The sequence below is a fragment of the Homarus americanus genome, unplaced genomic scaffold (genome assembly GCF_018991925.1).
Source record: "Homarus americanus isolate GMGI-L3 unplaced genomic scaffold, GMGI_Hamer_2.0 scaffold14467, whole genome shotgun sequence".
Taxonomy (NCBI): Eukaryota; Metazoa; Arthropoda; class Malacostraca; order Decapoda; family Nephropidae; genus Homarus; species Homarus americanus.
This window is the reverse complement of record NW_024733734.1, coordinates 5,313,238-5,457,416: the sequence shown is the minus strand read 5'-3', so window position 1 is coordinate 5,457,416 and position 144,179 is coordinate 5,313,238. Positions and strand designations below refer to the sequence as shown.

General features: G+C 40.3%; 1 protein-coding gene across 1 annotated transcript; it reads left to right on the top strand.

Annotated features, from left to right (window-relative positions):
* Positions 1 to 68,221: 68,221 nt before the first annotated feature.
* Positions 68,222 to 141,769, top strand: LOC121869884 (protein split ends-like). Its single transcript, XM_042371449.1, has 5 exons — positions 68,222 to 68,334; positions 88,551 to 92,150; positions 92,594 to 93,907; positions 113,654 to 113,923; positions 133,229 to 141,769. Exons 2-5 carry the CDS (start codon positions 88,821 to 88,823, stop codon positions 133,481 to 133,483), a joined length of 5,169 nt encoding a protein of 1,722 aa, XP_042227383.1. The 5' UTR covers positions 68,222 to 68,334; positions 88,551 to 88,820; the 3' UTR covers positions 133,484 to 141,769.
* The last annotated feature ends 2,410 nt before the right edge of the window (positions 141,770 to 144,179 follow it).

Below are 144,179 nucleotides of genomic sequence, written 5' to 3'. Positions count from 1 at the left end.
AGCCGACCAAGCACTGAGAATCCATGGCCCAACCCAACACGCACCTGACGCTTGACCTGACGCTCGCCTGACTCTGTCCTGCCGCCTCCTGGCCGCGTCCGGGCGAGTTGCTGCTGCCTCCAACTTATACTCCCTCACGCAAGCGGTGTTTAGCCACTGCACCTATTCTCTCCTCCTAAAATTCACTTCAATCCTCCCTTTATTCTTCCCCTGAACCTCCTTCCCCCCTGTCACTAGCATTTTTCGATTCGATTCGGAAAGCGTTCCCTGACGCTGCTCCAATGTTTCTCCAGGTATGTTTATGTGTAGCCATTCAGTTAATTCAGTCAATATCAGTGCTCATCAGTGTTCACGCTTTGACAGTTGAGTTGTCATTCACCCAGTGTAAGAGGTAATATAACGTAAATACGTCTGTCGTCTAGACAAGAGAGTTGTTTGTGTTGTCATGCTTCCCAGTCCGTTCCCTGACGCTGCTCCAATGTTTCTCCAGATCCCATTGTGATTGGTGCATCGCTCAACCATTCAACAACTGCCCCGGATGTAGTAGATACCCAGGAGGGATCATATATGAGACGATGGCACCGAGGCGGCCTGATTAATGTGCTTCACTGCCTAGTTGGGCCAGACCCCAGACTCGCCATGTGTCTGGCTACTACCGACCACACAACCGTCATGAGCCCTAGTGTTCTACCCTGGGTTATTCCTTGGAAGTATATGTCCACAGAGAGGGTTGTAACATGTATGTTAGGGATAATTAGTTGGAAATAATAATCCCATGTTGGGTAGTGGACCCCTGTATATGCTAGTGTCATTATTAACGAGTATGTTGAGTAAAATAATCTACAATGAGTGCCATGTACTATGTATTGTGAGTAGGGCCAAAGAACTGGTCCTATTATGCCAGGTAATGTAACACCAGTAATGTTGTGTGCAGTAAGAATGTAAGATCTGAGTAATTACTGTTGAGTAAAGAAATAAGAAAATAAGTAAAGAAGAAGGTACTGAGTCTGCAATAAGCCCAGGAGTTGAGCCTGGTAGTTATATGATTAATACTATATCTTTTCCCCTTTGATTTCATATTAATAAATTTGTTCTTAGAGTACTTTACGTGTATTCATTTCTCCCACAGTATTTTACCTTTATTTCCGTCCAAGTGACTTCATACCAGAATTACCATACCCATGTGCCTAGACCCTCGACCATGCTACCAAAAGAATGTCCATGCTACCAAAAGAATAGGTGACAGAACTAAGAGAAGTGAGAAATATGAGGTGCGGAAAAGACGCGCCCTCACACACCTTCATAAATAATATATTGGGATACATATATCATAACATAATAGCACCAAAAATAAGAATACATGGGGTTAGGTACATCATCATATAATAATACTGAATGGGGTTAGATACATCATCATATAATAATACTGAGTGGGGGTAGATACATCATCATATAATAATACTGAGTGGGGGTAGATACATCATCATATAATAATAATAAATGGTGTTACATACATCATATCATTTAATAATAATAATAATGGGTTTAGATACATCATATCATATAATAATAATAAATGGTGTTACATGTTACAAAGTACACCCTCATATCGGTAGATAAAGTGCACACTCAAAATTTTCCTTACAGAACTCAAATTTCAATGTTCATAGGTCATGAAAGTTTCTTTTATGCGATTGGTCAAATGCTTACAGAACACCCTGAGATTTAACATAGATTTCTCAAGCTAGGACATAGACGAACGGACCCCATCAAGTCGAAGGAATGATTTGTTTGCCCTTAATCTAAAGAGTCATGTCGCACTCGCGAGAGGCAGCAACATTCAAGGGACTCCAAACGAGCGGGTATTCCCAAGAATCCAATGTTAACGAAACGGTCCTCATGAGAACACAACCAAACCAAAAACTGTCTGAACTTATGGCATTTGCCATGTAGAAGTAATAGCGCCATATTTCTATGCCCGAATACTCCCTGAAAGTCACGAACTCTACACCTATATACCAACAACACCCAGCCTACGTAGGACTTACCAACCAGAACTTGAGAATTCACCACTGGTATCTTTACTCAAACTAGTAACAGATACCCTTCAGATGATTGCATAACTGCCAATACATCTTCCAATCTCTATGTCTTTTACTGCAATTTAACCATTCCTCTGCAAAATTTTTAATATAAAAAAAATCATCAATTCTTTACCTTTCCCTTTACCACAAGTTACTTACAACTGATTGCACACTTCATTATCAACTACACATTATCAACCAATGAGGGTCACTTAAAAAGCCCACTGCTTTTTAAAGATCCAGTCTCACCACTGGTTTTCTCGTCCTTGCGGGAAATCGGGGAGCAGGAGCAACTACTGTTCTCTCCTCATCCCGTATAGCATCTCTCTCATCAGGCTCTGATTCTGAGGAAGAATCATTAGGGGGAACCTGGATGTCATTTACATGAACGAACATATCTCTGTTGATACATCTTTTCACCTTTTCTGCTGCTCGTCGGATTACTTCTGTCTCATCTGAAAGGTGGGTTAACTCATACGCTGCACCATTGCGTATGACCTCGGTTACTGTATATGGGCCCTTCCACTTAGCATTTAATTTCCTACTGGTACCTAGGATAGGAGCTTCATCTCTCACCCAAACAGTTTCCCCTAGCTGTACTGTCTGATTGACTCAATCTCGGTTTGCTACGTTCCGGAATTCTCTAGACATTCGTTCAGAAGTTTCTTTAATTACTCTGTGAGCTTCTCTCAACCCTTCAGTACTCTCGTTTTCTATTAGTGGTAACTCAATGCCCACTTGTCTCTGCGCATGCCGGGAGAAGAACGCGAAGTGTGGCTGCACGCCTGCACTCCAGTCGTTGTGTGAACAGAAGTGTTCAACGCATATTGAGTCGGACCCAAGAATCGTGGCCAGCGACGTGGGTTATCTTCACACATGATTGACAAAATGTTCTTAAAAGTTCGATGCATTCTCTCAGTGATACTGTTACCTCGGGGGTGGTAAGGCAAGGTAAAATACATCTTAATGTTAGTTCATCGACAGAGCTCCCTGAACTGTGCGGCAGTAAATTCTCCTCCATTATCCACAATCACTACTTTAGGACTACCGAAGACATTAACAAATTTTTCAAATTCACGGGTAACTTCTCGAGTGGTCTTGGTGCGCAATGGATAGAAGTTAACAAACCTTGAATAATGATCTATAATTGTTAACACATATCTGTAATCACTGATCCCTGAATGCATGTCGGTCAAATCTACCGAAACTCGTTCTAGTGGTTTGGTTACTACTGGTAATTCTTGCCAAAGTTGCGTAAGTCCCTTAGTTCCCTTGAACCTTTGACACATGATGCTACATAATCAACACAATCTTTACGGTAGTTAGGCCAATAAAACAAATTTGCTACTCGGGTGATGGTCTTCCACCGTCCTAAATGACCTGATGTGGCATTGTCATGCGCCAACTCTAATGCGACTTTACGTAAATGTTGAGGGATTACTAGACAATACTTCAATGCTTTATCAAGTTGTTCTTTTACTAGATTCAATACTCCATTTATTACTTCAAAACTATCAACGGTGGCCTTTGGGTACTTATGTAGTGGAAGTTTACCTCCTTCTAAATACTGTTTTAACTCTTGCCATCTCGGTTCTTTTTGTTGTTCTACACCAAATTCTGCCTGTGTGAAACCTTCTAGTGTGGGAAATTGAGCAGCTACATGGTCTTGCATGACTTTTCTCAAGGCTCTGACTGGCCGACTTAATGCATCAGCTACTACATTAGCTCTACCGGGTTTGTATTCAATGTCATAGGCGTAATCTCTCATTTCTAAGATCCACCGGTTCATTCGCTGACTTTTGGTTTTCTTTCTAAAGACGGATGTTAGAGGTTGGTGATCTGTCTTAATTGTAAACTGTGTACCCCAAAGAAAATGATGGAAGAACCTGCACGCTAACACAATGCCTAACGCTTCTTTATCGGTGGTGGAATAACGAGTTTCTGCCGGCTTTAACTTTCTAGAAAAATAACCCACTGGTCGCAAAGAGTCATCTTCTTGTACCTGAATAAGGGAAGCGCCTACACAGAAATTGCTGGCATCACTATGCAGTTCAAACGGTTTATAAATATGTGCCTTGACAAGAACTGAACTGGGTATGAAGCTAATGCTTGCTTTAACTTCTCAGATGCTTCTTGACACTCATTGGACCATACAAAATCAACAGTCTGTTTCGTTAACTCAGTGAGGGGGTAAGCTACTTTTGCAAACTCGGGAACATGTTTACGGTAAAATCCACACATACCCAAAAATTGGCGGACTTGTTTAACATTAGTTGGGGGTTTATACTCGGTCAGAGCTTGGACATTTTCTGGGTCAGGCTCAATGCTCTCTCTGAAACTACATGTCCTAAGAATTTAACTTGCTTATGGCCAAATTGACACTTAGACAAATTTAGTTTAATACCCATCTCTTCAAATCTCTCAAATACTCTGGTGAGTCTTTGCAACAAGGTGGGGAAGTCAGGAGCCCAAACTATTACATCATCAAGATAGTTTCGTACCCAGTCTTCTACTGCTAAGGGAGCTAATACTCTGTTTACTTCTCGAGTAAATATAGCAGGACTAGCTGAGAGCCCAAATTGAAGGCGTGTGAACCTCTATAGATTATACCCATCGCTAAAAGTAGTTAGATCTCGGCTACTGTCGTTAAGAATGACCTGATAATACGCATCCTTCAAATCTAATGTGGCATAATACTTATTTCCGCAGCTTTCTCCACTAATTCGTCAATCCGTGGTAAGGGTTGTATGTCGACCTGCAAATGCTTATTGACCGCTCGAAAATCTAAGCACATCCGCTTTGAACAGTTGGGTTTTGTTACCAGAACAATGGGGGATAACCAGGTGGCAGTCGATGGTTCAGTGATATTACTATCCCTCATATCTGTTATCATTTCTTTAATTATCTCTTTTGCTTTCTCTGGGTGTCTATACTGTGGTCCTCGGACAGGATTGTGGTTGGCGAGCTGAATGTTAGCGGGTATACCAGCAATTGACCCTATTTCATGTGGTCCTAAAACAAACAAGGAATCATGAGCTAGAATTACTTTCCGCAAATGTTTACGCATGTCTCTGTCTAGATGGTTCCACTGTTGGTTTCTAATTAACTCGTTCTACTTCTCTTGTCTAGTGGTTCCACCTTTTACTTCGTCACATTCCGATATCATACTGTTGGAAATCTTTTGGACGTGTCTGACCTTCTTTACTGGACCGTTGGGAATTCCGGCACAAATTACACAGTCAACGGATGGTACTCTCTGATCATCCCCTACATTTACTTTTAACTGGTTTGAAGATCTCTTCTCCCCTTCTGTTTGAATGGCTTGGTAATGAGGTGCACAAAGGGATAATTCAGTTGAAGACTTTACTTTACACAATTTGTCATAGACCTGTTGAATATGCCCCAAGTGATTTCCTTTAACGTCAACATTTGAGATTATCTCCTACGGGATTAACTCATATTCGCCAATGACAGTGCCAGCTCTCAAATACACTGAATTATCGGTACAATTACTTACTGGCAAATATATGCGTGAATCTGGCTGTACTCTAACACATATCTCTGATTGTTGGTTGAAACTTTTATGCGTAAATCGTACGCTCAGAATTTGACCTTTCTCTACTTTCACTTTGATGGATATGATCCGTGCATGGTGGCCTCGTACAATAGTCTTCCTATCAAGATGGAGACTCTTCAACTGTGGTGGACAAGGTACATCGGGCTTTAACGACAATCTATTGACGCATTTCATTCCTTTCATGTGCTCTCTCGTCAACATTTTCCCATATTCATGTGAATGGCCTGCCCAAATGAAAAGTTTCTTTTTACGTTCCCATTTTACTCTAACTCTGCCGAGGAGATCTGCTCCGAATAGTAATTCTGCATCAAAGTACTTATCATCCACAGCAATGGCATGGTGTCTGACTTTCAACTGTGGTGTTACTTGGACTGTTATGACTACTTTACCTTTAATTTTTAACTCATCTCCCGTAACACCCTGGTATCTATGTTTACAAGGTTTGATGGGTTTTAAATTCCAAGTTTTTACTAAACTCTCCTTAATGAAGGTGGCTTCACTACCTGTATCTATTAAAGCAAGACAGACACGTTCATTTACAGTAAACCATATGCAAGGAGACACATTGGAAAGAACCCGCTTATGTCAAAACTTTGGATAAGGCCGACGACTTGAGCGTCCGGGGCAGCGTTGACTGTTTCTCCGACACCCTACTTCTAAGCAATCCCAACATGAACGTGGGGGTGGATTTAAGGGGCAACTAGAGGTATCATGACTCTGCGTTCGGCAATGTGGACAGTAAATGTCCCTGTCGCCTTCCAACTAACTTTTTACGAGGACTTACGAATAGGGCTACAGCGTATCGATCTCGCTGACTACTGGTACTGCAAGCTCCTCCTGTTACGTTACGTTCCGCACTACTGGCTCTTTCAGTCTTTACTGGAGGTTCTTGGTTCGTGTGCTTCTGAACTTGCCTAATACTGGGATACCCACTTCTGCTACCTTTCAGATAGTTGTGTCGAAGTTTCTCTAATCGTGCGGCCATCGTGTCTACTTGATAACAAGGGGAATAATAAAACTTCAATTCCTCTTTCAACTGTTTTGGCAAAGGGTTGTACAATTTATCTTTCAACGTTTATTCTTTACCTTTCATTGGCCCATACTGGCGGAAAATGGTTGCGAGAGTTAATTTAAGTTGGCTCAAGAAACGACAGGGATCATCTTCCAAACTGTACTCTAATCGCGCAAACTACTCCCAGGCATCTTCCGCAAAGCTACTTTAAGCTTATCCCAATCTTCCTCATCGGTATCAAGTTCTACTTGGACCATGGCTTCAACTTGCTCGTCCATGCGGTCTGTAGCTACATGCCATCTATCCCTTGAGCTAAATGCGTTATACTCTACTTTCTTACAGAATTTAGTTTTGATGTTGTCTGCGTTAAGACCAAAGAGGTTGTCAATGGACAGCCTCGGAATGTACTGGTGATAATGGGCATATCGATAGGAGGGGACAAAAGTGGAACCACGGCAGGGAGAGTAGGTATAGCCGGTTCTTCCCTCCGTTCACCAAGCAACGCTTGTTGTCTCCTTGCTGTATCCATAGATTCAGCGAGTTTAGCCTGAAGAGCTTGGACTTCTGTTGCTAGTTCAACCGAGGTTTTGGCCGTCATGGTCCCCTGATTCGCGTTACCATCTGCCATCGTGTTACAACAAATCAATACTATAACCCACTGTAAATACAATAACATGCACAGTGCACACTCAAGACCCAAGGACTGGTACTCAACTGATTTTCTGCAATACGACTTAACTTTCCATGCATCAACTATTCAAAATACTGTTCAGATTATTAATCTACCAAAAGATAATATTGCATGAAAAATACACTGAGACACTTTGCTATTCACAATCTCTGTATGGTAAAACACTGCGTGAACTCTTCACGAAATTCTGTACTCACAATTCCAGGTCCATACACTTGTATAACACTTTTCATATACCGTATCACCATAAGGTCCTCACATATATAATACTGTATTTTGAAAGTATACTGGCATTAGAGTTCACATAACATACAATGTTTCACCAAATAATGAACCGTTAGCACCTGATTAAAATACACTTTACCATTATAGCATATACATAGAAATATTAATATAAGGAACTGTAAAACACCCCGAGATATTAAGTAAATGGAATATATATCCTACCTAACACATAAACTAAAGAATATTACAAGTATAAAATTAGCATCCACTTAACCTTTGCATATAGTGCAATGCTTCTGTTGGCAACTCCGAATTAAAACACTGGGCACTCCCATGATGAAAACATTTCACAACTAGTGCCACGGCCCGAACATGTACTCACTGTCTGTAAGTAATACTGAGTTAACAACGGAAAAAAAATTTGGGCAGATTGTTACACATCAAAATTCTTCAAATATAAATGAACCTTATTCACACTCTACACTCAAGTTATTGTTGCAGGTATCATTTACTTTAAACAAGACTTTCTTTTTCTAACCTAACTGCAAGGTATTTCTTTGACTTATTTCACTTTCTCTGCAAACCACCACAAAAATCTGTACCTTGGAAAAATATGGAACAAAATTATTAGCAATCTGAAATACTCATTAGTTACAGTGGAATGGTTATTAAATACCCGTAAAGAGAAATGGTTATAACTCAGTTAAAAAACTACAGCATCACAGTCATTCCTCCCAACTCGATACTATGTGCATTACATCCCACCGCTGCCACCATTTTATAAGGGCCGTGCCTCTTAGAACATTTTTCTTTACTCTAATACTTATAACCATTGGTAGTGTGATGAGAGGAGGCTCGTGGGTATATGTAATGATAGTATCAAGTAATAGGGAAGAAATAACGGTAGATACTGTAGGTAAACATTAGACACAATATACAAATACAATATTTATTTAAACATTAAAATGGAGGAAGGGGAAAGTTATATATGTACCAACAGATGAAATCTGGTACTATGCCCTCAGGCTCAAAATACTCACACCACTACTGGGTGGACATACTCAATAACACTCACACCACTACTGGGTGGACATACTCAATAACACTCACACCACTACTGGGTGGACATACTCAATAACACTCACACCACTACTGGGTGGACATACTCAATAACACTCACACGTACCTGGCGCTCCTCTCAGAGCAGCCGGGTCAACTGTTATGTTGGCCCATACCAACTCCCTCCCCTGAACCCTCCTCCCCACCGGAATATCAACATGTTCTCGCCAGAAGTTACTATTTCATTTAGGAAAGAAATGGAACCAGTGTTAAGCAGAGGTGAACAGTGGTGAACAGCGCTTAAGTCAGTGAGAACAACTCAACAGTAACAGTGGTACCCAAGTTGACCTTTCACACAGTGAGGTCCCAGGTACCCAGTGATAACGGCCCGTGAGATCCAACTACCAGCGATGTGTTAATCCGTCTACGATAGGAAGGCCTGGAACCACACCTCACTCAAATAACACCATCTGTGAGGGAATTACTACACCACGTGAGGCCCCTCATAACACCATATGTGAAGGAGTTACTACACCACGTGAGGCCCCTCATAACACCATCTGTGAGGGAATTACTACACCACGTGAGGCCCTCAACACCATCATAACACCATCACCATCTGTGAGGGAATTACTACACCACGTGAGGTCCCTCATAACACCATCTGTGGGGGAATTACTACACCACGTGAGGCCCCTCATAACACCATCTGTGAGGGAATTACTACACCACGTGAGGCCCCTCATAACACCATCTGTGAGGGAACTACTACACCACGTGAGTTCCTCCTAACACCATCCGGGAGGGAGTTACTACACTACGAGTTTGCTGTTCAACACCTACATTATTCTGTATGTTCACTGTATGTTCCTTTACCTTTCTCTAATGAAGGCTTTTGTTAAACCACCAATGTATGTGATAAGTCATTTGTGTCCAATGTATATTTTCAGCCTTCGGGCTGCAGAACTTTTTTCAATAAACCGTTAATTATTATTATTATTATTATTATTATTATAAACTCTTAGTAACTTAGCACCCTTAAGACCAGGGGCAACTGCCACTACAACACTCAGTCGTCAGGAGCGCTACTCAAGCAACCGCCATGGGGTCCCGCCACCATGGGGTACTTTCCATTAGTGATGGTCAGATCAAAACTGATAATATATTACATAAATTTATTTGTCAGTGGCCCAAGGTTAAAAATGCTTTGAAAACCTTTGATCTAGATGTAGGATAGTTATTTAGTGGGTCCCTTATTTTAGACCTGACCTGACTAGTCACGTCGCCCCCTTCTCTTAAGCTCCTCTACGTGTGTGTTGGTGTTGGTGTGGGGATTAGTGGATGACATCATTATGACCTGACCTCATGTTTAATAAGGTCACCCTGTATATTTAAGCCTCTCTCTGTCCATGTAATCTAGTTGCCTCTGAAGATGTCTTGAATAAAGACGAAAGCTAAGGTGCTCCGTTGTTTCCCTTTTCCCGTGTGATTTTATCATGATTTATCATATCCACATTTTCATTGTGGATCTACATGATATATATATATATATATATATATATATATATATATATATATATATATATATATATATATATATATATATATATATATATATATATATATATATATATATATATATATATATATATATATATATATATATATATATATATATATATATATATATATATGTAACCGGTCGGAATTTACTGGACTTTATTTTCTCACTTGACTTGGGGTTTATTAAAGATTATAAGATGGTAATGGCAGTGGAAGCCCCCTTTGAGAAAAATCCCGAACCAGCACAAGAACACTTAAATCTACTAAACAAAATGAATTGTCCGTGACCCGTGGAAGGATAGCGTCTGTGACTGGGATGAATGAGACACACTGTAAAATTTAGACACTTATATTCCCTCCAACACTACAAACACAATCAAATAATGGTACATCAATATGCGCACCTCTTAACTTGAACTTAAAACACTACTCTGGGGAATAAAAGTTATACATGATATAGAAAATATTAGAAACTCAGGCAACAATAAATTTGAAGTATTAAGAAATGTTGCTTGCACACATGAAACAGGCCTTAAGGGCTTTCACCAAATAGTATCAGTCACTTAGGAAATGGTATTAAAAAAATAGAAATTAAATACTCTACAATGAATAGGCCTTAAGGGCTTTCAACAAAATAATATCACCCCGACAGATGCACACTTCCTAACCTAACTTAACCACTACTCTGGGGAACAAAGGTTATACCTGAGATCAGAATTATGAAGAAAAATTAGATGCATTAAAAGAATCAAATCACAGTATCACTCTGGTTCCACTTTATGACACAAACATTCAAAAACAATACTATCAAAATTATTTAGGAACTATTAAACTACACACGTCAAGATAATATCAGTCTGAGAAATGGTATTAACTACACCCGTAATAAGGGAGGGAAAATGTTCCTCTAGGTATCTCCTAGAGACCTAGACTCACGGTCTCAGTGTGTGACCATTAATTTACTCAGATACATATATATATGCTGATAACCACAAGGAAAAAAGAAAACACGAAGTTCCCAAGCGCTTTCGTGTAATTCACATCTTCAGGGGTGAGTACAGACTAAGGAGAAATACATAACAAGGTATATATATATACAGAGGAGGGTGAGATCAAGTCCACAATGGTCAGGTATTAAGTAGTGACCCTACTAATCTTCAAAGAGCACCGCAGCAGTCCGTAGTCAGGTCAGAGGGTAAGATGACCCAACCTTCTCACCTGGTTACAAATCTTCTTAATTACGAAATTATCCAGTTTGTGCATACCATTACTCAAATTCATGTTGACGGATTCGGTATGTTTAATGAGACTGGATTCTATAATGTTCCGACTGTCAATTGAATTACAAGGTAATATTGAGGAGGCATTATCCCAGTCAATGCAATGCTTATTATCCCTCAAATGAACAAACAGAGCATTGGATTCCTGGCCTGTCCTAACACTATATTTATGTTGTTTAAGTCTAGTTACAAGATCTTTACCTGTCTGGTCTAAGTAAAACATATTACATTCCTTGCAAGGAACCTTATAAATGCAGCCACCTGTATTGTTGGGGGAGTTCTTGATTAACATTTGTTTAACAGTGCATTAGTTTTTAAATGCCACATTGACGCTCCAGTTTTTTAGTTGTAAAGGAATTTGAGAGAAATTTTTGCGAAATGGTAATACTAAGAGATTCTTATGGTCATGGGTGGGCTTGGGATCGGTTCTATAGAAAGATTTCTTAGTAATGTTAAGGTATTTGTCTATGAAAGATCTAGGGTACTTAAGGTTCAAGCCAATATTATAGATATATTTATATTCCTCATCAATGAATTCCGGGCTGCAAATTCTCAAAGCACGTAAATACATTGATGATAATACTGACTGTTTGACTCTAGTATGGTGGGCAGAATAATAATGAATGTATGAACACACATTAGTAGGCTTCATATATATATATATATATATATATATATATATATATATATATATATATATATATATATATATATATATATATATATATATATATATATATATATATATATATATATATATATGTGTTATGTTCGCGGACTTTACTGGGATATGTGTTGAAAAAAGGCTAAATATTCATTGGTCTTCAATCAAAAATAATGAAAATTATCACAGTCCATCTACAGTAGTATGGCAATGATATGTGAAAATAAATTATTAATGTGCATATGGTTAAGCATTTAGGGGAAAAAACATTTCCACCAGGGAATGGTAAAAATGGTCAAAATTAGTGTCAAATTTGGGCAACAATGTCCCCTTTACCGAGAAATATAAAAGGCATTCACTAAGGTTATGATATGAGCATGTGATAGTTCTCAAATAGAAATTATTCTGAACTACGTGCATGGTTTTAATGTCCTTACGTGTCTTACTATGAACGTATATTGTATATCCCTTATTGACATAATGCTGTTCTCAAAATTACCTTGCGGATTGTGTGAATGATAAGTAAAGATGTCATCTTATATGACCCAGGAAGCCAATGGGTCCATCAAAGCAAAGTTGGCAGGGGGCAACCAACTCATTACATAAACATTTTTTTATTTGGCCCATGGACTAACAGTTTTAGATATAGCTATGAAACTGAGATTTGAAAATGGCTGCCAAATTCAGGACTGTCCATTAGAGACAGTTTGGATACATTATATTTTGCACCAACCTTTCGGTATACAGTGGTAGCGTAGACGGTACTGCACTCGACCGTCTTCACTTTCCCAACTTGTAAAGTTGATGCCCCAAGATCGATTCAGTGAACCTTGGAACAGGAAGCGAGTGCTATATCTATTCGACCACTGTATCTTGAATATATAATAATTTATATCAAAATAAAATAACGAAACAGAGCTTCTCGTCGTTGTTCACTTTTAGAAAAGTTAACCAGGAAGTGAGTTCTACAGTTAATGGGGTCGCTGTTCATACTCGAAAGGGATGACTAGTGTTTGGGGTCGACGCTCTTCCCATATTATAATCACCTCGACAGCTGTCACGGTTTTGCATGTTATATAGCAACGTGAACAATAGTGCCTCAATCACACACACACACGCTACCACGACACACACTACTATTATACCCACACACACACACACACAACCACACACACACACACACACACACTACTACTACTACTTCTTTGCTGTCACTCGGAATCGAGTATGACGATCATCCAGCTATGATACAATGATAAGAGTTATTAAGAATGGCACCTTCATTGGTGAGTTCTGAGGTGACTAAAGAACCGATAACATAAGAACATAAGAAAATAAGGAGTCTGCAATAGGCCAGTTGGCCTGTGCACGGCAGCTCCTGTCGAGAGTTACTACCACTCTCCATTATCCATGAATCCATCTTGCCTCCTTTTAAAACTTTCCAGCGTTCCAGCACTGACTACAAAGTTACTAAGCTTGTTCCACTCGTCCACCATCCTATTTGTGAACCAGTTCCTTCCTATCTCCCCCTAAACTTAAACTTATCCAACTTAAATCCGTTGCTACGAATCCTATCCTGCTCGGATATTATAAGAACTTTATCTCTATCTCTCTTATTGATTCCTTTCACCCACTTAAATACTTCTATCATATCTCCCAGCACTCTTCATCTTTCTAGGGAATGCAAGTTTAGTTTCTTTAACCTATCTTGATATGGAAGGCTTCTAAGTTCCGGAATCATTATCGTCATTCTTCGCTGAACCGACTCCAGTGAATTGATATCCATTCTATAATAAGGGCACCAGAACTGAAAGGCATAATCGAGGTGCGGCCTGACTAGCGCAAGACCAAGTCCCAGGTTGCTGATCTGACTTTCTCCCTCATTTACACACAATTGCAGGGTCTCAATTTTTTTATGGCTTTTTATTATTATTATTATTATTATTATTATTATTATTATTATTATTATTATTATTATTATTATTATTATTATTATTATTATTATTATTATTATTATTATTATTATTATTATTATTATTATTATTATTATTATTATCATTATTATTATTATTATTATTATTATTATTATTACTAAATTTTCGTTCCCCAGGCCTTGATGTGGGTCATTAAATGACCTGTGCCCGGGGGGGCTAATGCCCTCCCCCCTTACCCCCCCCCCCCAAAAAAAAATTCTTCCAGCGTTAAATAAATAATGGTTGCCCCTCGTGTACGAGGATGGCTGGCCCTAGGATCACCTAGGCGTGAATTTGTTTAAGGTGTAGAACCTGTCTCCAACACAACAACGACACCCTAATTTAAGAATTGCGTAACCCAGTGTCAAGGAATAGTCCGAGAAGACCGGACAACTCATGTTCCGGGGTAATGGTTAGCCAGTGCAGGCTAACCATTACCCCGGAACACGCTCCTCAAATCGATTTACATCCAGGTTCCCAATTACTGCTGGGTAGACAGAGGCAAATGGCGCAAAGAAACTTGCCCATAGTTTCACCCTGCCCGAGGATCGAACCCAGGTCCACTCGCTTGCCTGGATTATGAATCAACAGTGACTCGGTCTTTAGTTTTAAAGTTTTCGTCTCCCTGGGTTATGAAGCACCGTTCAGTAGGTCTTAGTTTTATTTTTTTTTCTGCATGGGTTAAGAAGCATAGTTCAGTAGGTCTTAGTTTTAAATATTTCATCTGATTGGGTTATGAAGCACCGTTCAGTAGGTCTTACTTTTAAATATTTCATCTACATGGTTTATGAAGCACCATTCAGGAAGTCTTAGTTTTAAGTGCTTCATCTGTCTGTCTGAATTATGAAACACCGTGCTTCTTCTAAGTTATCAAGCACCGTTCACTAGATCTTTGTTTTAAGTGTTTTATCAGCCTGGGTTATGAAGCACCGCCCACTAGGTCATAGATTCAGCATAAGAAAACATTTAATCCTTTCACTAGGGGGCGCCACTTTTGATATTTTGTTTGACTAATGCCGGACGATTTTATTCAGCACAGAAAAAATCCCGTAGCCAAGTAGACTCTCTTCCCTAAATACTAAGAAATGAAAGCACATCACACCGCAACTTCATATATGTGTGTGTGTGTATGTGTGTGTGTGTGTCTGTGTGTGTTTTACTCCCTTTTTATAAAGATAAAGGTACAATCGGGCACAAAATCCCTGCACACTTAGCAGCATCTGGCATGTGTGTGTTTCAGGATCATTAGGTGAGGGGGATTAGAATATTAACGTATTTTCTCATACATTTTTTTTAGAATTCCATGATAAGTATCATTATTAGATATAAACCAATCACCTCAACGACCCAGAAGTTGATGTCAGATATTGCCAGGTGTTCCTGGAATTTTGTCTGCAACTGTACATGAATCATATTGTTAACCCGGAAGTTATCTGACTGACAACATGAATGTTGTGAACACTTGTACCAGCAAGGGGGGGAGGGGTGGGGGGAGAAGGGCTGCTGTCTTCCTGGTTGACGAACTAACACTTGCGTTAGGTCGTTGCTCTCCCTCCACACACACATCACCCATTTCAATTTTCCGCTTCCTGTTCTCCTCACTTATTTTAACCATAGTATTAAAGGGGAAACCTAATTCTTCCCCCTTGCATAGTGTTTCACTCTTGTGTAGTGCTTCACCCATGTAAAAGAATATAAGAAAATAAAGACTCAGCAATAGGCCGGTTGGCCTGTGCATGGCAGCTCTGGTCTAGAGTTACAACCACTCTCTATCGTCCATGAATCTATCTAGCCTCCTTTTAAAACTTTCCAGCGTTCCAGCACTTACTACAAAGTTGTTGAGCTTATTCCACTCGTCTACCACCCTTGTGAACCAGTTCCTTCCTATCTTCCTCCTACCAAAATTTATCCAACTTAAATCCGTTGATACGAGTCCTATCCTGCTCGGATATTATAAGAACTTTATCTATATCTCCTTTATTGATTCCTTTCACCCACTTAAATACTACAAACATAACCTCCAGCACTCTTCGTCTTTCTAGGGAATGCAAGTTTAGTTTCTTTAATTTATCTTGATATGGAAGGTTTCTAAGTATAGTGTTTCACCCTTATATAGTGTTTCACCCTTGTATACTGTAGTGTTTCATCCTTGTGTGCTTCACCCTTGAATAGTGTTTCACCCTTGTGTAGTGCTTCGCCCAGAAGGGTGGATGAAGGTGACCCCCATCCTCCTGAAGGAAGGAAGGAAGGCTGTATGTAATGGGGATTGTGATTGGTGGATTTATTTTCGGCTGTATCCCTGTCAGGATAAATATTAAACAATCCAAAAGTAGCATTTTATAATAATAAACTATTCATCGTTATTTAAGATCATGATAAGTGTGGGAGAGACTCAGGTGATCCTTATAATCATGGGTGAAGGAAACACACTGATGTCAAGTTCGTAAGTTCTATTTCTGGGACAAACACACAAAAGGAGTTAAGACAGGGGAAACAGCGTCCTGTCTTGGAATCTCTCTGGGCATCTCTATCTGCGCATGCGCGTACAGCGCGCATGTGCTCAAAGTCTGAACTAACACAGTGACAAAAGGGAGTATGATTATAACATATAATACAGAGACCTGAATCAATAATGGTAAATAGTACAGTTACATATTACAGCATATTCGTCTCATATATCTACACCTCCCTCCCACTCACGCTCGTAGTGCAATCTCGAGCGGACTCTTTTTCCAGGAGCCTTTGAGAGTGACGTGGGAAAACTGGGGGGTCACTGAATGAGGACTTACTTTTCTCGTCCAAGCAAGGGTTCACAGGGATATGGGGGAGGGGTTCACCATTAGGGGACGGTACTGAACGAAGGAAGCGGCGATTCCGCCACCATACCCGACCACTAGGGAGACGGACCTCGTAATCCCTGGTCTTGCCGCAGCCCATGACAACCCCGACCTTGTCCCAGCGGTGAGACGTCGGGTCTAGAACCCGAACTGTTTGCCCGATACTCAACCTGGGAAGGGGTCGGGCGTGCTGATCGTACTGTGCCTTTACCTGGTCAGCACGGGCGGCTGCACGACGATCGCAGTCCTCGGTCTTGGCCTGCCACTCCCTCGAGGACTCAGGATGGGCAGGGACACATGACCGTAGTGGGTGGCCGTATAACATCTGTGCTGGGGAGCGACCTGTGAAGTTGGGGGTATTCCGCAATTCCAATAAACCCCGGTCAAACTTCTCACAGTCAGTGTTGCCTGAGGGTGCCGTCTTGAGGATAAGATGCTTGACGGACTTTACGGCAGCCTCGGCATGTCCATTGGACTGGGGATAATGTGGCGAGGACACCACATGATGAACTCCCCATCGCTCCATGCAGTCCCGGAAGTCGTTGCTGGTGAACTGGGGCCCACCGTCAGTCCTCAGGCGGAGAGGGACACCAACTTCCCGGAAGTAGCGACAGAACATACGTACTGTATGAGAGGCAGTAGTGTTGCCTCCGCAGGGAACGACAACAGGCCACCCTGAGAGCCGGTCGGCGATGACGAGAAAGGACTTTCCCGCCACAACGAAGAAATCCGCAGAGACGGACTCAAAGGGCCTCGTAGGGTTGTCGTTGTTCATGAGGGGTTCCTGCTGCTGACTAGGCTGCAGCACCTGGCATGGCTCGCAGACTTGAACGGAACTAGCGATGTCGGAGTCGATGCCTGGCCAAAAAACAGCTTGTCTCGCTCGGCGCTTCGTAGCTTCCACACCCCTGTGGCTGTCGTGCAGGTGGGCTAGGGTGCGGCGGTGGAGGGCGGCAGGAACCACAACTCTTGCTCCATACAAGACGAGGTCGCCATCAGCATAGAGGTCGTCCCGCATCTTCCAGTATGGGAGTAAAGAGCTGTGTAAGTCGTACCGGTTGGAGGGAAATCCCGAGGTCACGCAGTTCAGTAGACGGATGTACGAAGGGTCCGCCCTTGCCGCGGCTCCGAGTTCCTGAAGAGTCCTGTCGGCGTCCTGCGGTGGAGACTCTTCTGAGATGACGGCGTTCACGGTCACTACAGTCCTGAGGTGTGCAGTAGCATCAGCACATGCGATCTCGTCCTCTGGTGTGGGGTGGCTGACTGGGACTCGTGACAAAGCATCAGGGATGGAGAGCAGCTTGCCAGCATGCCACACAGCTGTGAAGAGGTAGGGCGAGATCTTCTCCTTAAGGCGTTGGAGGCGGGGATTCTCGACCGCATCCAAGGAGTAGTGGTTCAGGATCGGGATGAGTGGCCGATGATCCGTCATGAGGTTGAAGTGTTGTAGGCCGATCAGATACAACCTACATTTGAACATGGCCCAGACGGCGGCTAACAGCTCCAGTTCGATGGTGGCGTAGCGAGTCTCGGCGTCAGTGAGAAACCGAGAGCCACACTGAACCAGACGAAGGCGTCCATTGCCGTGGTCCTGTAGCAGAGCGTATCCAATCCCGTAGAGGCGAGAGGCATCAGTCTGGAGGACAACTGGCAGGGCCGGGTCGAAGGAAGCGAGAACAGGTGGGCTAAGGAGAGCTGTCTTGACTCGACGGAATGCCTCATCATGATCAGCTGTCCAGGTGAATGTTCTCTTGGGGCTCATCAGGGAGCGTAGGGGCTGCGCTGCAGCCGCGATGTCGGGGGTGAACTCAGCCAACTGGTTTACCAGGCCCATGAACGAGCGGAGGTCGGTCAGGTTGGCAGGAGTTGGGAAGTCCCGGATCGCGCTGACCTTTCCAGGATCAGCCGAGATGCCCTTATCTGAGAGGGTGTACCCACAGAAGTTCACACTAGGTGCGGCGACCACAAACTTATCCTTGTTGAGGGTGATCCCGTACTTGCGGCACCTGGTGAGCATCTGATGAATACGCTCAAGATGCGTGGAGTAATCCTCGTCATATAGGAGCACGTCGTCGATGACCTTGACACAGTTCGCCACACCCTGAAGGGCCATGTCACCACGGAGGCAGAAAGCATCGCCAGTAGCCGCGAAACCCATAGGTCCTCTGCAGTGCTGAAATCGGCCGTACGGTGTGATGAACGTCGTGAGGTGCTGATCTTCTTCCGCAAGTTCCATCTGCCAGTACCCACATAAGGCATCTGCTGTAGTAAAGTACCTTGCCTTCGGGTCCACACTGCGTATAGCGGCGAAGGGTGTCGGTGAAGGGTGGGTCGGGCGGGAAACTTGGCTATTCAGCTTGGTGAGGTCGACGGTGATACGAACTCCAGTAATGTTCTTGGCGACTGCTACCATGGGGTGACACCAATCCGAAGGGTCGTCACCAGCAGGCTTAATTATCCCCTGGGCTACCATAGAGTCGAGTTCCTTCTTAACTTGGCTCTGAAAAGCGAAGGGTATCTGTCTCGGTGTGTGGATGGCGAAAGGTACTGCGTCATCCTTCAGGTGTATTCTCATGGGGGAGCCAGCCATTGGCTTGAGTGGAGCCGTCTTGAGGTCCTCCTTGGAAACCAGCACGTCCTTGAATTGCAGTAGGAAGAACTCCCTGGCTGCAGAAGGTGACGTATTGGGTGGGAGGGGCAGCTCCTTGCACCTGTTGACATGTTTTATTTCCAGAATTGGCTTAGGGAAGTCTGGAGATATTATGGCCAACTCTTGACAGTGGCCATAAGACAGTAGTGGCATCTGAACACCTTTGTGGACCTGAATCCTGGCAGAACATGACTGCTTACCTAGGGTGAGGGTAGCCTGAAATGTACCCAGAGCAGGTGCCATTGTAGAACCGTCTGCGGTGAGCGTTGTAGAAGTTGACGGTGGTTGCAAGCTGCTCCTAGGTATCCCCAGAATGTCGAGGTGTCTTGTGCCGATGACTGTGACGTCCGCACCTGTGTCAGGAAGCATCTGGATACGGGAAGTAATGTCGCCGTATGACAGGTGAACACAGATGGGCTGAGGTGTCTTGCTGACAGGGGAAGAAGAGGATCCCACGCGACGACAGCGCTTGTTCTTCGCCGCCTGAGACTTGCAAGTAGTATTCTTCTTCTTTGACTGACAGCATTTGTCATAGTGTCCAATGCGGCTACAGGAGCGGCACTGAACGTTGTTGGCAGGGCACTTCAGTGTCCAAGCCCAATGACCACGACGGCCACAGTTATTGCAGGTGCTGTCAGCGGCAGGGCATTCAGAACCATGCCGACGAGCACAATACTGGCAGGAATGACCTAGCGTCGAAGTCTGAAGTGATGCTGAAGATTGATGCGAAGCTGAAGTCGGATGTGAAGCTGAAGTCGGATGTGAAGCTGAAGTCCGGTCACGTCCTTTGTTCTTCTTATATGCGGAGATGGCACACAGCTGGTTAGATGGAGCACGAATGGCAGAAGTCGCACTTCTGGTGGCTTCGTAAGAGCAGCAGGTGGTGACAACATCCTGTAGAGAAGAGGCAGTGTCGAGGGAGATAAGCTTCTGAATAAGCTCTTCGTCCCGCACGCCCATGAGGATAATCATCTTCAGCTGTGTTTCCTCACAAGTCGACGAGTTCCCAGGACAAACGTCAACCTCCTCAGCGATGCGTCTGAGTCGTACGTAAAAATCGGCAAACGACTCACCCTCCAGCTGCTTACAACTGAGAAGTTCTCTCCTACGCAGAGCTTCGTTGCGGAGACCCTTGATATGCGTCTGTAAAGCATCCAAGACGTCCTTCACAGTCTTGTCTGTGTCGTGGGGAATTTGCAGGGTGTGCTCCAGGATACGTTGCGTCTCTAGGGTGAGACACATCCTCATCTGGATCAGCTGTTTCTCCCTAGGCAACCTCGATAAATCGACCATCATCGAATAATCGTCCCACCTCCGACGCCATTCACGGAATACCTGGAACGAGGCATCAGCTTGGAGTGGCGGTGGACTCTGAGCGAGTGCTTTCTGTGGGGGGGGCAAAGAAGTTGAAGAGGACCCTGCAGGTGCACCTGTGGACGAAGAGGCAGGTGTAGTAGCTGCTTGAAGGGTAACAGGTGCCAACAACTCGATAATGGCACTGAATCTGGCATTTTCTTGTTGACGTCTGTGACTCTCTTCACGTCTTCGTTCATCGTCTTCCTGTCGCCTCCTGATGTCGTCTTGTCGTCGGTTTTCTTCCAAAAACTGAATTAAATGAAGGAAGTCGACACCTGTGGCAGATTGCGGACGTGTGTAGTGGGGGCTAAGGGTGGGTGGGGCCGCTTGATCCACTTTCCGATCCACTTGGAGTCCACTTACTGCACCGACATCCGTCTGAAGTTGGGCTTGTTGGGTATCTGAAGAAAACCCAATAAATTCCTGATCTTCCATATGGCCTGGTTTATTTCTCTCACAATTACTGTAATTAATAAGTGAGCAGAAAAGCAATCGTCTTTAAATGGAAGATATCTGCGAGCGTCTGTGAGTGTGTGTGTGTGTGCGTTCGTTCGTGCGTGTACTCGGGGCAGGCAGACGAGCGTGCTGGCTGGCTCACTCGCACAGTGCCATTCGAGACGTGAGCGGGGAAGGATGTCAAAACTTGAGCTCTCCCATAGGTCTTAAATAGGCTTCCCTCTTTCGTAAAAAGTCCAGGAACACGGAAACACTTTAAGGACACTAAAGGGCACACACAACACTGAAAAAGCACTGCACAACACTGCACTGTAAATCCAGGAATATCTTGTGAGGTACGCGCCGAGATCGGCTCGACAGGAGTTGACAAGATGGCGGCTCCGAGAGAGATTCTGTGTCCACTCCAATTCTGAATAATGTGATGTCCCAGCTAAACACTGCGCCATGTGGGAGAGACTCAGGTGATCCTTATAATCAGGGGTGAAGGAAACACACTGATGTCAAGTTCGTAAGTTCTATTTCTGGGACAAACACACAAAAGGAGTTAAGACAGGGGAAACACCGTCCTGTCTTGGAATCTCTCTGGGTATCTCTATCTGCGCATGCGCGTACAGCGCGCATGTGCTCAAAGTCTGAACTAACACAGTGACAAAAGGGAGTATGATTATAACATATAATACAGAGACCTGAATCAATAATGGTAAATAGTACAGTTACATATTACAGCATATTCGTCTCATATATCTACAATAAGTTTCCAAATATTCGTATGTTTGCTTAAAGAATGAAGAAATTATATCAATGAATTGGCAACGCAGCTACACCCAGGGCTACCACGAGATTTTCACATCAAATTTCAAGATTATATGTTCCACATTTAATCTTGAGTGTTTCATGAAGGAATTAATTGTCTTTATAATGTGAGCATCACATAATATAATTTGACGTAAGTGAGAGAGCAGACACTGTAATAGACTCAACTGACACAATAATGGCATGTGGTACCCCTGCACCAGCGTCGCACGGGTGTGTGGAGAAGGGAAAACACTGAAGTAGTCATTTTGGTGTTTTGATAACTGCATTTGATAGTATTATTATTGGTAACTCAGTGAATGAGATAGAAAGAGAGAGAGAGAGAGAGAGAGAGTCAAAGACATAGTATACTTATATGGAGTTGATGAGGACTCAGAAAGGGGTTGAATAGCTCTCAGTTATTATGTGGGTTTTTAGTTCCTCACTTGTTTTTATTTCTTTTTTAATCATATTGCAACTGGCTTTATTGTCATTGCATAATTTAAATTTAAGGTTTATAATATATTTCTTTCTTTCGATGATTAAAATATAGACAGGTGTATTATTTACAGTGTATTGTTTAATAACGGGTCCATCCACCCTCCTTTTCAATTACAGCTTGCAGCCTCTGCTGCATAGAAGATACGTTGTTTGCAACAAGCTCAGGTTTGTTTCTAAAAATCTCCCATTGTCTTGTCACGTGGTCGAACAGTTGGCTCGGCGTCCTCTCGAACTCGGGCTCCCAGGAGTTGGCGATACTTACCCAGATATTTTCAATGGGATTCATGTCGCAGCCCTTGCTCGGCAATTCCAAGAGCCTGGGGTGTTGCTGCCCGTCAAACATTGACGCACTGCTATGGCTGTGCGTCAATGAATAAAAGTAATTGGTCCAGCAGGGAATGGGAAATTGCGTTCCAGAATTGAAGGGACGAACTAATTTCGCAGGATGTCTTGGTATTTATTTGCCGTATACCTCCCCTTAAATTGGAAAACATCTCCCATACTGTGCAGGGATATGTAGCCCCACACGTTCAGCGTCACATGCCCACTTCTAGCCACCTCGTATATGTGGGCCCTGTCGTATCTGCAGGAAGGGAAAATACGATACAAATATAAATATATTGGCCCAATTAAGCTATTACATCTTATATTAAGTTTGTAGTATAATACTTGAAAAGAAATGTTAATGTTATGAGATAATCTTAATGGCTTTTATTTGAAAATGTATGATGAGCTGTTCGATGTTTTACGGCTATATCAACAAATTCGGTCTAAATCTTATTTTAATCATTATGGACTTGTTAATATGTTTAGTTTACTTACCTAGTGCGATTTGGCCGCCACAAAGGAATTTTACAGTGGTTAGTACTGGCAAAAGTCTTCTCGTCCATGAAGACTACTCGCGACCAAAACTCCAGTAGTAGAGAGGATAATGGAAAAATCGTGCAAATGGTGATACAAGCATGAAATTTGGCATGATCATACCCTAGGGGCTACTTGTCAAATCTGCCTAATTGGCCATTTGTAAATCCAAGATGGCGGCCATTTTTCAAGATGACTGCCAAATTGACCTTAGAAAGACGATTTTTTTTTTGTTTTTTTTAGAAATTGATGTAGTTGGTCAATCTAAATGATCTTAGTGTCGATATGTATGTTTTCAAGCACGCGCAGATGATTTCTTCTATTTCTGATACTCTCAGATATATATTTGTCTTATTTATGACTGGTTTTATGTACTGGTTTTATGTTTTTTCCAACTAGGTGAGGGTAGCACGCAGAGGGTCTCTGCATGTGAGGGTGTGATTGTCGGGCACTACCAGGGCACACTGGTGACTTCACTGCTGTGCAACCCAGCATGGGGTTCAGTGTCAGCTAAGAAAAAGCATGGCATACTGCAACAGCTTAGTGTCCCAAATGCTGCTTAACCAACCCCAAATCAGTCAAGCAGCCGCACCTGAATTGACAGGATGTGCCGGCGCGGGAGAGCCGAGCCAAGGATAACGGGATTTTAGTTATCTGGATGGTGTACAGATCGCACGGGACTAATGACACTGGATGAACGATCGGACTAGGTGTAAGGCAAAAGGCATGAACCTAGTTGTTTCCCATACAAGAAAGTGCTCATCAGGGTGGTAAAAGGATAAACCCTCGGCCCTGAAGATCAAAAATAGTTATGGACACAAAATCTACCAACAAATCATTCCTCACTGACTGGGCAAAGTGTTGTCTTTGTCAACAGGATAAGAAGGAAGATCTTAAGTCTCCACATGCAAATCCTGCCAAAAAAGAAGATGGCGGTTACAAGAGCTTGGCAAGGAATATTCCTCTATTTCATTCAATCAATGCACTGCCAATTAAGCTTGACCCTGCAAGACTTGTTGAAGATGATGGGATAGAGGAGACAGTGAGGAGAAACAAGGCACAGTATCATGAGAGTTGCAGACTTCTGTTCAACAACACAAAGTTAAATAGAGCTCAGAAAAGTCGAACCTCTGCAGATGCTACAGAGGAGAGCAGCAGTAGCAAGATACCACGAATGGTCAGAGACCCCAAAGCAACAGAATGCTTTCTATGTGAGGAAGAAGCTTCGGGAGATGACATAAGACATGCAATGACAATGAAACTTAATAAAAGATTGAATGATTATGCGAAGACACTTAGGGATGGAAAACTCCCTGCCAAACTAAGTGCAGGAGATGTTGTGGCACAAGAACTGAAGTATCACCCTCGCTGCCTGGCAGACCTGTACAACCGAGAAAGAACACATCGAAATGCTCATGAACAAGAAGAAGCACAAGAGCTTCATCCGAACAAGGACGCATACCCAACTGTTTTCTCTGAACTGGTCACTTACATCACTCAGATGAAAGCTTCTAGTGAAGGTACTGAACCACCCATTTTCAGACTTGCTGACCTGGTCACACTCTACAGACAGAGACTTGAGCTGCTGGGCTGTATATCTGCCTTCTTCCATTCCGGTGGAAGTCTCTGTGCTATCCACGAAGCATTGATGACTTGTAGCAAAGCCTCGTGCCCGGCTTCTCCGGCATGGGAAAGCATGGAGTAGGTTATCCTGTCGGCCCCTGGTGCTGTGTCCTTGCTTCGTTTTATCGACTTCTGGAGTTCTTGCTGGTTGAAGGGTCTGTCGGTGTCATCTTCAACATTGCAGGCCTCTTTGATCATCTGGAGTCTGGTCTGTCGCAGACGCGTTGTGTCTCCTCCGCATGTCTCGGGAGGTTTTTCGTTGCTGCTCGGTCGGAGAAGAGTTTTGCAATTCTCTCGGTTTCCTCTTCTGGGTTGGGATGGTGATTTTGCCGCTTACAGCGGCTACTTTATTGTGCACCCCACACTCATCCTGTGAGCGGTAGCAAAAGGATTACAGAGTAGAGTTTACAACTGGTCATAATAATTAACCCCCGTTGTCAGGATATTATGGCACTGAATGTTACACAGTATTTCAATTACATTATTTGTTTAGTTTTATACATAAAGGGTAACTTATTCACAAATGCGTGAATACAGGCGTGTGAGGCAGTATGTCTGGCCGCACAGTTTGTTATTCACATTTGCGTGAGAAGTATTGAAGCACATTGTGTGTTTGATTCTATACATGAGAACTGATATAGTTACTAAGTACAAAAAAGTGGATACAATCTTAATATGTCGGCTATCTTGCCATTAGAGATGAAGTGTTGTGCCATTTCACACACAGTGTGCTTGGACCTGTCCCTAAAAGGTTCTATCTTCACACAGTCGAGGACGTAGTGTTCAAGTGTGTGGCTATATGCCTGGTCACACACTTTACATTTAGTCTTGTTTACATCTGCTTGAGGAACATACTACCAGAGGTACTTATATCCTAACCTCAATCTAGCGGTTACAACATCTTTTAATCTAGTGATCTTGTTACTTGCTCCATATACATGTTTCACTTGATACATCTCATCATGGTAAACTATGGATCTACTAGTGCCTGTTTGCACTTGTCTACTTGCGTCAAATTCATCAATAAGTTCTTTCCTAATTACAGTTTTAAGGGTTCTTTTTGACAGACCCAAATTGTATTCAACGGTGTCTTTGTTAGACTCGAGTTTGGCGAGGGCATCAACTCTGTCATGTTTTATGAGCCCTATGTGAGAGATTACAGATTTACAGATTGCCCACGAAGGGGCTAGTATACTGGCCACCCCCTCACATCCTGTGCAAGGTGAAGCGCAGAAGCGTTTACAGTGCCCAACTGGGAAGCATGCAGAGTTCATGCTTGCCTTTATGACTCATGCATTAAGGGCGTAAAAGCCTGAAGGGTCATGGGTTTTGTCAGCAAGTTACATAAAGTGACAGAATGATGAGTGTGTGGGGGGAATTCCCGGTACAATTTATCTGTTTATGGCAAAGTGTGGCAGGTCCCTAATAATGTCAAGTGCCAGGCCTGTCACTACGAGGAGGGATATCTGATCAGGGAGGGAAGAGGTGTTGTTAACGGCTGGGGACCTGTAAGAGAAGGTCATAGGGCAAATAAGGATGTGGTGAAAAAAGGTGTGAGAGTCGGTTGACCACAAAGTTTACAAACAGTGCGGCCAGGCTCAGGGATGCCAATGTACTAGGCGTGGCGAAGTACAGTGGGGATGGTGGAGGTGATATGGTGTGGTGGAGCAGGTACAGTAGGGGTGGAGGGAGGCATATAGGCATTGACAACATTGAGGGACACACCTTTTAGTGTAATTGTGATGGTGTAGGCTTCGACATGCCGGTGGGGTACAGGTAGCCGGGGGGTGGTGTCCTCAGGTCCAGTTAGCCCTGGTGGAGACAGCTCAGACACAGGAGCGGGCGCGGCTTGCGGTGGGTGGAGGACAGGTTGAGGCACCAAGTGTCGTGAAGATGAGGCAGGACTTCGCTCAGGGGCAGCAGGACACACCAGGGCAGGCCCGGTAGGCACTACACCAGTAGTGAAGGCCGCCGGCGGTGGAGTAGGCCGTGAGCAGGGGGGGGCTCACAGGGGGACCACCAGCTTGTGTCAGACCAGAAGAGAGGAATGACTGGGCGGCAACAAATGGCAAGAGTAGGTCGGAGATTGGTGGTACAGAGTGTACCGAAGAGTTTTTCAATACGGTTGGTAAATTCTTGGAAGAGGGATATGATCTGTGTCATGTCACTGGCGGGGGGTTGTGGGGGGGCACCGGTGGGAGCACAAGGCCTGACAGCTCAGAGTAGAGACGGGGAGGAGGCCCAGTAGTAGTTGAGTTAGGAGACGGCCGGGACTGCTGTGTTGTAGCCAGATGAGGCCAGGCAGAGGCAGGTGTTGTTGAAGAAGGCGTTGCTGGAGACAGAGGGTACACAGAGGGGTGTGGCCCGGAAGACTGGGGGGGGGGTGCATTGTGGTAGACACGGCCTTCGGGGAGGCTTTTCCCCTGGGACAGACGGGCGATTGGGGCATTGCCGTGAGTCAGCATTGTGCCGGCCGCCACAGTTACAGCACCTGGGATCAACTACATAGCCCACCCCACCACTATTTAGGTGGTCTTTGATTTTCTGGGCACAGGCGGCGGAGTTGTGGTTACGTGAACAGAAGCGACATCTCGGCCGATCACGACGACAGCAGGCAGTGAAGTTGTGACCCCAATGAGAACAGACAACACAAAATGCAGGCTCAGGATGATAGGCTTCTGCATACAGTGGGGGTAAGAGTGGGTGGACATCCACAGTAGTTGGGCACTCCCTTCCCTTCCACTTGACAATGGCAGCGGGTTGTGGAACTCTCCCCTGGTAATGGCGACGTATACTCAGTATACTAGAGTTAAAGTCACGCGCATCTTCGATGTCAGCTTATAAGGGGAAACGTTTCACTAGGATGTGGCAACATTCATCAGCGTCTACTGGGGGGGGGCACCAGGACGACCCCTTCAAAGCCAACAGTACTAAGTGTTTCATAAACCTCAGGAGTCTCACACCTGATAAAGTTCTGGTTCTTACCTTGTCGGAATTGAATGCTGAAACCGTGCTGTCTACAGTACTTCATCATCCAATTAAAGCGTTCCTCTACAGCTTTCAGAGAGTCCTTGGGGAAGTGCTGATTCAGCTTACTTGGCTGGTTGGCAGAGGGTAGGGTGATAGGGTCCGTGGCAGTGGTGTTTCCACTTCGGGTAGTGTTTCCCATAGAAACATTACCATCACTGTCATAATCACTGGGGTCTGACTCTTGAAGGGTGTTGGATTCAGTATGACCAGTCGAGTTGGTAATGGCATCAGTATCAGAGATGTCTGCGTCTGCGTCTATGAGAGAACCTCTTCTGGGACGTTTATGTCGACCCCCCATGCTGGCAAAATTTGCCAGCTGAGGGACCTTTGTGGGACGATCGGGAAGTCATGAGCACCTATATGGGCATTGGGCACGTCTGTCCCCTAATGTGAGAGGGGATCCACAACAGTTTGACCTTGACACCCCGGTCAACAAGGTACGCATATTTGTGTCTGGCTTCAGAGACAAGAGCGTGACAACTTGAGTTGAGGGTGTCAAGGGCAAGTAGTGAGGATAGAGAGTCAGTGATGATGAGACTGTCAGTGACAGTGGTTTCATGAATTTAATAGCTATGAGTATGGCAACTAACTCAGTTTGTAGAGTGGATTCCCAGTTGTTAATTCTAACTCCTTTCTCAATTATATTACAGTCAGGTTGAGTCACAATAGCACTTCCAGCCCTCCCACAGGCGGTGTTAAGAGATCCATCAGTGTAGATGGTCTGTGTGATATTATCATCAGTCTGTAGAGTGTGTATGTGTTCAAGAGCTCTCACTTTGGCAGTGTGTTGGAGATAAATACTTTGTATAATTAATTTTTTAGGCGGATATGTCGGTATTGTGATATCGAAGGGAACTGTCCGACAGGGTGGCAGGAAGCGCTGTTGTGTCTCAACTTTGTACAGGTGGTCTAGTCCAAACATCTTCATATGTGTAGCTGTAGTTTGGATCCATTTAGACTCACCAGTCCCATGGTTCATACATTCTAGCAATTTTAAGGAAACAGTGTTATCAGGATCACCACGCAGAAGCCTCAGGGCTATCATGAGGTTGACTTCAATTATTCTATCTTTAACACTGGGTATACCTAGTTCTTTCCTCATATTAAGTACTTTAGTGCTCATGGGACATCCTAGGCTAATTCTGAGGGCTTAATTTTGCATTTTCTCGAGCATGTCAACGCCTTTCCTGTCACGAAGGACCAGGGCTGGTGCGTGGTAATCTATCAGAGATCTTATATAGCCTAGGTACATTGTTTTAACAATTCTAATATTAGCACCATATTGTGGGCTGTACCCCGCTACACTTCTAAGAGGTCTCAGTCTGTCAGTACATTGGCGGGTTAGCTGTTGTATGGCAGGTAGGGTACAAGGGATGGAGACACCAAGATATTTAAAAGAAGAAACTTAGTCAATAGTGTTGTTACCTATCTTGAACTTGGCGGGGCCTCGTTTGCTGTTACCAGCTTGTTTGTTGAACGCCTTAGTTTTCTCAGTGGAGATAATAAGACCGAGGTTCTCACAGACTGCGTATACATGGTTCAGGGTGGTTTGCATTTCACGATGAGTTTTAGTATATATAGCAGAGGAGCTTGGCTGTTTGTCTGAAAGGAGCACCACTTGAGCCAGCTTGCGCTTTTGATTTCTTCCTTCTGTTCCCTGAGATCCTTGACTATGTCTTGCAGGACATGTCTTACCTTCACGGCGAGGCTGGGGAGTATTTATGCGATTCTGCAGGATCAGTGAAGCTCCCTGCTGATTGGCTGGTAAGAGGACGGCAAGTGATCAACCAGCAATTGTAGGGGAGGGTATCCTATACTGCCAGATTCTGGGGTCACTAATTCTAAGGGGATAACTTAACTCTATTCTTAATTTTAAGGTCGCTGCCACCAGACCCCCTCTGGACAGTATGTAGCTCGTTATGTAGCGGGCGTAGTAAGCTAGGCATTGGGTTGGGTGTTTCATTGACCAAATCGATAGTGGGAAGAAGGGTGAAACAACAAGCATGTCTTAACTAATTTATTCCTTATAAAACATATTGCATCCCGTCAGAATACAAGAAGAGTTGGCCTTCCTCAGAAGAACAACTATGACTTACGTTATACTGCCCAACAACACACGTCTTACATCAACTGAGTGTCATTAACACCTATACTTCATAACAATCACTGACCTCCTTACCTCGGTCATTCCTTCTCACTATAACACCAAACACATCAGACTGCACCACCTGTTACAGTATAACATCACCTGTTACATTACAAAAAGAGTTGGCCTTCATCAGAAGAACAATTATTTTCATTACACTTCTCTTCATGAGCAGATGGGATACTTCCCAGGTAATCATACCAGTACTGTACTGGTTCCACGCCTGGTATTAGGAAGTCGCTCCACGTAGCGACCGTGAAACTTCTCAAGTATACAGTGATTTTCTCCTATCCTGGGTGGTGATATGTAGGGTATCCACAGATTCACAGTGGAGGTGCATGACCACTGTGAGCAGACGCACCCCACATGGTGCATTCCTCACAGTGGTGGTTTTGGCTGACGCTTGTGTGGTACCTGTTTGGTGAGAAGTCGGGGCATCACTAAGAATAATGCCTGAGGGGCTTTCATCACCACACACTAGTACACTATGACTTCACTTTATAACATCAGGCAAGGTTTTATGATATAAAACTGCTAGATAAGCCTTTTTTTAGGGCTGATTATAACACGTTGGAGTTCACTGACCTGTTTGGTAAGAAGTCGGGGCATCACTAAGGGCGATGTCCCGCGCCTCTCACTGACTTAGGCCTACAGTTTCCAATCTTTAATTTTCACTTTGATTTCTTATGGTTCTCACATGAACACTTTCCTATTTATTGTGACCTTATGCCTTATAAATACATATCTTAATCCTATATTACATACTAAAGTGAGGATCTGGTTTGACAGTTACTGTGGAAATTAATTGGGCGATATCATTAACTCAAAACTGTAGTCCGGGCACAAGGGACGCTAACTCTGAACAAAAGCCGCACGTCGAATGTTCATAGCGTGGTTATATCCACTTCACTTAAAACTGTAATTCGTGTATACTGCCAGATCTGGGGTCACTAATTCTAAGGGGAAAACTTAACTATAGTCGTAATTTTAAGGGTTGCTGCCACCAGACCCCCCTCTGGGCAGTTTTTAGCTCGTTAGGTAGCGGGCAGAGCGGACTAGGCATTGAGTTAAGTTTTTCATTGACCAGATCGATAAGGAGAAAGAAGGGTGAAACCATAACATGTCTTAATTAATTTATTCCTTATAAAACACACTGGTAAAAAACATACAAGTGAATTGGCCTTCCTCAGAAGAACAACGAAGATGTTGGTTACCCTGCTCGGCACCAGACGTCTTACATTAATTGCGTGTCATCCACATACTTATTGCATAACAATCCGTGACCTCCTTACATCGGTCATTCATTCTTACACTATCCCTTAACACGTCAGACTGCTCCACCTGTATGGAATATAGCACCGTAGGTTATCATACACGGTAGCACCATCTCACCTCCCTGTAGCACCATCTCAACACACCTGTTACACTCCACATCTGCAAGTATGGGACTCCTTGTAATTTCTAGGTATACATAGCAGGCACCTCGTTCGTACACCGCCCTCGGTGGGTAGAGACGAGGGCTACACCAAGAGACATACCAGTACTATTTCTACGCCTGGTATTATAGGTCGCTCCAAGTGACGACCGCGGAGTTTCTCACAGTCTCCTTATTTGTTCCTACTCATTTGGGGTGGTGTGCTGGAAACCCACAGGTTCACATTGGATTGGCATAGCTGGGAGTAGTCACCACCTGGTGGGACGCTCACAGGGATAATGGCCGCCGCCCAGCAAGGCACTCCAACCGCATGGGACCTGAGGTGACGGTAAAACGGAGGATACCGAGAAATATTGCCAGATGGGCGGTTATCACACACCCTAACACATTACTATTTCACTTATACATCAGGCAAAGCTTTAGACTGTAATAACTGCTATATAAGCCTTTTTTTACAGGGCGGGATGTAGCCCGATAGGACACTGACCTGAGGTGACGGTAGAACGGAGGGTACTGAGGGCAGTGCCCCGCCACTCGTCACTGCGTAGGCCTACAGTTTTCAATCTTTAATTTTTCCTTTTATTTCTTACGGTTCTCACCTGAACACTTTCTTGTATATTGTAACTCATGCCTTATAAACACATATTTTAATCCTAAATTACACAGTAAGGTAAGGTTCTGGTTTGCTAGTTCGTGGGAAAATTCATTGGGTTATAATACCAACGCGGCACACTTGAGGCTGGTACACAAAAGCCGAATGTTCATGGCGTGGGTATATCCACTTTACTTAAAACTGTAATGAGGGATCCTCCTCTCACACATTGCACTATTTGAACACAGACATAAGATTCTCTGATCACTGTACATGTTGTGGGTATACGTCACGTGAGGATACGAGGTGTATTAAGTTCACACCAATACATACAAGATATTTCCTTTCAAGTATAGTTTCTGGGTCACTTCCAACACCACACATAGTTCTGCTACATTTATCCTTTTTCCAGATCATTGTTCTCATGTATTTTCATATGATATCTGTGGAAGTTATGTTCGCTACACGTTCACAGACGTAAATAGTATGACCGTCAAACCATGATCCATACTTAGTCCTACAGTACACTAGTACTGTAGGTAGTAGGTATTAGGCAACTACCAAACAGGGAGGTACTACCGCCTGGGAAGATATTGGAAGCATAATGTGTTGTCTATGGTAGATCTTGCTGCCACATGGCATCACGAAAATTGTGACCAAGTCCCAGGTTGCTGATCTGACTTTCTGCCTCATTTACACACAATTGCAGGGTCTCAATTGTTTCTCTTACTATTGACAACACAACATACATATATTGTTCTTCACTTTTTTTTTTTTTTTGTATTTCTTTGTGGTTATTATTATTATTATTATTATTATTATTATTATTATTATTATTATTATTATTATTATTATTATTATTATTATTATTATTATTATTATTATTATTATTATTATTATTACATTTTCGCCCCCAGGCCCGATGTGGGTCAGTGACCTGTGCCTGGGTGGGCTAATTTATAAAAAAAAAAAAAAAAAAGTCCGGCTCAACTGGACTTTCCCAATCATCTTATGGATACCCTGAGTTCTCCTTAATGCTATGAATACATACAATTAACACAATATAACCATACCTGGCTACAATACAACACATTATTCAGTAACATTGAGTAGGTGAGTTACCCTTTATCAATGTTTCCCGTTCTCTAAAAATCTACAAGGGCGGTGGATTTGAATGTTAAGTAGCGTAATATGAATTAAAAGGGGGTTTTTAGGAATGACAATGATGTGCACAGTACATAGCCTTCCCCTCCCAAAGATTCATATTATGTGGAATAATATGCAAAAGCCCTAACGCTGAAGTATACATACATTTTACAACATCCTAACAGTTCGTGATTACAGTACCTTAATACATCAGACAAAACATAAGGAGACTTAAACGTTTCCCACGAGCATCTCCGCTACCATATACATCGGACAACAGTTTACAATCCTGCTACTTCGGTACACAATATATCATTAAAAAGAAAATTATAAGGAGACTTAAACTTTTCATACTCGAGTCTCCGTTACCTATACATGCAACAACTTATCAATTCCGTTATTTCAGTACAATATAGTATAGGGAACATACCCCTAACAGTTCATCAGAGTATTACCTCAACATACTTTTGGCACCAGCACATAAACAGTGACTCTTTGACATTACATCTACAACAAAAGTTCTCTGCGTGAAATTACATATCCTAAGGAATTTAAATTCTTGTCTATGAATGGGGAACTAGTTACATCAGATACTTCCTCAGATTACTACTTCGTTTCAATAATAATTCACTTTTTCCACACAAAACCGTGGTTCTATAAGTACACAATGGGGCTCATAACACAAAACCTGGATTTTCTATCTCACAATTCAAAAGAACTGGCATTTCAAAGTCGGGGTGACTCCCTCACCTGGAGTGAGTCAACAGCCCAAAAAAAACTTCCGACACACACATGAAACTGAGATTTCTCCTTTCGACAACATAGGCAGCAACTGGATTTCCGGATCTTCAGTTCGTAAGAACTGGGATTTAAACTGTCGGGGTGACTTCCTTACTCGGAACGAGTCAACAACCCAAAAGTTCGGACAACGCACATAAAAACCTAGATTTCTCCTTTCGACAACATAGGCAACAACTGTATTTCCGGACTTCAGTTCGTAAGAACTGGGATTTAAAATGTTGGGGTGACTTCAGTACGACTGACGAAGTCAACAACCCAAAAAAAAACATTAATCCGACAAACCACCTGAGCAACCGTCTCCCCCACCAAAAACTTTATAATTCAGCAAATCAACCTATCAAACTGGAAAGCCAAAAATATTCAATTGAAGCAACATCCTGGAACTATATGCCCTACATATCCATTCTAACTACTGGTCTCCTCTGCCTCACAGGGAATCTGCTTGCAGGTTGACCTTCCACATTTCCGTCATCACTATCCTCATCTGTTTTGCCTGAACCTGAGTCTGAGGAAGAATCATAGGGTGGAAGTAGGGGCTCATTCAGCTGAACAAACATGTCTCTACTTACATACCTCTTTACTTTCTCAGCCGCTCTCTTTATCACCTCACTTTCATCCAAGGGGTTAGTCAACTCATACGTGGCACCATCTCGTATAATTTCTGTTATAGTGTACGGACCCTTCCACTTGGTATTCAACTTCCTACTGGTCCCAGGGCTGGGCCATTCATTCCTCACCCATACTGTTTCTCCGAACTGCATAGTTTGGTTCGTTCTTGATCTATTTGCTCTCTCTCTTGTCTCTCGTGACATTCTGGCTTCTTTCAACTCTTGACTACTCTCATTCTCTATTATAGGTAAGTCAATTCCTACTTGTCTCTGTACATGCCTCGAAAAAAAAAAGCAAAATGAGGCTGTACCCCAGTTGTGGCATGGACAGATGTGTTCAGATCCGACTGCACGGGACTTAGAAATTTTGGCCACTGAAGCGGATTATCTTCACACATGATTGCAAGTGTTGTTTTAAAGGTCGTGTGCATTCTCTCTGTGACACTATTACCTCTAGGGTGGTAAGGCAATGTAAAATAGTTCTTAATGCCAGTTACTTTACATAATTCTCTAAACTGTGTTGCTGTAAATTCACTTCCATTATCTTGTCATGGTCACGTTCACTACGAGTCTATCTAACTAATGATTCTTATTAAACTCCACGACCGCAAAACATGAGTGGGTTAGCAACCCCTGAGAAGAAGAAGCGTTTTTTCCCCATAGACGCTACACTTGTGTTCCCTCGCCTTTGTGAGGACAGTTGTCGATCAGTTGTTATTCCACTTTCTCCTGGGAAGCTCAATCTAGAATTAGTCTGTATAAATGAACTCAAGTAATTCGCCAGACCTTTGTCAACTCAGGGTCATCTTTGAATGAATAACAGTTAGAGCTGTTTGTAATTATTGTCATTGCGTGAGTAGTGATCACTGGCAACTCAGGGATATATATACCCGCGCATCACGCAGGGCGAGCGTCCCATGACGCTCTCCAACGTTTCTCCAGGTATGTTTATGTGTAGCCATTCAATTTGATTCAGTCAATTGTAGTGAATATCAGTGTTCATCAGTGTTCATGCTTTAACAGTTGAATTGTCATTCACCCAGTGTAAGAAGTAATATAACGTAAATATGTCTGTCGTTTCTAGACACGAGAGTTGTAGTGTTTGTGTTGTCATGCTTCCGTCCCCTGACGCTCTCCAACGTTTCCCCAGATCCAATTGTGACTCTTGGATCACTCGACAACTGCCCCGGATGTAGTAGATACCCAGCAGGGATCAATATATGAAACGATGGCACCGATGCGGCCTGATTAATGTGCTCCACTGCCTCGTAGTGCCAGACCCCAGACTCGCCATGTGTCTGGCTACCACCGACCATAACAACAGTCGTGAATCTCAGTGTTCTACCCTGGGACGCACCCTGGAAGTATATGTCCACAGAGGGTGTTGTAATATATGTATGTTTGGGATAATTAGTTGGAAATAATTATCCCATGTTGGGTAGTGGACCGATGTATCAGCTGGTTTCAGTATTAACGTGTATGATGAGTAAAGTCTTGTATCTGTACTGTAATGCCACATACCACCAGTAGGTGTGAGAAGTACAGGAATCTACAATGAGTGCCATGTACTATGTATTGTGAGTAGGGCCAAGGAACTGGTCCTGCTATGCCATGTAATGTAACACCAGTAAGGTTGTGTGCAGTAAGAATGTAAGATCTAAGTAATTACTGTTGAGTAAAGAAATAAGAAAATAAGTAAATAAGAAATAAGTAAAGAAGAAAGTACTGAGTCTGCAATAAGCCCAGGAGGTGAGCCTGGTAGTTATATACTAATAATACCTCTTATTTCCCTTTGATTTCATATTAATAAATTTGTTCTTAGAGTATTTTACCTTTATTTCCGTCCAAGTGACTGGATACCAGAATTACCATACCCATGTGCCTAGACCCTCGACCATGCTACCAAATGAATGTCCATGCTACCAAACAGAATTAAGGTTATACAGTAACCAGAGAAGTAAGTAAGATAAGGGTGGTGTAGGTGTTGGAAAACACGCGCCCTTACAATCTGCAATGACTACTCCAGGGCTACCAAAAACATTAATGAATTTACCAAATTCTCGGGTCACTAATGAGTGGATTTTGTGCTCAAAGGATAGAAATTGACAAACCTAGAATAGTGATCTATGATGGTCAACACATAGCGATATCCATTCACACTATTATGTAATTCTGTCAAGTCCACAGATACTCTCTCCAAAGGTTTAGTTACTTCTGACATCCCCTGCCATTGCTGTTCCAACCCTTTTGTCCCTTTGAATCTTTGACACACTTCACATGATTCTACAAATTTCACACAGTCCCTGCGATAATTGGGCCAAGAGAAAAGGCTCTCTACTCTGGCTATGGTCTTCCATTGTCCTAAGTGACCCGACGCCTCTCTGTTATGTGCCCACTCTAATGCTGATCCACGCAAATTATCAGGTACTACAAGGCAGTACATCAATGCTTTATCAATTTGTTCCTTCACTAAATACAACACCCCATCCACTACTTCAAATTTGTCAATAGTCGTCTTGGGATATTAATGTTTGGGTACCTGTCCTCCTTCTAAATAACTAGCCAATGCTTCCCATCTCTCTTCTTTTCTTTGTTATCTTCCTAACTGCCTATGCGTTAACCCATCTAGCTGAGGGAACTGACCTGCCGTCCTACTCCTGGCTACTTTCCTTAGGGCCCCTACCGGCCTACTCAATGCGTCCGCGACTAGATTTGCCTTTCCAGGTTTGTACTCTATCTTAAAGATGTAATCCCTCATTTCCAACATCCATCTATTCATTCTTTGACATTTAGTTTTCGTGTTAAAAACAGACGTTAACGGCTGGTGATCAGTTTTGATGGTGAATTGGGAACCCCACAAAAAATGGTGGAAAAATCTACAGGCTAACACTATCCCTAATGCTTCTTGGTCAGTGGTGGAATACCGTGTTTCCGCAAGCTTTAGCTTACGAGAGAAATACCCAACAGGACGCAAAGAACCGTCATCCTGTAATTGATTCAGTGATGCTCCCACCCAAAAATTACTAGCATCACTGTGAAGCTCAAATGGTTTATTCATGTCTACTTTTACCAGTACTGGAAAGGAAGCTAATGTCCGCTTTAACGTTTCAAAAGCTGTCTGGCATTCATCTGTCCATACAAAGGCAGCTTGTTTCTTAGTGAGTTCTGTCATAGGATATGCAATCTTAGCAAAATTTGAAACATGCTTACGATAAAACTCGCACATCCCAAAAAATTGTCGGACTTGTTTGACATTAGTGGGTGGTTTACACTCTGTTACTGCTTTTACATTCTCTCGGTCCGGCTCAATGCCTTTCTCTGAAACAATGTCCCAAGAATTTTACTTGTCTTTGACCAAACTGACATTTAGATAGATTTAATTTCATTCCCATATTTACAAACCTGTCAAATACTTCAGCCAATCTGCCCATGAGGGTATTGAAATCATTAGCCCACACTATGACATCATCTAAATAGTTCCTGACCCAATCTTCTTCTGCTAAAGGAGCTAAGACCCTGTTTACTTCCCTAGTAAAAACGGCTGGGCTGGCTGACAAACCAAAAGGTAGGCGTTTGAACCGCCATAAATTATACCCATCACTGAAGGTGGTTATATCTCTACTTTGAGGGTCAAGAATTACCTGATAGTAAGCATCTTTCAAATCTAAGGTGGCATAACATTTATTTCCGGCAGCCTTCTCAACTAATTCATCCAATCTTGGCAAAGGTTGTATATCTACTTTCAAGTGTTTGTTGACTGCTCGGAAAGCAAGGCACATACGTTTCGATCCATTAGGTTTAGTTACTAACACGATAGGTGATAACCAGACAGCGGTTGATGGTTCAATGATGTCCCTATCTCTCATGTCTCTCATCATTTCTTTAATAGTACCCTTGGTTTTCTCGGGATACCTATATTGAGGTCCTCTTACAGGGTGTTCATTGACCAATGGGATGTGAGCTGGCAAACCCTTAATTGTTTCTATTTCATTTGGACCTAAGACAAACAATGCATCATGATTCATTACCACCTGTTGCAACTGTGACCGCATGTCCCTATCCAAGTGCGGCCATTGCTGGGTCCTAATTAACTCCTTCAATTTGTCCTGTCTAGTTTCTCCACGCTTCACTTCATCACAGTCTGGTACCATAGAATTTAAAACTTCTTCAGCTCGTCTAATTTTCTGGACTGGGGAATTTTCCATACCACTACAAAGTATGCACTGAGTTGGGGATTTCACATCATGAGTCAGTCTTAAGGGGATTTTGTTAGACCTCTTATCGTTTTCTCTCTGTATGGCCAGGTGATGTGGTGAGCACAGTGGTATTTCTACAGACCGGTCTACCTTACCTAACTCTTCATAAATATGTGAGATAGTTCCGAGATTATTCCCTTCATCATCAAAGTAACAGAATTCATCATCATGAACTACTTCATATTCACCTAAAACAACACCAAGACTCAAACAAACTGGCTGCTCCGAAACATTACTCATAAGAACATAAACACAGGAATCATCTTGGACTACCACACACATATCCGGTTGTTGCTTCAACCCCCTGTACGTAAATCTGATACTTAAGGTCTGACCCAATCCTGCATTCACCTTAACTGGTCTAATTTGAGAAATGTGCCCCCTTATTATAGTCTTCCTATCCACTTGTAAGTTAGTCAGCTCCTGGAAAGAAGGTAAGATCGAAGCATTCATGAGTGTATTGACTTTGACAACCTTTCGCAACTTTCCTCCATGATTTGGTTTCCAATAAATTTGTTTATGCCCCCCCAAATGAACTAATTTTTTTCGTGATGCCACCAAACTTCAAATCTGCCTAAAATGTCTGCTCCCAATAATACATCAGTATCCAACATGCTATCTTCCACTATTACGGCTTGGTGACGGATTCTTTTCCTACTGGACAACTGTACACTGATGACAACAGTGCCTTGGGTCTTAAACTCTTCCCCGTTAATAGCTTCATATTGTCATGGTCACGTTGAGTGCTGATCTATTTAACTAATGATTCTTATTAAACTCCACGCCCGCAAACCATGAGTGAGTTAGCTACCCCTAGAAGGAGCGTGTTTACCCTCGCGATCCCTCCCAGTAAATCCCGCCTTCGGACACAGTTGTCAATACGTTGTTTGTTCCACTTTCTCCTGGGAAACTCAATCTTGAATTAGTCTGTGTAAATCAACCCAAGTAATTCGCCAGACCTTTGTCAACTGAGGGTCATTTTTGAATGAGTAACAGTTAGTTTGTTTGTAATTATTGTCATTGCGTGAGTAGCGATCACTGGCAACTCAGGGGTATATAAACTCAAGATGGCCAGGGAGAGCGTCCCCTGACGCTGCTTCCCGTTTGTCTCCAGGTATGTTCTGTGTTCCCTAGCCATTCAGTTAATTCAGTCAATTGTAGTGAATATTAGTGTTCACCAGTGTTCATGATTTAACAGTTGAATTGTCATTCACCCAGTGTAGAAGTAATATAACGTAAATACGTCTGTCGTCTAGACAAGAGAGTTTGTTGGTGTTGTCATGCTTCTCAGTCCCCTGACGCTGCTTCCCGTTTGTCTCCAGATCCTTGTGATTCTTGAATCGCTCTACCATCCAACAACGGCCTCGGATGTAGTAGATGTCCAGCCGGGATCATATATGAAAAGATGGCACCGATGCTGCCTGATTAATGTGCCCCACGGCTTCGTTGGGCCAGACCCCAGACCCGCCATGTGTCTGGCTACCCCACAATAACAAAGGTCGTGGGCCCTAGTGTTCTGTCCTGGGTTACTCCTTGGAAGTGAATGTCCAGAGAGTGTTGTAACATGTATGTTAGGGATAATTAGTTGGAAATAATTATCCCATGTTGGGTAGTGGACCCCTGCATATATTAGTGTCATTGTTTACGTATATGTTGAATAATCTACAATGAGTGTCATGTAATGTACCACCAGTAATGTTGTGAGTAAGAGTAAAGAAGAAGGAACTGAGTTTGCACTAAGCCCAGGAGGTGAGCCTGGTAATTATATGATTAATAAAATATCTTTCCCCATTGATTGCATATTAATAAACTTGTTCTTAGAGTACTTTAGGTGTATTCCTTTCTCCCACAGTATTTTACCTTTATTTCCATCCAAGTGACTTGATACCAAAATTACCATACTCACGTGCCTAGACCCTCGACCATGCTACCAAAAGAATGTCCATGCTACCAAAGAATAGGTGACGGAACTGAGTAAGAGTAAAAACTAAGAGAAATAAGTAAGATGAGGGAGGTGTAGAAACAGAGAGGGAACCGGCCCCCTCACATTGGTGGCAGGCCTAAAACCCGCCCCCTCACAATATCTCTGGGTACAAGGCCTAATGGGCCCCACCTTCAAGGCACTCACCAAACTATCTTTAATGATCGTAGCTTCACTACCCGTATCAACCAACGCTATACAAGTATGTCCACATATAGGTAACTTAATACATGGAGAACTGTGTGGGAACGGTTGTCGTGGTCATTGGCCCGAAGGGGGATTCCTAGCTTGGCGCCCTGGACAAGTGGTAAAGAAACTCCTACAGTTCATCTTCATGCAAGCGTAACATGAAACTGGTCTGGGCCTGGAGGAGCAATTATGCGGGCTATGGCTATCCCTCCTACAATACCCACACCATTCATTCCCTGTCCAACTTTGAGTGTTAGTCTCCTTCCACCTCGTGTTCTCATCCCGTCTTCCGTCAGTCTCGTTCATATGGTAGTCTCCCTGAACTCTATAATTCTCAAATACTGTCGTGGGTCGTACTTGTTCCTGTCGGGATTGTCTAACGTGATATAAACCCCTGCTATCCCCACCCAGATATTCACTCCTACTTCGCTCTAACATTCTTAGAAATGATTCCAATGCACGGGAGTCTTGTATATAGGGGGTTAAGTCTCTTTGCATTGGTTCAGGCACGGCCCTGTACAGTCTTTGTATTATGTAAGTATCTTTAGTGGGTATTGCTCCAAACTTCTTCTCCATGACTGCCAACCTTGCTCTCATGTCACATACATAATATCGGGGATTATCATTCACATTATACACGATTCGTTTCAACACCTCCCATGCTTCATCTTCGGTGGATGGTCCTAAATTCAATCTTGACATAACCTTTCTGAAACTGTCCCAGTCCTCACTAACTGCCAATAACAATGGCCCTACCAATTTGGCCACGCTGTTTTCCATCCAACTCAGGGCAGTTGATATTCTTCCCTCATCCTCTGTCACACATCTTTCAACTTTCCGAAAAAACTTACATTGGACCTCGTCTCCCTGTAAGCTTTGCAATTCTTCCAATGTCAGCTTATCAGTATGGTTAAAGTGGCATGGAATGCTTACGCTGACGGCGCTCCTACTATTTGGTAGTGGGGTTGTGTCATCTCCTACAACCGACTCTTGCTCATTGTTTGGGTTTTTTGCATGCTGGAGTTCTTGTTTTAGTTCCCTAACCTGTTTCTGTAATTCTTCTAAATCCCGGTATTGTTTCTCGTTGATCCGCATAACCTGTTACAATCTCCCTGCCAATGTGTCCCCAACTATGGTACTTCCCTGTTCTACTGACTCATCCATTTTGACCTAAAAAGTTACCTCTCGACCAAAGATAAATACGAACCCCTTAACACAACTACTCTCCTGTACTACTACAACCTGAATCGATCAATGGTACTGTAGTGGACGTCTCCCCTACAACTGCGTATCGCATTCCAATGTGCCGCCTCCCCTAGCAACCAAGCGAGAGCTGTCCCCAGATGTTACCGTATCTTAGCAACGGAACTAGTCACCGGCTACTTCTCGGGTTTTCCCAACATGACTCATAGAGGACTGGCGGCTGCTGCTGGGTGTATATAAGCTCTGTCTCTCCATTGAGATTCATTCTGCCCATTTTCCTGAACAAGCAACATCTCCAGCAAGCTCCACGCTGTTAACATTTCATTCAACCAGGAGGCCAGCAACAGGCAACATCTTCTCTAACGAAGCTCCTGCACATCTACCTCCTTCAACAAGCTACTCACCGCACGTCTCTACCAAGCAGCCCCTCACCACACAGCACCTCCAGCACCAGACTGTCTATCATATAACTTATATATTATACAAGAAAACCACATTAGAGTTTCCTTCCATCCTGAGTGCTAGACAACTTTAATATCTCGATACCTCTACAGTACAATACATCACCTTAACATGGCAACAAAAATTGTAACTCACATCAACTGGAGCCCGAAGGTCCTATGGTATTCCATAGGTGAACCACTTAACAACCCTCAGAGGTGAACCCCTTGACACTTCTCAGACACAGTATGGACTCCCTTATTTCACCGCCAACAAGGTTAATCCACAACTTCTGTAATTATTAATATATATTAACACTGGGTAAAACACCAACACAAAACAAATCAATGACACATTACTTCAGTACTGTCTAAATTTTCAAAAAAAAAATGACATTTCTGTACTCAATCAATGTTATTCACATGCAAGTATCACTCAAAAATCAGATAATCCATCATTAAAATACTTGTCTACTTCTGCAACTTAAATCACGCTTCAATTCCCTCGGATTTGGTCAATGATTAAAAACAATCCCACCGCTATAGCCACCAATTTATATTGCCAGACTGGGGTCACTAATTCTAAAGGGAAGTACTTAACTCTAATCTTAATTTCTAAGGGTCGCTGCCACCCTCTGGACAGTATGTAGCTCGTTAGGTAGCGTGCAGAGTGGACTAGGCATTGGGTTAGGTTTTTCATTGACCACATCGATAAGGGGAAAGAAGGGTGAAACCATAACATGTCTTAACTAATTTATTCCTTATAAACTATATGGTAACAAAAAAATACAAGTGAGTTGGCCTTCCTCAGAAGAACAACGATGAGTTTGGTTACCCTGCTTACAATATCATTCAACACTTCGGACTGCTCCACCTGTATGGAATATAGCACCTTAGGTCATCATACATAGTAACACCATCTCACCTCCCTGTAGCACCAGCTCACCACACCTGTTATGCTCCGCACCTGCAAGTATGGGACTCCTTGTAATTTCTAGGTATACATATTAGGCACCTCGGTCACACACCGTCCTCGGTGGGTAGAGACGAGGGTTTCACCAAGAGACATACCAGTACTGTTTCTGCGCCTGGCTTTATAGGTCGGTCCAAGTGACGACAGCGGAGTTTCTCAAGTATTTCCTTATGTATTCCTACTCATTTGGGGTGGTCTGCTGGGAACCCACAGGTTCACAGAGGAATAGTATAGCTGGTAGTCACCTGACATGGTGGGACGCTCACAGGGAGCATGGCCGACGCCCAGCAAGGTGCGACTGCGTGTGACCTGATGTGACGGTAGAACGGAGGACACTGAGAAATAATGCCTGATGGGCGGTTATCACACATCCTAACCCATTACTATTACACTTATACATCAGGAAAAGCTTTAAACTGTAATAACTGCTATATAAGCCTTTTTTACAGGGCGGGATATAGCCAGATAGGGGACACTGACATGAGGTGACAGTAGAACGCAGGATACTGAGGGCAGTGCCCCGCCGCTCGTCACAGCGTAGGCCTACAGTTTCCAATCTTTAACTTTTACTTTTATTTCTTACGGTTCTCACCTGAACACTGTCCTGTATATTGTAACTCATGCCATATAAACACATATTCTAATCTTAGATTACACACTAAGGTAAGGTTCTGGTTTGCTAGTTCGTGGGTAAATTCATTGGGTTATAATATCAACACTTTTACTTTTACTTTTATCCTCTTCGCCACTGATCGGCTTGTTAGCCGCTTGGGCGATCGGTCACGACTCTTTTCCTTTATATTCTTCACCAAAAGGTCGGCTCGCTAGCCGCCCGGGCGATCGGTCACGTCTCTGTCACGCACTGTTGGCAAATACTGGGCATGCACCGGCTCCTGAATGTACCTGAACCCGCTCCAGTGTTGGTCAAGTCTTCTCTTGAAAGAGCTCACACTCGGTGCCGTCACAACACTTTCTGGTAGATTGTTCCAAGAGTTTACAACCCTCACTCCGAAAAAGTTTGCCCTCACGGTTTTCCGGACTTGCGGCTTCTTCAATCTTGAGCTGTGACCCCTTGTGGGGCGAGCGTCCGCCAGCTCCAAGTAAGGACACTCAACTGAGTAGTGCCCCCTGAGATGCTTATAAACCTCAACTAGGTCCCCCCTTGCCCGTCTGTAGTATAAGCTAGGCAAGTTCAGGCGCTCCAATCTCGCAGGGTAGCTGAGATGCCGAAGTGCAGGCACCAGCTTGGTGGCCCTCCTTTGAACATTTTCAACCAACTGACAGTCCCTAGCATATCTCGGGGACCAGATGGGGTGACAGTACTCCAGATGGGGAAGCACTTCACTCCTGAAGATCGTCACGAGGGACGGACCGTCTAGATATCTGAACGACCTTCTTATAAGACCCAATAATTTATTTGCCTGATTTACCTTCTTCTCACAATGGCCCGAGAACTTCAGCTCATTGTCAACATACACACCTAGGTCCTTCTCACACACAGTCTCAACTAGTACATTTTCTTCATCCCGTTGGGACATATGGTACGCCTCCTTACCGTTGGTACGCCCCAGGTGCATCCTCTTACACTTCGTGACATTGAATCTCAGCAGCCATTCCTTCGACCATTCCTGGAGCCCACAGAGGTCCTTCTGCAGCTCTTCACAGTCCGCTTGGTTCTTAATTTCCCGAAATAACTTGGCGTCATCGGCAAACATTTGTATGGAGGAGTGTACAACGTCAGGCATATCATTTATGAAACAAACAAACAACAGCGGGCCCAATACACTACCCTGCGGTACCCCACTTGTTACAGGTACAGATGACGATTTCGTGCCATTAATCACCACACATTGCTTGCGGTCATGTAGAAAGTCTTCTATCCACGCTAGGACATTTCCCCGAATTCCGTACCCTTCCAGTTTGATTTTCAGCCTTTCGTGGGGTACACTGTCGAAAGCCTTGGCAAAATCTAGGTAAATATTGTCGATATTACCACCCCGTTCTAGAATATGGGTCCAAATATCCAATACCTTGAGCAATTGTGTCAAGCAAGAGCGCCCCGGCATAAAACCGTGTTGGCAATCTTTTACAAGGTTGTTTCGTAGTAGATGTTCCATCGCTGCATCTCTGATAATACTCTCAAGTACTTTACATATTATGCTGGTCAGGCTCACCGGTCTATAGTTGTTCGTGGAGTGCCTATCGCCCTTCTTGAAGATAGGACTCACATAAGCCACTTTCCATTCACTGGGGACCATTTGTTCATCCAGGCATTTACAAAACAGAATCTTCAGGGGCTCTGCAAGCTCGTTGCACAGCTCCCTTAGCACTCTAGGATGCACCATGTCAGGTCCAGGACTCTTATGGACCTTTAGCCTGGACAGTTTATTTCTAATACCCTCTTCTGTGAACACAATGTGGGTCAGTGCTGTGTCGAACCGTCTGTCCTCAAACGCAGGAAGGTTAGTTGCATCCTCTCTTGTGAACACTGAGGAAAAGAAGCTGTTCAATGCCTCAGCTTTATCCTGGTCAGAATCTGCGTAACTACCATCTTCAAGCCTCAGGTCTGATACTCCTACTCGCGTTTTCAATTTCGACTTTGCATAGCGGTAAAACGCCTTTGGGTTTGACTTGACCTCGCGTGCAACCAGCCTTTGGAACTCCTTTTCAGCCCTCCTACACTCTATCTTTGCTTGGTTTCTGGCTCTTGCATACATCCTCCTGTCTTGCTCATCGTTTGACCCAACCCACGTCTTGAATTTCTGGGTTTTCTTCTTAATTTTGTCGACCGCCGCATGGTTCATGTGTAGGGATCCCCTCGTATTCCTAGAAGCACTGGGTTTGGTCTTGGGTATATATTTATCGATCAAATGGGTCATTTTACTAGTTATGATATTCAGCGTAGTGTCTGCGTTCTTGTACCTTAATAAGTCAGGCCAGTTGATACCCCTCATCTCTTCCCTCATCCCATTGTAATTTCCCTTGTAATATTTGCACCTTGGCCTGGCCTTATCTTGAACTAGGTAACAGTTAAATCTGAATGACAACACTGTATGGTGACTGGTGCCAACTGGGGCAAGGTGTTCCAGTTTGGCCACCATACCCTCCTCGTTTGTTATGATGAGGTCAAGTGGCTTGGGTGTTTGCTCCCCTCTGTAATGTGTCGGGTCTCTCACATGTTGGAACAGAAAATTATCTCTCAGAGTTTCTACAAAAAGAGTAGCAGGATTATTCAAGTCATTCGGGGTTGACTCGTTTCTCCAGTCGATGTCGCCATAGTTAAAGTCCCCCATGATAAGGAGGTGGCTGGGGTTGAGCATCGCCGCATTGTTTATTAAGGTTCTTAAGTTCCTTTGATTTAGTGGGCCACAGTTCGGGGATCTGTAGATACACCCGACGATAAGTAAGTCCCCTCCCTTTAATTTAATTTTACACCACTTGGACTCTTCAAAGACATCCTCTCCCTGTACCCTCGCCTGGCTGGCTCTAAGGTCTTGCCTAGCGTAGATAACCACACCCCTCCTGCAGGATTCTTGAGTTAGGTTCGTAAATGAGTCATATCCAGCAATACTGAACTCACATTCCTCTGGGTCGATTCTCCTGTTCTTGTACAACAGTTCTACAACTCCTACAATATCTGGTTGGTGTACTCTTAGTAGTGTTTCAAACTCCTCCCTCTTATCCAGGAACGTGTCGGTATTAGTGTACATGACATTCAAGCCAGAATTTGTTCTCGGTAACGTCTCTGCTCTTAGTAATAAACCCGCTCCACCCACATTCTCAGAAGCTGCAGCATTTGCTAAGTACACTGTATTTTGCAGGGTGTGGTTAAAAATTTCATTGTTTACACGGCGCTCGTTCCCTCCTGTCCGGTAGGCTGAGGCACACTCGAGGCGGGCACCAAGGACGTTCCCTTAAAACAAAAGCCGAATGTTCATGGCGTGGGTATATCCACTTCACTTAAAACTGTACTTAGGGATCCTCCTCTCACACATTGTACCATTTGAACACAGACATATGATTCTCTGATCACTCTACGTGTCGTGAGTATACGTCCCGCGAGGATACGAGGTGTATTAAGTTCACACCGATGTATACAAGATATTTCCTTTCAAGTATAGTTTCTGGGTCACTTCCAACCCCTCACATAGTTCTGATACATTTATCCTTTTTCCAGATCATCGTTCTCATGTATTTTCATATGATATCTGTGGAAGTTATGTTCGCTGCACGTTCACAGACGTTGTTATATATATGTATGTTTATAAACTGCCTTTATTGAATATATATATTATATATTATGTTACTTCTTACCAAAGTCAGAAAGTGTTTAGGCTTGTGTAAACACGAAATGTGTTAGGCACGTTGTAACCAAGAACAAAGAATAAACGCCCAGCCAGACTGACCATGTGCTTGTCATTCTCCCATTAAATAACGCAAGATAATACACTGGCGATGAGGATGGGTTTCACAAAGTGTTGGTGAAGTCCATGAAGAGAGGATAGTGACCACTGAAGGGAAGGCTACTCTGAACCTGGAGAATTTAAGTGAAGAGAGCAACCATGGCTGGTGTCAGTGGATACATCGGACAATTGGGGGAGTATGATGCAGACAAGGAAGATTTCACATCATATTATGAGAGAATGGACTTCTTCTTTCTGGCAAATGAATTAATGGACGACGGTGGTGATGCTTAGAAGAAGAAAGCCCTTCTGCTTACTCCAAACAAACCCAAGGACTCCTCACTGATTCAGATTACCAAGATTCTGAAGCAACATTTTGATCCTGCTCCACTTGAGATCGCTGAAAGTTACAGCTTTGGCACCAGAGATAGAGGTAAAGATGAATCAGTAAGTAATTATATAGTAGCTTTGAAGAAGTTATTCATTCACTGTAACTTTGGACAGTTCTTGAACCGAGCTCTAAGAGACTTTGTAATAGGCCTGAATTATGAAAAAATACAGAGTAAGTTAATGAATACCACTAACTTAACTTTTGAAAGTGCATGTCAGATAGCTACAAGCATGGAATTGGCCGAGAAAAACACCAGAGAATTTGTTCCCAATGCTGGTAGTGAAACAGTTAGCAGTAGTGGCTCAGTGTGTAAAGTAACTGTAGCTAAAAGGAATAAGTATAGGCTACCACAAAACAAGGAACACATGCTGATTTAAAATGTAAGAGGTGCCAAGGGAAACATGAAAGCTTTCAGTGTAAGTTCAAGAATTCAAAATGTTACAATTGTCAACGTATTGGACATATTGCTCCTGCCTGTAGAAGTGATAAAGGTAGAGTATATGCAGTTGAAGGTGGAGAGAAGGAAATGAAAAACAGTATTCATGAGAGTGTTAGTAATTTTGGATCTGATAATGATGAGAGTGCCCATGTGTTTACTATTTACACCAGTCGTGAAGAGAAAGCTAAACATAGGTATAATGTGGACTTGTGTATTAATGACACACCTGTAACCATGGAAATGGATACTGCAGCTGATTTCTCCATAATGAGTAAAGATATGTATGAGAAACTATTTGCGCATGTGCCTTTAGAAGACTCAGGTGTCAAGTTGAGAACTTATACTGGAGAGATTTTGAACACAGAAGGTAAATTAGAGTGTAAGGTAAAGTAAAAAAAATCAGAATTTAAAGTTGCCATTAATTATAGCTCGTTATGTGAATAGACCAACTTTATTAGGTAAGAACTTGTTGTGTGAACTTGAGATGGACTGGAAGGAGATATTTAGTGTTAGAATGTGTAACAGTATTGCAGGTCTTGAGAAATTGCTTGAAAAATACAAGATTTTATTTGTAAAGGGACAGGATGGTATAAAGGGTTATGAAGCTCATATCACCATTGACAAAGATGTTACACCCATATATGCTAAGTCCAGACCTGTTCCTTATGCATCGAAAGGTGAGGTTGAGAAGGAATTAGACAGACTTGTGAGTGAGGGAATTATTGTGAAAACCGCCAAGAGCAATTGGGCTGCTCCAATAGTAATTGTACCAAAAGCTGATAAATCTGTTAGACTATGTGGTGATTATAAAGTTACCATTAATCAAGCTGTTGAGGATGAGCAATATCCCTTACCCACATCTCAAGATTTGTTTGCTGCACTGTCATGATCGTGATAACGGCTAACCTGAAAACCTTAAGGATTCATATTACGCTCAAACGTCCACAAAACCTTCCGAGTCCCCCAGTGGAAACGTCCCCCGTTTTCTCTGTTTCCCCGTCTTTGTCTTCAGGGAACTTTGAATATAATCCGCGGATTTCGTAGCAGACGCTGTGTGTTGGGACCTGTTGCCATCCAACCCTTTGTAATCAATTTAATTTTGCTTTTGATAGCTGAGTCAGAGCATTGTTAGTGAGGATAATAGTAGGGAATGAAACTGAGTTCATAGTCTCAGTTTCAACGTCAGAGTCTACAGCAAATTAATTCATCGGACATGGCAGCTGCTGACGAGTACTCGACCACCTCTCACGTTCTCCAGCTTTGTCTTGCCTTGCAAGACCGACTGGAGAAGGTTGAGAAGGAGGTCCAGAGTCTCAAGGGCGAAAACTTAGCCTTGAAGCTAGTTTTAGAGGAGAAGAAAACCTTTGCCAGTGTCGTGAAGGACGGTGAAGTTGAAGTGGATTCATGGAAGGTAGTTGCTGCTAGTGCTACAAAATGCACTCTAAAAAGGCGCTCAGCTGTAGACCTAAACAACAGGTACAGCACCTTAAGTGACGAGTGTGAGGAAGGTGCTAGTAACACCACGAGTGCTACTCCTTCTGTTAGTGTGGAGAGAGGGAGTAGCGCAGGTAAGAAATCACCACACTCAGGTAAGGTCAAATGTGTTTCTGTCATGGGAGACTCGATGGTGAAGTATTTAGGTAACAATCTCTGCACTAAAGTGAGGAAGCTCGAGTGTCTCCCCGGGGCAGGGATAGGTAGAGTACTGGAGAGAGTGGAGAACGTCATTGATGACTGTGGAGACAACCCCATAGTCTTACTCAGTGCAGGAGGCAATGACGTAGGTAAGCTTACCAGTGTCGAACTGCGTAAGCTGTATAGGGAAGCTCTAGATAAGATTTGGGTGAAGGGTGGAACTCCTATTGCTTGCTCTATCCTACCTAGACGTGGTGCCAGTCGTGAATGGATGTCCCGTGCAATCGGTTTCAATTGCTGGTTGGAAGAACAGTGTAAAGAGCTGTCGACGCCATTCATTGAAAATTGGAGCCTGTACTATGGTAATGATAGTATGTATGCAAGGGATGGGGTGCATTTAAGTAGGAAGGGGGTGGCCGTGCTAGCGAAGATAGTTGACAGGGTAGTAAAGGTGGGGTTTTAATATGTCCAAATCCCATCAATGGTAAAGAGAGGAAAATACCATGTGAAAATAACAGCAGTGAAACAGAAGTAGATAATGCTGAAAATATAGTTAGTCATAATAACAAACATCAAAGTAATAAATGTAAAACAGATAGAAACGGAAGAAATATATTGAGTGTTTATTATACTAATAGTAGAAGCTTGTGTAACAAAATGGACCAGCTCAGGGCCATTGTTAGTAAAGAGAACATAGATATAATTGCAATAACGGAAACATGGATAAATTCAAACAGCAAACATTTTTTAGCAGAATTTAATATTCCAGGATATAACCTATTTAAATTTGACAGAGTAGGAAGGAGAGGGTGCGGTGTAGCAGTGTATATCAGGGTGTCATTAAAAAGCTGCAATAAATCAAACATTAAAACAAATAGCGACAATGAAAGTATTTGGGTAGAGATTGGTGAGGGCAATGAGTCCGTAGTCATTGGTGTTATATATAGACCACCTAATTTGAGTAGGAACGATGGTAAATTGCTATGGGAGGAAATAAAGAAGGCATCTGATAGAAACAATGTATGTATTCTAGGCGATTTCAACTTTTCAGGCTTAGATTGGAAAAATCAACTTAGCGATAATGAATCTGAAGATTTTCTAGAAGTAGTACAAGATAGTTTTTTATGTCAATTCATAAACTCGCCCACTAGAGGAAATAATATCCTCGATTTAGTTCTCAGTAATAATGAAAATCTAGTAAAAGATGTTGGGATTGGAGACGAACTAGGAAACAGTGATCATAAAGCCATATATTTTAACATAATATGGAATGGCAGGAAGAAGGAAAATTCGGCCTTGATCCCGGATTTTAGGAAGGCTAATTACAGTAGCTTAAGGAGAGACCTAAGGGATGACCCTATGGTCAAAAGATTAATCCCCCCCCCCCACACCTCCGGAAACTATCAACTTAGGACGGGAGAACCCCGAATTTAATTTAGCAGCTACTTATGAACAATTTATTGCGACAATCCATAATGCTCAAAATAAACACATCCCTAAAAGAAAATTCAGATCGATACAGAACAAACCAAAATGGATGAATAATTGACTCTTAGATCTTCTAGGGAAAAAGAAAGGAGTATATAGAAAAGTTAAGAAAAGCGAAAATCACTTACTTGGTTACTATCAGAACCTAACAAGACAGGTAAAAACAGAAATTAGGAAAGCAAAGAGAAATTATGAAATCAAGGTAGCAAACGAATCGAAAAATAACCCCAAAGCTTTTTATCAACTGTATAAATCAAAGGTTAGAGATACAATAGGTCCCCTTAAAACTACGACAGGAGAAATGACTGATGATGAGTTAGAAATGTGTAGTACGTTAAATAGTCATTTTCGCTCCGTATTCACAAATGAAAACCTAGCACAGTTTCCAGAAGTTCATAAGGTATATAACGACAGTATAGAAAATATGTTGATGAATATCAATATTACTAGTAACGATGTGCTTAAAGAAATTAACAAACTGAAGCCTCATAAATCGCCTGGTCCAGACGAGGTATATGCTAGAATATTAAAAGAATGTAGAGATGAGTTGAGTAATCCATTAGCAGTTTTATTTAATAAGTCATTAGAATCGGGCCTAGTGCCAGAAGCTTGGAAACTTGCAAATGTAGTTCCGATTTTCAAAAAAGGTGATAAATCAATTGCATCAAATTACCGTCCCATTAGTCTCACGTCAATCATAGGCAAGTTGCTAGAGTCAATTATTGCTACGAAAATCAGAAGCCACCTTGAAACATTCAACTTAATTCATTCTTCTCAGCACGGGTTCACCCAGGGACGTTCTTGTCTCACAAATTTGCTTAGCTTTTTCTCAGAAGTATATGAAGCGGTAGATAATGATAAGTCATATGATATAATTTATTTAGATTTCAGTAAAGCATTCGATAGAGTCCCTCATGAGAGATTGATAAGGAAGGTAGAAGCACATGGAATAGGTGGATCATTATTAAAATGGATTAGGTCATGGTTAACTGGTAGGAAACAAAGAGTCAGCATAAATGGATTTAAGTCAGACTGGGGTGCGGTCAAAAGCGGAGTTCCCCAGGGATCTGTATTAGGCCCTCTGCTGTTTGTTATATTCATTAATGATCTTGATTTAGGTATAACTAGTAGGATTAGTAAATTTGCAGATGATACCAAAATGGGGAGAGTGATAAATTCAGACAGTGACTTTGAACACCTTCAAAGAGATCTAGATACCTTACATGAGTGGTCAGTAGACTGGCAAATGAATTTTAATACTGATAAATGCAAGGTACTACAGATAGGGAAGACGAATACAAACGTTAAGTATAAACTAGGTAACACGGAAATAGAAAACTCAGATTGTGAAAAAGATCTAGGTGTATTTGTTAGCAACGACTTGAAACCTAGAAAACAATGTATTAGCGTTCGCAACAAGGCAAACAGGATTCTTGGGTTCATATCTAGGAGTGTGAGTAACAGAACTGCTGACGTTATCTTGAAACTTTACCTAGCATTAGTGAGGCCACACATGGATTATGCGGTTCAATTCTGGTGTCCTTATTATAGAATGGACATAGATTCTTTGGAGAGAGTACAAAGAAGAATGACAAAAATGATCCATAATATTAGAAACCTTCCATATGAAGAAAGACTGAAAAGCTTAGGCTTGCATTCATTAGAGAGGCGTAGAGTTAGGGGAGATATGATAGAGGTGTTCAAGTGGGTAAGTGGGATTAACAAGGGTAAAATGGAAGATGTTCTGAAGCTCAGTAATAACGAAATAACTAGAACAAATGGCTTTAAATTAGATAAATTCCGATTCAGAAAGGATATAGGCAAGCACTGGTTTGGTAATAGAGTTGTGGATATGTGGAATAGGCTACCGAGTGCTATAGTAGGATCGGGGACGCTATGGAGCTTCAAGACGAAGTTGGATAGGCACATGGAAGTGCTGGGATGGGTGTGAAAGGGATCTGCCCTGTATGAGCCAGTCGGCCTCCTGCAGTATCCCACTTTCTTATGTTCTTATGTTCTTATGAATAGAAGTAGGTGGACTCCCTGGCCTATTTTGAGTGGGTGCCGCGGGCATTTCTACCATTAGTAAGTGCCCGTCCCTTCATCCATACAGGTATGCCATTCCACTCTGTGTTGTAATTCGCCCTTCTTTAAGTGAATTGACCCAATTAATAGTTGATTGTGCAAGTGTTACAGTAACGTAGTTGATATGCTCTGAGTGAAGTCATATTTACATCTTTAACGTCCCTTGAAACGTGATGTCGTTGTCACTGTTAGTAAGTGCCCGTCCCTTCACCCATACAGGTCCCTAACGCAGCCTAGGCCGTGTCTGTAGCGTGGATGTTGTATCCACTATGTCTGGGGAGATGTCCGAGGTCCAGTAGGATCAGTTACCTTCGTGAGACCCGGCCGTCAGACACTTCAGACTACCTATGGCCCCCATAGCTGGCTCGTCTGGCCCTAACGCTCGGCCTGCGAGGTGACCCCGGATCACCAAGCCACACACCACTACCAGCCCCCATCATTGGTGGATGAGTGTTTAACTCAGTAGGGCTATTTGTGTGGTGGAGTTAATCCACTGGGGTCTTCAGAGTTCGTCGGAAAGTACCCCATGGTGGCTGGACCCCATGGCTGTTGCTTGAGTATCACTCCTGACGACTGAGTGTTGTAGTGGCAGTTGTCCCTGGTCTTTATGGTGCTAAGTGACTATAAGAGTTATGTGTTATTGAGTATGTCCACCCAGTAGTGGTGTGAGTATGTTGAGCCTGAGGGCATATTACCAGATTTCGTCTGTTGGTACATATATATCCTTTCTCCTAATTCCATATTAATGTTTAAATAAATTTTTGTATTTGTATATTGTCTATTATTTACCTACAGTATTTACCGTTATTTCTTCCCTATTACTTGATATTATCATTACATATACCCACGAGCCTCCTCTCGTCATGCTACCAATGGTAATAAGTATGAGAGTAAAAGGAATTGTTACTGACACACAGGCCCTTATAAAATGGTGGCAGCTCAGGCCCTCATAGCACTAACACGTGGAACCATTTTCACTAAGTTAGACTTGTCCCAAGTATATGCGCAGGTCTCTGTTGATGCTGAAAGTCAACAGTACCTAACCATCAACACTCATAAAGGATTGTATAAGTTCAAAAGGTTGCCTTATGGTGTTAAAAGTGCACCAAAGTTATTTCAGTGCATCATGGACAAAATTCTTGTGGGTCTTCCCAATGTGCTATGTTTTCAGGATGATGTCCTTATTGTTGACATGTACTGCGCACATCATTGTCATTCCTAAAAACCCCATTTAATTCATATTACGCTATATAACATTCAAATCCACCGCGCTTGTAGAACCTCAGAAAACGGGAAACATTGATAAAGGATAACTCACCTACTCAATGTTACTAGACCATGTGTTGTATTGTACCCAGGTACACTTATATCATATTAATTGTATGTATTCATAGCATTAAGGAGAACTCAGGGCATCCATAAGATGAATGTTAAGGTCCAGTTGAGCCGGACTAGTGTACTGTAGGACTAAGTGTGGATCAGGGTTTGAAGGTCATACTATTTACGTCTGTGAGCGTGTAGCGAACATAACTTCCACAGATATCATATGAAAATACATGAGAACAATGATATGGAAAAAGAATAAATGTATCAGAACTATGTGAGGTGTTGGAAGTGACCCAGAAACTATACTTGAAAGGAAATATCTTGTATGCGTCGGTATGAACTTAATACACCTCGTATCCTCACGTGACATATACCCACGACAGGTACAGTGATCAGAGAATCTTATGTCTGTGTTCAAATAGTGCAATGTGTGAGAGGAGGATCCCTCATTACAGTTTTAAGTGAAGTTGATACACCCCCGCCATGAACATTCAGCCTTTGTTTTAAGGCGCGTCATGTACCCGCCTCGGGTGTGCAGCGTTGATATTATAACCCAATGAATTTACCCACGAACTAGCAAACCAAGACCTTACCTTTGTGTGTAATTTAGGATTAAAATATGTGTTTATACGGCATGAGTGACAATATACCGAAAAGTGTCCAGGTGAGAACCATAAGAAATAAAAGTAAAAATTAAAGATTGGAAACTGTAGGCCTATGCTGTGACGAGTGGCAGGGCACTGCCCTCAGTACCCTCCGTTCTACCGTCACCTCAGGTCAGTGTCCTATCGGGTTATATCCCGCCCTATAATTAAGGCTTATATAGAAGTTATTACAGTTTAAAGCTTTGCCTGATATATAAGTGTAATAGTAATGTGTTAGGGGGTGTGATAACCGTCTGTCAGGCATTATTTCTCAGTACCCTCCGTTCTACCATCACCTCAGGTTCCATGCGGTCGGAGTGCCTTGCTGCCCGGCAGCCATTATCCCTATGAGCGTCCCAACAGGTGGTGCCTACTCCCAGCTATGCCAATCCACTGTGAACCTGTGGATTTCCAGCACACCACTCCAAATGAATAGTAACAAATAAGGAGACCGTGAGAAACTCTGCGGTCGTCACTTGGAGCGACCTATAATACCGGGCGTAGAAATAGTACTGGTATGTCTCTTGGTGAAGCCCTCGTCTTTACCCACCGAGGGCGGTGTGCGAACGAGGTGCCTGTTGTGTATACCTAAAAGTTACAAGGAGTCCCATACTTGCAGGGGTGGAGTGTAACATGTGTGTTGAGATGGTGCTACTAAGTGTGATAACCGACGGACCTATATTCCATACAGGTGGAGCAGTCTGATGTGTTAAGGGGTAGTGTAAGAAGGAATGACCGAGGTAAGGTGGTCACAGATTGTTATGCAATAAGTATGTGGATGACACGCTATTAATGTAAGACGTCTGGTGCCCATCTGGGTAACCAACATTTTCGTTGTTCTTCCGAGGAAGACCAATTCATTTGTATGTTCTTTACCAGTATGCTTTATAAGGAATAAATTAATTAAGACATGTTATGGTTTCACCCTTCTTTCCCCTTATCGATCTGGTCAATGGAAAACCTAACCCAATGCCTAGTCCACTCTGCACGCTACCTAACGAGCTACATGCTGTCCAGAGGGGGTCTGGTGGCAGCGACCCTTAGAAATTAAGATTCGAGTTAAGTGCTTACCCTTAGTATTAGTGACCCCCAGTCTGGCAGTATAGACAGTGACATCCAAAATCATGTCAAAACCCTAGCCACAGTATTCGAAAGATTGTTGGCACACAATGTCAGGCTCAACAAGAGCAAATGAGCATTCCTAGCTAAAGAAGTAACTTATCTTGGCTACAAAGTGAATGCAGAAGGGCTGAGACCTGTAGAAGATAAAGTAGGAGCCATAGTAAATTTACTTGCTCCAAAAAATGTCAGTGAATTGAAAGCTTTCCTAGGTATGATACAGTATTATTCAAGGTTCTTGAGTGGACTTTCATCAGTTTTAGCCCCTCTGCATGAACTATTAAATAAAGGGATACCATGGAAATGGAACAGTGCAACTCAGTAGTCATTTGAAGATTGTAAAGCTGCTCTGTCTAGTACTGATGTTTTGATCCACTATGATACCAGTAGAACACGAAAGCTTGCTTGTGATGCATCGGGCTATGGATTAGGTGCTGTCATAAGTCACATAATGGATAACGGTGAAGAAAGACCCATTGCATATGCCTCGAGAACTCTTACCCAAAGCGAGAAAAATTATGCACAAATAGAGAAAGAGGCTTTGTCTATCATATTTGGAGTAAAGAAATTTCACCAGTATCTATATGGGAGGAATTTTGTTTTAATAACTGATCACAAGCCTCTCTTGGCAATTTTGGGTCCTAAATCACCTGTTCCTACACTTGCTGCAGCAAGAATGCAGAGATGGGCTTTGATATTGTCCGCATATGACTATGAGATACAGTACAGACGTTCAGATGATCATTCCAATGCAGATGCTTTGTCAAGGTTGCCATGTAGTGGATCAAATGATGGAGTAGAGCCTAAGGTTTATGCTGTAACCATGATAGCAGAAGATTTTCCAGTCACCTCCGGAATGATTGCTCATGAAACTAGGAAAGATGTTGTATTAGGAAGAGTCCTGGAGTATACACTGAATGGATGGCCAGAGATTTGTCCATCCTTAGACTTTCAACCGTATCATTTAAGGAGATGTCAATTATCAGTAGAACAGGGGTGTGTGTTGTGGGGTATGAGGGTGTTAATTCCGCAGTGTTTAAAGGGCAAATTTTGAATTAACTGCATTTTGATCATCCAGGTATATGTGCTATGAAAGCACTGGCCAGAAGTTTTGTGTGGTGCCCTAAACTGGATGGTGAAATAGAAATGATGGTACGTGAGTGCTCTGTTTGTCAGAATGTTAGGAGTATGCCACCCAGCACACCTTTGAAAACCTGGAAATGGCCTACCCGTCCCTTCCAAAGAGTACACATTGACTTCTGTGATAAGGGAACAGACAAATTTCTTGTATTAATTGATAGTCATTCAAAGTGGATTGATGTTAAGCACATGTACAGTACTAATGCTGGTAGCACCATTGATGAATTAAGATTAATATTTGCCGAACATGGAATACCAGAAGAGGTAGTTTCTGACAATGGTCCTCCATTCCAATCATCAGAGTTTAAAAACTTCATGAGATTCAATGGTGTAAAGCATGTACTGACCCCACCCTATCATCCTGCCTCTAATGGTGCAGCTGAGAGATCAGTTAGAATTGTAAAGGAAGCACTTTCCAAGCAGGTAATTCAAGGAACTGTAGGAAAATCAATGAAACACAGACTAGCAAATTTCTTACTCAGATACAGAACCACGCCACATAGTGTGATAGGATGTACTCCTGCAGAGTTAATGGTGAAGAGAGAGTTGAGAACAAGATTAAGTTTAGTTAAGCCAAGTCTGTTTGAAGTTGTAGAGAGGAAACAAGCTCAACAAAAGATGTATCATGATAAGAGTTCCAGTGAAAGAGTGTTCAAGGTAAATGATAGGGTGAGAGTTAGGAATATGGCTAAAGGTTATGGTACTGTACATGCAAAGTGGATAACTGGCGTCATTGACAAGGTATGTGGATCTAGGACATATTTAGTGAAATGTGGTAACTCTTTGAGATATGTTCATGTGGATCACATCATTCAGGCACATGACGAGATGAATGTAGCACCAGGACATGATGATAGACTTGACACAGTTTCAGATGATGATCATCATGATGATGTCAAAGATGATGTTTCCCAGCATCCACTCACTGTGTCAACTGATTGTAGTGATGATATGTCTTTCACTGATAATGCACAGAGTGCAAGTGAAACCCCTGTAAAACTTGATGGAGGAAATAGTCCTAGAAGATCAAACAGAGTTAGGAGACATGTAATTAAATTAGACCTCTAATTATCTGAATTGTGAACAGGCCTTTCAAAACTGTTTAGTTAGGAAGTTATATTTGTTGTGTTCTATTCCCTTCTTCCCTGCCATATGTAATTCTGTAAGTTTTGATTATTTAGGATTTGTAGCAGCCATGCTCTCTTTTGAAAGGGAGAAATCGTGGTATATATATATATATATATATATATATATATATATATATATATATATATATATATATATATATATATATATATATATATATATATATATATATATATGTTTATATGCTGCCTTTATTGAATATATATATTATATATTATGTTACTTCTTACCAAAGTCAGAAAATGTTTAGGCTTGTGTAAACACGAAATGTGTTAGGCACGTTGTAACCAAGAACAGAGAATAAACGCCCAGCCAGACCGACCATGTGCTTGTCATTCTCCCATTAAATAACGCAAGATACTACAGACGTAAATAGTATGACCTTCAAACCATGATCCACACTTAGTCCTACAGTACACTAGTCCGGCTCAACTGGACTTTCCCAATCATCTTATGGGTACCCTGAGTTCTCCTTAATGCTATGAATACATACAATTAACATAATATAACCGTACCTGGATACAATACAACACATATAACAACCTATGCATTATGGGGGGTTTCAACTTCAGAAATATTGACCGGGACAACATTGTAGGTGACTATGAATCTGAAGACTTCCTAGATGCAGTACAGGACAATTATTTGAAACAACTAATTACAGAACCTACTAGAGGTGACAATATATTGGACCTAGTATTAACAAATAAAGAAAATATTATCAGAGATATCACAGTAGGGGAAGAACTAGGTAACAGTGATCACAGAGAAATCAGGTTCACCCTAAATTGGGAAACGAAAAACAATGACAATATGGTCAGAGTCCCAAACTTTCGGTTGGCGGATTATCAGGGGTTAAGAAGGTACCTAGGTGAGGTGACCTGGGAACAGTCACGTCAGTTCCCAGTAGGAAGTGGTGAGGTCATAGATGACACAACATTTGATCATGACTATAATATATTCACTAGTATACTACATAAAGCACAAGAACAAAATATACCATACAGAAAAATTAGGTCAAATAAGATGAGCCAAGGTGGATGACCAGAAAACTTAAACATGAAATAGGAATAAAGAAGGGAATTTATAAGAATTTAAAGGGAGGGAGGAGCAGCTCAGAAATAGGTATAATGAACTATCTAGGAATGTTAAGAAAAATGTAAGGAAAGCAAAGAGAGACTGAAATCAAAATAGCAAGAGAATCAAAGGCGAATCCCAAGGGATTTTTCCTATAGAACAAAGATCAAGGACAAAGTTGGGCCTTTAAAGTCAGGGAGGGGAGAAGTGATAAATAGCAGTGAAGAAATAAGCAAAGCATTGAACAGCTACTTCTTATCAGTTTTCACAGAAGAAATTCGTGAAGAAATTCCAGAGGTGGAACGGATATTTAGGGGAAAGGAAGAAGAGAAATTAAAGAATATCACTATCAGAAAAGAGGATGTTCTTAAGAGGATAAATAAACTAAAGAAGACAAAATCCCCAGGGCGGGATGAAATTTTCCCAAGAGTCTTGAAAGAGTGTAGGGAACAGATTAGCGGACCCCTCGTATATTTATTTACAAAATCATTAGACACGGGAGCTGTGCCAGACTTGTGGAAGCAGGCATATGTGGTACCCATATTCAAAAAGGGAGACAGAGCATCAGCGTCAAATTACCGGCCGATCACTTTGACGTCAGTAGTGGGGAAATTTCTTGAATCAATTACAGCAGATAGCATCCGATCGCATTTAGAGAAAAGCAAATTAATCTACGACTCTCAACATGGGTTTACAAAGGGAAAATCTTGTCAAACAAATCTGCTGACATTTTTTAGGAAAGTCTTCGAGGTAGGAGATAATGACGAAAATTACGATGTTATTTACTTAGACTTTAGCAAAGCATTTGACAGAGTACCGCATCAGAGACTTCTGAGAAAAATTAAGGCTCATGGTATCGAGGGGAAAGTTTTAAATTGGATAAAATCATGGCTCACCGATAGAACGCAGAGGGTCAGCGTAGATGGTGTTAAGTCTGAGTGGGGCCGTGTAACCAGTGGGATTCCCCAGGGGTCAGTACTAGGCCCACTCTTGTTCATAATCTACATAAACGATCTAGATACTGGGATCAGCAGTGACATAAGCAAGTTTGCGGATGACACCAAAATAGGGCTCTAGATTAATTCAGGACAGGATGCAAATGCATTACAGGAGGATCTAAATAAACTGCAGGGGTGGTCTGAAAAATGGCAAATGAAATTCAACACCAGCAAGTGCAGCGTACTTAATATTGGAAGAACAAATACTGTCAATGTATACAGCCTTAACAACATCAACCTAGAGAAGTCGACTTGTGAAAGAGACCTAGGGGTAGTTGTAAGCCTGGACCTACGGCCTAGAAAACAGTGCGTTAATGTTCGAAATAAGGCAAACAGAGTATTGGCTTTTATATCTAGAAGTGTAAGTAATAAGAGTGCAGAGGTCTTATTGCAACTATATCTTGCGCTAGTCAGGCCGCACCTCGATTATGCAGTTCAGTTCTGGTGCCCTTATTATAGAATGGATATCAATTCACTAGAGTCGGTGCAGCGAAGAATGACGAAAATTATTCCGGGACTTAGAAACCTTCCATATCAGGATAGGTTAAAGAAACTAAACTTGCATTCCCTAGAAAGACGAAGAGTGCTGGGAGATATGATAGAAGTATTTGTGTGGGTGAAAGGAATCAATAAAGGGAATATAGATAAAGTTCTTATAATATCCGAGCAGGATAGGACTCAGAGCAACGGATTTAAGTTGGATAAGTTTAGGTTTAGGAGGGAGATAGGAAGGAACTGGTTCACAAATAGGATGGTGGACGAGTGGAACAAGCTTAGCAACTTTGTAGTAAGTGCTGGAACGCTGGAAAGTTTCAAAGGGAGGCTGGATAGATTCATGGATGACAGAGAGTGGTAGTAACTCTCGACAGTGAATCGGCTGGATTATCCAATTAACCAGGCCGTTCACATATATTTATTATTTGGGTTTAAGTAACGAAACCCAAACTGTAGTTCCTTGTTTCATTATAAAAGGATTGTATCTATAATTCCTGAGTGTAGATCGACTGTAAGTTCCACTGTATATAAGTGAATGAGAAAGGGACGGCGTTTATGTAATATAAACGTGAGATCACGTCCTTACGATATAAGTCGCTGTGAGGGACTCATGAGTAGTGACCCATCGAGGGAGAACGGTATGGGTACGTCGATCCCCCTCGAGGGAAGATGGAGCCATCCACTGCGGCTCTCAAATAACGTCTTCCTCTAGTCAAGGAGATCAAACTACTGCTCGCTTCAGGTGGCCAGAGAGCCGGCTACTTATGCCTTTACTCAGTATAGTATGACGCAGCTTCCCGTGGGCACACCTTATCACGTGCATTGAACATGTCACCTCATAGCCAGTGGAAAGTTACAGGGTGGTGAATCTGAATATAATATCAGATGTATTGACCCATTTATATAATATGTTCTGTTGATGAGACAGGGGCCCATTACAACAGGAGCTGCCATGCACAGGCCAACCGGCCTATTGCAGACTCCTTGTTTTCTTATGTTCTTATGTACATGCTTCAGTGACATTGAGTAGGTTAGTTATCCTTTATCAATGTTTCCCGTTCTCTGAGATTCTACAAGCGCGGTGAATTTAAATGTTATGTAGCGTAATATGAATTAAAAGGGGTTTTTAGGAATGACAATGATGTGCTCAGTACACCACCAGACCCTTTCTGGACAGTATTTAGCTCGTTAGGTAGTGGGCGGAGTAAGCTAGGCATTGGGTTGGGTGTTTCATTGACCAAATCGATAGTGGGAAGAAGGGTGAAACAACAAGCATGTCTTAACTAATTTATTCCTTATAAAACATATTGCATCCCGTCAGAATACAAGAAGAGTTGGCCTTCCTCAGAAGAACAACTATGACTTACGTTATACTGCCCAACAACACACGTCTTACATCAACTGAGTGTCATTAACACCTATACTTCATAACAATCACTGACCTCCTTACCTCGGTCATTCCTTCTCACTATAACACCAAACACATCAGACTGCACCACCTGTTACAGTATAACATCACCTGTTACATTACAAAAGAGTTGGCCTTCATCAGAAGAACAACTATTATTTTCATTACACTTCTCTTCATGAGCAGATGGGATACTTCCCAGGTAATCATACCAGTACTGTACTGGTTCCACGCCTGGTATTAGGAAGTCGCTCCACGTAGCGACCGCGAAACTTCTCAAGTATACAGTGATTTTCTCCTATCCTGGGTGGTGACATGTAGGGTATCCACAGATTCACAGTGGAGGTGCATGACCACTGTGAGCAGACGCACCCCACATGGTGCATTCCTCACAGTGGTGGTTTTGGCTGACGCTTGTGTGGTACCTGTTTGGTGAGAAGTCGGGGCATCACTAAGAATAATGCCTGAGGGGCTTTCATCACCACACACTAGTACACTATGACTTCACTTTATAACATCAGGCAAGGTTTTAAGATGTAAAAACTGCTAGATAAGCCTTTTTTTAGGGCTGAATATAGCACGATGGAGTTCACTGTCCTGTTTGGTGAGAAGTCTACTTAATGCTTATTACCATGCTACCTACCCAGCAACAAGCTGCATTGTACATCCAATACAATATGTATACAGTGAGCACATTGTAAGTTTCCTTTCTCCATCCCATCCTGAGTGTGAACCAATATCTCATACCCTTGTGCCCGGACTACAGTTTTGAGTTAATAACTCAAAACTGTAGTCCGGGCACAAGGGACGCTAACTCTGAACAAAAGCCGCACGTCGAATGTTCATAGCGTGGGTATATCCACTTCACTTAAAACTGTAATTAGGGATCCTCCCTCACACATTGCACTCGTTGAACACAGTCATAAGATTCTCTGATCGCTGTATAGTTCGTGGGTATGTCACACGAGATAACGAGGTGTATTAAGTTCACACCGATGCATACAAGATATTTCCTTTGAAGTCTAGTTTCTGGATCACTTTCAACACTTCACATCGGTCTGATACATTTATCCTTTTTCCAGATCATTGTTCTCATGTATTTTCATCTGATATCTGCAGTAGCTGTGTTCACTAATCGTTCACAGACGTAAATAATATGACCTACAAACACGATCTACACTTAGCCCTTATAGTACACTAGTCCGTATCAATTGGACTTCCCAACCATCTTATAGATACCTACAGTTCTCCTTAACGCTATAAGTACCTACACTTAATATTATATGACCGTACCTAGGTACAATTCGTATAGAACAAACATCAATATTCAGTAGGTGAGTTATCCTTTATCAACGTTTCCCGTTTTCTGAGATTCTACAAGCGCGGTGGATTTGAATGTTATGTAGCGTAATATGAAGTGAAGGGATTCTAAGAATGACAATGATGTGCGCAGTACAATCCACTTCAATACAAAACCTTGGAGGATTGGTAACACCCGATAACCTGTACTCTGATTGATTGATAAAAGAAAAGGAGAGAGATCTGGGGGGCAGAGGGGGGGGGGCACAACATTGGTCACATTATGATGTACAGTACTGTAATAGGTTATGCCCTAAAAATCCCAAACCTTACTGGTTCTGGGAATGGGAGGAAGGGGGGGGAGGGGGATGGTGGCAACAAAAAATAGGAACCCAGGTCAGTGACAAAGGCACCATAAGATCCGGGCCGAGGGAAACACAAGAGCTTCCAACACTGTTATAAACAGAACCGGATTTAGGCCTGTGGAGGCCCATTGGCAGCCTCTTTGTGGAGGCCCCCCTCATTATAACTACCCAAGAGGGTGGGGTGACGAGTGAAGCCATATGCAGTTATATTGAGGAAATTAGAACATTGAGAAATTTTTAATTAACTGTATATTTATTGATAGTGTACAAATTCCCAACACACACACACACACACACACACAAAAGTGAGACATAACTGGAGTCATTCATGTGGTTTCAAGTCGACCAGCCTGATATAGCTACTACCGCACATGTCAAAAATTTTCAAGAGACTTCACAGAAAAGAATATATTATTAGTTATTACAGAGAGATGATTCTTTGCATTATTAATCAGATAAACCTCTACTCAAATAATGTTTCTGTCCAAGAATGAATGTATAGGCTTCTTTAAGTCCAAGGTCAGATAGATTCAGAATACGTATTAACTCAACTATAAATAAATTTGAAGTTTTGCATCCAATAGTAAAACAAATAAACAATTTAATGAATTTGATAAAATTATAACAAAAGTATGAACATGGAAAAAACAAGAATCCAAATGAATAAACAAATAAATAAAATATTGTAATATGTGGAGGCCCCCAGATTGTGGAGGCCCCTGGGCAGCTGCCCACTTTTCCCACTCCTGAATCCGGCCCTGGTTATAAACCCTGTCTGAGGAAGTTAAGATCCCATCAAGGGCTTACAACAGGACACGTGAGGACATGATCGAGACACAAAATGGTGCCAGGGAACCGGGATACATCCACCTACCAAGATGAGCTAAAAGAACTCCCTACATAATGTGATCGCATGGAACAGCTTAACTTAACAGCTGGTTACGTCCGGAAACGTGTGGACCAAAAAGAATAGTCAATAACTGGACAGCTCAAGATGTTATATTTCAGTCTTGAATATTTGTTATTACTTTTACTTTGATCCTCTTCACCACTGATCGGCTCGTTAGCCGCTTGGACGATCGGCCACGTCTCTGATTACTTTTCCTTTTTTATCCTCTTCATCAAAAGATCGGCTCGTTAGCCGCTTGGCCAATCGGTCACGTCTCTGTTACGCACTGTTGGCAAGTACTGGGCATGCACCGGCTCCTGAATGTACCTGAACCCGCTCCAGTGTTAGTCAAGACTTGTCTTGAAAGAGCTCACACTCGGTGCCGTCACAACATTTTCTGGTAGATTGTTCCAAGAGTTCACAACCCTCACTCCGAAAAAGTTTGCCCTCACAGTTTTTTGGACTTGCGGCTTCTTCAATTTTGAGCTGTGACCCCTTGTGGGGCGAGCATCCGCCAGCTTCAAGTAAGGACACTCGACTGAGTAGTGCCCCTTGAGATGCGCATACACCTCAATTAGGTCACCCCTTGCCCGTCTGTAGTATAAGCTAGGCAAGTTCAGGCGCTCCAATCTCCCAGGGTAGCTGAAGTGCCGAAGTGCAGGCACCAGTCTGGTGGCCCTCCTTTGAACATTTTCAACCAACTGACAGTCCCTAGCATATCTCGGGGACCAGACGGGGTGACAGTACTCCAGATGGGGAAGCACTTCACTCTTGAAGATCGTTGCGAGGGACGGACCGTCTAGATATCTGAACGACTTTCTTACAAGAACCAATAATTTATTTGCCTGATTTACCTTCTTCTCGCAATGGCCCGAGAACTTCAGCTCATTGTCAACATACACACCTAGGTCTTTCTCACATTCAGTCTCAAATAGTGCAATTTCTTCATCCCGTTGGGACATATGATACGCCTCCTTACCGTTGGTACGCCCCAGGTGCATCCTCTTACACTTCGTGACATTGAATCTCAGCAGCCATTTCTTCGACCATTCTTGGAGCCCATAGAGGTCCTTCTGCAGCTCTTCACAGTCCGCTTGGTTCTTGATTTCCCGAAATAACTTGGCGTCATCGGCAAACATTTGTATGGAGGAGTGTACAACGTCAGGCATGTCATTTATTATAAACAAACAAACAACAACGGGCCCAGTTCACATCTGGCGTCGAATGAAGTTGGACAATAATTGGAGTCGTAAATGAGGAATTACATAAAGAGACGTATTGCCCTAGTGAATAATAATATTGCATATATATATATATATATATATATATATATATATATATATATATATATATATATATATATATATATATATATATATATATATATATATATATATTCTTCTCATGTTGCTGCGCAGGTTCTCAAAACCTGAATTTAGGGGGAAAAGGTCATGTTTGCTGCACATCAAATATTAATTTAAAAGATAGAGATATTCACACAAAATTCTACGCATATTGCATGTGTTCCTTAATTAAACTCCTTCATATAAACTACTTCGTTTGAGTTGTGATGTGAGCAACTTCTACTAATTTACCTTATAGTAACGCGGTATAAGATGTATATTAAAAGGAGTTGAAAACAATGATATATCCATAGCATGTTGCAAGTGTGTGTTGGTGTTGACTGCCACTTTTGGGGTTGTCAGGTGGGTGACCTCTGGGCAACTGCCGCGTGTGTGGACGACTTCAGGCCACCAGGTGAGCGGTTGCAAGGTTGCAGTGTGTGCAACAGTGTCCGCGCCCCACCAACCCTCCCTGGCGGCCTGGCATCCCCGCTCAACGCCATCTATTGATAAACATTGTAATCACGCTCCGTTACGGGGTATCACGGAGCATCATGGCCTTATCTCGATTATTTGCCACTTATAAGACTTAAAAACGTCCCGGAGGGGTGTGGAGCAGGATGCACATCACATGCAGAAGGTCAGTGCAAAGTGTCAGGGAGATAAAACGGTGTTTAGGGAAGTTTTGCTTTGTTCATGTTGCAGCGACTTTGCGGGGAGTCGGGACAGGTTATTTATCCTTGAAATCCACCTGACTTTTGAAATGACAGTAATTATGGGAGAACCTATCAATTTGTGCCGGGGAGAGAGTCCGTGATGGGCGGTAGGGGCGTGAGGGGGAGTAAGGGAAGTGAGGAGAGGAGCAGGCAGTGGTAGGGAAGAAGCAGAGTGCCTCCAAGTTATTGATTGTTGGAGGAAGGCGGCCGTGTGCCACCTCCACCACGGCTCCCCAACAATTTGCATCCCACACTCCTTCTATCCTCTCCCTCTCTCTACATCACCCCTTCATTACCTCACTCTCCCTCGTTTAGGTGATGAGTACAAACATCTCACTTTTTGGCCTCTTATATGTGAATGCAAGAGCAGGTTGCAAGTTGCATGCATGGGTGATCATGTCTGCCCTGATTTGCATATGTGAAACAGGGCACTTTGTACTGTGGTATTCGTTACAGTGGCATGACCTGTGTTGCTCTGTTACAAATGTATTTTTTTCAATATCTAAAGCTTTACTGTGCTTGCATGCAATATATTTCTGTCATCAAGCTTTCCTCTTGTGTGTGTGTGTGTGTGTGTGTGTGTGTGTGTGTGACCAGTGAACTTCGCTTCTTTTTTCTTTTAGGTTCCAGGCGAGGATAAGTTGGTAGACTCCAAATTAAAATGGTGCTGTTTGTAACTTTTTATTTTATTTAGTGAATTTTAGTGTAGTAGTACACAACAAACTTATGCACCAGGATTTTCAGTTCCCAAATTTGGTAATAGGTAAAAAAAAATATTTCACTAGGCTAGTCGTGGTTATTAAAAACTTTCTATGCCGTATTTTATTCATGAATGAACGTGTCAGAAACCGACCACACAAGTACAGTATGAGGGAAAGTTTAGAGCTAGAGTCACAGGCTCAATAGCTCCTTCCAGGAGTCTTCTGTGAGTATAGTTGAGAACATAGCTGTCATTCATCATTGCATTATGCTCATTTCTCTTATGACAGCCTTGTCAGTTAATTTATGCCTTAACACTGTAATCCATATTATTGTCTTGAAAGCAAGGTGATAAAATGCAGAACAATGTACAGTATAATTTGTGCTCAGGAAAAGACTAGTCTTAAATGCTAGACCAAAAACAGATCTTAGTTGCAATTTCTCAAGTTCAAGTTAGGACCAAAGAATTGTTTGTGCCATGAAAAAATTAAAAAGAAATAATCTACTTCTGCCACTGGCTACTTTCACGATACATTTTACCATCTGAGTACAGTATAACGTATGCCACTCATTACTGAAGTTCATTCTTGCTAATATCAGACATCATACGGAGTATTTATTTTAATGACCAACCGACTCAATTAATATAAGTGCAGAATAATGTTTGTCACATTTGTAGTCACAAAATTATTTATGTTTTGAAAATTTCTTGTTATTCAGTTAATCACCCAACACCACACATGGACCACGATGGTAACAAATTTTGAATGACTTTCTTGGGCTACTGGTATTTTGGATTGAATCAATTGCTGTTTGCCATTGTTTGTATACAATTACTTGTATGGATTATGTGTAGTCGATCAAAGAACTATCTGTACTTGAGGGGTCGATGAAATTCAGAATGAACATAACGGCTCTTGTTCACGGTAGGGTTATCACAAATCTTCGTCCCTTGTGTTATATTGTCTAACACAATTTTGTAATGATAGTTTTTGATTGACTGTACTGTACATGCTAAACCTATAAAAATTTGTTTGAGAGTTTTACTGAATGAATATATATAATTATCTCTCCAATGTCTGATGATTCATTTTAAATCACTAAAGTAGCAAAGGTGAGAGGTAGCAGTGGCCTGTGTAGGATCCTGCCATTATTCTTGATAATTTTGTTGAGTTATTTTGAATTCGAATACTGTTCTTGATTCCACAGCTTGGGCTGGTAGAACGTTCAATAAGTCTACCACCATCTGTGTGAAAAAGTATTTCCTTATATTCGTTCTGCATGATAACTTGGCGAGCTTGTGGTTATATCCTCTCGTGTTGGTGATGTGTGACATCACAAAGAAATGTCTCTGGTTCATGTTTTTTAGCCCTTTCATAATTTTTAATGTTTCAGTGAGATTTGCCCTACTGTATCTTGTATGAAGGGTTGTTCGTCCTGAGTCCCTCAGTCTACTTGGATCATGAGATGACATAGTTCCGGAATCATCTTAGTTGCTCTGTGTTGCACCTTTTCTAGGATGTTAGAGCTTTCTGAAAGTAGGGTTTCCATGCCTGTATATAGTAATGCAGACTGGGATGTTCTTGAGATTTGTATAGTTGAAGGAGCAATTTTCCTCTCTCTGTATTCAAAGGTACGCTTTATAATTCCTAAACTCGATTTGCTTTCCTCACTGCTGCCCCCACTTGTTGTGCCACCTTCAGTGAGTGATCTGTCACAATGCCAAGATCTTTCTCTTTATCAATAGTATCCAGTAAAGTGTTATTAACAGAATACAGTAGTTGTACTTAGGGTTGCTGTATCCTACATGTAAGGTCTTGCATTTCATGATGTTAAAGAGCATTTGCCAGTCTCGAGACCATTTGAACAGCTCATTCAGGTCTTCCTGCATTGTTGCGACATCGTCCTGACGTGCTACCTTCACAAAATCTTCATTTCATCCCCAAGCTTGACAATGTGGCTCGATATACAGTATTTTCATCTATGTCATTCATACTTTGAGAACCTTTTTCCGTTCAGAATGTACTCCAATTATTACCACTCTGTTGACTGTCTTCAAGCCAGTTGTTGATCTATGTCAAAATCTTCTACACCTAGAAGTAAGTGTTATCAGCTCGTGTCGCTTTATCATCTCAAACTGGCTCTCTTTTTTTTCTTGCACATATCTTTATCTTTTTGCTACTTATCTTGAAGCCTTTTACCTGCAAATATATTAGTGAATGCCAGAAAATGGTTAGGTAGTGAAAAATTTGGCTCAGGAGTTCGTTAATATACAGTACATATACCGTTTTACTACCACGGCATCCAGCCCACTAGTTAGTGGTCAGTCACTTGCTCGGCTCCCATCAAGTTCCCAGATACCGCTGTTTGAACAAATCATACTGAAAATGGCGACATCGCTTCTTCAGCTGATTGTACAGTCAGCCAAAGATGCACCGACCCCACTCTGGGTCTCGTGCTCGCAATTTTACGTGGCATTACTTGGTAAAGGAAGGCTGTCTGTAAAGGTGATTGTGATTGGTGGATCTGTTTCGGCTGTATCATTGTCAGGATAAATATTAAACAAACCAAAGGTAACATTTTTATAATAATAAACTATTCATTGTTATTTCAGATCATGAGAGGTTTCCAAATGTTCGTATTTGTTTAAATAATTAAGAAAATTTGATGTGAGAATCTTGTGGCAGCTGTGGTTGTAGTTGAGTTGCCAATTCATTAATATAATTTTCTTCATTATTTAAGCAAATATACGAAAATTTGGGAACTTCTCATGACCTTAAATAACAATGATAAGTTTATTATGATAAAAATTCTACCTTTGGTTTGTTTAATAATTATCCTGACAGTGATACAGTCAAAAACAGATCCACCAATCACCTTTACATACAGCCTTCCTTTACCAAGATCCAATTTTAGACAAAAAAGAAATGAGTAGGAATGGATGCAGAAATGGTTTTGGTGGTTAGAACAAGAAGCCATCTCTGTGGGTTCTGGGGTAAGCCTATTGTCTGATCAACTACAGTCAGTCACAGTCCAAAGTTTCGACACCCCCCCCCTGGCTGGGTGTTCGCCGAGGCCAGAGTTGAGGTAAGGCTGGGTGATCGGACGCAGACATTCCACCACCACAACACTCCGAGACTCAAAGCACACGAGCATGGAAGGAATTTTTTACGAATTTTGACATGACCTGAACCTGCATAACAAAATTTCATTCATAACATTGTTGGTACACATAACAATAGCAAGTTAGGAGTGAGGCATGAGAAACTTGGGCTGTTCTCAACCCAGTTATGAAATATGAATACGTATTAATAAACATCACATGTTGATGAACTAAAAGAATTGTGTTGGAAATTAGCTCCAAGTTACCAAACACCATGATTAGGGCGTCATAGATATTTATCATTCAGGTGAAAAATAAAAAAATAATCATATGCGTAACTAGTTGTAATATTGGTGACCTCTGTGCCATAACTCTTATAATCCAAGACACTATGAAGTGAAATTTAAAAACTAAAAACACACGGCCAGGCATCTACGCTGAGGGTCCAGATCTTCGGCAAAGTCGCTGCTCCGGACCAGACAAAATTGTTTGGGTGATACCATGATTAATGTGAATTGCAACATTCCAAGCCAAAATTCTCCAATGTAGTTACTGATGCATCATTAAATATTGTAAACATGACTACAGCTGCTCCCCGACTTACAATGGGGTTAAGGACCCAAATCCAGGTCGTAAGTCGAAATGGTTGTAAGTCGAAAATGCTTAAATAATACATGGAAAATCTAAAATGGGTGTCTCTTTTTCTTCTCAGCACCACAAAACTCTCACTTTTAAGCTTGCCAGCCATTTTAAAATGAATTACAAACGAAAATTTTGTCAGTACACAGCGCAATCACTGACGTTGGGACTTGAAAATGCTGTACGTAATTTGACAAAATTTTGGTACGACTGAGGCGGTTGTATGTCCGGGTGGTCGTAAGTCGAGTAGGTCGTAAATCGGGGAGGAGTTGTATATGAATTCCTAGTGAGTGTGAAACCATAATATTCCCAGGGTTATGGTAATATCTATACATGTATAGGCATCACCTTGTCAACTAACCGCTCAATCCCTCTTGACGAAATTCGGCCGCCGCCACCCTTCATATATGCTGCCCTGATGATTCATGTGTAATACGAGGACTCGCATCTAGTGGTTCCAAGCCAGTGTTTTGGGACCGGGCAAAGTTTTTCATGCTCCAATCTTAACATATTATTGTTATGTGTGGCAACAATGTTATGATGCATTTGTTATGCAAGTTCGTGCTATGTCAAAGTTCGTAATAAGTTCCTTCCTGTGCGCGTGTGCTGTGAGTCTCGTAGTGTTGTGGTGGTGGAATGTGAACCTCACCATCGTAGTGCCTCGTTACCACATTGCTGAACTAGTCTGTGTCCGATTGCCCAGCCTTACCTCAACCCTGGCCTCGGCGAACACCCAGCCAGGAGGTGTCGAAACCTTGGATTGTGACTGTACATCTGATAGAAAATAATCCATATATTTCACAGACAAATATATTAATATGTAATATCTGTATATACAGTATGTAAGCTAAAATTTTAATAAAAAAAAATTGTCAACTGGCTTAACCAGTCTGAGAGTATAGTAGCTTCAATTCTTCAATTCACAACAGATATGGCATTCAACTTATAATTGCAAAGAACCAGGGAGACATAGCTATATTGCACAACTGTTTAAAACAACATGTGAGCCAACCAGACATAAGCTAACTTACTTAATTTAACCACCATAAGTTGAGTTAAGTTTGCATTCATTGTCACATGATGTGGCTCACTGCACATGCTTATTATAACCAGATCAGCATTGTGCATGCAAAGGCTAATGGTGTGAGGGTTTATTCTTGTGCAGTATTACAACACCCTCTTTGATATATCTTTAATTTTCAGGACCAATACCATATTTAATCCTTAAAAAGTGCTATTTTGTTGAGAGTTTTTACACCCTCTTCATATTACAGTATTCTTTATAAAAAGAACATTAATACATATGTATATACATAGAACTATAGATTATACAGTATTATAAAAGAGTCAAGGAAATAAAGTAAGATCTCACAAGTGCTGGAGAAACACTGTCAGGCTTCATTTACCTCCAGAGTAAAGTGTGGTGCCTAGTGACATCCACACACATTAGATTATGCTCTCTAAAATATAAGCTTGTATTGGGGGTCCTCTAACAATCCAGTTTTTTGAGAATTCTAGTATGTTAACCCTTTAGAGGGCAAAGTATCATATAGGTATTTTATTCTGATTAATGCCAGACGATTTTATTCAGCTGAGGGGAGCCTCTGCCCACTAAAGGTTAAGTGCCAGATATTAAAAACTTTACTGTATTACAAAAAGCAACATAATGGGTTAGCATTTAATAGTTATTGCATATCAATGTAGCAGGATGTTTTGATTGTGTCTGTGAATACAATAAATAGAACTTATTTATCAAAATTATATGAACAATTGCATGGATGACCAAAAGATGTTTTTCCTTATCCAGGTATAATCCTAAACCGAGGTCCCATTGACCAATGCTTTTCATGACCGACGATTATATATTGGAGAAATACCCCGCAAGTTTCACTGACTACCCTGTTGATCCGACTTTGTGTGTTATGCAATCATGTCTAAATGCCCCAGCAATACTTCCTCTTCTATTTAACCCATAAATGATGCCTAGCACTTTAAGTAGAGTATATATTGTCTTTAATGGGGATAGTGTACAGTGGTGTGATCAGATTTGATATAGATCTGAAGAGAGCTAATAGGTACAAGATATGTTCATGTGTCAATGTGCTGAAGGTTGCCACTTCACCAGTTTGTTTTTATTTACAATATTTATTATTACAGTATACAGGTATTCTCGTATCAGTCTATTATGGTGTATGTTTCATCATAAATAATATAACAAACAGTATTAAATAATAGAGCAAAATACTGTACAGTGCTGTACTGTATATACTGGGGTAATTTGATTTCAAAATGAAAGACAGCTGAATCTTCCTCACCACTCTCCCCCATCCTCCATAAAGAACATAAGAAAATAAGGATTCTGCAATAGGCCGGTTGGCCTGTGCATGGCAGCTCCTGTCTAGAGTTACAACCACTCTATATCGTCCATGAATCTATCTAGCCTCCTTTTAAAATTTTCCAGCATCCCAGCGCTTAATACAAAGTTGCTAAGCTTGTTACACTCATCTACCACCATATTTGTGAACCAGTTTCTTCCTATCTCCTTCCTAAACCTAAACTTATCCAACTTAAATCCGTTGCTACGAGTCCTATCCTGCTTGGATATTATAAGAACTTTATCTATATCTCCTTTATTGATTCCTTTCACCCACTTAAAAGGAGGGGGGTGAGGTCGGGACTGGCCATACCACGTTTGCCAGATTATTTATTCATTACAGTGTTATATTCTCGCATGATGAGCCTCTTGTGGTGTATGTTTCTTCATAAATAATATATCACACTAAATAATCGAAAAAATATGATATACTGTATAGTTTATAATTTGACTTCAAAATAAAAGGACAAACTGTATGAGACGGTAATCTCTTCCCTGAGGACAAACTGTATGAGACGGTAATCTCTTCCCTGAGGACAAACTGTATGAGACGGTAATCTCTTCCCTGAGGACAAACTGTATGAGACGGTAATCTCTTCCCTGAGGACAAACTGTATGAGACGGTAATCTCTTCCCTGAGGACAAACTGTATGAGACGGTAATCTCTTCCCTGAGGACAAACTGTATGAGACGGTAATCTCTTCCCTGAGGACAAACTGTATGAGACGGTAACCTCTTCCCTGAGGACAAACTGTATGAGCCGGTAATCTCTTCCCTGAGGACAAACTGTATGAGATGGTAATCTCTTCCCTGAGGACAAACTGTATGAGATGGTAATCTCTTCCCTGAGGACAAACTTTATGAGACAGTAATCTCTTACCTGGGGACAAACTGTATGAGACAGTAATCTCTTCCCTGAGGACAAACTGTATGAGACGGTAATCTCTTCCCTGAGGACAAACTATGAGACAGTAATCTCTTCCCTGACCACTCTTTCCCTCCCACTAACTGCCATCAAGGCCATATTTCGATCTGAATATTATTAATCCATTATTATATTCTACTGTGATCAACCTCACTTTATCTTCTCTCCCTCCTCCCTCCCTCAACATAGTACCGGGTAACCTAACAAAAAATTCATTATGAAAGAAGCCATTTATTATGATGAGAAATATAATTTACTAGATATCAAGGTGAAATTATTTAATGTACTGTATACAGGACTTTATCATTTTTTAGTTTAAAATACCGTAGTGGAGACTGACTTGATAGATGCATCAGTTATCGAGGTAACTATACCTGTATGTACAGTACTGAATAGCACTGTATATTATGTACAGATATATTTTAAATACATGCTCAGGTATTCCCCAATTTACAAAATGGTTCATTGCCTGAAAAACCGTTTGTAGATCAGATTTTCATAAATTGGAGCACATTTTCCTATAGACTCCCATTAAAAAAGCTGAGATGCATTCCTATAAAAACAAAAACTTCCTTGAAAGGTCTTGAAAATTTAACTGAATGCTACAAAATATGTTTTTTAATACAAAAAATCGTGTACCCAGTACTGTAATTATAAAACAAAAACACTTTCTCTTTAAACTCTATGCCTTTATTCTACATAATAGAGTACACAATTGAAATTTAAGAATACAGAATTATTTATTTATTTAATTTTCACTTATTACATGAGAAGAAATTAGACAATTAGGCAATTGGGTGAGTGACTGTGTGTCTGGTGGAGATGAGTCTACTTGTCTCTATTGAGTGTAAGGAGTAATTTGTGTGGTGATTGTCAGAGAATGGTGACACACTTTAAGCTAATTTGTAAACTTAATAACATTACAAGTATTAGAGATTAGTGAAATAAGTTATTGAAAAAAGGAGCAGACTGATAGAAAAGTTAAATAATTTTCTGCATAATATTATTGTTACTTAGGAAATAAAATATCACGAAGGGTTTCATAACTTCAGGTACCCCTGTAATTTTATTTGTAAATCTAGGTACTCTACTGTATGGTACTTTTTCATAACTTTGAATTTTCATAAACTGAAACTTTGTAAATTTGAGACTGCTTATACTGTATATGTTGAGAATTACAGCAGTGTGTTGGCAGAAAAAAATAAATTTGTCATCAACAGCGCACATAACAAACATGACTAATACTGCAGTAACAAAGTCCTCTTTGGTATGGACCTTGGGAGTTTTTGTAATTTAGACATGTTCTTGCCTCATCTGAACTCTTATAAGCATCAAGTTTCAAGCTTCTGGGGCAGCAGTTTCAAATGTGTATTTTATGTGGGAGGTGAAATATGTGTGGTGGTTTGTCAATAGCACATCTGGTGTCTTAGCTGGTTAGACCTATTTCAGTTTAAACTCGTGCAACTCACAACCACGTCTGTTGTAAGTTTATTCTATCCTCTCCCCCCGAAATTGTCAAGTTATATTTCAGTTGGGAATATTTAGGAAAAGTAATGAAAGCTGGGATCCTGCCTCTGCCAACCCTTAGCAACAGGGCTCTCACGCTCTGTGTGCTAATTTTTGCACACGAAGAAATGTTTATTCTCCTTTTGTTTTTGACCTTATAATTATTTCCTTATTTTTTGGTACATTCTGAAATTGCGAGTTGAAATATAACCATAACATAGCTCACATCTCAGCATTTTAGCAAGAGGGTTACAGTGGTGAGTCTAAATTGACAACAATGCCACCAGTAATATGAACAGATGCAAATGAGAAGAAAGTTATCTGTGCAGTAGGGTTTCAAAGTACTCTATTTGTATCCAGAGTACGCGACCCCACTTATACACGGTTGACCCCCCAATCCACCCTTCCGCGTGGGACCCACTGTTGCACTAACCAACCCACCCAGCGTATCTCACTAGCTTATGGCAACAACTTTATCTTCTAAATCGATTCTAACTACCATACCTAGCCACCCAGCATCTTTTGCATGAAAATCGAGTCTACCCACCCAGCATCTTTTGCATGAAAATCGAGTCTACCCACCCAGCATTCCTCTTTATTTATCATATCATAATTTCATAATTATATAATTTTTCATCATTTAAACACTTATAGTATCTTTTCAATTATCCATTTTTATGGTGCATCTGGTTGATCTTATTGCTGGAAAGGGGCTGCCTAAATATATTACTTTATGATCATAATAATAATCTCACCAGCTTGTTCATGATCCTCATCCCACATCTCACCAAGGTGTCACCCAAGCATACCTCTCTCTTGCTCTGGTACAGTCAACATCTCCTAGGTGTCCACACACATAAAGTTTTTCTCAATTGTTGAATTTTACCACAATCATGGGCCCTAAGAAGAAATTTAGTGGCAGTGCTCATGGTGGTGAGAGTGAGAAACAAAAAAAGCACATAGTGAGAGAGATTTTGAGGAAAAAGTGAAGATATTGGACTTAAAGCTTGGCTTACTTTATACCTAATTCAATTTTTTACCAAATACTGTATTACAGAAATTGTAATACTTTACAACATTTTATATATACAGCTACTCTTCGACTTGCGACCTACTCGACTTACGACCACCCGGACATACGACCTACTCGACTTACGACCACCCGGACATACGACCTACTCGACTTACGACCACCCGGACATACGACCTACTCGACTTACGACCACCCGGACATACGACCTACTCGACTTACGACCACCCGGACATACGACCGCCCCAGTCGTACCAAACTTTTTTCAAATTACGTATATTCAAGTCCCGACGTTAGTGATTGCGCTGTGTACTGACAAAATTTTTGCTTCTAATTACCTTTAAAATGGCTGGCATACTTAAAGTGAGAGTTTTGTGGTGCTGAGAAGAAAAAGAGACACCCATTTTAGATTTTCTTTGTATTATCTTCGCATTTTCGACTTGGGACCAATTCGACTTACGACCTGGATTTGGGTCCCTAACTCCACCATAAGCCGAAGAGCAGCTCTGTATATATATATATATATATATATATATATATATATATATATATATATATATATATATATATATATATATATATATGTTATATATATATATATATATATATATATATATATATACAGTATACCTCTGCTAACGCCAGCTTTCACTTATTGCTATGTTTTATTTCGCCAAAGCTAAACTTTCACAGAATCGCCTACTTTCAACAGCAGGCACGTGAGTGTCCGGCTCGAGAGCTATTTTTAGATTCGCACCACCCCCCACCCGCCACCCTGCCTGACTGCCTGTTTTAGCTCATAAAATTCATACAAATTACCCAGCCAGAATATAATTTACATTGCTGGAATTCTTATAATTTGGTGATCATTTTGAATATAAACAACATATATTTTGCATTAAACATACAATTTTTAGATAAAAATTGTTCTCTAGGTAATTATGTTATCTTTTGTCCAAAATATATGACATTTATATTCAAAATATTCCTGGTCTTACAAGGAATCCAGCAATGTCAATTATATTATCCTAACTTTAGTTTGAGGTATTATTTATTAAAATTTAGTGGTTATCCCACACATCTCCTTGGGACGGTTGGTGGGGGGTGGGGGGGAGGGAGGGACCGACCGACCGACCATCTGTTACCCTGTGAAGAATTATTTTTTTTTTTATTAACTGAAGATATTTGTTTTAGCTCATAAAATTCATACAAATTACCCGGTCAGAATATAATTTACATTGCTGGAATTCTTATAATTTGGTGATCATTTTGAATATAAACAACATATATTTTGCATTAAACATACAATTTTTAGATAAAAATTGTTCTCTAGGTAATTATGTTATCTTTTGTCCAAAATATATGACATTTATATTCAAAATATTCCTGGTCTTACAAGGAATCCAGCAATGTCAATTATATTATCCTAACTGTAATCTGAGGTATTATTTAATACTAAATGTTAAAAACTCTTGAATGGAGGATTGGTGGGGGGTGGGGGGAGGGTTGGGAGAGGGGGGGAAGGCAAGGTGGGGTACTTTGATTGACAGATAGTGTCGAAGAATACTTTTTTTTTTTTTATTAACTGAAGATATTTGTTTTAGCTCATAAAATTCATACAAATTATCCGGCCAGAATATAATTTACATTGCCGGAATTCTTACAATTTGCTGATCATTTTGAATATAAACATCATAGATTTTGCATTAGACAAACAAATTTTAGATGTAAAGTTTATTCTGAGTAAATATGTTATCTTTTGTGAAAAATATATGACATTTATATTCAAAATATTCCTGGTCTTACAAGGAATCCAGCAATGTCAATTATATTATCCTAACTTTAGTTTGAGGAATTATTTATTACTATACCTGGTTTTCCCCAAAAAATTTCTCAGAGGGAAGAGCCAGTGAGTGTAGTGTGAGAAGAGGGGGAGGGAGTTGAGTCCATTATTTGAATGGACATTAACTTGGCGACTGTATTTCTCTATTTCTCTTAAGTATTAATTGTGTGCATGTACCATCATAAAATTAAGATGTTATTTTTACTACAACATAGTTACTTGTCGTCAAAAAGTGGAGTTTGGGAGTCATTGGGTTCTATTGAATTAATCCCATATGTTCTGTTGGTTCACTTGACGGTTTTCATCCCAACACTGGACCTCTAGTCCACCTGACCGAGTAAGGGGCATTAATCAGAGGTTGATAATCCACATGAAAGAAGAAACACGCAAACCTCAGCTTTTCCTGTGGCTACTGCACATACCTAGACTGCCCACCTATATATATATATATATATATATATATATATATATATATATATATATATATATATATACATACATACATATACATACATACATATACAGGCATCCCCGCATTACGGAAGCCCAGGTTACAGAATTTTGCTCTTACGGAATTTGTAAATTATGACCAACAATTTCGTGTTACAGCCCGTAAATCCGCCCTTACGGAAATTGGGGTAAATTTTAACAAACACAAGGCCTCACACATGCCATTCAGACTGACAGACTTGACAAATTTTACCAACCATAAAGACAGTTGAAGCTTTAAACATCACTCACAATGGATCTTGAATATTCCAACTGTAATCATGCCTAAGTTGCCTCAACAATTGCAACCCCAGTTGCAATATCAAATTCTGTGTCACCACTAAAAAATAAAACATTAGTCCCTGGTGCACTCTTAAGATTAAGAGAAAACGGATGACTCAGGCGGCCTTGAAGTGAGAGAAAACGGACTCCTATGACGGGGCACTCAAATAAACATACACATAGCTGTATAATGCAATATTATGCAATATTAACCCCTAAATTGGTGTTTTAAGAAGGTACTGTATATCATAAATTATTTAATGTACTGTATTGTATGTGTTTATAAATGTTTATTTTCATTAATAAAAGTGCTTGAATTACTTTTTTGGGGCCGAAAACATTCCTTAGGAACGCATCTCCAGTTTTATAATGGAAGTCAATGGGAAAATAGGTTTCGCATTACGGAATTTCGCGATACGGTCAATTTTCGGGAACGAAACCCTTCCGTAACGCGGGGGATGCACATATATATATATATATATATATATATATATATATATATATATATATATATATATATATATATATATATATATATATATATATATATATATATATATATATATATATATATATATATATATATATATATATATATATATATATATATATTTATATATATATATATATATAAAATCACGGGAAAATGGGAAACATCTTAAGGGGTGAGTGCAGGTTGTACACTGCCTCTCTAGTCTGACATTCTGTGGTCGGAAACTCCCGTGGTTGAACAATTTTAGTTTGTCCAATAGGTAGATTGGCAGCTTCTTTTTTCTTTTTTTTAACTTATCTGCATTATTATTATTATTACAGGAGTATTAAGTTTTTGCTCCTCAGGCCCCAATGTGGGTCAGTGACCTATGCCCGGGTGGGCTAATCCCCCCCAAAAAAACAACAAAGCCGCGGGAAATTAAGGTTTGTTTACATCCGGCAGTTCGGCTGCTCTCTCTCTCTCTCTGCTTGTCTATACAGAGTACAACATTTAACTCTTCAATATATATGAGCAGTAAATAAGTGTTACTTTCATATTCTTATGTAGAGTAATGACGATATGTTTTCACATGTGCGCACTTACATACACGCAGTCTCACTTTTTTTTTTTTACCATTAATGGTTAGCTACTTATATTGTTCCATTTATTACATTAAATAACATTACTTCAAAAAAGCATATTAATTTTTTTACATTAATTTTACTACAGCTACAATCAGGGTCTTATTTTCTTCAGTTTTATATGTAGAACCAATCAGTCACTGGTTTTGTAAGCTTTAACAAAAACAATGCCGGCAGCCGTCTCGTCTCCTCGTGTTAATATTCCACGTATTATTAATGAAGTGTATTGTTCATTTTGCACACAAACATTAATTCAATAAAAACAAATTCAGAAACATTAATTAAAATATATATGAACAGTAAATAAGTGTTGCTTTCATATTCTTATGTAAAGTAATGATGATATGTTTTCACGTGTGCGCATGCGCACTTACATACGCGATCTCTATTTTTTCTTCACCATTATCGTTAGCTACTTCTATTGTTCCATTTATTAACATTAAATAACATTACTTAAAACAACCATATTAATTTTACTGCAGCTACAACCAAGGTCTTATTTTCTTCAGTTTTATATGTAGAACCAGTCAGTCACTGGTTTTGTAATCAACGAAAACAATGCTGTGTCATTTCCTCGTGTGTTTTAATATTCAACGTATTATTAATGAATTGTATTGCTCATTTTGCACACATAAACATTAATTCAATAAAAAAGACATTCAGTAATAAACAATAATGAATCTTTTGTACATAAGAGAAATGACGCTGTTTACATGATTGTGCATGTCGTCTGAACGTTGGTGGGCCGTTCAAACATGTCGAAATTCGAGTTTCCGCCGTCAAAATTTTAAATTGTTTTTTTTTTTTTGTGTGTTCAAATAAAAAACGTCGAATTAAAAACTCGAAATTTGAGAAGCTACTGTACGACATTTAACCCTTCAATATGTCTTCAAAGAGACCATGAAGTAGAGAAAGTGGTGCTAGTGCTTCCAAGCATAAGCACAAGTCACTATCTATCCAGGAAAAGGATGAATTTCCATGGTCCGGCACCGGGCAGGTCCCGAGGTTGCCGGACTAGAGAGGTACAACCTGTACCACAAAATTGGAGAAATAGTAAGCAAAAATCGCGTTACAGCAAGCAAGCGTTCGCGTTATACAAATATCGTTCCTCTATTCATAAATCGCGTTAGAGCCAATTCGCGTTGTCAAAACACGCATTATAGCAGAACTCACTGTATGTCTTTATTATTATTACTACAGCTCCTCCCCGACTTACGACGGGGTTAGGAACCCAAAGCCAGGTCGTAAATCGAAATGGTCGTAAGTCAAAAATGCTTTATAATACAGTACACAGAAAATCTAAATGGGTCTCTTTTTCTTCTCACCACCACAAAACTCTCACTTTTAAGCTTGCCAGCCATTTTAAAGTGAATTACAAACGAAAATGTTGTCAGTACACAACGCAATCACTGACGTTGGGACTCGAAAATACGTAATTTGACAAAATTTTGGTACGACTGAGGCGGTCGTATGTCCGGGTGGTCGTAAGTCAGGGAGTAGGTCATAAGTCGGGGAGGAGTTGTATTACATTTCATTTTTTTTTTTTTTTATTATTATTATTATTATTATTATTTTTATTATTATTATTATTACTATTATTATTATTATTATTATTATTATTATTATTATTAATATTATTATTATTATTATTATTATTATTATTATTATTATTATTATTATTATTAAATTTTTGTCCCCCAGGCCCCGATGTCAGTCAGTGACCTGTGCCCGGGTGGGCTAATCCCGGTATATAAAAAACAAAACAAAATTTTCTTTTTTTCTTTTTTATTCTGTTCCATGCACACACAATTGTTGATGCAGAATGTGCAAAACTAAGAAACAAAATAAATGAAATGATTATCATGAGGTTAAAAATAGAAAGAGATTAAACATTTCTTACATTTTGCGGGAGTAAACGTGCAGGTTGTGGGAGGGAGGTGCAGCATCTGGGATCTCATCCTGCCCCTACTGGGCTAATATGTGTGCTGTGTTATTGTTATTTTTCAACTTGTACTTTTGGGTAGATACATGTAATTTTCTTAATTTATTTTTTGTTTTGTTTTTGTTTTTTTTACTTTGTTACATGCATATACAATTGTTCATACAGAATGTGAAAAAAAAATGCTCATCATAAGATCAAAAACATGAACGGGAATAAACATTTCTTACGCATGCAATAGTTCGCCCACAGATTGTGGGAGGAGAGATTGGGGGAGTAGTGTGGAGATCTCAGTAACTCCGGTTTCCCACATGTAGTGAAACTATTGTCAACTGGCAATGCTGTATTTTTTATTTTATTTTATTTATTCCTCACATTTACTGGTTCTACAGTATACTTGTACACACAACCCTGGTCCCCAATAGCCTCGAAAGTTGCCAGCTGGGAACACACCCTTCCCCCTCCATTTACATAAGTTTTTATGGAGAAAATTGCCCCAATACAAGTATACCCCGATAACCGAAGCATACAGGGAGTGTGAAAAGTTATTGGTTAGTGAATGAATGGTTCTCGAAGCAATTAATCCCATAAGAATATAAAAGATTCAGAGGGTTAGGAACTGGACACACCCCAATAACTCCCATCTACCCTTTGTCATGCACACTATCAACCAAGAAAATAAAGCAGATATTTAAAGCAAGCATAATCTGTCTTAAATAAGGAATGTAAAGCATAAATTTAGTTATTTACCTGTGTTGAGGATGGTAGAAACAGTCTAGGGTGGCAAGTTCAAGTCGCTACCATTTTTTGCTGGTCCCCCACCTTTCCTTCGGGGGCTTAGTCTTCCCATTAGACATCAGTTGCTCGAAGTCTTTGCATAGTATACCTAAAATGAATTTCAAAGAGGCTGTGATTTCTTAAATGATTTACATAATTCCATCTAAGATACAAAGCCTGTATCTATACATATGTGTGAGATTGAGTGTTTTTAAAATTCTGCTTAAATAACTAAGTACCGCTAACCCCTCTCCCCAAGCACCCGCCAGATGTTATGCGGTGCAAAAAATTCAATCACTCGTCAATTAGAATCAAAAAGTGACATCGCCAGTCACAAGACCATGTGGTCAGACACTAATACATTGGTACTCGTGTCTCGCAGGACACGTTATGACTTGTGATGTGGAGACAATATTGATATGATTTAACAACAGTGGGAGTTAGCACCCACCAAAACGTGGGTAGTGTACAAGAAGTAAATCTAAATTATTACAAATAAGTAGGTGGTGACATATAGTGGTTAGTGATTCATCCTGTGGTAGGAGGTCCCTGACAGTGGGACAGTCAAGGCAATAGTGTTGAAGGGTGTTAGCATTAGGACAGTTACAGAATTTACAGGGAGAGACAACATTATGTCTGTGGACCATTAGTCCATGTCGATGATATTTGTGTGAATCAGGAAGAAAGTGTTGGGTGGATATACTCTCAGCCTGTTCACTATCCCTGTGAATTGTAGGGAGAAGAGCAGCTGAACTTACTCTCTTTCTGCAGGTCATGCTGGGCTTATATTTAATCCTTGAAGATCCTGATTGAACAGCCATAATTTTGAGAATCAATTGTTGATTAATTTCAATAGAAAGATTTGTAAATAAACATGTGTAATGCGATGTGTCTTTTGTTTTATCTTTAGTTACCGGTAACTAGTTTTTTAATAATTTACTGTGGATTTATTTTAATATTTGAGACAATAATTTTGTTGTTACTTTTTACTTTCATTACTTGAGTGCTTTAAGAATGAAATATTTGTTTTACTTCTACTTGAGTACATTGAACTTTGGATACTTTTACTACTACTGTACTTGATTAACATTTGCCATTGAAACAATACTTTTACTTAAGTAACAAAATCTGTAACTTCTTACAACTCTGTCCATCACCACTCTTATAATCCCTTATGCCTTATCACTTCAAATCAGGCTGCCCTTAAGAGGGGCAGCACAAGAGAAACTATCACTGGGGCATTTAGGCATGTTTGCATAACACACGGAGTTGGAAATAATGAAAAAACACGAGGTTGGAGACACATGGTAGGTGTAAAGAAGTGCAGAGAAGCAGGAATGAGTCTGAGGCAGCACACAGAACCCCCTCTCGTCGCAAAAATTTACACCAGCCCACCACCAGCCAAATTCAAAACAACTCTGCCGTTCCTTCCCCGATCGTCGGATCTCCGGGGTATCATCAAAACTTGTGGGGTATTTCTCCTTCATGTAATTAGCTGTTAATGGGATGTCAGTTTTCGGGGTATACCTGTACAGCATGCCCTTAAAATTTGCGGGGATTACCCGGTAGGTTCTCAAAATGGCTGCGAATTGCCAAATCCGCGAATAACATTTGCTGACCAGGGGGAGGTACATTTTTTCTCATGTGCAAAGAAATGTATATTCCCTTTATGTGTTTGCCCTTAGGACAATTAGTTCTTTTACCTGTATTGTATATACAGTACAGGTATGTTGTGTGTGTCTACACACACACATATACAGTATACAATACAGGTAAAAGAAATTAGTCTCTAGAACAAATGGCTCCCTGTCCTGGCCACAAAAATGCCAGCATCTTTAAAACTACCCTTAGACATTCTTGTGTACATCCAGAGTGTCATTCGCTAATTTTCAGGGCATGCTGTATCCTCAAATTTGTTATTCGCAATGACTTCTAGGAACGTATCCATTGCGATAACCGGGGTATTCCTGGTATTAAGACATGATGCAGTTGAAATTATCATTACACATAATTCAGTTACTAATTGATTTAATATATTCACTTTTACCAGGGTAATTAAAATTTTTGTCTGTTTTCTCCCCAGCCTCTGTATTTAGGAGGCATTTTACAGCACAGTATCTCAAAAAGTTTCTGCTAGGATGGGTCCAATGACTTCCGAAATGCTACATGCAACTCGTGATGTCCCGGGAGGTTGATATACATGGCTCTGTGGCATACTGATCTTACTACAATTGGTAACCGGACATCATATTAATTACGCCAAAAGAAATGCACATTACATTATTTGTGTTAAAATATATACCAAAGTAAATGCATTTCCCACTGTCTATCATCTGTTGTCTTATAATATTTCACAAAGAGTGTGGACAGATACGTACTTTTTTAGATACTGTACATAAATTCTTTGTCTGATCATACCTGTATCTTGTGTTGTAATTTATACAGTATGTCATTTACAGTATTATTATATGTAGCTATACACTGTACTGTACCGAAGTATTTGATCATCCTGAGTTAGTACAGTAATTTGTTTTTACTTGTTCTTATTTAGTTCTTTTATAAATTCTGGACCTTAGTTATTCATCACCCAGTATCAACTCAATATATGGCAGTGCAATTTTGTGATTTTGCTTTGGGTAGTAAAGAAGACTAGTTTTTGTTTGGTTAATCTTCTGAATAAATTAAACATGATATCAACCTTGCTGGGTGTGTTCAGAAGAGGTACAGTAGCTGGACTCTAGTGTGATGGTGACATTAATTTTACGATAATTTTCATCCATTCCTCATCTATTAGTCGAGAGTTCTCACTTGAAAAAGGTCTGGTCATTTATGAAGATTTGATTCTGAAACTGCATTTTATTGCCAACCTCAGAATAAGACAGCTCAGAACCTTCTTTCCTTCTATGGGTTAGTGAAGAAGTTTGCCTGGAATGGATGGGACTGAAGTGTGGAAGATATGTGTGGCTGACTCAGAGGACATGTGATGTGTGCACTTACTTCTACTGCTCAGCAAACCTCTTCCCTTATCTGTCTGGTAGGGAAAAGTCAGGGCTTCTTATCAGCCTTTTTAGGGGTATGTTGTTGCTTTTTGGGATCTTTAATAATTGTGTAACTGTACTAGGCTGTACAGTACTGTAGATTAGTCCTGGCCACTAAGGACAGGACCTTGGTGAGCATTTGTACTTAAGCCACCAAATGCTGTGCTTGGCTGTAAAATGTGACCTCTGGATCACTCCTTTGTTTTTATCTCTCATTTTAATAGAATTTTTTTAAACACATACTGGAATCTTTTGATGACAGATGTATCAACATGTACATTTTGATGTTCAAGAATTAGTTCGTATGTTTTAGCTATTTCATCTTTCTTAGGAATTAATTTAATTTTTAAACTCTACCTAAATCTCTCTCTCTCTCTTTACAGAAAGATCCTGAAGTATGAGGAAGTGATCTGAACAAGCGATAACCATTGAATCTCATACTTGTGACCGAATTCACACAACATTCAGCAGTTAAGCAGCAACCTTGACCATGGCAGCTATATGAATCCAGTGATAGTGTTAAGACCTTGATGGACACTGTTTATCCCCTTGTTACTTAACGTAAACAGAGTTTAAGGATGCTTCCTTATTAGAGCTTAAAGTGTGAAAGTGCAAATAGAAATGGTAGTGATGTCTGTCCGGTGTAAGAGAAAATGAACTCGATGCACAACAGTTTTGGTGGGTCTGGAGGGTACCCGGGGCCCTACCCTGGCTATGTGCCGCCCCCAGCTGCCCTCCCCTACTACAACGGCTACCCAGGTGACCTGACTCAAGTATCCAGCCCCTATTATGGCAAGCCAACTGCCGTCCCTCCAGGTTATTCCTCAGGCATGGGCAGCTACTCTGCTCCACCCATCAATAACTCTTCTATGTACTATCAGCAGTACGGGCTGGGCTACCAGTACGGCTACACAAAATATGGCCTGGGATCGGGGCTGGGCTCAAGCCTGGGCTCCAATCTTGGCTATTCTTCAGAGCTTGCGGGAGCCTCCGGCATCACCCCACCATCCCTGGGGGGTCTGCAGGCTCCTACCACTGACTTAGGGCTAACTGGCTCAATGTTTTCTAAAGGAAAATTTAGTGGAGGACAAGGAAGTCCTTCACCACTGGCTAGTGGATTGGGAGTTGGCCATGGAGGATCCTCATCTCTTCTTTCACCTGTTACTTCCACTCCCCCATCACCTGGGCCACACAGTATAACAGGTGGTCTAGCAGGCACTGGGGCCACACCAAGTCCCCCAGTAGACATAATTGAATCCAAGAAAGATTTAGATAAGATGCGGCGGTGCCAGGTGTGTGGGCAGGTGTTCCGTCTGATGAGTGAATGTTTAGCACACATGAAGTCTGTTCATGCTGTGCATGAACCACCTCTCAGTATGTACAGCCTGCAACATGGTGCAGGGAGTCACCTCACTCAATCTCTTTCGTCTGCTGCTTCCTCAGGAGTTCCATCAACCCTCACATCTAGTTTAGGTCCTCCCAACAACACCAGAACAGGTGGAGTTGGTGCTCCAGACAGCCCTCTTATGGCATTAGAACGTATGGGTTGGGGAGAAAAACAGGGTCTACTCCCTTCACTGCATGCACCCCCATCTCCCCTTACACCCGCCTACACCCCAGCCCCAGCTGTCACCCCCGGGCCACAGCACCCGTCCACCCAGCACCTGTCCACTCAACGCTTGTCTACGCAACACCCATCAAATACACACCACTCATCCCAGCATTCTTCTCAACATCCAGCCTCCCAAACCCCACCTGCCCCACATCCACTAATGGAGACAAATCATGGTGACCACCACAGCACCAGAACCCCCATAAGTAGCTTATCCATGACATACTCCATGAGAGCAGACCCACATGTATCTCAGGCCCAGAGTAGACATGTTTACACTGCCTGTTCTGTACCAGAAAGCCTTTCTGTCAGTGACTCAAGAACAGAGGCGACCCTGAGCTCAAATTACATCAAGCCTCGGAAAAGCAATTCTTACTCTGTATCAAGCATCATTGGAGAAACAAGTGAGAGAATAGGTGAAAGAGGAAGTAATCTGCCTCAAGAGCCTTCAAATAGCTATACAGTTCAGAGTCCAACAAGAAGACAGCAATCACCCGCTACAAGACCAGTAGCAACAGACGTCTACGAACAACATAACAATATTAACGAACAAACTCAAGATAGCCACTGCCCACAAAATGCCTCTCGGACAGTCAATGAGGAGTATGCAGCACACAGTAGAGAAATGCCTCAGAAAGACCAGTTAATGACAAGTGAACAACAGAAGCAGCAGCAACAAAAACAACAACAGCAGCAGCAACATCATCATCAACAACAGCATCAGCATCAACATCAACATCAGCAGCATCAACAACTACAACAAAAGCATCAACAACAACAGTGTGAAGGACAAAAAGGTATATTAACACCCCGTGGTACACCTGATAAACAACCTGATGAACAGAAAATTGTGGCTGCAGATGATAAAAAAGATATGCCTGAAGACTTATCACAACATGCCCAGTCCTCTCCGGCTCGTAGTCACAGTGTTCTCTCCACGCAACACATATCCAGGGACGATGCTTCACTGGAACGTGATGAAGTCCACAGTGACAAACAAGAAGGCAAAACTCAACTTGGGAGACATCAAGAAGAAACTGTGGAAGCCTCTCAGGTGAACTCCCCTTCTCAACAGAAGGAGGAAGAGCAGAACAATGCTGCTGTTTTCCAGCAGCAGCAGCCTAGTCCACAAGAGAATATGAATCACAAGTCTATAACACACCCGGATACCATAGGATCAAGTGATCAGAGCCAGCAGCAGGGGAAACAGTCATGGAGTCCAGCACAACCGCACAGTTATGGCCCACAACAACAGGCAAGCTACCAGCCGAGTGAACATCAGCAAAAACAACATCAACAACAGCAGCAGCAGCAGCAGCAGCAGCAGCAGCAGCAGCAACAACAGCAGCAGCAACAACAGCAACAACAACAACAACAACAACAACAACAACAACAACAACAACAACAACAACAACAACAACAGCAGCAGCAGCAGCAGCTGCCACCCCAACAACAGCAGCAGCCATCACAACCACAGCACCAGCAAGCATCACAACAGCATCAACAACAACCACAGCAGCAGCTTCAGCAATCCCCACAAATGCATCAACAATCTTCACAACAACACCAACAACCTCCACAAGCACACCAACAACCACAACAACAAAACCAGCAGCAACAGCATCAGCAGCCACCACAGCATCACCCCCCCACTTCGCAACAACGCCAGCCACAGCAACAGGGTTATCCTGGCTGGTCTGGTGGTGTGGGATCTGGATACTCTGGACCAGGTGCTCAGTACTCTTATGGATATTCTCAGGGCAGCAGTGTTCAAAACACCACTGGAAACTCACATTCCCAGCAGCCCCCTATGGCAGCACACAAGTCTTCAAATTATCACCCAATGCAGAATAATTATGCTGGACCCTATGGAGGGCCCCCAGGTACTGGATACCCCCCTGAACTAGCCAGCAGAGGAGCATCAGGTCAACAGGGTTATCCTCAGAGTCTGTGGTATGCTGCTGGGGGTGCTCGAATGGATTCCAAATCAAGCTGGAATCTTTGGACTAGCCAAGTTCATCAGTCTTCAGGCTTTCCTCAGTCTTATGGCCCATTTTCTTATCCATCTCCCAGTCAACAGCAAAAGCCACAGCTACCATCACAGTTGCAGCAGCCATCACAGCAGCACCACTCACAGACATCACAACAACATACACAAACATCTCAGAAACAGTCACAACCATCTCATACACCACCACAACAAATGCTGCAGACTCAACAAGGTCAATTACAAGCTCAGACGCCCCAGCCATCGCAGCTTCCAACACCGTCACAGACTCTTCCCCAGCAACAACAACCACCAGCCCAGCAACCACAAGCATCACCACAACAGTCACAACCACCACAACAGTCACAACCATCACAACAGTCACAGCCACCACCACCACCACAACAGTCACCACCACAACAGTCACAGCCACCACCACCACAACAGTCACAACCACCACTACAACAGTCACAACCACCACCACAACAGTCACAACCACCACTACAACAGTCACTACCACCACCGCAACAGTCACATCCACCACCACAACAGTCACAACCACCACCACAACAGTCAACAGTCAACCACCACCACAACAATCACAGTCACCACTGGAACAATCGCAACCATCACCACCACAACTGCAACCACCACAACAGTCACAACCACCACCACTGCAACAGTCACAACTGCCACCACAACAATCACAACCTACTCCACAACAGTCACCACCACCACCACCACCACCACCACCACCACAGCAATCACAACCACCACCACAGTCACAAACACCACCACCACAGCCACAAACACCACCACAACAGTCACAGACACCACCACAACAGTCACAGACACCACCGCCACAGTCAGAAACACCACCGCAACAGTCAGAAACACCACCACAACAGTCAGAAACACCACTGCAACAGTCACAACCATCCCCACAACAGTCACAGCTGCTTCCACAACCTCAGCAGTCAGAGTCATTGCAACCAGAACCCCAGACTCAACCTTCACCACAAGATAACCAAGAGGAAGAGGAACCCCAACAGGAGGAACCCCAGCAGGAGGAACCCCAGCAGGAGGAACCCCAGGAGGAACAGCTTACAGCTAACCACCACGGAGAGGAGGAAGCCGACAACCCCGCCCTCCATCGGAAGTCGGTGGAGAATCATAGTATATACCAACACCAGGAAGACCTCCCTCTCACCACAAATAACACTCTTCCTAAGAAACCTATTTATAAGATTGGCCCTAAAAGTAAAACTCTGGCAGCTAAACAGTATAGTCAGATAGATGACCTAGATAATTACAAATGCACAATCACAGTGCATGAAAATGGTTCTGTGAATGGATATGGTGTTTTACCCACTCATCCTCTTGCAGTCAAAACCAATTCCCAGTCTTGTGATTCTTCTGATAGCGAAGTCAACAGTGAAGATGGGTCTCCAACTTTTGTGCAGCTCAGACCAGCCAAACGACGTCGGAAAAGCCAGAGTCGGGAGGGTGTGTTTATTGGGCCTAAGCGTGTAAAACAGGCTCGGCTCGTACGTGAACGACAGGAACGTCGCCATCGCAGTCTTCAAGAGCAGCTGAGGCAGAATGAATTAGAGGAAGAAATTCAAGCAATAAGAGTAGAGAAGTCAAGTGAGGAAGATGGCCCACTTGGCAACATGTTAGTTCAGTCATCAATAATCTTGGCAGACACACAGATGGAGGAGCAGGATAATGTTGAGCAGTGTGTTGCATCAATCAAGGCCCATCAGCTAGCCATAAACTCATCAGACATCAATAATGACCTTGAAAATTTTGATAAATCATCTTTGAATGCATCTGGACAGGGAGTAGGAAAGAAGGCTAAAAAATCACACACTAGTAAAGTGTTCCATAATGAGAACTCTGTGATCATCAAGCACCTTCCCCCTACAGTGTCTAAACGGAAACTGAGAGCTAAAGACTTTAAGTGGAGTCATTACATCAAATCTATGAGATACTGGTGTAGTGATTGCGCTCATGGCTTCAAAAACCAAAAGGAAGTTTCTTCACATTCAGAGGACAGATGCAAGTGGAACTGTCTCTACATGCTGGAGTGTTACATTATTGTGAAAGATGTGCAGTCTCATCCTCATTACGGACCCAAGGTAATATTGACATGTCCATTTATTGATGATTTATTTTTATTTATTTATTTTTTTTTTTTTTAATTTTGCATTTACATTTTTGGTGAATGTTCTGTATGTATAATTATGGTTCATGCATTAATATGCTTGCTCATCTGCAAACATAGGTATTTTAGCTAGCCTAAGCTGTGCACCTTAAGGTCTTGTGAAAGGCTGAATATACAGTACAGTATTAAAAGAATCTGTATTCCATTATTAAATTTTATCTAAATCAACTAATTCTGTTGTGCCCATTTGGTATGCAGTGCATAAGTTTCCAACCGCTATCATTTATGGAAAGCACTGCACAGTAGCTAAAACAACTATCTGTGCATACTTTGTGGGAAACAATATGAGACCATGGTCGATAAATTTTGGTATATATGAGGGCTGTCACTAGTCACACGTAAAATTTTGGAGCATATCGACCCCCACCTGCACAGATAGTTGTTTTAGCTACTGTACATGTGCAGTAAATATATATATTTGTAGTGTTAACCTTTACGTTAGGTATTTACAGTAGAAGTCCAAAAATCCGGACTGCTTGGGGATTGGGTTGGTCCGGATTTTCGGATTTTCCGGATTCTCAGGCAGTACTTTTAAAATTCAAATTTAAGGAATAAAGAAGAGATGAACAGGTACATTTTGATAGTTTATTCATTAGCAAATATAGCATGCTTCATTTATCAAAACGAGCAGTTTTAATGAAAAAGCTGTGAATTCTAGAATTTTATTCTTTGCCATTTTTATATCATAAATTGTATACTTTCCAATGTCGTATGTTTCCATTAGAACAGTATTGCTCACACCACGTTCTAGTTTCTTAATTATTTCAAGTTTGTCACTCAATTTCAACGTGTTCTTCTTTCTCTTCGCACAACGAAGTTTATCTACTTTAGTAGCCATTATTATGGGCTTGTACAGTACTCTGTAAATGGAAAGAGTAGGACTCAAAATATTGTTATATTATAATGGTATTCTATTCATACTGTGCTTGATATAATGCATTCACGGAAATGTAATATTTTTGCTGAAATGACGTACGTATTACAGTGGAAAGTGGGAAAAAATCGTGACGAAAACAATGACTTTCGCTTTCTTTCGTTCAAAAAATGTTACCGTAATCGCTTTTCGTATGGTTTTCAGTTAAAAAACTTTTGTATTACAATAATATTCTATCCTAATTGACTTGAATAAATACTACGATACCATATTTCTGAATATTTTCATTAAAATCCATCAAAATCATTTTCCTTTTCATCGTCTGCAGCACCAAACAGCTTCTCCCAGTCCTCTCCTCGAACAGGGCTAGAGGGTACGTGTTTTTCGAATCGTTTTCAGTTAAAAATTATTACATCACACGTATATTTTACCTAAACTGCGCCTGAATGAATATATTCTCTGAAATAAATAGTAGTTTTGCTGAAACGTGATGTATTTCAATGTAAAATAGGATAAAATACATGACGAAAACAAAAGACTTTACCTAAGCTTCCGATGTTCTTGAGATGTTACTCGTTTTTTTAATAGTTTTCGGTTAAAATTCTGTTATATTACAATGATATTCTATTCATACTGTGCTTGATATAATACATTCACGGAAATGTAATATTTTTGCTGAAATTACGTACGTATTACAGTGGAAAGTGGGATCAAATCGTGACGAAAACAATGACTTTCGCTTTCTTTCGTTCAAAAGATGTTACCGTAATCGCTTTTCGAATGGTTTAGTTAAGAAACTGTATTACAATAATATTCCCTCCTAATTGACTTGAATAAATATTTGAATGGAAATATACAATATTTTTGTTGAAACTACCCGCGTTTCAGTGTAAAGTGTCGTAATAATAAATGGTAAACAATTTGCCTTCGGCACTCGTGTTTCAGGCACGGCGAGCCTCGGTTTATAGGACGTAGTGTTTTTACTGAAGGTTTTGTTGTTCCATTACCCTCGAAAACGTGGGTCGAACTATAAACGAGGAATATCATGAATTAAAGATTTCTTGGTCAAAAAATCAGGGTCGACCTATAAACGAGGGGGGGTTATAGACGAGTATATACGGTATGTTGTCACAGTTTGATTGCTCGTTTAAAGTGGCGACCACGAGGTCGCTTGTTGTCGCTGTGCAGCTGTGGCGCTCACGCATGCTCACATACACACAAAAGCCCGCTAAAAAAAAAAAAAAAAATAGTTTTCAAAAAGTCCGGATTCTCGGGTGGTCCGGATTTCTGGCATCCGGATTTTTGGACTTTTACTGTATACAGTATATGATATAAGGGTGTGGCAGCTTAGTGGATATAACATACACCTTGTCCTAAGGGTCATTGCTTCAATTTTGGGGGCCTCCCAGTCCTCTTGGCTGCAAATGGGTACCTTATTTTACAAGTTGTTGAAGTGAGGCAGTCAAGGGCAGTGCTGGCCATGCTGCCACCCGTGTACTGAAGGCTTAGTACAGTATTGTATACCATGGCAAGACAGGGTCACTACTCCTTGGGGTAATCAAAGATTATTTGCCTACCTTATTGGGAGACACATTATTTTTGTTGTGATTCTATCTCTTCTTTCTGCTCTGTTTCCAATAATTGCCAGTATAGATATCCCCCTATTTATGATGGGGTTACTTTCCTGAAAAATCCATTGCAAGTCGAAATAACGTAAATTGGGATCATTGTAACATGGGGGTTCAATGGAATACATTCCCAGACAGTCCAACACCCACATGTATCACTGAAAATAAAATTACTACACTAATAATATACACAAAAAACAATTAAACAACACCCACTACATCATTATGAACAAGCCTGGTCGTTCTCACATATCCCTTTCGGGGTTAAGGGGACTCTTGCAGATGGAGTGGAAACGTTACTCTGACTCCCACACAGCTTCACAATGCCAAGCTTCACCTCCAGACAGACAGTTTTCCTGGGTGCTTTGGCATTCCTAGACATTATCAAAGTTACACTGCTCACTTCACAGTCACAAAAACAGAGCAAAAGCACTTGTCACAGAAACTGAACAGTGAGAGTAAAAACAATGATAGCAACCAACACTGCTCACATCATGTTCACAACAACAGAGACAAAGCACTCTCCAGTCACAAAAAGTATTGCAAAAATCACTTCACAGTCACCAAAACAGAGTACAGTATACACAGTGAAAGTTAGTGATGTCTTCTCGATGTAAAGTTAAAAAAAAAAAAATTAATAGCAACACCGATACTGACTGATAATCGTTGAGTTACTCGATCACGAGCATATGCTATCACCATGGAACAAAGTTTGGGACTCTAGTGCATTGGGTTGCCACTTAGTGACGTGCAGGTAGACCACAGCTGACAAGTGCGCTGAGTTATATTCCACTTTGGACGAATGATGATCAATGTTCATGCGAATTTTTTTTTCATAAATCGGGGGGTGTTAATACATCACCATCTTTGTATTATATATACTCTGAGCAACACTATTTTTAGCCCACAACACATAATGGTACAGTATATTGTGGTGATCACAGCCACACTTGTTATGTACGTGCATTATTATCGTATATCATGAAGTCTACATACAGTAATTGGTATTGTTAAGATTTGACAAGCAATGACAGGTATAGTCAAAGGTCAGTGATGTAAAGTACAAGTATTAGGGCATGTTTGAGTACATGTGTAAAATACTGTTTATTGATTTTCCACATATTGTTCTTATCATTGATTGAATATTATTGTAATTTATCACATTTCCCAATCAATAACAAGTAATATATGTACTGTATTTGTAATGGAGACACATATACAGTACTCTTAATACTTTCTCAATCTTTCAAGTGACACTTTGTACTAGTCCATGCATGCGGTAATAAGTTTTGAGTTACACATTCATGTGAACAGTACAGTATAGTCTGCATTTACGTGGTCAATTGAACCCGTGGAGGCCCGCGTAAAACAAGAAACACGTATATGAAATAACAGAACATATGGGATTAATTGAAATAGAGACTGGGCCGACCCCCAAACTTCACTTTTTGCCGACACAATACGTACGTTGTAGTAAAAATAGTATCTTAGCTTTATGATGGTATGCACACACACATAATATAGAAGATAAATATCAATAAGAGAATAATATACTGTACCAGGTAAAAGAAAAATCAAGGTTTAACACTTATGTTAGGTTAGGTTAGAAAAAATCAAGGTTAGGTTAGGTTTAACACTTACGTTAGTAGAAGAGATGGGTCGGCATACGTTGATGGGGGCTGGTTCCAAGGCAGATGGCAGATTACTGGCCCTCAGGTGAATCACCATCACTATCTACCATAGTTGTCAGGGCCTCCCTGACAAATCCCTCAAAGTCAACATCACTGTCTCTATCACTGGCTTGGGCTGGCTGTGGTGGGTTGCGGGCGAAGAAGTCCGTGATGTTACGCTGACGGCTAGTGTTGATGTGTTCGTGATACTTCTTGATGTATGGCTCCATAGTTTGCAACAGCTGGTTATTGAAGACTTAATAGCGGTGATCGTCAGGGTCGTTGGAAAGGACGAGCTTGAGTTTCTCGGCAAACTCGATGGCATCCTTAACATTACCATGTGTTAACTTATGTTCTTCTCGGGCTGCCGTACCACCTGCATCTTCACTGACGTCATCGTCTTCCAACATCTCGTCGGCAGTCACCTCAGGATCCCTGATCACCTCCATAATGTCTTCATTGGTGGTCTCGGAGAAGCCTGCAGCTGTAACACTCTGTGCAGCTTCTCTTGCAAGGCCCACTGCCACTGCAACAGACTGAACCTCACCAGTCACTGGTTGACTCTGCCTCCCACCTGGGATACCTTGCAACACATGCCGCCACGCTTGACGAATCGTTGTCACAGACAGCTGCCCCCATGCCTCCACCAAGAAATCAACAGTTTTCTTGACGTTGAATTTCTTCCAAAACTGTTTGACGCGAACTTCTTGCTCCGCCAACTCTTCTTCCTCGTCCTCGTCGCCCTCGCTATCGGTGTCACCCAGGTTACGCAACTCATCCTTGGTGTTGGTACAGTCGTTCAGGAGCTTAAACTTCTTTGCAGAGAATGCAGCCTTAACGTTGCATATCAACTCCTGGTCCATGGGCTGGATTAATGACATAGTGTTAGGAGGAAGGAAGACCACTTTTACGTTGGGGTGACGATCCAACAGTAGGGGCGAGTGTCCTGGTGCGTTGTCAAGGAACAACAAAATCTTGAATGGAACATTCTGTTGCTCGCAGAATTTCTTGACGTCGGGAACGAAACAGCCATCAAACCAGGAGAGGGACAGAGCAGTGAACATCCACGCCTTACGTGCGGTTAGCCAGGGGACATTTAGCTTGGTCATGTCCATGTTCTTGTAAGCGTGCGGCTTGCGGGCTGTGTGGATCACCGATAACTTGAGCTTACAGGTACCGGAGGCATTGGTGGTAAACAAGAAGGTGATGAACTCCTGCAATTTCCGGCCCCAACACTTGCTGGCAGACTTGACAGCGAAGGTCTTGGTAGGTATCTTTTTCCAAAACAGACCGGATTCATCCATGATGAACACCTGGTCATCGGTGTACTGTCCTTCCTCCATAACTTCTCGTAAGAATGGAGGAAAATCACTCGCCGCAACACGGTCAGCACTCGCTCCTTCACCACCAATGTTAATGTTGGTGATCTTGTTCCTCTTCTTAAACCCTTGCAGCCACCCAGAGGAAGCAGTGAAGGGTTTGTGCTCTGCAATTCCCATCTTATGTGCTACTGCTATGTACAGTTCACGTGCGTAGTCTTGAACTGACCGCTTGTCCACCGCCATGTTCCATCTTGCCTGACGAATCAAGTAGCTCACCAGCAAATTCTCAGTCTTCAGCTGCACCTTAATCTGGCAGTACTTCACCATTGAAGCACCTGCAGACTTTGTGATGCTTGGCGGCATCCTTCTTGATCGTCCGGATCGTAGATTCGTTCACGCCATGCTGGCGCGCCAAATCAACTTGCCTCGTTCCTTTTTCTAATTCTTGTACGATCTTGTACTAAACTTCGTAACTTAGGGCACGTCGTATCTTCTTTAGCTTGGAGCGGCTGGGTCCAGGTAATGCAAGGTTTTTCTGTGGTGGTGGGGGTTCAGCGGATGCAATTCTTACAAGATTAGTGGGCACAATAGAGCACAGTATACACAGGGTGACTGGGAACAGGGCGACTGACGTGGGTAGCGGCTTCTTCTCTGTGGTGGCAAGTCACGTCACATTACATTGAACCTATCACAGCTAGCGGGGGAGGTGAGGTAAGGATGCGTGGCCCAACCACAGGCCGATACGTCATATGACGTCACCGATAATGCAACAGCGACATACTGTGCAACCTTACTCGCGCCGCTTGTGGTCAGGCATGGGCCGCTTGAATACAAAATGGCGTGGCGCGTCTGGACCCTCCAGCAACTCTCCGCGTAAATGACCAAATTTACCGCTTAATTAAAGCATTTCAATTCTGGCAAGGCACCGCGTAAATGACCAAACGCGTTAACCAAAACCGCGAAAATCCAGACCTCTCTAGTCCGGCATTCTGTGGTCCGGAACGATTTTAGTTTGTCCAATAGGTGGATAGGCAGCTTTTTTTTTTTTTTTTTTTTACTTATCTGAATTATTATTATTATTACAGGAGTATTAAATTTTTGCCCCTCAGGCCCCAATGTGGGTCAGTGACCTATTCCCGGGTGGGCTAATCCCCTTAAAAAAAAAAAAGCCGCGGGAAATTAAGGTTTGTTTACATCCGGCAGTTCGGCTGCTCTCTCTCTCTGCTTGTCTATACAGAGTACAACATTTAACCCTTCAATATATATGAGCAGTAAATAAGTGTTGCTTTCATATTCTTATGTAGAGTAATGACAATATATTTTCACATGTGCGCGCACTTACATACGAGCAGTCTCACTTTTTTTTTACCATTAATGGTTAGCTACTTATATTGTTCCATTTATTAACATTAAATAACATTACAGGTACTTCAAGCAACCATATTAATTTTTTTACATTAATTTTACTACAGCTAAACTCAGGGTCTTATTTTCTTCAGTTTTATATGTAGAACCAATCAGTCACTGGTTTCATAAGCTTTAACATAAACAATGCTGGCAGCCGTCTCGTCTCCTCTAATATTCCACGTATTATTAATAAATTGTATTGTTAATTTTGCACACACGTACATTAATTCAATAAAAACAAATTCAGAAACATTAATTAAAATATATATGAACAGTAAATAAGTGTTGCTTTCATACTCTTATGTAAAGTAATGACGATATGTTTTCACGTGTGCGCATGCGCACTTACATATGCGATCTCTCTTTTTTCTTTACCATTATCGTTAGCTACTTCTATTGTTCCATTTATTAACATTAAATAACATTACTTAAAACAACCATATTAATTTTACTACAGCTACAACCAAGGTCTTATTTTCTTCAGTTTTATATGTAGAACCAGTCAGTCACTGGTTTTGTAATCAACGAAAACAATGCTGTGTCATTTCCTCGTGTGTTTTAATATTCTACGTATTATTAATGAATTGTATTGCTCATTTTGCACATATAAACATTAATTCAATAAAAAAGACATTCAGTAATAAACAATAATGAATCTTTTGTACATAAGAGAAATGACGCTGTTTACACGATTATGCACGTCGTCTGCACGTTGGCGGGCCGTTCAAACCCGTCGAAATTCAAGTTTCCGCCGTCAAAATTTTTATTTATTTATTTTTTGTGTGTTCCAATAAAATACGTTAAGAATTAAAAACTCGCGAAATTTGAGAAGCTACTATACGACATTTAACCCTTCAATATGTCTTCAAAGAGACCATGATGCAGAGAAAGTGGTGCTAGTGCTTCCATAAGCACAAGTCACTATCTATCCAGGAAAGGGTGAATTTCCATGGTCCCGCACCGGTCAGGTCCCGAGGTTGCCGGACTAGAGGTACAACCTGTGTATTTATATATATATATATATATATATATATATATATATATATATATATATATATATATATATATATATATATATATATATATATATATATATATATATATATATATATATATATATATATATATATATATATATATATATATATATATATATATATATATATATATATATATATATATATATATATATATATATATATATATATATATATATATATATATATATATATATATATATATATATATATATATGCTGATAACCACGTAGGAAACAAGAAAACACGAAGTTCCCAAGTGCTTTCGTGTTATTCACATCTTCAGGGGTGAGTACAGACTAAGGAGTAATTATTGACAAAGCTAATGTATACAGTAAAGGACCCTCAGATCAAGTCCCTTGGGACAGCAGGTGTCCACCATATTCAGTTCATAAGGCAGTGACCTAACCCTTTCACATTGTTACAAATCTTCTTAATCACAAAATTATCCAGTTTGTACATGCCATTACTCAAATTCATGTTGACAGAGCCGGTATGTTTAATGAGACTAGATTCTCTAATGTTCCTACTGACAATTGAATTACAAGGTAAAATTGAGGAGGCATTATCCCAGTCAGTGCAATGCTTATTATCTCATATGAATGAACAAAGCATTGGATTCTTGGTCTGACCTAACACTATATTTATCCACCTTTCCTGCCTGACCTAAGTACAGTAAGATTTTGTATTTTGCGAGTAATATAAACTGGAAAATTTGCGCCAAATTCAAATTCGCCAAATGCAAATACATAAACTAATGGGAAAAATAACAATATAGACTGGCCACTCTACATCTACCTCTGATTTTCCCATTTACAACCTTCAAATGATACAAATTATGCCTTTATTGACCTGATTGTGCTTTCCGGAAGCTAGTTTTTAGGCCTTCCTCAAGTAACTTAATCACATGCTACTTATCCTGCATCAAGTACTTGGCAAACTTAACTCCCTTATGATAGTCCCATTTCTCCTTTTCCTTATTTGACAGCTTAGGTGGGTCTGTCCCACCCCCACCAGCACCAGTAGGACCCCTAATAGGGGTAGAGGCCATTATCTTGACTCGATAGGTGGTAGCACCACCCAAAAAAGCACACCATAGCAGCCCGTGCGGTCGCTAGGATGGCGCCGGCTACAATGAGATAGTTGCGTTCTTGTAAACCTCTTTTGCATTCACCACCGCTTCTTGGAAACATTCTTCTTACCTTAGCTTTCCATATTCATCGCTAACTTAACAAAATTGGAGAAAACAGCAAAATTCCCGGAGTAATCGACAGAAACCGCTCGATTCAACTGATCACGTGATGTAAACAGAGAGCGCTGGTATAAACCGTTATTAATCCTCACTGCGAAACATTCTTTTTACTTTTTCTTTTCATACAGTATTTATGGGTAAAGGCTAAATTTGCAAAAAAAAAAGACGAAATTTACAGAGTACCTCTCAAAAAACACTTCACAAACAAAAGACACGAATCAATTAAACATGTGTTGTCGAACGTGAACTGTAAATATTGCATAACTCCGCGCCACGCTTAAAACATTGAGGATGGAATCGCACTATAGCCAACATACGTATACAAAAGTTCGCGTTTTACAAACAGCGTTCCCCTATTCATCAATCGCGTTACAACCAATTCGCGTAGACAAAACACGCTTTGTAGCAGAAATAAATGTAACTGGTATGAAGGCTGTGACGTCATTCAAGACGGTGGCCAGCATTCAGCTGGCTGGATCTCGCGTTCAGCTGGCTGGATCTCGCATTCAGCTGGCTGGATCTCCCAAAACTCACGATTTTTTACGCCAAATATAAGACTTGGTTACATTAGGTAGTGCTCGTGAAATTCAAAAACGCGAAATGAAATCGCACGAAATATGAGATCTTGCTGTAGAACATATTGCATTCCTTGAAAGGAACCTTGTAAATGCAGTCACCTGCATTACTGAAGTCTTAATAAACATTTGTTTTACAGTGCATAAATTACTAAATGTTAACACTCAATTTAAAAAAAAAAATTACGTCTCTGTTGAGAGGTGAAGATAATCTCATTAACATTTTCTTCACTGTTCCCTTTACTGCCATACATGTACGGCCTTATCAAGACTCACAAGCCAAATAACCCAACAAGTTCCATTATTAGCTCAGTTGGGTCAATCACTTATAAGTTGTCAAAATGGCTAGTTTCTTTACTAAAGCCCCTAGTTGGTAACATATCAAACTCTAATATTAAGAATAATATGGATTTAGTTGATAAACTCAATAACTTTCACATTAATTATTATTTTAAACTGGTCAGTTTTGATGTAACATCACTCTTTGCAAAGGTCCCAGTTGATGATTTGCTTGAGCTACTCACAGATTCCCCGGAAAATATTTCCTCAAGCGTCTCAAAAAAATTTTCATTGAACTTATCAAACTGTATATTAAGGATTTTAAATTTGAATTCAATGGAGAAAATTATGCTCAAAATTTTGGTATGATGATGGGTAATCCGTTTTCACCAGTGTTGAGCAACTTATATATATGGAATTTTTTGAGAAGAAACTACTAAGTAACATTTTACCACCTTCAGCAGTTTGGTTTAGATTTGTAGATGATGTAATATGTCTTTGGTCATGTAATGAGGACTTAAAAGCCTTTCTACCACTACTCAACAACTTAGCCCCCTCGATCAAATTCACTGTGGAATTAGAGAATGACTGTAAACTACCATTCCTAGACCTTCTGATCCACAGAGTAGGTAACACCTTCAAGTTCAGTATTTATAGGAAACTTACTAATGTGTGTTCATATATTCATTATTATTCTGCCCACCATAAAAATCTTTTTATAGAACTGATCCTAAACTGCTTCCTGATAATAAGAATCTCTTATTACCTTTTAAAAAAAAAAATTAAAATTCCTCTACAATTGAAAACCTGGAACGTAAATGTAATGTTACTAATTCATGCATACAAGGTTCCTTGCAAGGAATGTAATATGTTCTACTTAGGCCAGGCGGGAAAAGATGGATGAATATAGTGTTAGGTCTGGCCAGGAATCCAATGCTTTGTTCATTCATATGAGAGATAATAAGCATTGCATTGATTGGGATAATGCCTCCTCAGTATTACCTTGTAATTCAATTGTCAGTAGGAACATTATAGAATCTAATCTCATTAAACTTACCGAATCTGTCAACATGAATTTGAGTAATGGCATGTACAAATTGGAAAATTTTGTGAATAAGAATATTTGTAACAAGGTGAAAGGGTTAGGTCACTGCCTTATGAACTGAATATGGTGGACACCTGCTGTCCCAAGGGACTTGATCTGAGGGTCCTTTACTGTATACATTAGCTTTGTCAATAATTACCCCTTAGTCTGTACTCACCCCTGAAGATGTGAATAACACGAAAGCACTTGGGAACTTCGTGTTTTCTTGTTTCCTACGTGGTTATCTGCTTATACATGGGTCACGTGCAGTTACAGTAATTTATTTCCTGATGTCTAATTCCTTTGTGTGGGGAATCTGTATCAGAGCCAGCACCTGTTATCACCTACCATAAATCTGTAACCTTACATATACAGCCTCTTGGTGGTTTCTTGAAAATGTTGACAACTTGACATCAACTGACCAGAGGCAGGTGCTAATGTAGAGGTAAATTGCCAGCACCTGACATAGATCACAAATGCGGTTAAGTATTATACCACTAGCTAGGAATGTGATGCCATGTGAGTCTTGTGAAAAGGGGGGTTCAACCATGGAGGTATAATAGGGTGGAGGAGGCATCCGCTCAGAAAAGTGAGGTCACTCTGAGCTGCTAGCGGCCAATTGTGGTTGGCAAAAAGGCAAGGTCGCGGCCATGTCCTGCCAGATAACAGGTGCACATGTTTCTCTTTGTGTATATAACATATAAAATTGCCAGTATCGTGTGCTACTTATGGATGTACTGCTAGGTTCGACAAGGAAATCTAGTTCAACAGTGTTTAACTAAACTTCATTCAGTGTGTGTTACTGTTATATCCCCAACTTTTGACGGAGCAGCATCAAGTTTGTCTATGATTAAGCACTTTGGTTGCAGTCTCGAGCATGACAGTCTAAAATCATCTTTTCCACACCCAGTGACACAGCAGCCAATTTATGTATTTCTCGATCCTTGTCACATGTTAAGCTTGTGAGAAATTCTTTCAGAGATAAGAAAGCCTTCATTGATGGTCATGGTAAGTTTGTGAAATGGGATTACATTGAACAGTTGCACAACCTCCAAGAATATGAAAGACTTCATTTAGGCGATAAACTGAGAATTGTACACATTGTATCGATAAAGAAAAGAATGAATGTCAAATTAGCTGCACAGCTACGTAGTGAATCAGTTGCAAAGTCCTTACGTTTTGTCTTGGTGAAAAATTAAGTGAATTTGAGGGCTGTGAAGCTACTATTGATTTCTTTATGACTTTTAATACACTGTTTGACATAATGAGGAATTTACATGCCAGTAGCTACTAACGTCCAATTCAAAAAAAGAATGCTGATGAAATCATAGAGTTTCTGAGAAATCGGAAACATATATCAGATCATTATAACTCCCTGATGGTCAAGAGCTACTGAAGGCCAATCGTAAAACTGGTTTTCTTGGTTTCATATTTTGCATACGGAATTTGCAGAACTTATATGAAAATTAGGTGGCATATCCTAATCCTGTTTTAAGCTTTTTGTTGACATACAAAATGAGTCAAGATCATATTGAAATGTTTTTTGGAAAATTAGAAGCATGAGAGGATGCAATAATAACCCACAGTTAGCCAGTTTTATGCTGCTTATAAAAAGATCGTGGTACATATTGACATGAATGATATAGTTTGTGGCAACTGTTTACCACTAAAAACTGTACCAATACTGACTGTGCGTAGCAGCTGTGCAAATAATGTTAGGGTAGACACTCTCTTTGTGAATGCTATTAATACCTCTGTTTTGAAACACAGGGTTATAGATAACGTGTTGTCTGAGTCATCTTTAGCTAATGAGGAGGAGCATGATTATACTTATGTTCCTAGTAGTTTCCATTTGTCCCAATGTTCCAACAAAGTTGTTGCTTATATAGCTGGCTTTGTTGTGCTAGTTGCATTCTCTGATTATGTTGAAATCCAAAGGGGGCCTGATATATCCTTCAGAAGATGTTATAGATATCTGTGTTAATTGTGAAAAAAAATTTGAGTAACCATGTCATGCAGACAAAACACAGATCTAACTTGAGGAAGGGTAGATTTTCACAGACTTGTTCATTCAGTGTTATCAAGTTACACTAACAGAAAAGTATTTCCTAAACTAACCTCACCACATGTTTGATACAGAACCTATGGAAAATCGCATGCATTTATGATTAAAGCAGTTGCCGAAAGCCATTTGCAAGTAAGATATGCATATGCTGCAGAACAGTGCACTGCTAAGTTACAAACTTGGGTTAAGGTAAAGAGCCTACAGATATACACAAAGCTCATTCATTTCAGTGGCCAGTAGGATTGTGTACTACAATATACATATAGACATCGTATTTACACAGATGTTTATTGTATTATTTGTATATATTTTTGTGAATAATAGAGGTTAATGAATTTTCTCACTTGTTTACACATTAGCAATTATATTTATGAATGAACAGTAGGACATTGATTCATGTAGACTAGCAGTACGCACTTCGTTGACTGGTAAGATGTGGAGGCTGGCAGCGGGTTCTTGCCAACCACACTTTGGCGGCAGCGTGGCTGGCTGGCTTCACTCCCGACAGCGCTATACGCCGCTCACGCCGCCTCCACCCTATTACACTTCCGTGCTTTTTACCCTTTTTTCCTCCAAAACAATAAAATAAATGAAAAATACAAACTATATTCTTTAAATAATGCTTATGAATGCACATTATACAATATAAATCAATAATAATATGGTCACAAAGAGATGGGGCACCATTGTTGTTGTCAATGTTTACACCGATGATGATATTTCTACACCTGAAACTGAAGAAAATAAGACCTTGGTTGTTGCTGTAGTAAAATTAATGTGAACAAATACCGTATGTACAGTAGAAAAAAAGTGAAAGACTGATAGCGGAACGCCAACGTATACGTGAGCACTCAAAGAAACATAGCGTCATTTATCTTATTAAGAATACTGTATGTACAAAAGATTCATTATTGTTTATTACTGAATATGTATTTGATTGAATTAATGTGTATACAGTATATGCAAAATGAACAATACAATTCATTAATAATACATAGAATATTAAAACACAAAAGAGGAGACAAGACGGCATTGTTTTCATTAGTGTTTACACCCTTGACGATGGTTCTACATATGAAACTGTATGTTTTAAGTAATGTTATTTAATGTTAATAAATGGAACAGTGGAAGTAGCTAACCACTAATGATAAAGAAAAAAAGCGAGACGGATTGGGAATGCCAACGTATGTAAGTGCGTATACAAGTACTGTACGTGAAAACATATCGTCATTTCTCTACATATGAATATGAAAGCGACATTTATTACTGTTCATATATGTTTTAAATAATACTGTACTTACAAATGTAAAGCAAAAATTTTGCTCACCAATGGTGGTAAAGTCTAAAACATAAGGACAGTCAATGATTATGTCGAGTTTTTATTCAGATGACGAAGTCATCAGGTTCAACTCTGGCTGAAGCTGTATCTTTCCATAAAGATGTCATAGCTGTTGCTGAAACTGTTACTGAACCTGTAGTTGTTGTTGAAGCTGCTTATGATGCTGAATTTGATGGTGTCACTGAAGTTGATGGAATAGGCCATCGAATAATAAAGCTGTTGAAAGAACCTTGCGTAGCTGCTTTCTTTGCTCATTACATATCTTTATATAGATGTCATACACATTTTTCACATCCCTGGTAATTTTAATGCTTCATTCTATTAATGGAACCACCTCAGAAAATATGTTCATTGCTCACTCCATATAATAACCACAGACCTCTCAGCTTTTCATATCGTTTTAACACATCTAGTTTCTCGGCTAAGTTTATACACTTTCTTTTAGCTTTTGAACCAGCACTACCATCACTTGGTCTCTTGCTCATGTTGAATGGGGACGCAAAAATGCCGTAAGAAACCTGAGAAAGTTTTTCTCCTTGTCCTGTTCAGATGCGTGAAAACAAAGGACCCACCAAGTTGCGACTGTTTATACTAGTGATGTTGGCGTCACCACTCACAAGCCCGGCAGCCTCCCTGCACACGGCTTTTTTTGTTTAATACTGTACATATCAGGATTTAGTTATTATTTATATGAAAATTTTATTTTATTTTATTTTTATTCTATTTTTGTCGTAAATACAAAGAAAACAATGGTGTAAATTGAATTGGATCCTAAATTAACCAGGGCCTTAAATATGAATCTTAGTTAGTAGAACTGTCGTTATCGGAGGCTTTCCTGTAATAAAAAAAAATTGGGATTTTTTCCTTCATAAATCAAATTGTGGGACAAAATATATTTTTCATATCTTCAAATTTTCTTAAACTGAACTTTCATGAATTGGGGACTGCCTGTATAATAATTATAAGAATAGTAATAATAATAATAATATTATTATTATTATTATTATTATTATTATTATTATTATTATTATTATTATTATTATTATTATTATTATTATTATTATTATTATTATTCAGTAAAATCCCCATACAGTTTTACAATTGAATAAGCATATTTATAAACTATTCAGTTCATCACAAATATAGACAATACAGTACAGTACAATAGTATGTAAAGGTATACAGTGCACGTAGGCTGTGGTACAGTACATACTGTATACAGTTTCCAGTGTACCAAAACAGTAAGGTTAACAACAATGGTAAACTGTAAGACAACTTAACCAAGGATAGCTGACAAAGCTGTGAGGTGCTTATGTTTCATTTATCCCTGTCACAGCCTAGCATCACCCATCAACAAAACATTCATCTCCCAAAACCCACTTGACACCACGCTTTATGTATTCACACTTACTCTTGCCTCCTGGAAATTTAGCCAGGCACTTTTAGATCATCCTGCAGCCAATCCTTTTATCTTTTTTTATATATACAGTCTCTCCTCGACTTATGACAGGGTTCCGTCCTGACGACCAGGTCGTAAGTCGAAAAGGCAAAAATAATACTTAGAAATTTTAAAATGGGTGTCTCTTTTTCTTCTCAGCACCACGAGAACTCTCACTTTTACGCTTGCCAGCCATTTTAAAGGGAATTGCAAACGAAAATTTTGTCAGTACACAGCGCGATCACTAACTTCGGGACTCAAAAGTACGTAATGTGAAAAATATTTTATACAACCATGGCCGTCATATGTCTGGGTTGTCGTAAGCCGAATATGTGCTGACACCATCTGATCTACTTTCTCTCCATCTCTTCTTTCTTTTCCATACAATTATCCATATCCTCTGATGTGTTGTTTCATCTCCATTTCCCTGTGTAGAATCTTCCCCAAACATTTCGGTAATGTTTACTGATTTAAACTTTAGTGAAAACTTAAAACATTTACTGGGGTACTGTACTCTATGCACTGATTTAATTACCACATAGCTTGTATAGATTAGAAATACAGTGGTCCCTCGGTTAACGAGCACAATCCATTCCAGCAGGTTGCTCGTTAACCGAAAATCTCGTTAACCGAAACCATTGTTTCAATTGGTTTTTGAGTAATTGGTTCCAGCTCACCAAAAATTGCCTAAATTCAACAAAAATGTTAGAAATTGACACTTACTTTGAGTTGTGTATGTAGAAGGCTCCTGGATGATGATGCTGATGTGAATTTGAAGTGGGAGGTGGAGGAGGAGAAGGGAGAAGAGAAGGAAGTGAAGGTGGAGGAGAAGAAGGGAGAAGAGAAGGAAGTGGAGGTGGAGGAGAAGCATTTAACTGCTTCTTGGAAGGTGAGTCACCTTCCATGAAAATGTCAGGAACCTCTGGACTGACAGATTCTCCACCATAAACATCTTCTCTCCTTCTTGAAGTGGAAGGCTGAGGGATAGCATCTTGTTCCCTCTGCCTTTTACTGAAGAAAGTGTCACTTGTGGTCTGTGGGGCATCTCTCCTCCTCACCATTAACTTAGTTTAAAGAAGGAGACCATTGAGTCCTCAACATGACACAAAGTTAGTTCAGTTTTTTCCACATCTGGGTGCTTTGAAGCCAGTTCCCTGAACTTCTCCCAGTAGTAAATCACATCTTTCAACTCTTTAGTTGACATATGGTCATCACTTTCAATTTCCTCCTCACCATTGTCAGCCTCTAACATCTCATCCAGTTGCTTCAAGTCATCAGGAGTAAGTTCCTCCTCATGAGACATCACAAGCTCTTCGACATCATCCTCTTCCACTTCAAGGCCCAATGACTGACCTATGGACACAATCTCCTGGTCCAACTCTGTGTCATCCTGAAATCCCTCAAAATCATGGACTACTAATGGCCACAGTGCTTTCCATGAAGAATTGAGAGATCTAGTGGAGACTTCTTGCCATGATGACACAATCAATTTTACAGCCTCCAGGATGTTGAATTGTGTCCTCCAGAACTGTTTCAGTGTTAGTTCCGGATCAGTGGAAGTTGCCTGATGACACCTCCTAAACATTTTCTTCATTTACAACTTCTTGAAGTTGCTGATCACATTCTGGTCTATTGGCTGTATGATTGATGTAGTGTTGGGAGGCAAAAACAACACTTTCACAAAGTCAAATTGATACTCCAAAGTTCTGGCAAGTTCAGGGTCATGACCAGGAGCATTATCCATGAGGAGAAGAGCCTTTAAAGGGAGTTTATTGGTGGTTAGGTAGCTCTTGACAGAAGGGCAAAACACCTCAACAGCCCATTCATTAAAGAGCTGTCTTGTCACCCATGCCTTACGGTTGGACTTCCAATAAACTCCAAGCTTTGTTCTTACCACTTTCTGTTGCTTGAACACCCTGGGGTTTTCAGAGTGGTAGACAAGCATAGGCTTCAGTCGGAAATCCCCTGAAGCATTGGCACCAAGCAATAGAGTGAGACGGTCTTTCATGGGTTTATGCCCAGGTAAAGAGGCTTCATCTCTGGTGATGAATGTTCTTTTGGGCATCTTTTTCCAGAACAGCCCAGTTTCGTCCACATTGAACACTTGCTGTGGAAGATAATTTTCTTCTTCCATGAGTTCTTTAAATTCCACTAAAAACTTTGCTGCCCCTTCCTTATCAGCACTAGCAGCTTCACCATGCCTAACAACACTGAAAATGTCACTCCTTTTCTTAAAATTTTCGAACCAGCCTTTGCTGCCCCGAAAATCTTCAAATTCTGTGCATGAAGAACCAGGTTGATCTGTCTTTAAATGTTCGTAAATCTCCCTGGCTCTTTCACAAATGAATTCAGTAGAAACTGAATCACCTTTCATCTGTTTTTCCCTAATGCAGATGAGAAGTAACCTCTCAGTTTCTGCAATTAGGGATCTACTTCTAAACACTCTGGTAGATTTGTCTCTCACTTTCACTTCTTTAAATTTGTCTTTCTGTGCAAGAATTGTCGACACAGTTGATGTCGACATGCTATATTCTTTGCATAGCGCATTTGTTCTAATGCCTTCTTCATGTTTTTTTATAATTTCCTGCTTGGTTTGGATTGAAATCGCTTTTCTTGATCTCTTAGGCCCCATGCTGGATTCAAACAATGTCAACACGTGATTTTTTAAGTTTAAACTGCGCTATATATTGTCAATATGTAAAATAAATTTCAAAATGACCAATAATTTGCTTGGAAACACAGAAAAAAAGCAAAGTTGAAGAGAGTCTCAAGCAAGATGTTACCTCCACTGAAAACAGAGAGAGACTACCACTTATTTGGTATGTTAAAAGGCTGGATGGCGCGCCACAAACTAGTGACTTTACCTTCAATTATGTTCGATAATTGTTAAAATGACTAAAAAATATAATATTAAACTTTTAGAATTATTGAATAGTATAAACTTCTTGATATTTGCTAAAATAGTAAGGAATTTAAGCCCTAGAACCGATTACTGTATTGGCGGACTAATACTACAGCTGGTTGACCGCCAAGTGCAAGCGAAAACATGTTGAGGTCGGCTCGTAAGAAACTCGTTAATCGAGGGATTGCTCGTTAACCGAAGTTAAGAATCTTATTGGAGGTAACTCGTTAACCGAGGCGCTTGTTAACCGAGGGATCACTGTAGTAGAAAGGAGGAGGGTTGCCACAATAAGTATATAATGTACATGTGAGAGAGTAGTACAGTAGTAAGAAATATAAAAAGACTGAAGGGCACATACGATAAAAGGAGACAGCTAAAGAATGGGAAAATTTTAGTAACTGGGGTGATTAAGAAAACTACAGTTAGCCAGACAGCTGGTGTACATTGTGAATAATGGCTAAAGACATTAAGCATTCCAAGAAAAGATACCTTTAATAAAACATTAATCTCTTGATAGCTGTATAATGTAGGTACTGTACGGTTTGCATTTGTTTTTTACAAATATCATTTGTAGATCTTATGTGTAAGTGTTAGGCTGAAAAGTAAAATTAGGAATGTGAAAATAAAGACAATTTATGTAAAGGGAAGTGTGTGTAGAGTTGTGTTGCCATATGTGTGTAGTGTTTACAGCAGAATTTATTACAGTACCACATATGAGGTTGTTTTGTAGTGCTCATCATGTAAAGTAAATACAGTATGTTTATATTTTTATTTTTGTCTTTAAACAGGTTCAGGAACTTCTTGAGGAGTACCAAGTGGATGGACAGCACAAGTGTAAGACATGTGGAGAGATAATAGCTCGCAAAGCAGACTTTTTGGTGCATGTTGATTCCCACAAAGATTTCATGCCATGGGAGTGTACCATCTGTGGGACCCGCTTCAAGATCCGGGGTTCTCTAAAGGAGCACCTACGTTACACGCACATGAAGGGCCGAGTACCTTGCCTCAAGTGCAATAAGGTGTTCCCCACCTCCACACTACTGAGACAGCATGTTAAGGTAAGAAATTATTGATTTTATTAATTTTTTTTTACTTACAGTACTGTCATCTGCATAATGCAGTTTCCTACTCACATAGTAGGATGTGGCCCATATTGAAAACCTTCCCAAGCATTTCAGTTACTGACCATTTCTACACCATCTTGTGTCAAAATAATAATAGTAGTGAAGTGTACATTAGCTATAGAAATTTGTTGGTTTGGAAAAGTAGAAATAAGAAAATCAATACCTGTACAATGAATGATAAACTTAGAAGTAAAGAATGGATTAAAACAGTAGAAAATACTACTAGTTAAAAGATATTTTCAGGGTTAAATTTTCTGTGGCAAGCCACCAAGTCATGTTGTGATGCAGTGTAATTGAGGTGAAAAAAGTTCAGCAGCATGAGAACTGGCACCTTTTTATCCAGTACTCTGTATCCCTCAGGGGTGCCATGTGAAACCCAAAACAAGAAAAAAAAAAATATATATATATATATATATATGTGTGTGCAAGTAAATCACTGTAGTTGTGTGTGATCCAGGTATATGCTGATAACCACAAGGAAAGAAGAAAACATGAAGTTCCCAAGCTCTTTCGTGTAATTCACCTTGTGGTTATCAGCATATCAGCATATATATATATATATATATATATATATATATATATATATATATATATATATATATATATATATATATATATATATATATATATATATATATATATCCTATCTATCTATCTATCTATCTATCTATCTATTTTATCTATATATATATATATATATATATATATATATATATATATATATATATATATATATATATATATATATATATATATATATATATATATATATATATATATATAGTCGACTCCCTCATTAATTCGGACTAATATGGGGGAGGGTGTCCGCTTTTATTTATTGTCCGAATTAACCAATTTAGGTTAGGTTAGGTTAGGAAATATAGTACCGTATATACACTGTACGCTGAACATGATACACAGTAACAAAAATACAGGAAATACTGTAAACATCATATAACTAGCTATATAAAACATTACAATATGTTAATTTCATTTACCTTTGATCGATGACACATTCTATGGCGATTTCCAAATCGCCATAACCACCCGTCACTAGCTTCGAAATTCTCGATGCCCATATGACTTGCTAGCTTAACAGCAGCAGTTTGTATTTCTACACCACGGACGACATTACCACAAGATCGTTTCTGCACAAACCACTTCGTCACTGCCTCCTTAAGATTTGTATCTTTGCATCTTTTGCCACTCTCATACACTTCCTTGCACCAACAGATGATGATTTAGAAGTTGCATCAACATTATATTTCAAAGAAAATGCAATGAGTTTGTCCTTAGCCTTGCGTATGTCCGAAACTGTTTGCTTTTTAACACCATACTCGTCACAAACTCTAGACACCGAAGCACCAGCCTCTAACTTCCTTACAAGTTCCAGTTTCTGGTTCACAGAAAGGGTCACATACTTCCTCTTCGGCATTTTATTCCCCCTTGAAGACATGATGTAAAATACAAGGCTGAAAGATGCCTAATCACTGAAATATCAACGAAAATTGCAGGGCATCACAACACTGATGCTCGAATATGGCGCTAGGTCAACAGTGACTGGCGTGACTCACGCGCGCACAAGGCCGCCGCGTGACCCATCTATCGGACAATCCCAGAACCATAAATTTGGTATGGACTCGTCTATAACCCTCCCTCGTTTATAGGTCGACCCTGATTTTTTTACCCAAAAATTTTTAATTTATGATATTCCTTGTTTATAGGTCGACCCAAGTTTTTGACGGTATTGGAACAACAAAACCTTCAGTAAAAACACTGTGCCTGAAACACCGAGTGCCGAAGGTAAATTGTTTACCATTTATTATTACGACACTTTACACTGAAACGCAGGTAGTATTTATTCAGATCCATTAGGAGGGAATATTATTGTATACAACAGTTTTTTAACTGAAATCCATTCGAAAAGCGATTACGGTAAAATCTTTTGAACAATGAAAGAAAGCGCAAGTCATTGTTTTCGTCATGATTTTATCCCACTTTCCACTGAAATACGTACGTAATTTCAGCAAAAATATTGCATTTCCATATTTATTTTTGAGAATATATTCATTCAGTCACAGTTAAGGTAAAATATACTTGTGATGTACAGTGGCCCCTCGGTTAACGAACTCAATCATTCGTTCGTTAACCGAAACGTTCGTTAACCGAAACCATTGTTTCAATGGGTTTTTGGGTAATTGGTTCCAGCTCACCGAAAATTTCCTAAATTCAACAAAAATGGTAGAAAAGTTCACTTACTTTGAGGTGTGTATGTAGAAGGCTCCTGGATGATGATGATGATGATGGGATTTAGAATGGGGGTGGAGGAGAAGGAAGAAGAGAAGGCATTGGGGTGGAAGAGAAGTCACCCCATGGTGCCATTTCACCCATAAAATTTTAGCTCTCTGGTTTAATTCAAGATTATTTTCTTTAAATCAACGCTGCACTGCATTATATATTGTCAATATATAAAATATATTTCAAAATGACCAATAATTTGCTTGGAAACACAGAAAAAAAGCGTTTAGTTGAAGAGAGTCTCAAGCAAGATGTTACCTCCAGTGAAAACAGAGAGAGACTGACGCCTGTTTGCTGTGTTAAGAGGCTGGATGCCGCGCATTAAACTAGTCACTTTACCTTCAATTTTGTTCAATAATTGTTAAAATGACTAAAAAATTGAATATTAAACTTTTAAAATTATTGAATAGTATAAACTTCTTGATATTTACAAAAATAGTAAGGAATTTAAGCCCTAGAACCGATTAATGTATTGGCGGACTGATACTAAAGCTGGTTGCCCGGTCAGTGCAAGCGAAAACATGTTGAGGTCGGTTCGTAAGAAGTTCGTTAAGCGAATTTTTTTTCGTTAACCGAATTGAAGATCCTTATGGAAGGCAGTTCGTTAATCGAAATTACGTTAAACGAGGGGTCACTGTAATATTTTAATGAAAATACCCGATATCTAGAAATACTACGGTATCGTAGTTTTCTTTTGTTTCAAATTTAATTAACAAAGATTGATGTTTCAAATGCAATGAACAAAAATTTATGTATCTATAAATAAACTTTAAAAAATGAATACTTTGTTTTACATCATCCTGTGCTACCATACCATGCATTTGGCTACTTTGGGCTTGCTATGATGACGCAAGAGATCTGCCCTGGCAACTGTACCGACACTCACAGCTGGTGGTGCGTCGTTTCCATTGTTTACTGGTAGTTACTGGTAAATATTTTTCAACCTAACGAAACTATTACGCGTTTAGAGGTCGACCCCCAATTTTTTGCCAAAAAATTTGGGGTCCACTGAACATGTAGCTATGTGTATGTATGTTTATTTGAGTGCCCCGTCATAGGAGTCCGTTTTCTCTAGCTTCAGGACGCCTGAGTCTTCCGTTTTCTCTCTTAATCTTAGAGTGCACCAGAGACTTTGTTAATCCTTAGTGATGACACAGAATTTGAAATTGCAACCCCATTTGCAACTGGGACAATCCCACAACCAGAAATTTGGTACGGACAGTTCAGATTTCGTCCGATTTATCCGAAATCCGGATTAAAGGGGTCCGAATTAACAAGGGTCGACTGTGTATATATATATATATATATATATATATATATATATATATATATATATATATATATATATATATATATATATATATATATATATATATATATATATATATATATATATATATATATATATATATATATATATATATATATATATATATATATATATATATATATATATATATATATATATATATATATATATATATATATATATATATATATATATATATATATATATATATATATATATATATATGCTGATAACCACAAGGAAAGAAGAAAACACGAAGTTCCCAAGCGCTTTCGTGTAATTCACAATATTAATAATTATTGGTTAGCAACTTCAGTCACTTTATGTTTCCTAATTTATTGGTAAGTTAATTAGGACCATTATGCTCCATCTTTCTGACATCTTGTATGGGCAAGATGTTTATAGAAGTCATTATCATACAGTATTCCTCTATATCACTTCAGGTATTTTCCATCATTAGTATGTCTTATATCTTTCTGTGTTCTGTGCAGGTACAGTGCATTCATATTTATGGTTGAGTCTACCAAATACACTCTCAAGACTACCAGATATGTGGTTCAATAAATGTCCTTCCATCATGGTGTTTGTTGGGTAACTGTGGTCCATTACAAAATAGTCCCGTCATAATCAGGATCATCAGGGTCTTGTAACTCACTCTCACCACCAGAAGCTTTTAACTCTACTGTGGGAATTTCAATTTCAGTCCTAAGTATTGTTTTCCTCTTGCCTCTCATTAGACAATGTATGTGGGGAGAAAATTGCTGTAAAACATAAACACAGCATATGAATGAATGTAAAACTATAATTCTAAGTATGTCTCATAAAAACATTGACTACAAATAGGAAAAGGATGACATTAAACAAGCAAATACCAATTATCACTAAAAATACAAGTGTTAAATGTCCCAGGCCTTGAGGCAGCGCCACACACCTTACATCGCTCTTTACAGCCCAGCAATCACCACAGGCCCACAGCTGCCTTTAAGAGGATATAAAGCATATTTATTAATATTAGAGGTTTCTATAAATTTATAAACTGCCTAAAAACAGAAAAAAATACTATTAACCATCGGTCACGTAGACTGTATAGAAAAAATCAGGATGAAAATGATAAACATTTCCATGGATATACATTTAGCAGCTTATTACAAGTTGCCAGGATTTTATTGGTACAGTATATAAGATCATTATGTATGTGAGGTATAGCTTGAAAAACAGTAGCAAGAATAACTTTAATTCGCATACAGTATCTACTTACGTTAAGGCATCCTAGCCTGCCGGCAACAATGCCAAGTATTTGTACAGGATATCACCAGATGTCAGCATGTATGGATTTGTCACATGGTTTTAAGAAATGAGAGAAGATACCAGCATGTTCTCTCCAAGGAAAATTTTTGGGAGCTGCTATGGAATATACCCACTTGTTGTGCGGAATGGATTTAAATGTCAGAGCGGATATGCCCACATGTTTTGTCCAAAGAGCCATATCTTTCTTGACCTGGTGTAACAGCTTAGGCCACTGTAGTTTCCACGTTCAAGTAAATCATCTTTTCCCTTGTAAGTACAGTACTGTACAAGGGGGGCCCCCCAAATTCGCGGGTGTTAGGTTCTCAAAATGGCCACGAATCGCCAAATCCGCGAATAACATTTGCGGACGGGGGGTATTTTGTGCTTGTGTACAAAAAAATTTATATTCCCTTTATGTGTTTGCCCTATTTCTTTTACCTGTATTGTATATGTGTGTGTGTGTGTGTAGACACACACACACACACACACACTTACAAGTAAATAATAATGGGAAAATACTCTTACAAATAATGAGAAACAAATTTATTAAAAATTTGAGTCTACCCTCAAGTCCATGCAGTCAAGGTCAAGCAAATGGGGATTTCTAGTCGGATTTTTTGGCAAGATTACAAGTGATCCTCTCTCGATGTCAGGAAGGGTACAAATGCCCCTGGCTGGCCGGCAACTGGCGCCACCACACCTCGGCTGACAATGCGAACCACGGGTCCAATCAACCATGGGGCAATTCAGCAATTGACAAACAAATAACAAAAATGATCCTCCATACATTTCAGAATGTAATTACCTGTACACAATACAATATGAACTTAACAATACTGTATAATACATAATACTCTCACACTCAGCATCTCAACTCCGTCATAGGTACTGGTCAGCTCCTCGTCTCTCTGTTGTTCCGTCCCAACATTCCTCCTGATCGGATTCATACCGCCTCCGACCTGGATCCACCTGTAGTCAATGTGGTGGCTGACGGAAACGTTTTGGGCGTCGCAGACTCGGCTGGACCGTATTTTCTTTCGAGTTCGCTGGGTCAGACACCTGCTCTGAGATGGGTATCCCCCAGGAGTATGGTCTTGCCTTTGCACTCTCTAGCTCGTCAAAGTGATGCACTTTGTCTCGTCCAATTGGGTCACTTTCGGGGATAAGTTGGTAAGACCATCCTCCTCTCAATACCTTGATGATGTGGTAGCAGTGTGACTGATAGGGAGCCATCTTCTTACCCCCCTTTCTTGTGCGGTTGAGCTGATGATAATTTGAGCCGCACCAGGTCGCCCACACGGAACGCTCCTCCTCGACTCCAATATTTCTTGTTCCTCATTTCCTGCACCACTGCTGCTCTCTCTTTTGCCAAACGTAGTGCTTTCTCGATCTTTCCCAACTTCTCCCGTGCCAAACGACCAGCTATCTCCGCATTACTCAGGTCTGGTGGATGGAAGTCAGGATCATCTTGTAATGTCTTTTCTAACACCATCTGTTCCGGACATCTTGCAGGAACACCATGCACCAGTTCGTGCGGAGTATACCCTGTTGTGGCATTCCTTGATGTATTGTGACTAAATTGTAGATGGTGCACCGTCTCCAGCCTCAAATTGATGTTGTTATCACATAGACACTGCAGGTTGTCCATCAGCTGATTTTGTCTCTCCAACTGGGCCTGGCTGCGGGTATGATAGGGGCTCCAAGTTTCTGATGAATGCCCGCCATCCGACATACTGTTTGGAACATCTCAGATGTAAAATGAGGCCCCCGGTCCGATGAGAGTGACTGAGGCACTCCGAATGTGCACACCCAACGATCAAAGAGAGTCCTGGCTGCAGTGTCTGATGTAGCATCACACGTGGACACCATCACAATATAGCGCATCAGTACGTCTTGCATCTGCAGTACATACCAAAATTGATGCTTGCCAGAAACAGGAAACGGTCCCACGAAGTTCACTTGCACCAGATCATTTGTGTAGTCAGGAATTTCTGTGTATTGCAACGGTGCTCTCCCTGGCACTTTTCATTTGTGTAGTCAGGAATTTCTGTGTATTGCAACGGTGCTCTCCCTGGCACTTTAGCTCTATTGTTCGTCCCATATGCTTCACACTTGCTGATGTGTGCCGTTACATCATTTTTCATCCCCAGCCTCCAGAAACTGTTCCTCAGGGGGAGCATTGTGCACCAGTCGTAGGGCCTGTACCCACAATGTGCTGGCACTACTGGAACCCATGTTTCCTCAACTCCATAGGGGTGCACTCGGCTTCGACATCCACCCTGTTGTATATAACAGAGCACCCCTTGCTGAGATAACCTGAGACGGGTCCGGAAAGGATTTAGTTCCCCCTTAACCTGGGCTAAACCGTTCCCCCCATTACCCCCAAGGATTCTGACCATGGCGGCTATATCTTCGTCTTCCTGTTGTTCCTTGATGAAGGTCAGTATATCCCAGGTGTTGGCAAGATGCGTAGTAGCGTTAATTGCACCTGCTGAGGTAGTCCTCATTTGTCCGACATCATAAGCAATCCATGAGAGATAATCCGCCATGGACATCATTGGACTGCGACCTACCTTGTATATAGGATAGATGTCGAACTGCTGCAGGAGATTCATCCACCTCCCCTTCCTGTCCCGCTCCTCACTTATGTCGAGCGAGTTGAGCCAGCGAATGGCGTGATGATCCGTAATCAGGTCAAACTGGGAGGCTGATAGATACATCCTGAATCTCTTCACTGCAGTCACCACCGCCAACAGCTCTTTCTCCGTCGCTGAGTAGCGCTGTTCAGCCGGGGTCAATGTGTGGTGATGGAATGCAATCAGGAGTAACTTTTCGTCAGCAGATCTGTTCGCTAGCATGGCTCCCATCCCGACATCACTTGCATCAGTCACTAGCACAAAGCGTTTTATTGTAATCCGGAAGGTTTAGTGCCGCAGCATTCGCCACCTGTGTCTTGAGGGCCTCAAAGGATCTACACATCTCTCAGTCCAGTGCAGCTTCCGGTATGAGTCTCGATCTAGTGCTTCGTACAGAGGCCTAGCAATCTCCGCCTCACCTTGCAACCATTGCTGGGCATAAGAAAATGCACCAATAGCCCTCCTCAGCTCACTCACTGTAGATGGTCTTGGGATCATCTGCAGTTGTCTCACCCTCTGTTCACTCATACTCAACATCCCATTGCTGACCACCGCACCGAGATATGCCACTCGACGGACACCGAACCTGCATTTTCCTAGTGCCAAGGCGAGCCCAGCATCCCTTATCTTCCCCAGTACTGCCCGCAGCTTTACATTGTGTTCCACCCATGTTGTTCCCCACACAGCACATCATCCAGATAACATAGGGCGTCGGTGTAGTTGCTCTTCCCCAGTATGGCGGACATCATGCGCTGAAACTAGTATCCTGCGCCCTTCAATCCAAATGGTGTCCTGCCATCCCACTCATAGTGTCCCCCCGGCACTAAAAATGCTGACACCTCACTGTCATTCTCGTTCAGGGGCATCTGATGGTATCCCGACTTAGCGTCAAGCACCGAGAAGAATCGGACTGCCTCCAGTCTGTCAAGAAGATCTTCAATAATGGGAATAGGATAAAGTGTTGCCGGTTGAGACACGCTGTTAATGCCCCTGTAGTCGATCGCCAAACGTAGGCTTCCATCCTGACTATGGGTGCAGCCCAAGGACTAGAGGACTTCCTTATGACACCCATCTCCCAAAGCTTGTCTATCTCTTTACGTACCTCAGCCTCAGCCCTCCACGGCCGTGATGCCAACGGTGAAGCCCGAGGGTCTACTCTGATAGAGTGCTCTACTCTAACCCTTACCAATGGTAATGGCCCTCCAACATAGAAGAAGCCCTGAAATTCCTGAAGGATTCCCTTAATATCCTCCCTCTGCTCCTCTGTCAATTCTTCTCCTATTGTTATGTCAGCCAAAGGGTCTCCTTTCCCACAGCCCATTACCGTCGGTGTCCTCGGGTTAGATACCTTGATCTCCGATTCCAACACACCTGGTATCTCTCCTTCGTGAAGTAGTTCCTGTGTGCTCGTCTCGTTGGCCACCCGTAGGAACACGTCACTGCTGGTAGACCCGGTGACACAGCAACGAGCAGGCACCGCAGCAGCCCCCTCGGGACGCACTGGTTCTACTAGGTACTGCTCACCTGGCGCCTGGTCAGCCGCACCACATTTTATCATTGCTTCGGTGTAAGGTGGAACAACGACCGTGTGCTTCACCCTAGCTATTACGATCGTCACTTGACCCACCGACTCTGAAGCCAACTTCTCCCTTGATGTCGCTGACAGTAAAGGGACCGAGGTTTTCAGTGACCCTGTTTGCGGTGTTCTTTTATTCAAGTCTATGGTGAATCCACCAACACTTGCCCAGAAGTCCGTACCCAGTATAACACTTGTAACCAGTCCCGGCACTACCATAAATCTGTGTTTGGGTTTGTATATTCCTCCAAACTCAACGCCTTGGAACACTTCCGCCAGCATTGGGATCTTTTCCTCACGTACACTGTATGCATTTTCAAAACATGGTATTAGTTCATTACTCTGTTTCACATTTAACACACCATCTTTCACTAACGAATAATCACTTCCACTGTCCACCAAAGTCCTAAAGTCCCTCTGATGTAGCCGAATCTGTACATGATTGGGGAAACGCAACAGTAGACAATCAAGTTGTTTCGGCTGAATCTCCTCTTGCTGTGCCGTGCGGCGCCTCCTCTGGTCCGTGTGCACTATCGCACCCACTCGCCTACGAAGGCCTGTGTCTCCGCTGGTACTCTCCTTCACAACACTACAAATACCTCATCGAGATCGTCTGCCACCTGGGTGTGTGGCGGACTTTATTGAAAATCCGCCCCCCTAAAAGGGATTTGCGGTTTCCACCCAGGTTTCTCCCTTAATCTTTTTTAGCTTGAGACCCAACCTTCAGGATGTGTCTGAGAGCAATAATAGCACTGTAGTGCTCTGTTGTGAGTGGTCTCTTGCATTTGTCATCCCCTGCCCCAGGTGTTTCGAAAAGGGGCTGCTTGGGCCGCCCTGGAGGGGTTTCAACCTGGTGACTGAATGGACGCCACCTGCTTCTGCAAGTCGCTCAATTCACGTTCCAGTGTAGTATCCAACTGTCCAGTCATGACCTGCACTGTAACACCACCTGTTGCTTGACCTGTCGCACTTGTCGCTTGCTTCGTCGACTGCATTTTCTGCATTTTTCAGTACCTCTTCATAGGACTTCGCAGCCTCATCTGTCTCCATCCATTTTCTCTAATTATCTGCAGCCTCACGCCCTGGTCCCTTATCCCATCCAGGAACCGCCAAACTACCCGTTTACGTACTATGTCATGAGGCTCTACAGCGAACGCTTGACTCGCTATTTGCTACAACCGGGTCATGAAATCACTCAACTCCTCACATTGACGTTGGATGGATTTCTCGAATCTCAAAATTTGAACTTCAATGGCATCAGGAGTCATAAACCTTGAGGTCAGTCTCTCTAAAATTTCACCGTCACTCTGCCCCCAGTCTGGATTCCATTGTGTCCACTCCACGCATGATGTTGGCATTCTTACGAGGTTGTAGTGCCTGGCGAAAGCTCGGAACGTGGTTGGAGAGGTGTCATTGCCGAACATTTGTGAGTGAAATTTCCTGCACTCGAGAGTTGCTGGTAGCACTATCATTTGCCATCTTCTTGTTACCTCTGCCACCAGTCAAGGTCAAGCAGGCGGGGTGTTCAAGTCGGATTTATTGACAAGGTTACAAGTGATCCTCTCTCGATGCCGGTAAGGGTACAACTGCCCCTGGCTGGCCAGTAACTGGCGTCACCACACCTCTGCTGACAATGCGGCCCACGGGTCCGAACAACCATGGGGGCAATTCAACAATTGACAAACAAATAACAAAGATGATTCTCCATACATTTCAGAATATAATTACACAATACAATATGAACATAACAATATAATACATACTCTCACAGTGTTTTATTAATAAAGTAATAAAGCATGGACTTGAGGGTAGACTGTCACACTTTTAATAAATTTGTTTCTGATTAATTATTTGTGAGAGGATTTTCCAATTATTATTTATTTGTATGCGTTTTCTGTGTGCATGTCTACACACACACACACACATTACAATACTGTACAGGTAAAGGGAATTTCTGTCTCTGTAATGAATGGCTCCCTGTCCCAGCCGCGAAAATGCCGGCAACCTTAAGACTACCCACAGACATTCTTGGGTACATCCAGGGTGTCATCCGCAAATAATAGAGGACTGCAAAATAAAAATCCACGAACTGGGGGGCTGTACTCACTATCATACTATTCAACCAGTCAGCTGGAACAGTACATTCCATCATAATTGCAGTAATCATTTCTGTCACATTTGTAATGCCAACATTTTTTTTTTTTTCTATATTTCTGCAGCTATTCCAGGCTACCAGCAGCCTTTCCAATCTTCATTTTGTCATGCACTTTCTTCTCCTATTCTTTTTCAGTCCTTGGGAATGATCCCAGTACAGGCTCTGCTGCTCCTAGGCTACCCCCTCTCCCATTCAGCAGACAATTGTAGTATTTTCTCCAGGCATCCTTGAATTCTTTATTATAAATGGCCATATTACCAAAGTCAATTTTCATGCATTTCTTATCACTACAGGGAGTTCATACGTATAGCGATTATATGAGTAATACAGTACTTTTCCCATATATATCAGTGTAAGAAGGGGGATTAGATTCCAAGCCAGTTAAGTTAGGTTACCCTTGTTGGTTAATCTGAAATAAAGAGCAAAAGAACATGTACTAATTGCAAAAAAAATACAGAACAGCAATAAATAAACACGTTCTAATCATATTAAATATGTACCGGTACTGTACAGTAATAAATGAAAGTTACTGGTATACGATTACAGCACTTGATATCCACAAATCACATGGAAACACTCACAGGTAAACAATGGACTGTTCATTTATCCCTCAGCTGAGAAATACAAGCGCATCTGCTAGTAAGGTACCTCCCAGCACTAACCCTCAAATAAGACATCTTGAGTGTGAACACCTGCAGTTGTTGAGACTCAAGGAGAGTTATACTGTAATTTATTGAAAAGGTCTTTTGAAATACTGTACCTGTAATGGAATTAGTATTAAAGTGAGAAAAGTGGTGGATTAAGAATGTTTTACTTTTTTCTATTCCTCTCGTGTCATTGGTCTAATGTACCTATGGTATGATACTGTAGCATATCCTCATCCCTTTAGTGTAAGAACATTAAATTTCTCTATATGGTTAATTTCTTAGAGAAGCATTAAATATTTATATGATATATGTTTCATTAAATAAATTCTTAAAGGTTTAGTTTGTTAATAAATACCTAACAATGATAGGCAATCAGCTGATGACAACATAGTTTCCTATGCTCGTCATATGCTGGCAGATACAGTTCAGTATTTCAAATTACTGTTCAGTACATACTGTAATACAGTATGTACTGAACAGTATTTGATATTTTATTGCCTCCCACAAATTGTCAAAGACGAATTCAAAACTCAAATAATCCAGGATTACTGTATGTGTATAACTGAGTATGGGATATATATAATGATTTGTTGGTTGTAAAAACTGTTATATATATACATATGAGGTAGTATACGAGTAGCAGGTACATGAATAATGTGGACTCCCTATACGTCCTTGTTTCTACCTTCTAGTTGCCTTGCGATTCTGTTTATATCACCTCTAACATCTGCACTATTCAGCATATCTGCAAATGCATCGTGTCCATGCTTCTTAGCCTTATAAACCTCTCCTCTGTCCTTGGGTTTGATCTCCAGGTACTCCTTGTCACCACCCTTCTTCCAGGTTTATACAATCTTTTTTTCTTCCTTACCACTGTCCACTTCATCACTCCACTACCATGCTACTAAAAGGACCCTAGATGATGCTCACTTGTTCATTATGACACCATTTGAATAAAAAGTTCCTTAGGTACTCTAAGGACAGCAGGTATCTCACAAGTGCTTATACAGGTACAGTACTGTAAAGATACCAAGTGACTCACTGCTCACAGTGCCTCCAAGTGAATCACATTTTACTACTGTATTGTAAATGGCATTGTATGATAAAACACTGGAATGTGTGTACGGAGTGGCAAATTAATTTTTAGTATTGGTGTTGGTCATTTTAATTATATTTGAATTGATTCATTATTTACAATTATTTGTTGAATTGGTTATTTGTGGTTAAGGAATTGTGTGGTTGCATCAGTTTTTCTTGTCCAACAATTCTATTTGTTTAATGATCTCGAGCTGGTCGCTCGTTGACGATCCTGAGTCAGTCGCCTTACTATTGCCATACCAGAAGCACATACCCTCACTGACCAAGACCATTTGAAATTGTTCATAGCTGGACATCGGTAAATTCCATCAATATCAACATTGGATGAGTATACTTCTTTTATTTCCACATATAGATCTATTTTGGATAATATGAATTTGTTAATTCAGTTCAACATAAGTTAGAAGTTATACTGTACCTCCTATCATTGGCTACTGACAACTCTGTAAGAAATACTTTATATGTATGACTGGTAGGATTTTACAGTCCACTTGGTATAAGATTAATCATTGGTAAATGGTCAGTCCTAATGATACCAAGTGACTCAGAGGTGTTCATAATGACTCCAGTTGTCTCATAGACCTCTTAATGACCTTATTTAACTCACAGGTGGCTCACAGGTGCTCATAATTATGCAAAATGACTCACAGGTGCTCATATTGATGCCAAGTGACTCTCAGGTGCTCATAGTGATGTCAAGTTACTCACAGGTGCTCATAATAAGGTCATGTACATCCATCTGATATTTGTTTTCAATGGATTTAATTAAACCTTGTTATGTAAGTACAGTCGTGTACTTTACACCATGTAAAAATATATATTGTCTGTGATTTTAATATTTATTTCAGGAATTATGGAATTTTTTACACTGCAACCTGTGGGTGTCTAAATAGCAGTGGTGGGCACGGTTCCACTAATGCACTAGCCACTAATTAGCGAAGCTAACTTTCTCGTTAGCGGATTAGCGTTTTCGCTAACTTTGGAAACCATTAACGGACCAATTAGCTTTCGCTAAATTTAGTTCCGCTAACTTTAAGTCCGCTAACAAAATTTATACATGTTTGTTCCTGTCTGTTGTAAGCGTGTGACGCCGCGACGCGTGTCTCCAACAGCCAGTCAGGCACACTTGGCTGACTGCATGTTAGTACGTGCAAAGATATCTTGAAGGACAAGAGAGCCACCCTGTCAGATGGCAACTTTGAGAGGCTGATGTTTATGAAGGGCAACCAGCATCACGTCGAGGCGATGGAGAAGGCTCAGCCACTGCAGCCGGACTGAATGGAATTTTTCGATTACAGTGGTCCCTCGGTTAACAAGCACAATCCGTTCTAGAAGGTTGCTCGTTAACCGAAAAACTCGTTAACCGAAACCATTGTTTCAGTGGGTTTTTGGGTAATTGGTTCCAGCTCACCGAAAATTGACTAAAGTCAACAAAAAAGGTAGAAAAGTACACTTACTTTGAGGTGTGTATGTAGAAGGCTCCTGGATGGTGATGATGATGATGGGAATTAGAATGGGGGTGGAGGAGAAGGGAGAAGAGAAGGCATAGGGGAGGAAGAGAAGTCACCCCATGGTGCCATTTCACCCATAAAATTTTAGTTCTCTCGGTGTAATTCAAGATTATTTTCTTTAAATCAACACTGCACTGCATTATATATTGTCAATATGTAAAATAAATTTCAAAATGACCAATAATTTGCTTGTAAACACAGAAAAAAAGCGCTTAGTTGAAGAGAGTCTCAAGCAAGATGTTACCTCCACTGAAAAGACACAAAGACTGACGCCTGTATGGTGTGTTGAGAGGCTGGATGGTGCGCATAAAACTAGTTTCATTACCTTCAATTATGTTCAATAATTGTTAAAATTACTAAAAAATTTAATATTAAAATTTTAAAATTATTGAATAGTATAAACTTCTTGAAATTTGCTGTATTGGCGGACTAATACTACAGCTGGTGGACCGCCAAATGCAAGCGAAAACATGTTCAGGTCGGCTCGTAAGAAACTCGTTAATCGAGGGATTGCTCGTTAACCGAAGTTAAGAATCTTATGGAAGGTATCTCGTTAACCGAGGCGCTTGTTAACCGAGGGACCACTGTATTAAAGTTTAATACTTTTTTTACAGTAAATAAAGACTGTCAGTGTATGTTCAAAGAATCATAGAATGCAATTGTAAACTAATGTATAATTTCATTTCTCATTTATTTGTGAATTTAATTAGGATTTTTTTGTGTCAATATATTTGGTTATGCTAAGTACTGCATAAGTTCATAACCGGGATGTCATCCAAGGTGTGTGTGCCAAACAAAATTTTCTAAAAACTTACTTTTCATTAAAGTTTAGAGTTTCCTGTTTATTAACATGACTAAGACCAACAATAAGTTATATAAAAATGCACTGGTATAATGTGTATGTGGTTGTTATTGCATATTTACATCTGATCTTGGCATGATGCTATTTGCTACCTATGCTATACAGTACTATAGTTTTTGGATTCGTTTAATACTTTCTGTCTTTTCGTGCAGTAAATAAAGATTATAAAGTGTATGTTGAAACTTGAATGTAAACTAATGTTTAATTTCATTTGTTCATTTAATTATTTGTGTACACCTCTATGTCTGAGCTACAAGACAACATATGAAAATTTCAGCTCTCTAGGTCTGTTTTTAAGGGTTTTAGAGCGCCCCCCCCCCCAAAAAAAGCTAAATTCATATAATAAAAGTTAGCGGTTAGCGTTAGCTTCCGCTAATTTTTTTAGCTGTTTAGCGTTGGCAAAGTTAACTTTTTAGTTAGCGGTTAGCAAAGCTAACTTTTCATTTAGCTGCCCACCACTGCTAAATAGTGTATAAATACAAACTTCATTAAGATTTTCTTAGATCTTAGAGCTTATAACCACTGTTTCCTTAATACTGTTGTGTCATCATAGATTTACTCTGTGTTTTGGTCACCTTTGTTTGATTTACGCGGTCAATTGAACCCACAGGGTACCGCGGAAAGTGAAAACCGTGTAAAGTGAACAACAGAACATATGGGATTAATTCCAATAGAGACTGGCCGACCCCCAAACTCCACTTTTTCCGACACAATACCTATGTTGTAGTAAAAATAACATCAAAATTTTATGATGGTATGCTCACACAATTAATATATAAGAGAAATACAGTCGCCAGTTTAATGTCCATTCAAATAATGGACTCAAATCTCTTCCCAGCTCACTAGCTCCTACCTCTCTGAGAATTGTTGGGTGAAAACACTAGATTTTAACGTTTAGTAATAAATAATACCTCAGACTAAAGTTAGGATAATATAATTGACATTTCTGGATTCCTTGCAGGTCAGGGAATATTTTGAATGTAAACTTAATATATTTTGCACAAAAGATAAAATATTTGCTTTGTGTAAACCAAATTATTACATTAGATCTAAAATTTATATGTTTAATGCAAAATCCATGATGTTTATATTCAAAATGATCATCATATTGTAAGAATTCCAGCACTGTAAATTATATTCTGGCCGGGTAATTTGTATGAATTTTATGAGCTAAATAAAAAAAAATAAAAATTATTCTTCACCGCGTATTGCACCGCGGAAAGTGAAAGTCCGGTTCTGGCAAGGTACCGCGTAAATGAGAAATTGTAAATGAGAAATCGTAAATGAGAAATTGCGGAAATTGAAACCGTGTAAAGCGAAACCATGTAAAGCGGGGTAATACTGTATACTGTATATATTGATGTGTAATTCAAGTTATGTCACATTATTTGACATACACTTGAAAAAATTTTTTGATTTAACTGACACTGCTGTTATGGAACAGTTTTTGTCATATATGTACTAATGAGTAATTACAATACATGAAAGGGAAATTGATTTTGCATTATGGAACAAAGGGCCAGCTATGATTGTGTCAGTAGTGAGGCAGGCAACACAGAGACCAGGGGCAGATTACTAATGGGGCTGTAGCCCCAGGCCCAGTAGAAAAATAGGCTCACAAAATTCCTTACAAATATATAAGCCCTTTCTCTAATAGGTCTCTTAGACTAGCACAAAATAGCCAGTCCAGTTGCCACAGGCGATAAAAAATCCTGGCAGGCAAGTTGAAAAATTAGAGAGCTTTTCCAGCTGGTGATCACTATTTTAGATCTCATTACTGTTTGTATTTTGCGCCGCTGATGTTTAAATTTACCGCCCTGGACAAAGAGTATTCCTGCCTTAGGGTTGGCAAATAGGAGAATACTTCTCGAGCTGTGATTGGTTCTTAATCTCAAGTCTGATGCTGTTGGCTAGAGTATGAAGGTTCGGAGCTTCTCAGTCGCGGGAAACGGGAGTTTGTTTACGTTCTTTCAGCTGAGAGTGAATGTCTTATTTTCAGATGATAAAATAGAAGTTTATAACTGATGAAACTTGCTAATGATTGTTTATATGTATATAAGAGATAGTAATAAATATGTAAACTAAAAATCAATTACTGCCATAATTTTATACATGTAAGTAAGCTAGTGTTATGATCAGTGATAATGTTGTCACTACATGGGTAACTGCATGTGTTTACAGTGTTTTGTGCCCTAATAAACAAGCTATAATGCTATAAAATATACAGACAAGCATATATTCCTACACATACTTGTATATCATATACATTCATGCAGAGTATATAGGCTAATATGTATGTATATACATATTAGCCTATATACTCTGACCTATACAAATAGCCTGAGATAGGCTCTCTGGACTTAATTAGTCCCAGGCCCACAAGACCCTTAATCTGGCCTTGACAGAGACCACCACAGTATGTATTTATACATAACATGAGGCAGGCAACACAGAGACTATCACAATATATTTTAGGTTACCTTTGTCTTGACTTTCCTTCAAGTTTTATTGATTTTAATATCCAGTTTCCTATCTTGCTTGCAATTAGCTTGAGGAGACTTTTAATAGGAAATGCTGAAGTGTATTGTTACGAAAATTATTAAGAAAAAATATAAAATAAACGTTGAAAATATGTTTAGTGTACACACCTGTTCCCATTTGTTGTGTGATATAGAGGAATTAATAAAGCAATCATGGTCATTGGATGAAATAGTTTGGGAAGGTTGTCCATTATATGTGGCCTCTCCTTCATGTACTGGGTGAACACAATCGGGTAAATGTATGAATAGAAAGGTGGTGTTTGATATTAGTTTTATTGTCATCTACAAAAATAAAGTCATTTTGTTATATACTTTACAGTGAACCTACTTATAACATTTAGTAGAATTTCAAAAAAAAAAAAATTTTTTGTTTGACTTGATGGTAACATAATGAGAAAACCCCTCAGTGACCCCTAGGGAAAGTTTCAGTTTGTCTTAGTTTCATGTTGAGAGCTACAGTAGGTTCACGGAAGTGCCTAACTCTTTGTACCCTTTGATCACTTCTTTTAATAAAGTTTAATCTGTCATGTGTATGAATACTGTATATTAGCAAAACATGAAATATTTGTGTTATATATGAAATATTGATTATTGTTTTTGTGTGTCATATGAGGGATAGAATATGTGTGATAAGTACCATGTTAATAACTTGCACAATTAAAGTTCTGTAATAACTTTGGAGTCATTAACGTAATAATACAGTAGTCATATACAGTACTGTACAGTATCTGTTTGCTGTTGCCGCACTGTCAGGCAGGTGGTTCTCTTCTAAACACCACAGTCGTACATATTCTATTCATTCATCCATACTTGAATCTCTCACTGTGTTCTTCCAGCTAATCTCTGATCATGTCTGTTGTCTATCTCTCCCATACCAATCTATACTCTACTAATAAATTATTAGTGTCACATCTCCTGTGAAGATATTTTTCGATTAACCCAGTTAACAAATCCCATTCAAAAAATATCTATAAATACTTTTATCTTTCAATTCTTTACCCCTTATTCCCTATACTTTGGTTTTCTTGCCACTATTTTTCTATGCTTGAATCCTGTTTTACTGTTCTTTCCTATGATCTTACTCTGTGTGTGTGATAATACCTTATCATAAACCATAAGCAGAGAACCTGTAACTTTCTGATGCATTAAAACTTAATTTTCACCAGGAAAAAATCATTTCCAAAAAGAAGGCCACCAAAAGTTTGGGTTGAGCAGCTACCCACAAGGAATATCCCAGAGGACCTAAACAGTTCTGGATATCCTGTTTAAGCAGCCAGCATCATTTGCTACGTACGTCTTCTAATCTTTGTTAAACTGCAGGTGCACACTCAACACTACAAGTACAAAACCACTAAGAATCGCGACGAGGAATTGAAAGCGGCTGTGGAGGCCACTGCCGGCGCTCTGGATCCCAGTGCTGAAGTGGTGGAAGACGAGGCGGAAAAGCTCTCTGACGAGGCCAATGAGTACAGGAACTGGTGTAAGCTGATGGAGCTCAATGCCATGAAGAACATTGGTGCCAACACTAACACCCCTCCTTCAGAGGAAAAGAAGAAAAATGGAACTTCCAGTTAGTGTTGGTTGTGGGTGTTAGGCAGTGATGTGAGTGTATGTGTGGAGAAGGAGCTTAATGGTGGTGTTAGTGGTGGAACACACAGCCATGACACAGTCCTCAGTCCAAGTTAGATATTAACGTGTGGCTCATCAACCCTCAGGAAGGGACTTCTCTTGTGTTCATTGTGACGGATGGAAAATATATCGTAAGGTGTTCCTTTCAGATACTGAGGCAGAAGTGAAAGTATTATAGAAAGAATGTATAGTGTTTAGTTGCACCCCTTTAGAGAGTATCAGAGAAAAGCTGTTAGAGGTACATAATATGTAGAAAAAATTCTTTCATCTGTTGGAAACAGGAAGAGCAATAATGTTAGTATTAATGTGGTAAGTTTAATACAGGGCAGTTAACTCATCTTTTGAAAGTCAAATTAGAATACAATAAGATTGTTATTCTGGTATAAGTGAAAAAAAAGGAAATTACTAACCGATAATCTTTATTTTAAATCATGATTCATATTGGTGTGATAAATATAAGTTGGTATATGAATCAAGTGTTCAGTGTGTGTACATATGGTGCAACAGAGAAGGCAAAGCTATCCAGGGATGATACAGAACTGATACTATCACTGGACAGTCTGCCTTTGTACCTCTGAGTGCCATAGAACTGTGATTGTGGTGCAGTACTCGGTGCATGGGTCCGTTGTGGACTTAAAAAACACTCATACTCAAGGCAGGGGTTGATGTTTTATACGGCATAGGAATCTCGGTAAGGTCCACCATGCTCGTCTCCAAGACAAATGTGTGGGTGACTTCATGTTTATAGCAGCTTCATATCACATGTTTGTACATAATGACAGTGTGTGAGTAGTTTATGTAAGTACGTGACCACCAGTGTTGTGCTTTGTTTGTCTAATTAATTATAGAGATTTAAAGTGTTCAAAGATAGGGACTCTAACTTAGATTTTTATTTGTACTTATGATTGTTTTCTACTACAACATAATTTGTGGTTATAGGCTATTTTTTTGTCTAAAATAGTTGTGAACTGAAAGCATTTACATAATATGCAGATTTTGTGTATCTGCATATAGCATTTATGAACAGCAGGTAATTTGCTTTTAGATATGTTGCCTCAGCTTATAGCTTCTATTATCTAATGCTAGAGACAAGTGTACAGGTGCAATGTAAGTATCTCGGTGCTGCGCTTCTTGGCTACTGTTGGTTACAGAGCAAACAGGGTGACTTATGTTAGGAGTTAAAGGTTTATCAGGTTAATTTTTATTTCTACACTATTTGATAAGGTATTTATTTGCTTAGCTGACAGTTACTGCAGTGTGCACATCCTGTCTTTGCTTCCTGTGAGGTGATGAATGATGGTGAATGTGCATGAGGTTTGTGATACAAATGATAACCTGATGTGAGTGGTGTTGTTGTAAGTGAGGTCGACAGGTATCCACTGATAGACATGATAGTGGCTGAAATATTAGTGTAAGCATTTTTAAGTGATATACATATTTTTTCCCTAAGAACTATTGAATGATCATTAAGATTAAAGAGTTTCTGATGATTGTTAGCGTTGCTTACCATATGGTTTGTAATATGTGTTCCTGTATGTGCAGGCACTGCTAACTTTGTTATGGTTAACAAGAGCTGTCCATGCAAGGGTATATCAATGTCTCTCTAAGAGTTTTGTTCATTATGATCTTCTGAACCAGGGTTTGCGCTAGATATTTTTCACAAAGGAAATTAATTTGAAAGTTTGAGTATTATACATTACCTTAAGTGTGGCAAGGATTAGTTTAATATATGTAATCTACTCTTAAAATTTCATTAAGAAGGATTCACTTCAAAGTACAGAATATGGAAATGTTAACATTTGAAATGAGTACCTGTACTTTATAGTTTTATTTGCTAAATTTATTAATTGTAGTTTGAGAATTGAAGGGAAAATCAAAATCAAACTTCAGCCTGCTAATGCCCCCCCCCCTTCCCCCCCCCTCCACACACACACACACATACATATTATAAATTTTTGGTTTGAAGTTTGTTTATTTACCTCCATTTACATAATCTGAGGCTGTTGGCAGTAGAGGATAATTTGAATTTGACTGTTAAGTAACAGAGTTATAGTTTTTCATTTAGCAACAGTATTATGCAGCTGCATACAGATAATTTTTGGACTGTGAGAAGATATTTATACTCAGAAGTTACAAAAAAACAAAAGGCAAAATATGATGTTTATCTTTTTTGTGTGTTTATAGTGTCCTTTCTAAGAATAAATCCCTTATTGTTGTAGCATGTTACGTATTCATAAAAAATGAGGAGCTTGAATAAAACATTATACTTCACACATTACAAAATGTGTTGCTTGTATTGAAGAATTGATGAACTTGATCATGTATTTTACAATGAAACCTGTAATTTCATCCATGATATTGAACAGTTCATAAAAACAACATGAGGCAGTAATGCCTTGATATTAGATCTTGTTGAATATCTTCCCTTATAATAAGTAAAGACAGTAGAATGACAGCAAAACCACCTCAGGTGTATTTTATGATTGAGATATGGTCCACTTGTTCATATTTTGATCCGTGTTCTGTTGAAAATTCAGGATTGTCAGAAAGTTCATAATTTAATTGTCTTCAGGAAAGAAAATTCTGGAACTTTTTCAGTTTTTCAGAAAAATTTTGAATGTTTTATGAACTCACAAAATATTTGTTTTGATTATAATTAAAAAAGAAATTTCTTTAGTCAGATGTAGAACAAAATATAAAAGGAGAGAAGTTTAAAATTCCTTTTTTTCAGTTTCGTTTCTAACATTATTATAAAAGCTTTTATTAAGAACATGGAGTAAGTTTTCACAAGTCACTTTGTTCTACAGTATGGTAGAAAAGAACTTATATAATGTTGATTTGATTGTTTGTGTGGTGAACACTTCAGATCGCTAAAGATTAGTGATGATCATTAAAACATGACAAAAAGATTCACCATTCTCGTAAGCTTTTCCTTGGTATGATGCAGTAAATCCAGACAGGTGCTGATACTGAATCTATCAATCGTTACATAATGGGTTACCATACTTTACCTATGTTAGTCTGCCAAAAGGTTGTTCCAACATTGGCAGTTGTTTCCAATAATGTACTTGACTCATGTTATTGTTTAATGTATAAAGCTAAGGCTCAAACCTGGGTTCTTTTGCTTACAAAGCAAATACTCTACTACTGAGCTATTGAGACAAAAAGTATAATGAAATAATATTGTCCACTGTTGCAAAGCGTAACATTACAGTCAATGAATTTCTCACCAAGAGACAGTAAGCTTTATGGGTCTTGGTAAGTTCCCATTGCAAATCGGTAATTACCTCTATGAATTTCTTTTACCTTTGCTCCTTTGAGTTTGCAAGAACTTTTTCACACATTGGAGCAAACAAAACATAATCATGGAATTTATTTTGTGCTGTATCTGTGTTACTCTTAGACAACTGGTTATAGTGAAAGTATAAGCTAAACTTTTGAGGATTACAGTTAAGGCACATTAGAAGTGAATGAATTGATGATCTTTCTCAAGTGTATAGACATACTGATATAGGTGGTGACTGTCTTGATGTAACTATCATATATCCAAAATTATTCAAGGGTAATGCACCTTGGTAGCAGTGTCCATATATGATCTCTTTCATGCACTCTATAGGCTTTCTAGAACACCTGATTGCAGTTATTGCCACGAATGGTGTTTGGGTGTAAAAGGGTATACAAAAAGAGATTGGAATTAAACTTCTCAGGGCAAGCTGTGTTTTTTTACGCTTTGAACTATAGATTTCGGTGAAAGTTCATGAAAAATGTCTCGATAAAAACAAAGAAGCTAGTTAGACTTGAATGTATGAGACAGTGTAAGTGCATCTGGATTGAGTAGACATACATGCCGACAACATAACTGCCTAAATGCTCAAATTTGGCTGGATCTCAAATATTTTTCAGATGTGCTTGAGTTTCCTATCTTAATCAACTTCAACTAAGTCAGCTCATTTTTTTTCGGGTTTATTTTCTCTTTGTGTACAGTATTTGCGTGATTTTGTTCCCGAATTAAAGTTATAGGCAAAATTTATTCTTACTTGATTTGGCAGCTTGTGGGACCAAGTCTTTTGTAAAATACATGAAAGGAGTTTTAGTGTTTGTCACTAGGACATTTCACTTAAGTTAAGCTTCTTTTTCTCTCTTCAATGAGAGTTAACTTTTCGCCACATACATTATATGGACGGATATTTGCCACTATAATAGGGAAATGTAGGCAAGTTTCTGTTTGTTTATCTATTTGTGTGTGTGTGTAAGTGTATTTGTATAGGTACAATACAGTCATGAGCCAAATTGTATCCTCGAGATGAAAGTGGAAGAAGTACTAGAGCTGCTGGTATATCCATTGACGCACTGTAATATCTCATTTGGATTTACTAAAGTATGTACTGTATCAGACAGGAGTGTAGACAGGCTGTTGTTCATGACTGTACAGTATAGTGTATATGTGGCCATACATGTGTGCAAGAAACAAAGGTTGTGCACAAGCAAAGAAAATAAAGGTGTCAGCTACCTGTTATTGAAGATTTTCTTGTTTATTATATCCAGGAACATATAATGCATTTGTATTTTGGTGCTAATGTGAAAAGATCCAAGATGTTAGCAGTATTGATGTCAACAGGTGTAGCTGAATTAACTAAACAGGGTAACACCAGTAATAAGTTGCTTAATGCCACTGCAGACATGATGCTCTTGTATCACCTTTGAAATATTTGTTAACACTTCATTGTCTTCAAATTATTCCACAAACAAGGGAAACACATAATTTAGCAATGATATAGAAATACACCAAGTCTACATACATTTTAACATGCTGCTGGGAACATACACATTAAAGTGGCATGTATCAGATGTCCCCAGAAATTCACTACTTTGCAATATTGTCTTCACCATCTCGTAAATAATTTCCTCAGTGCCATATGACAAGAACTTAGTGTTGGCATGAGATCTTATTCAAACAAAAAAAGTCTCCCAGTAAATTCATATACAGTATATATATTAATTACTACTTAACTTGATTGTAAGTACTGTACAGTACTGCCTTTGTCTTACTGTAGGGGTAGCCCATATTTGAGCTTTATTGCTAATTACTTTAATGATTAACTTCTTTTTTAACTTGCTACATTGTAAAGATATTTTGTGCAACTAGCGTGGACCCTGTATAGTGAGTGCTGGCCACATCTCCTTAACTGTGACTGCAGCTAAACTTGGCACTCTGTCTTATTGTACTTTGGTGCTATCTTTATAATTTATACACAGGTTGTGGCCTACAAGAAAAGAGTTTTATATGTGTAGGTTACCCAAAATAAGAATGCTGCTTTTATTGATAAATATCTTTACGTTTTTTTTTTTTTTTATTAGGTGAGAATACTGTAGTCTCTTGTGTGCGTTGCTGTCACTCATCAATGATAAAGTGGTTATTCTGGTCTGATTGATTTTCACTTTGTTGTCATTAATTTAAATTTTACATTTTGTGTTGAATTGTCAAAAATAATGAAGTACAGAATACAGTGATTGTGAATAGATCTGTAGCTTAAGAACTTAATCTGGACTACTCATTAAACGATTTACTGTATGTACTCTGATATTTGTTTTTACTTGACTTTATTGTATTTTTTAAGTTAATGTGAGACTTCCACTTTGTCACTAAGTGAAACTAAATGGCATGGCTGTAATTAGAGAAAGAGAAGCACTAATATTTTGCTGAATTTGGCATGCAAATGACCAAAAGTGTGATTCATCATCTCAAGTTTTTTGATCATTGGTTTATGTTTAATAATGAAAGTGTTGTGAGAGTTGATCCTTATATACTCCTGTACCATATAATTGGGCTTCCATATTTTGTTGAATGGAGAATTAACCAGATATCCAAGGTTGTTAATTTAGTGTTTTTGGTTGTAATAATCAGTAAATTATTGATTCTTTATTTTCCTGTCATTTGTATTTGTGGTGGGATTTTAATCAGCTGAACAAGCTGCATAAAATGTGAATGAATCAGACAATAGTTTCATTTGTGTAAGTGGATTTTTTTTTTTTTTTTTTCACTATTGTTGATACCACACAAGTGTGTGTGATGCTGGGAAACTTAACAAATTATTAGATGAAGAAAAAACTATTTTAAGATTTGGAGTGAAGGATCTTTTGAAGTCTTCCTACAATGTAATAATATCATGCATTGTCTCACTTCCAGGTATCGTTCTCCAAGGTACAGTAAGCTGTTTACACTTGAAATTTACTGATTTCTCATTTTGTTTATATTTGTGTAAGAAGCAGCTCTTCCTTACGTTTCTTTGACTAGATAATCAAGTTTGTAAACATCATTTTGGTGGTGAAGAGAAAACTGAATCCAATCTTGTTGAAAATATAATTGTTTAGAAATACAGTAATACATTGTTCAGTTTGATGGAGGTTTGTAATATACTGTACTGTACTGTGCTGTAGTTGCTTCAGGACATAAAACTTTTCTTTTTTAATATTTATATTTTTTCATCTTTTATTTATATGTGCATTTTTTGTGCCTGTCACTGTTAAGCTGTTATTTTATCTTTAGCTTTATTTGTTAAAAGCTAATTTTTTTTTTTTTTATCAATTAAAGTACCATATATGACTTTCAAGTCGACTTGTGTGAGTGTAAACTTGTCAAGTGGTTGTGCATGGCAGCTCTACAAAAGTACATTTGTTTCATGGCTGATTTTCTTACCTTTTTTTATATAATTTTGTTAATTTTTATATTAAGTTAACTTACAGTGGTTGTTTTATACATTGAATTATCACTTAGACATAACTAATTATAGACTAAATGTAGTAATTCTACATGAAGTATAAGTACAATTAATATTGTACTTTTCACAATCTGTACAATACTGTACTCTAGTGTAATTTATGTTCTTTAAAGGCCCACACTTTGACATTAAGATTCTAATGATTGTGTATTGTGCAATATACAAGTAGGATTATCAGAAGAATTGATATCCGAAAGTTAATTTTTTGACCTAGCTTGCTTGTTATGTTACCCTAAAGATTTGTTTCCTTCTTATTGAACCTAATGTGTGCTACTTGTGCTAATATGTATGCAATATTCATGAATGTTCTGTGATTTGTATTACTTTTTCTATGCGGTCTGAGTAGTATTTATGAAATATTTAAAACGGCTAGGGAGTATGTATAGTGCAAAACCCTGAATATGGACTCAAGATTTCTTCTGAATATGCAATGTACTTCCTCCATCCATTTGATGTATGGGGCTCAGCAACAGGTAGAAACTGCTGAAAACCTAAATGGCGTCTAGTGCTTGTAGCTCTATGTATCCCTCAACTCTGACATGAACAGGGACTATTACGCCTTGTATCCAGACTAAACTATCAGCTGATTTTTTTGGGTTACCAGTCTCGGTGCTGACACTGGACACAATTGTTTCTTGGTACAAGTGGCCATGGGGGGAACCATGCTTTACAACCATCGACTGGGATCTTTGTTCAGGGTCTTTTTTTTTTTTTTTTTTTTTTTTTTTTGTCATTTTGTTAGGTCTTGAAGCTCGGGGGATGGATGGGAAGCTACTAACTCAAAAGATCTCAAAATGCATGATTTTACACTCTAATTACCTGTGAAAGCTGCTGAATTGTAGAGTATTTGAAGTAGTGAGTATGATTGCATATGTGTGTGTCTGTGCTTATGTGTGTGTGTGTGTCTGTCTGTCTGTCTGTCTGTAAATGTGTGTGTGTGTTTGTGTACATGTAGTAAGATCTGTGGGGTGAGGAAGATATTCAGTAAAGTTCGATGCATACTGTGTAGTATTTTTGTATATGAAGATTCGCCTACTAGTTTGTGACAAGTGTATTGATTTGTTGCATTGTTCCAGTTAGCAAGTCGAGCTCTACACAGTGCTGCCTTGGGTGGAACTCATCAATTGGTTGTTTTTTTTGTATTGATTCACAAGCAGAATAAAAACGTAAAGGGTTCTGTGATAGTGTGGAAGCACAAAGGGATATTTTCAGTGGTTTGGATTCAAAACTGTGATATTAGTCTATATTTATTTAATCTCCATTTGTGTTCATGTTTCCCTCCATAATGGCTGGGATCCAGTTTGCAAAGTTGCCAGCTTGGTTGTTTGCGTTGATCCACCCGACCACACCTCTGTGTAGCGCCCCATGGAGCTCTGGGAATCCCCTGTAGCAATGTACATTCAAGTCCAGACTGTTTTTGTACCTGCGTATGAAAATAAAGCTGCTGTCAACTGCTGAGTCCTTCATTGTCTTGATCCTTTCATTTCAAGTCTATAAAAATATCTAATCATTGAAAATGTAAGAGAAACAGTAAGAGAAAACCTCTACAGAATATTGTACTCAACCTTGATATGCATTTAATTTATTATTTTTCCAGGTGTTTTAACCTGTAGAAATATTTTTATATCTGTATGTACAGTATAATACTTTGTGTCCTTATCCCGTGAAGATTCATATGGAGTAAGATTGGTAGAGAGGCACAATGACTAAGAAACAGATTGTCAGGCTTACATTGGATGATTTGAGTGAAATTGATCACAGTTTTCTCGGGCAACTTTAGAGCAGACAGAAAAGATTGCACATAAAAGGGTAGAAATTTAACTGGTAACTTATTTGGAGAAAGAATAAAAGAAGCTAGGGATATGTTACATGTAGCGTCTAGTAATTTTGGGGAATATATGAGACCACCAGCCAGCTACAGTATTAATATTTTACAATGTGTAGAAGGTCACTGCAAAAAATGAAAAGTTAATTAGTATGAAATTAAGTTACCCGGTAATACAGTAAGGATGAAGAAAATATATTTTGAATTATGGAGGTAATATGGGAGTACAGTACAGTACTGTATATTATGATAATGAAATGATATAGGAAAGTTTCATGAGTAAGATTGATAGGTGTAAAAAAGGTATGAAAATAGAAGGAACAAACTGAGATGTTATAAATCATACGAAGATGCGACACTTTTCTTTGAACAACATGGTGAGCAAACCCCCAGATTATAACCATGTTGAAAGAAAAAAGTCCATTTCCATTTCTTAAATGGTACAAGTTGATGACCTTGGCTGGATTTACTAAAGTATTGCAGAATGTATGTAAATTGGCTGGATTTGTTGAAGTAATTCATTTAACTATGTGTTGGAAAAATGACTTTGAACTAGATGAGATGTCAATACCAAAACTATACAATGATGAGAAACGCAATCTTACCGCAAGCAGCAATGAGTAGGATGACACATAAACAAACATTATATTAGGCGGTAAATCATGTCATGTTTATTGGGTGTACCTGCCCGTATACAGTATATAGAGTATTGAGATGGTGGAGATGAGAGGCCCAGAAGGAGGTTGGAGCGTGTGAAGGGAGTTTGTTAATGTATAATTATAATCACCTGACCAGCCAGGGGGCCAGGCTATAGGGTGGGCATTTCAGTATAGCTACCCATATCTTAGAGTCAACACCTACCCTGGCTTCTCTCTGGACTTTCAACACGTAAGTTTAACGAGTACTTATTGTGTACACAGGTAGACTGTGTCCATTGCATCATTTATCAGTGAGACAGTATAGAAATATGGCAAATTGAGTACTCATTGTAAGTGTTAAGATTAGACTAATTACATAAGATTGTTATGTAAATATATATTGGATTAAACATTTATGTAGGAGTGCCTATGTATGACATATTTGAAATACTAAATGAATTGTATTCAACAGGTTTGACCGAATTATAATGTTCGAGTTTGACGTGACGAATCTGAATATTCCTTTAACCCCCCTCATTGGCGGTTACAGTCAAACATGTATGTCTACTGTGTAGCAGTGTGTTAGCTTCAATCAACGCGCGGGCAGCAGAGTAACCAAGGTTAACTCAACTCAACCCACTGGAGGGATGCGCGTGAGTGTGTGCGTGCGCGCGTGTTCCCTGTGCCACGGATTACAATGCAACGCCCGTAGATTTATAGTGCCGATAATATTTGAACCTTTTGTTATTGAAGAAAATAATGTTGTCAGAGTGAGCTCAGCCACTCTTAGTGTAACTTGGCTCACCAACACGCGTCATTCGAGGGACGAGTGTATGCGTGTGGGTGTGTATGTGTGTGTGTATCCAGTGGCGAGAATTGCAGTGCAACGTCCGTATACTTCTCGCATCGATAATAGTTAAACCTTGTTAGTCCAGAAAATAGTCTTGTCTGGGTGATCTTCATCACTCCCAGTGTAGTGCATATGAGAATGAAAACACTTGTCATCATTGTTGTCTGACGTAAGTGCAGAACACAATTAGCAGTCATAGTTGACTGAAGTGATATTGCTTTGTAAATAACCCAAATATCAATGTAAAGTTTGTAATGATATCACGTGCGAGTGTAAGACGAGGCACACGAACGTGCCCTGATAAATGAGTACAAGTCAAGGCACACGAACGTGCCCTGATAATTTTAGTGAGACGAGGCACACAAACGTGCCCTGATAATTTTAGTGAGACGAGGCACACGAACGTGCCCTGATTTAAGAGTGGTGGAAATGAACGCAATTCAAATTACCTGAATAAGCAAGATGTTGGAGATTGGGTATATTGATGACATGGAAGGAGAGTCAGACCTAGATGGAAGCAAACATTTTGATCTAATGACAATGGATCCTC

What these genes read in the sequence shown, in the direction of transcription:
- LOC121869884 (XM_042371449.1), top strand. Translation starts at nt 88,821, where the DNA reads ATGAACTCGATGCACAACAGTTTTGGTGGGTCTGGAGGGTACCCGGGG. An exon ending in CACAACCATCACAACAGTCA is followed by an intron (nt 92,151 to 92,593) that starts CAGCCACCACCA and finishes CCACAACAGTCA; the next exon opens with CAGACACCACCACAACAGTC. An exon ending in ATCCTCATTACGGACCCAAG is followed by an intron (nt 93,908 to 113,653) that starts GTAATATTGACA and finishes GTCTTTAAACAG; the next exon opens with GTTCAGGAACTTCTTGAGGA.